The sequence below is a fragment of the Aulonocara sp. 'chitande type north' Nkhata Bay genome, linkage group LG10, assembly GCF_057382095.1.
Source record: "Aulonocara sp. 'chitande type north' Nkhata Bay isolate Kocher_YH1m ecotype deep benthic linkage group LG10, A_spYH_male_GT1.1, whole genome shotgun sequence".
Taxonomy (NCBI): domain Eukaryota; kingdom Metazoa; phylum Chordata; class Actinopteri; order Cichliformes; family Cichlidae; genus Aulonocara; species Aulonocara sp. 'chitande type north' Nkhata Bay.
Window position 1 is genome coordinate 2,692,038 of NC_141353.1, and position 144,179 is coordinate 2,836,216.

The window sequence follows — 144,179 nt, forward strand, 5'->3', positions numbered from 1 at the left end:
GTTATAAGGTTGCAGAATTAAGTTTTGCTGTGTTGCTATCGGCTCACGATGGAATAAAAGGAAATAAATTTAGAACATATCCACATGCAACTGCAGCAGGTAGTGAATAAAGCAACGATTAGCATGACAAGATAAATGGAATTTTTAAATCTCACACGCAAAGTACGTGGTGTTAGAAAAATGCAGCACAGCTGGGCCTCGGGCTGTATAACAATGAAAGTTAGCATATTCAAATTCACGTGTGTGTTTGAAGTGAGGACGCCTTGGAGAGACCTCATGCAGAGAAAATGTGTGAAAGCCTGGGAACTGACTGAGGAGCAGATAAAGAAAGGTTGAGGTTAGGGGTGGAGGTAAAAGACTAAAAGCTGCAGCACATATGAGCTTGTAATTGAAATGGAGAAGCTGCAGTGGGGCAGAGAAAGAGCAAGCTGCGTTTGAAACGCTGACCTAAAGCTCCTTAAATACCTGCAAAGTGTCTTTTTTTGAAGCACTGACAACTTCAAGGACGAATATAAAGCTAAAGAAGAGGCCTACAGTCAAATATTTAAAAATACTACAACAACAAACATAACTAATGCAAAATGTGTTATGATCAATCTTAAATTCGATTTGATTATTTTAATAAAGTGCCCAAGAACTTTATATAAATTTGGAATGTAAATATGGGAGTTTTATTATAATAACTTGATAAGGAGCCATTTCTATCACAGAGACATAAACAGCATATTGCTTAAAACTGAAAATGCAGTGTTGTCTAGCTGCTCCACCTTTGTAATGATGGTGGGTCCGTGTATAACATATGAACTGTAGCCAGACATCATCTTCTTTTATAAATTAATCCACTGCATACTTTCCTAAAGAAGGGAAAGAAAGAAAGCAATGAAGCAGCATTCCTTAGTTTTTAGAGAATTCCACCAGCTCTTGTGGCCATGCAGATAATTCCAGGTCATGACAATTATTTAGGAACCTTCCTAAATAAAACTCATTAAGAGTTTGAGAAATTTTATGAGTGAGTGTGTTTTCACAGTGGAAGAGAAAGAGCACACCAAAAAGAAAAGGAGGGCAGGTTTACACACGTGACTCTAACAGCTTCTACAGCTGCATATTGAAAATCGACACGACCACTAACCACCACAAAGTTACGTGTGCAGGGCTATTCCGACTATGAAACCAATAGAAACAATTAGCTGTAGCTAGTGGCTCTAACAGCTAACCCTGGTTTGTCTTCCTTTGCTGAGGAGCACAAATAATCATCTTTTCTGTCTTGAAACCAGAGCAGTAGCAACTAAAGTTGAAAAAACGCATCAGGAAAGTATTTACAGGGGTCATAAGATAAGGGATCGAAGAGCCATTTCCCACTTACAAGAGTTGCTGCTTGCTGGCCACTAGCTAAGTCATATATGAGTGTTGTGGTGGTACAGAGCTTGTGGGAACCTGGGTGGATCGTGAGTGGCTGGGAGAGGTTAAGAAATGTACAGGCCTGTGTAGAGTCTATTGGACTACTAATGGCACTTAAAGGTAGGGATAGTAGAGGCAAACAAAGCAAAATACCCCATTTCAACATGTGTCAAGTGAAGAACATGAACTGGGCACCACTGTGGGGTTGTTATGGTCCCCAGCACATGTAGAAATAAGGAGCAACTCCATAGAATGAGTTATGAATGACGAATGAAGGGCAGCAATATGCAATTAGCTCCACACATCTAGACAAGTTTCAAAAGAAGATAAAATAATGAACACTTTGGAGATATGATATAACTTGCCGCATTTCTCGTTATTTTTATATTTTAGATTACTAGACACTATTTTTAAGATGGAAGAAACTTTTTCAGGATTAAATGTTTTCATTTTGTTTGTTGTTTTTTCTGGTAAAGCTCTAAAAAAAGAAGAAAAGAAAAAGGAAGCTGTGTAGTAGTTCTTACAAGCCAAACAATACCGAAGACAAACCCTGCTGCTAATGAGGTGAGTTAGATTTCCATGGCTCCGCGCAGAGGCACTCCCACGAGGCGGTGCACTGTTCAGACCAGCATCATGCGTTCATCTGCACACAGATGCTGCTGTGAACTTAACTCGACTGTTGCTTATGTTGCCAGAAGGGATCTCGCTCTCCATCCATGGTTGTCCTCAGGATAAGAAATGTGCACAAAAGGAAATATGCACTCATCTGCCTGTGCATTGCTGGATTCATCATGTACAGATATCTTGGGTAAGTTCTTAAAATGTTACGTATGTTCCAGTAAGAGGCTGTTGTTTTCCCCTCAATGCAACGATTCAGCTTGATGTAGTTTTCACAGACACACAATTCAAACAGTCTCAATAGTAATATTGTTTGTGTGGCTTCTATAACAGTACAACAGTGTCATTGTATTACACACAGTTTGACGGTTGTCATAAGAAACTTTATTTATTTTGGGAAGTGAATAATAAGAAACTAATGGATGATGAAGAAAATGTAAAAGAAGCTCTTATGAGTTTACTGAAGTCTGATGTCCTCCTGCTCAACTCAAGACATCTGCAAATTCCTGCCAAGCATGTCATGTGGTCAGTTAGAGTACAATAGCCTGTGTTAGGCATTAAGTGACTGTGACACACTGAGTGGAACTCCTCTTCCAGCATGTCGGGAAGGGGGAGGAGGATGAGCCGAAAGGTCGGCTTGTGTGCCAACACGTCCCAGTTCACCCTCGAGGGAGAGCCCTTCCGCATCATTGGGGGATCCATCCACTATTTCCGTGTGCCCAGGGCCTACTGGAGGGACCGCCTGATGAAGATGAAAGCCTGTGGGATTAATACCCTCACTACGTACGAACACTGCTCCAGTGATTGAGTTTAGAATCACAAGCACTGTCACTGCTGAATGTTAACTGTGGGCGCCCTCCATCCTTGCAGATATGTGCCGTGGAATCTGCACCAGCCGGAAAGAGAGGTTTTTAGCTTCCAGACACAGCTGGATTTACAGTAAGGAGAATGTTCTTATATGATTAATCACCACACAGCATCCTTCACACCACCTTCCTAGCTTCTCTAACAATATTACCTGCTCTAAGGTATTTTGGATATATTCTTCATTTTCTCCTCATCATCTAAGTCCTCAGTGCTCAGGGGAGATGCTAGAGGCAGAGAGTCCCACCTGACAACAGCAGCATCTCCATAACAAAAGCAGCTTATCGAGCAATTAACTGCACAGCGATGATAAGCGAAGAGAGAGGTCCTGCCTCTGCCAGTGTTGTTGCCAGGCACTTTTCACACTCACCAAACAATAAGAAATGGAGCCTCACTGTGAGTCTAAACTTTGGGTTTGCACAGGAAAAAGTTGCTTGTTGATTTTCTTTTCTGTTTGGATTTCAGAGCCTATATCAGTCTTGCAGCCGAGATGGAACTGTGGGTGATTTTGCGTCCAGGACCCTACATTTCCTCTGAGCTGGACCTAGGAGGACTGCCGAGGTAGTCACGGTGTTCTCTGTATGTAGGTTTATGTAGAAATTCAGAATTTTTTTGTGTGTATATTCATATGGTATGAAAAGGGACGTTAGTTTAAACTGCAAGTCTGTTCAGTGCCTGTCCTGAGTAAATAGATTTGTATTTAAGTGAATTTAACCGGACAGCACAAGAGTTACTTGATCTAACGCACAAAGTGCCATTTTTGCTTTCTGAATGAAATCAGGGTGGAAGAGTCGCATCTTGTTTAAAGTAAAGGCTTGCTCAGTGTCTCAAGCTTTGTCCAGTATTTTAGACTCACTGTGGCTCTGTTGTTAAGTGTTAACTGAGCATGTTTTCTATGTCTTTGCAGTTGGCTCCTCCAAGACAGCAGCATGAGACTGCGGACGACGCACCCAGGGTTCATTCAGGCTGTCAACACTTTTTTTGACAAGCTGATACCAAAACTGGTTCCATTGCAGGTCAGGCTGGAAACATACCAGCTGAAGCAGAGTCTGTTAATCTTTTTAATTAAAAAAAAAAATGCTTGTTTGTGTTTTTCTAGTTCAAGAAAGGAGGTCCAATCATTGCCGTGCAAGTGGAAAACGAGTATGGCTCCTTTGCAAAGGATCAGAGTTACATGCTTTTCATTAAAGAGGTGACTACACATGAAACTTGATGGGATAGAACGGATCAGTAGGATTATTTTCACTTCTTCCTTTGTGTTTTATTTTGAAAGGCTCTGCAATCCAGAGGGATCAGCGAACTGCTGCTCACATCAGACAAGCACAAAACGTTAAAGTCTGGGGGTGTGGATGGAGGTATATTAATAATCACACACCTAAACATAAACATGCACACACAGAGTTAACCTAATCTCGTGTAGCCCTCAGGACAGTGAAGCTTCAGAAGCTAAATCAGAGAAACATCCAGGAGCTGACTGCTATCCAGGTGAGTCTCACCTTTCCACATCACTTGTATCCATCACTGATGACAGTAAGGAGATGCAAGCTGACTGTGTGCGTGCTGCTTTTCAGCCCAACAACCCCACCATGGTGATGGATTACTGGACCGGCTGGTATGATATCTGGGGAGAGCTCCACCATGTGCTGCCCCCAGAGGGTAAGGAGGGTTCTCTGTGCTGCTAGTGGCATGTTGCTCCCCTGCTATTCATAATCAACCTGGGTGGTCTAAAAATGGAGTGTCGCTCAAGGGAGTCTTCATAATTCAGCGAGGTGGTAAAAGAAGCGTACACATCCTTCTCTTAGTATCTCTGAAAGCCAATGCTACATAGTGATGTTACATTAGCAAAAAACAGGCATAAAGTGTCTTGTGCAAATTGAATTCTTCTTATATTTTATAAAATGAAAAGAAAAATATTGTGGAAATCATTGCCTGTAGTTATTTTATTAGTCTTTCATTCGTTTTTATACATTTGTGTGCAGCTTGTGCAGTGAAATACAAATCGGTCTAAATCTCCTGCTTCAGAAACCAAATTTGGAAATTGAAATCTGTTGGGTTTTTGTCTTATAATTACTGCTTTAAAGCAAATTTGTTTTAAAAACAGTCGTTTACATCAACCAAACCAGTAAACATGGAAAACCTGCTTGTGAAAAGAAATTTGGATACAGAAATCTATACTCTTACTTTACGAATACTTTACTAACCCTTGAAAGAAATGCATATATGAGTAAAACCAATCAAAGGGTAGCGTTATTGTCTGTTTCACTAGTGCTACTCTATCTCCAGTTCCTCTAAACTGCTGTAAATGTGCTTTCTTTCTCACCCCAGTGTAGATTTTTGCATGAGAAATGGCAGCTACATGCCCACAGTGGACATGCAAATGTCAGGGTCATGCTGCTTTTGAATGAGTCACTTAAAGCATTTAAGAAAATGAGTCAGAAGAGTTTCGGGATTCAAAATTTGTATTTGCATGAATCCATTTTTCTAAACACTGTGAACACGTCTCATTTCTTGTCAGATATGGTATCCACTGTAAGGGAAATTCTGAGGAGAGGCATGTCTGTCAACTTGTACATGTTCCACGGAGGATCCAGTTTTGGCTTCATGAGCGGAGCACTCGCCAATCCCTCATACAGAGCTTTAGTCCCCAGCTATGGTTGGTTCCTTTGTACTGTGCTCAGTCTCAAATAGACTCTCATGCAAATTCACAAAGACGTTTGAGTGATTAATAACTGCCGTATGAGAGCTGGAAAATGTCGTGTTCTGTACTGTTGACCTTAACACCCAGCAGGTGGCAGCAAATGACAGTTTTCGCACACTGTTGATGTTCCGCAGATTATGACGCTCCTCTGTCTGAATCTGGGGAATACACTTCAAAGTACCATCTTCTCAGGGATTTACTTTCCCGATACAAAAACAGTAAGAAAAACACGAGATATGCAGCACATTATTTTATTCAGTTACTGACCTCTTTGCCTCTCTGTGCAGCAGGAGGCTCTGACAGTCTCCCGGACATGCCAGTCCTGCATTACAGGGAGGCTTATGAACCAGCCATTATGTACCAGCACCTTTCATTATGGGATGCTTTAAGCTTCACAGAAGGAGTACGTTTATGTGAGATTATCTGTGACGTACGTATCCTGCAATGTAAAGAATTTTGCTTTTCAGACAGTTCAACAGTTTCAATTGTCTCTGCAGCCATTTAAGTCCACCAAACCAGTAAACATGGAAAATCTACCCGTGAACAACAGAAATGGACAGTCCTATGGCTACACTCTGTATGAGACTATCATCACGAGGGGAGGGCTGTTACAGTCAGGGGACAATGTCAGAGACCGTGCCCTGGTGAGTTAATGCACACTATACATGTGCATGATATTTATCCATAAGCTAATTGCTTAGCTTCCATAATGTGTTTGTAGCTGCTGAAAACAAATTTATTAAAAACAAGGAAGTCATGTCTTACTGCTAAAAGATATATGTCTGTTAAATATGAACTGAACTTTAACTGAACAAACACACACATCCACACATGTGCAATAACACTAAGTGCAATAATCTTTTCTGGCATCGTTGTATTTTTACTCAGTTGTATATAGCATTCGTATTCTATTTTTATCTTATTGTATATTTTTATTCTATTTTATTCTACTGTATATAGTATATTATTTTATTCTATTCTGTACAGCTGTGTACTGTATTTATTCTTATTGTATTCTAATTTTTGCGTCATAACTTTTGCACTGTCCACTTCCTGCTGTGACAAAACAAATTTTCCACGTGTGGGACTAATAAAGGTTATCTTATCTTAAACCTAGTGGCATAAGATAGTCAGCATAGAAAAACTGCAAATATGGGAAAACAGCTAACCAGACTCTGTCCAAGGGTTAAAAATATCCTCCTAATAGCTCATTCATTAAACATTTTTGATATTGTTCATAAAATGAACAGCAAATAAATAAATAATAAGAAAAAACCCTGCAAGAACAAAATGATTCCTTCTTGCTGAAAATTTGAACGATCAAATATAAGCAGGAGCCAGAGGACAGTTAACCTAGTTTACATCAGTCACACAGGCCAACAGACAAGTTAACAACCACGCGGCAACTGCTGGTCATTATAAGAAAATTAATATTTCGCAGCCGGCTGTGAGTTGTTAAGCTGTTAAGTATAAGCTATTCATTCCTGAAAAAGACAATCAGTGACTTCATGGTAACCAGTTATCTGAGTGCTGTGATTGCTTTGGTCACTGTTGCCAGGGCCACCTGTAGTTTGTACTGAGATGCCGACTTGTCTGCAAACACTACCTCTGAGTGGTCAGCTAGCACATGTTGGGGAATATACATTTTATACACTTTCCTCTAGAGTTTGCCACTTTAGCCCTGACTGAGGTCTTAGCAGAGCAAAAACACTGGGAAACAGTGACTCTGTCCAGTTCGCTCACTGTTACTCAAGATTACAAAATCTTGTAGTTCCATTAAAGGCACATATTTCAGTTGTGAATTGTTTACCAACAGCTTACTTCAGTTCGATGTCAGAACTGCTTACGTTATTCAACAACTGAACAAATGTGATCAAATGTCACACTGAAGTTATAAACCTAAACTCATCTGTTTGACCATCTTCACAAGTTCTTATGTATTGTTTACAGCTCTCTGCTCGTGGATGTCGTTTCCAGCTTTTTCTTCTCTCACTTTCATTTGTTCCTGCGGGATAGTTGCCCGCTCTGTCTCTACACTTGATGGGCTTCTCTCCCTCACATATTCTCTGGTGAATTTTAAATTCTACCAATTTTCTCAAAGTTAATGTCAGCCACAGCTATATCTGACAGCTCAGGTGCAGCGCAGGATTGAGCCAGAGGAGGACTGCTTTATGACAAACTATTCCACTGTGTAAATCTGAGATTTGTGCTCCTACGGTGTGCAGAAAATCTTCAGACAGTTCATTGTTTTTTCCACAAATAAAAAAAGGATTACAAAATCTTGTAATTCCATTATAGTTCCTGACCTGTCTGGATATTGCAGTTGTGCAAATTACCATTGTTTATATATATATAACATATAATGCTAGATATTTATTAAAGTAAGCATTAATTGGATCAGTCAAAGCTGAGCACACTGCTAAAACCTTGGCCCTGTCCTCGACCTGCATGCTTGCAGACTCCCTTTCAGTCTATTATTTAATTGAAACCAAACAGAAGTGAACTGAACAGTGTTTTTAGTCACATACATAGAGATCTAAACATCTCTCTGGTAAATAATGTTTAGTGTTCTTCTGCACATCATGCAGGTCCCATGGTTTCAGGTTAATTCAGGGTTATGGTTTATCATAACGCCGCTCTCCTCTGGATAAATCCTGAGGTCCACCTGAGGCTTAGTCCTCAAACTCACACAGTTTTAGCACTTTCACAGATGAGTTCCCCCCAAAGAAAATCATCCTGATTCTTCTTCCTCTTCTTTTCATTTCTCTACATAGTCACACTGTTTTCATAAAGAACCATGTGTACAGCATTAGCTTAAATTGTATTATTTTTGTCAGACCCTCATTCGCTTCTTTTGCACTCCCTCATCAAAGGCCTTTATTTTTAGACACTAATTTGTACACCTCTTGTCAGGTAATTACTAAAATAAGCTGACTGCATCTTTGGATATAAAGATAGCTCACTGTTTGCATCACCATATGATCTTTCCACTTCCATGGACACACTTTTGTAAATGCATCATCATGCTAATTTGCCCTACAGCACTGACACTCGGCCTTTTTGGTAAGCCCTAAAAGAGGGTTTAGCACTGGCCCAGATATTAGTAGATCTGGTTTGAGATATTAAACTGACAGGTTTGACCACTCATGCTGTCTTTACCAGTTTTATTGCATGAAATGCTCTTAAAGTGAGGACCAACCAATTAAACTTCGGCTTAAGTGGATATTTCATTCTTCAAAGAAAAAGGGGTGGAGCGTTGCTCTGGTGCCTTCCAGCAGGACACAGTTTAAACTAAATTACTACAGTTATTTGACACTAATGTTTTTTACTCCAGGTGTTTGTAGACAGAAGCTACATTGGCCTTTTCAAGCGCCAGAGTCTGGAGCTGGCGGTTCCTGATGGTAAGGTATGATATCAAGTTGAACAGTGAAGAGAAAGGCTTCATTCAGTGTGATGGATGCTGGCGAGGCAGCTGTCTGGCTGTTAAAACGATCAAAAAACATAAATGTGATTGATCCCTACAGGGACGTCGTACCTTGAGTTTATTGGTGGAGAACTGTGGACGAGTTCACCAGGGAAGGGAGCTTGACAAGCAACGTAAAGGTGACTGACTGAAATTTTTGCTGTTCATCGCTCTGCCTGCTTTTAAATCACTCAAGCAATCAGTTTGTAGAGGGCAAGCCAATTTCGATTTGTGTTTTTGCAGGACTAGTGGGAGACATTTTATTAAACAATATCCCCTTGAGAGATTTTACAATATACAGCCTGGATATGAAACCCAGCTTCCTTGATAGGTTTGTAGACTTTATTAAATCTAATACGCTGCATATTACTTGCTTTTGTCTGTAATAGTGTGTTTGATGTGGCCTTATTTCAGTCTTTATCAAGCACCCTGGAAAAGTCTTTCTGAAACACCCAGCTTCCCTGGATTTTTCATGGGCAGACTGTTTGCATATGGGTATCCAAGTGACACGTTTGTGAAGCTGCCAGTAAGTAAACAGCTATGTTAAAAAATAAGTAAATGACATTTAAATGAACGGAAAAGACTAATCACATTGTTACACCTTGAAATCCAATAAATTAGAAGAAGGAATTCCGATGACTGAAACCTCCTTGTGGAGTAGCAGGTGGAAACTGACTTTTAAATGTCTGTCATTAGGATCTTTTGTGCTCTATCCTGTTGAAGTGTCTGCCTGTGAGTCTTCAATCTGGAAGAGGGTATAAAAAGCTCTTCAAATTATTTGAAATAACAAAATTAACTGTAAAGAAAATCAAATTACTGCCAGTTCACCGCTGGGTAGCTTGCAGGCATTGATTCAGCTTTGCATTCTTCAGCATCGCCTGAATATACAGTAATGTGAATCCGTTTATCTGAAAAGTGAGCTGAAAGTGGACCTTTTTGAAAGGATAATGATCTGAAGCACATTCGTGAAAGAATGGCTCAGAAAGAAGAAATGGAAGGTCATGCAATGACTTGGTTGAAAATAATAAAACCTTCAGTGTCACTGAAATGTTGAATGGGCATTTAAACCAAGGAGAATCATTTTACAGGGAAGAGAGTTTAGAAAGCAGGTACTGGTGGACGTACACAAAACTCCTACAAGGAGTGCCAATGGGGGCAAAATGAGCTTCTGATACTGTGGGTGTAATTTATTTCATTTTAAACAGAAGTATCTGAGATCTGTTGGTAATCTTATTCAATGAACCACTGAAGAATTACCATTTGTGCTGTCCTTCAAGTACTATAAAACATCTTTTGTCTGCGGCATTTTTAAAATAGTCAAATGTTTCCTCATCTAAATATGTTAAAAACATACATAAAGAAGCCAGGTGTGTTTATACTTATTTTTTTAATTTGTTTTAATAAATGTATGTGTCTGGGATCCGCAGGGCTGGGAGAAAGGTGTTGTGTTTATCAATGGGTTGAACCTTGGGCGCTACTGGTCCATTGGCCCCCAGCAGACTCTCTACCTCCCAGGTCCTTTTCTCAATAGTGGAATCAATCAGGTATAACTGTTCAGAAGCAAATGAAGAATTATGATGATTGTAGCACTTTGTTAGTCTGTGTGAGCGCCGCTTACAGCTACATCCAGAGTCCATGGATGCATCCTTCAGGTCGGAGAACAGCTAATTTTAATAAAACGAGCTTGTAGTGTGATATCTGCTGTCACAGTATGATTGTAAACAGCTGTTGTTGGCGTTTGTAATGTTGGTTCTAATGAGTTGTTGATCCCAAAAGTTCAAATATGTAAATGTGTTTCACATTTTTTTCTCCTTAGTTTAATTAAGAATTTTAATTATTGCTTTTGTTTCTGTATCTGACAACCGTGACCTGATTTACTGTTAAACTGTTTCAGCCTTTGTGTTTTGTTTTGCTTCATTTCTTTTCTTTTTTTGCTTATATACTAAGTTAGCTTTTGCAATAGTGGCTTTGTATGATTGTTTCCCTGGATGCAAGCGATTATCATTTCATATAAGAATTACAGCAGAAGAACTGAAAGTAATTTAAATAAAAAAGTAGAGCAACACAATTTTTTAGGCTAATATTCTGTTCTAGAATATTTTTTATTCTCATAAATACAAAATGGTACAGCGCTTGTGTCCTTTCTTGTAGGTCTTTAACTACACAGCCAAAGCAGACGTGCTTGCATGCAGTCCTCCAAAAAACCTCCACATAGCTTCATCGATCATTGGTGATGATGCTATGTGGAGGCAGAAAGATGATTGGTTTAAAGGTTTGCTAGAATAGGAAATAGATGACAAAGAATTTCTTAAAAAAGTATAAGACAGAATATAGACTTATGTAAAAGATGGTTGCAGCCACCATGATGTCACCCAGGGATGGATCTGGCTGTGTAGCCATCTGGTCATAACTACTTGAGACTGATAGCAATACTCAGAGTAAAAATTGTAGTTTGACTAAAACATGAAGTGTAATAGTTGTTAAAGTGTTGTAATAGTGAAAGTTGTGCCACACAGGTTACAATGTGTCTTATTTTCTCCGTTTCCATATGTTTGCATCTAAAGTGATGGCACAAGGACATACTTCTGATTGGATCACTCCCACTCGTCCCATCTTTCTACACAACTAAATTAGTTCTGATTGGATTTCTCTCTCTCTCTATAATATCGTCATCCCGTTTTAATCATTGATGAAAGAGTCAATAGACATCATCATAGTTTTTGTCCCTGTGACTTTAGCTTTTATGTAGTTATTGTCTTGTTTTTGTCAGAAAAAAGGTTGTTGACTAAAAATATGATGAAAATTATTGGTCTACAAAATTAACACTGCTTACTTGCTCTCTCTTATCTAGTGTTAGACGAGAAGACTGACGATATTAATGTGTTTAGGTTTTCCAAGGCTTCCAATAGCTTAGCCCAGCCTAGGATCACCATAGCTAATTTACATGTTGTTTGTTGTATGTTTCATTCATATTTGCTTGTAAGATGATTTTGTTACCTTCTGGGCGACTCAGGTTAGCCGTTTCCTCCTCTTCACACTCTTTATACTAAATATCTGCTGGCTCTAGCTTTGTAAACTGCTGTATTCTTAATGTATTTTTGTACTATAATTGCAAAAACCAAACAAATCTCTAACACTTGTCTGTGTTTTTTTTTCACACTCAAATAAATTAGGTCATTGTGTTTGAGGAACAAGAGGGAGACTTCAAGGTCCACTTTGAGGATCAGGCTGATCTTGGCATGGCTGCTGACATCCAGTGACCAACATCACGTCACAATTCCAATGTTTGTGTTTATGTGTGTATGTATGTAAAATTTGCATTTCTTTTGTATTACTAGGTGTTTATCATATCAGGAGGAATTGAAATACAGGGAAACAATAAATTCTGTCAAATCCAATAAATTTCACCTACATATATATTGGGGGCTCATTCGGGATTCATTTTGAATATGGCACAGTTTAGTCTGGTAGATTTTATAGCTAATCCTACTTTATAACAGCTTGATGTACGAAGGAAATATGATTTATGTGCAGTTGCCTCACATTTTGAAATCTCTGTGTCTAAATCCATGAAAAGCGAATTTAGAACTCTGGTGAAATGGGCATATACACACACACACACACACACACACACACACACACACACACACACACACACATATATATATATATAGAGAGAGAGAGACATGACTCTTTAAATCAAAGACAGAGTCACGATTGTATGGGAGCAGTTTAAACCTATGTACATACAGTACCCTTATTTACAATAAATCTTTACACATACAGCAGAATTATTAAGCAATGATCACGTTCTGTGAATTTACAGTCTTAGAGTAACAATTTTAGGGAGTCTGGCTGTGGCCGGTGTGTCAGATTGTTAAATCTGTATTGCCTATGTGAATATACTTGAGTATGTATCAAGTAGCAGTTACTGCAATCTTAGGTCTGTAAAGCAAAAATCAGCTTCATGAGGCAGTAGTTTGAGCAGCTGTCAAATGAAACACAAGCAACATAGCAGTAGCATCAGACCCTAATCAAGTCAAGTCAAAGTTCAATGTTTCAAGTGTTTGAATGTTTCAAATGTCTGCAAATTAACACTGAGAACTGACAGAACTCTTAAAACGATACAAAGTCATACAGAACATTTGCATTCTTAAGTGGTGTTGCTGCAAGTCAGTGGAGTATGAACTCATTACTCGCAAGCCTTCCATCCACGGTGAGAATAATTAGAATGTATAACACAGCTATTTGAAAGAATGCACTTCTGATTTTCAGAGTAATGGCTTTACATTCCATCGACTCTCACACGTACTGTTCACAACTAACATACCAATGCTACAAATTACTCTGAAACAATAAATAACTGCTAAGAAACCTTCACCCAGCGCAGTCTTAATTAGCTTATGAGGAAGTCTTTGAGTTTGACAGGCTAACAGCAATACTGGATCCTCTTTTAAATATGAGTGCATGTCAGCGCTGTTACAGCATGTTAAGCTTGTAGTAAATGAATGCGAGAGAGGACGCTGCTGTTAATAAGCCACTGCTCCATGTTTTTGTGTGCATGTGTGTCTGTGAGCAGTGTGACAGCTCAGTGTGCGCAAATGTATGTTCAAAAGTAGCAGGGCTCCTAATTAGTACTGGGTTCACTGTTGTACAGTACAAAAAGGGGGAGGGCTCAGATCCCATCAGTGCTGTCTAACAGTCGGTGCTGACTCTCTTGAAACAAGGACTTCTTTTATTTCCCTGTGCAGCTCTTTCCCCGACAGCCAGCTTGCATCAAAACAAAAGGGCCCCATTCAGTTCTGATTGGATGGTTGGCTGGTGTTGATGTCGCTCACAAGGCTCTTTATTGCTTGCTGTACCATCTCTTCCTGCAGCTAAGTCATGTGACATCCCTTATCTCAGAGGAGACCTCAGGTGGCAAACTCCTTTCAGTGCTGCTCCAGAACACACCAGTCGTTTTTGTGCAGTTGTGCTTTGATACTCTGTGGTCGCTCAAGCACACATGGCTTTGCTCTGCCTCTTCAACTGGACACGCGTAGCTTCATGCTAAGCTGTGGTGAAATACAGCTGCTGCGTCCTGGTAATACTTTTGACCGTGACTGTTGCTTTTTCGGAGCTCAGGTTGGTTTGAATCCAGGGAGAGCTCAGTAGAAACATTCCTCCCCTGAAACAAAAAAGTTTACACTTAATAAGTGCAATCAGGAAAAAAAGAAAATGAATTATTAGCCATGATAGAGGCCATGTAAAGCTTTATCAATGCAATATGATGTTCAAAATATCATACTCCCAAGTTTCCAGCATGGCAGTAGCATGCAAACTGACTTCCATGTGTCATAATTACAATGCGAAACCTCAGATTTTTAAGTACAGGTTCTGCCAAACACTGTTTGTATATAATCCCTTTAAAAATACAGCAATATAATCTGTGTGCACAGGCTTTAAATGACCTGTTTCTAATATTGTAACTAATTTGTTTTTATAAGTAATCCATAACTTGTCCAATGAGCCATGTGAGCCTGCATCCTAGCTGATGTAGGGGAAGAGACAGGCTCAGTGGTCTATCACAGGGCTATGTTGTTTTGCCACTGCATGGAAAAGAATTACCTCGGGGAATTTGTCTGTAGATGCTCGTAAAGAATCATAAATATGACATTAAAATCATGTATAGAATTTACAGGTTTATTTTTATAAACCTGTAATTTTCACAAGTGCAAATGGTTCACATATTAACAAGCGGTAATTAGCAGTCTCCTTTATGTTTGAAAAAGATGGAGATGGCTGATATTATTATGCAAGAATGGCAACGTTCCATCTTTTCTTTTCTTCTTCTCATTAATATATATTAATAATGGTGAAATTATTACCAGATTTGCATATATTTTCAATCGATTTCTTTTTACTGTGTATGCGCCAAATGCTAACATAGCTGTTTCAACAACACCTGAAGGAGTGTTCATTTAAATGCAATAAATTAGGACTTTTGTGGTGCCAGCTAACATTCACCATTTAAATGATTGCTGAATGTTCATCAGCTGATCTTCTTTCTCATTATCTAATCTTGGTTGAAAAAATTATTCTAAAAAGAAAGTTTCACGGGTGTCTGCAATACCATGTCACTGTATGCTGGACAGCCTTCTTAAATGTTGGCTGGACAAACTGTGCTATGCATCAGGGTTTTTGTCACTTTTTCCATTTTAAGGATGGGTTCAGTTAAAGTTTTACAGTCAGTCTTGTTTATGGTTTCTTGCATTAGGTTCCTCTTGTATCTCCTGTGAGAGCCTGTCAGTCCTTTGTATATGTTTCCTGTGTTATGTCCGTGTCTCCCTCTGTGGCTCGTCTCCCTTTCCTGTTCCCATGTTCCCCTCCTTGTGTTTCATTCCATGTCTTCCCTGCCTGTTATGTGCATGCATGTCTGTACTTCCCCCAGTTCCAGTGTCAAGCCTGTGTGTTTTAGTCTGCATCTCAGTATGTTTCCTGTTTTATTCTGACAGTCTCTCATCCAACGTTCATTTTACCTATGTCATTATGTTTATTACAACACTCTGTAGTTGAGGGTTTATCCAGAAGGCTATGCGTGCAGTTTTTCCCCATCTTTTTTTCTCTCAAGATTTTCTCTCATGATACTGCATCTTTATTGTTTATTTCTTTCAGGGACTGTGTTAATCACACAAACAGAAAACATGATTTGTATCAGATTAAGCTACTGACTAATTTATGAGGCTAGCTCAAGCTCTAAATATCACAGGAGAGCTTATGAGACCACAAACTCTCTGCGGGAGCCTCTGAAAGAAAAAGACACAGAAGAACAAGACAAGGAAGAAAAAGGACTTATTGCCACCGACTGTCTCTACATGACTCTTTGCAAAGAAAGACAGACAGCAAATTTATACTATCAAGCTATCTGAACTCGAAACTGAAACTAAATAAAAAAAGAAGAAGCAAAAGTGGCTGCTTTGGCTTTTCACCTAACTCGTTTCAACATTGTGTCTTAAAAATCATATTTATATACAACTACATGTTTATAGTAGAGATGGCACGATACCACTTTTTTATGTCCGATACCGATATCATAAATTTGGATATCTGCCGATACCGATATGAATCCGATATAGTGTTTTTTAATCAACAAAACTGTTTTTTAAATATCTTGCTGCATTTTGTATAAGTTCATACTCAAGTTTAAAACAACAACTACACTAAAGCTATTCTGTTATACCTGTATGCAAAAAAAAATTTTTATAGTTCAGCAATACTGATCAATCTAATAAACTTAAACCTACACCATCCTCCCTATTCTGGTATTTTAAAGAGTACTTAGCGTAAATATTAAGCAACCTAACTAATAGTGTTCCAACTCCCAGCAACAACAAAAATAAATAAATAAAAAATAGGGAACCACCCCTCACGCTCCACCTCATGATGCTTAATCGACGTAATCAACCTTAATTTGATGCAGTGTGGAAAAAAATGCACAGAAATCAATTATTTTTCAAGAAATATTAAATAGATTCAACATCTTTCTTCAACAAAATTGCAGACTGCACAGATGGTACCTTCCCAAAGGAAAAAGTACTATAGCTTACTAGGGTATATATATTAGACTTAATAGTTACTATATACAGTAATTGACTTCTATTCATTTTGCATCAAATTAAAACTTTGGGTGTCAGATAATTATTTATTAAAAGCTAGACATTTTAAATGAGAATAAGAAAGAAAAGTATGTATGTTTGTGCCCCCTTTTCCCTGTTCATGCCCTATCGGCCCCCTGGCTAAACTTTGCTAGATCCGCCCCTGCACAGTTACCAGCGTCACCTACGTAGAAAAAGATCCTGGAGTAGAAAGTAATATTAAATAAATTGTAACAACAGCTTATCAAGCTTAAACGTGCTGCTGTTGTTTATCTGCTGGTTTCCTCTTTCTGGTGTAAAGTGGGCCAAAAGCAAACTAGAGACACGGACTCGCGACAGAAAAGCCGATCAGCTGATCGTTAAGCAGTTTCATGATTGAAGTAGCAGCAAGAAGAGGCAGTCGCTCCATATATCGTTTGTTAAGCTTAACGCAGGAATGCTTTACAAACATTCAGAGATGGACTTACACACTTGCTTTACTTCTCTCGGGATAACTTTGTCGGAGATGAAATGCCGGGTTGCTAGCGAAGCTCCAAATGCTATCCAGACCACCGACAGGTCCCGCATGCCACAGCCGCTCTATCACGTGATGCATACTGCTCCGAGTGCTAACGTTCTGAGGTGAGTTACGGCGTGTGGCAAGTTTTGTGAGGTGCTTTCGTGATATTTAATGGATCGGATTACATTTTTTATTTTTCTCCGATATCCGATCCAGTAATTTAGGTCAGTATCGGACCGATACGATACGTAATATCGGATCGGTCCATCTCTAGTTTATAGTGGTTAAAAAATTGGGTGCAGGAAAAAAATTGTCAGTGAACAAATCACTGATGGCGCCCCTCCCTGAGCCTGGTTCTGCTGGAGGTTTCTTCCCATTAAAAGGGAGTTTTTCCTCCCTACTATTGCCAAGTGTTGCTCATATGGATCTTTAGATTGTTGGGGCTTTTTTAAAACCAACCACTGGCATCAAATTTAGGACTTAGCAATTCATCATAAAGTTGAGGTATTATCCTCAAACATATTTGCGAGTCCTTTTTAGTTTTATATAAAAATGATTTCTAGGGCACTAAGGCTAATCACACACTAATTAGAACAATTGGATAACATTGTGAAAAAGAAAAAGAAAATAATGTTTGAAAAACTAGATATGTAATTTTTTCATATAGATTTCAAACAACATACTATTTGATGTCAACATATTTTTGTTACATCTGCTGTGCTCGTTGGTGTGTGTGAGTATATCCTTCTGTCTTGCTTCACATTTTACTTCTGCTTGGCTAGCTTTAGCCATGCTAGCATCAGCACAGGTAGAAACAGATATACATCAGAGAATCGGCCATGCATCTAAACTCAAAAGGAAAACTATAAAAATAAAAATATGGATAACTTTCAGATTAGATCCACATTTCCAACAGTAAATACACATTATTTCATATTATGCTAAAGTCAATGGTTATCCATTTTAGGCTACGTCCACACGTACACGGGTATTTTTGAAAACGGAGATTTTCCGTTTTCGTTTTAAAAAATAATCCCGTCCACACGTAAACGCAGAAATGAAGGAAAACGGTGCTATGAACATGCCAAAGCAACAGGTGGCGATATATTCCTAACCTGTAGAAATGTTGGCCAATCAGAAGTCTAGAAGCCTCGGTGGGAAATAGTAAACAAAGCTGGGGCATAGAAGCAGAACCGAGTCGTATGTGTGGAGGGACAGTAACTGTGTGTGTATATGTTAGAAAAATCGGCGTTTTCAAAAATACCCGGGTACGTGTGGACGTAGCCTTAGAGAGCTCAGAAATGGCTTCAGGGACTTTGTTGTGACAACAATTTTCATCTGACGTTTGTTTACTGAAAGTCTACCCAGTCAGAAATACAAACTGAACAACACTCATACAAAAGTCTAGACCATACGTTTCCTCTCAGCTCAGTAACCTGGGTTTGGTAAATGAAAAGTGGTTTTGTTACATATGCTGACACTGTCCCTCGTTTCGTTTCTGACACTCCACTCACATATTCACATCATACTTTTCTTCTGTATGGACACACTGGCTCTTTCACTTCAGTCACACTGAATGTGTCAGTAGAACATTTTTTACATGCTGTAGACAGCAGAAAACAGTCAGCTGCCTGTGTTCAATATATGTTGTCTGACTTGTTTGAGAAAAATAGTGTAAGACATGCAAAGCCCCATGGAATGAACTATGACACCATGTTGGAGGGTATATTGTCAAAATAATTATGGTGCCCAATGTCCCAAAAGTTATAAACCCACATTAGAACCAAGGTCAATATGACAATAATCAAGGCAACTTCAGTGATCAACAGTAGTGTGAAAGCTTTAAGAGAAATGTGGAGAAACAGCCTTTCAAAATATTTCTGTGGGAATAGTTTTTACAACTCAAAAGAGTTCTATAAGCAAAATATGAACAAAGAACAAACTATACTATATTACAGGTTAATATGTGAATAAAAGCAGAATCTATTGATTTGCATGTCATAAACCTATATTTTATTCACAATAGAACTCAGAAAACATATCAAATATTTAAACTGAGAGGTTTTGAAAAATATTAGTAAATATTTAAATTGTGTTTTTATTTATATTGTTTAAATATTATTTTTTTTTAATGTTTTTCATTTCAATAAAAAAACTTCTAAAAAAGCTTCTAAAAAACATTTGAAACAACCTGTAATATCTGTGATTCCACGCGTGGGAAAATATAAGAGAAGGGAGCTCATCCAGGTCACTACTTCTGTTTAACTATGGATATGTATCACACATTTGTCTCAATAGCTGCAAAAATTCTAGAAAACCAAATTTATTGAAAATTTAAGGCAAAATTTGACTTCCTGTGACATTTCTGTTTTGGCACTGATAACAATCTGGAGGGGCAGAATATTATTTGGAGGCTTGAATTTATTAAAATACAGCAGAGCTAAGAGAAAAGCCTCATCCAACAAAGTAGATACTTGACCTAGAAACAGGGTTTCTATTATGGCTGTCATAAAAAAAAATTCTCAGATACCAATAGATACTAAAAATGTAGATGCTCATTTGCAATAGTATCAATAACAACAGTGCAATCTTTGCCGTTTCTATTTGACATAACTTCACACAGCACGCTGCAGACAGGCAGACACGCAGCTCCTCTCCTCTCTAGCAACTAAACTTGGTGACGTTAACAACATTGAACAACAGTTTGAAGAATTCTGGGGGTCAGTACAGCTTCTGTTAGAAGAACAATGAGATACAGATACGTTATCATAAATGTTAATCTGGCTGAAATGGCATGTAAATGTTAGCTGGTTAACAATGAGCAATTGCCGCATAGTCACAAACCCAACCTCAGGGGGTCACAAGCTTCTTGTGCCAGACCCACGCCGAGATACTTGGGCAGACATCCAATGCGGCAGCCCCTTTGGAAATCAGGGAGCGGCCAGTCTGATAGCCGTATTAGCCATCTGTTCAGTTATCATTAAAGTCTTATAGTGGCAACTATGACTAAAAACCCCGGTGAACTATTTCTTCAGGTCTATGCACTGATGGTCCACTAAGACAAAATGAATTGCTTTGAAAATGTATTACATACAAAGGTCAGACATTCATTTCAAATTAGGTGTGTATTCTGGGTGCCCATATTCTTTGGGTTTGAAGTTGCTTTTCCATTCCCGCACACCCAAAGTAATCACTGTGTTGAAATGCAGTAATTTGCATTTCTAAATCTCCGTTATTACCTGTGTCACGTGAAGGATGTCATATCTCTACGTTAGAGTCTGTAAATCCTTTCTTGCCCTCATTTACCAGCACAGGCTTCTCTGTCCTTGTGTGCCATACTAATACCTAGAGGTAAGGAGAAAGGCATGGACGAGCAAAAAAATACTCAATATGATGAGATACTAATACAGACATTTTGGCTAGAAATGCTGTTTGCTGGTAATAGGCTGCCTCATATCTGCTACACAATATCCAGACGCAGAACATAACATATTTAAAATGAGCCTCTGAGCTTAAAGGGTTGGCGCTAAGCTGACAGTTTAATGACTTTAAGAACAAATTCTTCTGACAACACAAGATCCTAAGACTCGTCTTCTTATTCTACCAGCATTTCCAGATGCAGCTTGTTTCATTGTCATTTCACTGGCATTGCATGACATTTTAAACATATAGAAAGCCTCCTCTTCTTACCTTAGTACAGTTAGCAGCTTTAGGCTCCAAGTCACTGAGAGTGACCAGCTCTTTTAATAAGCTGCTCTCCTGATATCCTCCCTTTACCCCACGCAGCTTGAAATAAGCCTGAGGTTTGGACAGAATGAGCTGCAGGTTCACCGCAAACCCAGCCATGTCAATAGCAAAGGGCCGGTGCGGGTCAAATACAGTTTTCCAGCCAAACACCTTCCCCAAGGTGTTTACTTTGGGTGACTCATAACGCAGGCCACCCACAAAAGCCACGGGCCACACCGACACCTTTTTAGTGGAACGCATCTGTTAGTTGAAAACAGACACAGAAATAAACCACTTATGCAAGTCATTTAAAAACCCATACAAAAGATTACATTTAGCTAAAGATCACAGATGGTAAAAAATGGACGTAGTGTGATGTCAGTTTGTGAAATCTGCATCACAAACTTGGTGTTTAGAAAAGGGACTTAAAAAGTTAGAGCTGAGGACACTGCAATGAGCACGGGATGGTGCTTGTCAATGACGTGCTAATGCACACGCCTACTGTCCTCTAGTTGCTTTTTGACTCTAATGGAATCATCATTTAGAAAATATAAGAGTTTTAAAGCAAGTCGCACAGACCTGTCGGCGACCATCTGGCAATCACCAGTCACTAGGGAAAAATGTGCACTCCCCTGACCAGCTGTTAGTAGTTGCTGAAAGAAACTGTTTGCTAAAGCTCCCAAAAACGCAGGGCTGGAGACAGTCACTGACCTGCTGCTAGTCACTGGTTGCCAAAGTAAAAGTGTTTATTCTGCAAACGGTTAGGGTGCGGTTTCTGGCAGTTGCTAGTGTGAAACTGGTTATAAAGAAGAGTATAAAGCTGTACTGAAAGTCTCTTTGTTATTGCTTATTATTAACATATTATTACATTTGCTTGTAGTAACATGAAAAATGCTAGCTTGTTTGCAGGTACTTTCACTAGCTACGCAGCAGTGAAGTGTGTAGCAACACAAAACATTGAGAACGTTTACTTCTCCTGTTTGTTGTGCAGAAACCTCTATGCAATCATTTTCACATAACAGAAGCCAGTAACCTTCTGCAAGCCTTCATCAATTACTTGAGATATACACATTTTTTCCTTAGCTACTGGAGGTTACCTATGCCTATGTGAGGTGTAACACACACACACACACACACACACATATATATATATATAAATAAGACTTGTAACTAGCAACTAAAACCATAAACTCACTGGAAAAGTGTTTCATGAAGTCGTAGATTAAGAAAGCCAAATTAAATTTCCTCACCTCCTCAAACAGCTCCAAGCTATAGGTGTTGTCATCATCTGCAAAGTAGACAACCCCAGGCTGGCTGTTATTTACGCTGAAGGTCTCCCGTAACCACCGGAGAGCTAGGTTCCTCTGTATGGTACCACGTGGTATTCGGGGGTCCCTGGTGTCCCCGCGTACCTTATAGTTCCTAGGTGTCTCCACATTGAGGTGGGTGTAGTTGAGCCCTGTGTTGTGGAGAAGATGACTAACCAGACTGGTCCGCCTCTGGGAGTCTTCTACCAGGATCCAATGCAAGTTGACCACATGAAGCAAAGTGTTGGCCAGCCGTGTCAGCTCTGCTTTCTGCACCGGGCGGCTGTAAGTGGGAGTGATGATGTGGATAGTGGGCAATATATCCGACCAGGGTGGAGGGCGGCTGTATATATATTCCGTGCGTACCACCTCCACAATGTCCCGGTTCTGAAGCGAGCATGACTCCTTAAAAGCAAAGGTGTTTCTGGAGTTGGAGTGACCATCAGTCCTGTCATCTAGTCAGTAAGAAAACACATTACAATGAGCTTCTGTGTGCTCACAAATATGGATTGGCATTCATGCTACAGTATATTTCTGTACAGTAAGATTTATTTCTTGATAATTAATTTTACTATGTGAGACAATGTTAATACTCTTTGATCAGATGCTAAGCTGCATCAATAAAGAGATGTAATATTTTCAACACTTGCTGAGGTACACACTAGAAGTAACTTACTTTCCTGCGTACAACTTTGACGACAATATAAAAAATATGCACTATATCCAACCTGGTCTCCTAACAAATGCATTCCTGTATAGGTGAAATACATTCACAATAACATTTAAAATGTATTTTCTCTCCAAAAGACAAAGACTGCATTAGGAGGCAGAAGACCTTCCTCCAACAGACTTTTGTTTTCCATACTCTATTTGTTAAAAAAAAACATGATTACATTTAGGAACAGAGCATGCATTGGGTGAGAAGAGACCCTTGCACATTTTAATCACTTTCAGTAGCTCTCCAGTTTCTTGGTATTTTGAGTAAAACGAGTAAGAAATGACAAAATAGCAAAAATAACGGCATGTTGATAACAAACATATTTATATGTCACATATAGAATCTAGGAGAAATGCATTCCACTCAAAATGTAAGCCACAAAGGCAGTCACAGCTCAGGCCAAATCAGTTAACACTTGTATATAAGATTTTCCAATGAGCAAATCTCATATAAAATGCATGCTTTAAGGTTCTATAACCTGCTCACAGTTGTTGTACAACTGCAAGCTACTTTGTAACCTGCCTCTAGACCAGCTGTTCCTTTAAATCTGTATCTGACTTATTCAGTGTTGATATCTCTTTCTCTGCTATATACTGGGTCTTGCTGCCTTTGACATACTATACTACACTAAGCTACACTATGCCACAAAGTTTAATTTGCTGCAGATGTAAATTTCAGTCTTTTTTGACTGTCTGAACTTAAGTTTTTTCAACACACATTTTTTTTTACCCTTTCGAGTGGTAAGCAGAGGAGTGAGGGTGCTCTGGTGCCAAACAGTGATGAGTAGTGTCCAAGGCAACACGATCAATATAATGGCAACGATGTCTCGTCTCTTCGGCATCTCCAGGGTCAGACCTGAATCATGTTCCTACCTGCAAGGGTGTGTAACACATGATGGGTGCACAGTTATAAGAACTAGAAAGCTGTGAATTGTCTGAGATCATACTTGCATCTCACTGAACCAATTAAAAGGTCTTTATTTTGTTTCCTATATTTAATACATTGAATAAACTGAGGCATTCATTATGACATAAACTAATTTTACGTCAAAGGTGGGCAGGTGGGACCCAAACAGAAGTCACAGACACATACGAATAAACTAAAAAACAGCCTTCTATTAGCTGGAATGCCAAAGTCCATAAATAAATCCAAAATGTCAAACAGACACACAATACACAGGCAGGAAACTGAAGATTGGTTAACAGACACTCAGATAAAGAACAAAAGAAAATTGGGCTAGATATACATCAACACAATGAGGACAAATTATTGTTAGTGGAAACACCTGGAAAACAATAACAGCTGAAACTAATCATGACAAGACAAGGGAAGTAAGACGAAATACGAGACACAGGAAACAAATAATTACCAAAATAAAACATGAAGTAACTAAACAACACATAAAAAAGATATTGGGGAAAATAAACTCAAATTTTAAAGATCAAAGTATAAACAATAGTAAAGTCTAAAAGAAAACCAGATAACAAAGGTAGCAAGAACAAGAAACTAAACACAGAAACTTTACAATAATAAAGAGAATTCCAAAAAAAAAACTCAACTACTTGTAATAACTAAGTCTTAATGTAGTAATGCTAAGTAATACTAACACACAATACTAGCTAAACATGAACAGTCCAAAACTCTGAATTCTGGGTCAAGGACCCAGGACCACGCCAATATGTAAGTCATTTCAATTTGTATTCTAAGGTATACAGGAAGTGCAGAATTATTAGGCAAATGAGTATTTTGTCCACATCATCTTCTTCATGCATGTTGTCTTACTCCAAGCTGTATAGGCTCGAAAGCCTACTACCAATTAAGCATATTAGGTGATGTGCATCTCTGTAATGAGAAGGGGTGTGGTCTAATGACATCAACACCCTATATCAGGTGTGCATAATTATTAGGCAACTTCCTTTCCTTTGGCAAAATGGGTCAAAAGAAGGACTTGACAGGCTCAGAAAAGTCAAAAATAGTGAGATATCTTGCAGAGGGATGCAGCAGTCTCAAAATTGCAAAGCTTCTGAAGCGTGATCATCGAACAATCAAGCATTTCATTCAAAATAGTCAACAGGGTCGCAAGAAGCGTGTGGAAAAACCAAGGCGCAAAATAACTGCCCATGAACTGAGAAAAGTCAAGCGTGCAGCTGCCAAGATGCCACTTGCCACCAGTTTGGCCATATTTCAGAGCTGCAACATCACTGGAGTGCCCAAAAGCACAAGGTGTGCAATACTCAGAGACATGGCCAAGGTAAGAAAGGCTGAAAGACGACCACCACTGAACAAGACACACAAGCTGAAACGTCAAGACTGGGCCAAGAAATATCTCAAGACTGGTTTTTCTAAGGTTTTATGGACTGATGAAATGAGAGTGAGTCTTGATGGGCCCGTGGCTGGATTGGTAAAGGGCAGAGAGCTCCAGTCCGACTCAGACGCCAGCAAGGTGGAGGTGGAGTACTGGTTTGGGCTGGTATCATCAAAGATGAGCTTGTGGGGCCTTTTCGGGTTGAGGATGGAGTCAAGCTCAACTCCCAGTCCTACTGCCAGTTTCTGGAAGACACCTTCTTCAAGCAGTGGTACAGGAAGAAGTCTGCATCCTTCAAGAAAAACATGATTTTCATGCAGGACAATGCTCCATCACACGCGTCCAAGTACTCCACAGCGTGGCTGGCAAGAAAGGGTATAAAAGAAGAAAAGCTAATGACATGGCCTCCTTGTTCACCTGATCTGAACCCATTGAGAACCTGTGGTCCATCATCAAATGTGAGATTTACAAGGAGGGAAAACAGTACACCTCTCTGAACAGTGTCTGGGAGGCTGTGGTTGCTGCTGCACGCAATGTTGATGGTGAACAGATCAAAACACTGACAGAATCCATGGATGGCAGGCTTTTGAGTGTCCTTGCAAAGAAAGGTGGCTATATTGGTCGCTGATTTGTTTTTGTTTTGTTTTTGAATGTCAGAAATGTATATTTGTGAATGTGGAGATGTTAATAAACTAATCCGTAAGGCCAGTAATGTTGTGGGGATGGAGCTGGACTCCCTCAAGGTGGTGTCGGAGAGGCGGATGCTGTCCAAGATAAAGACAATGTTGGATAACACCTCCCACCCACTCCATGACATGCTGGTCAGTCACAGGAGCACGTTCAGTGAGAGACTGAGATTACCGAAAAGCACCACTGAACGACACAGGAAATCTTTCCTGCCTGTGGCCATCTCCCTGTACAACGCATCCACTTAACACACTGGTTATTGCTACAACTACACGTTTCTTTTCCAGCTATTTATTTATGAGTGACTTATGTATGTATGTATATATATGTATATATTATACTATTCTTAGTTAGCGTATTGTCTGTCTTGTCTTAATGTTGGTTTATGTTGGTTTATAATGGAGCACTCTAACAAAAAATAATTTCCCCCAGGGATCAATAAAGTATTCTGATTCTGATTCTGATTATATTGGTTTCACTGGTAAAAATAAATCATTGAAATGGGTATATATTTGTTTTTTGTTAAGTTGCCTAATAATTATGCACAGTAATAGTCACCTGCACACACAGATATCCCCCTAAAATAGCTAAAACTAAAAACAAACTAAAAACTACTTCCAAAAACATTCAGCTTTGATATTAATGAGTTTTTTGGATTCATTGAAAACATGGTTGTTGTTCAATAATAAAATTATTCCTCAAAAATACAACTTGCCTAATAATTCTGCACTCCCTGTATACAGTGGGGCAAAAAAGTATTTAGTCAGCCACCGATTGTGCAAGTTCCCCCACTTAAAATGATGACAGAGGTCAGTAATTTGCACCAGAGGTACACTTCAACTGTGAGAGACAGAATGTGAAAAAAAAATCCATGAATCCACATGGTAGGATTTGTAAAGAATTTATTCGTAAATTAGGGTGGAAAATAAGTATTTGGTCACCTCAAACAAGGAAAATCTCTGGCTCTCACAGACCTGTAACGTCTTCTGTAAGAAGCTTTTCTGTCCCCCACTCGTTACCTGTATGAATGGCACCTGTTTGAACTCATCATCTGTATAAAAGACACCTGTCCACAGCCTCAAACAGTCAGACTCCAAACTCCGCCATGGCCAAGACCAAAGAGCTTTCGAAGGACACCAGGAAAAGTATTGTAGACCTGCACCAGACTGGGAAGAGTGAATCTACAATAGGCAAGCAGCTTGGTGTGAAAAAATCAACTGTGGGAGCAATCATCAGAAAATGGAAGACATACAAGACCACTGATAATCTCCCTCGATCTGGGGCTCCACGCAAGATCTCATCCCGTGGGGTCAAAATGATCATGAGAACGGTGAGCAAAGATCCCAGAACCACACGGGGGGACCTGGTGAATGACCTGCAGAGAGCTGGGACCAAAGTAACAAAGGTCACCATCAGTAACACACTACAACGGCAGGGAATCAAATCCCGCAGTGCCAGACGTGTTCCGCTGCTGAAGCCAGTGCATGTCCAGGCCCGTCTGAAGTTTGCCAGAGAGCACATGGATGATACAGCAGAGGATTGGGAGAATGTCATGTGGTCAGATGAAACCAAAGTAGAACTTTTTGGTATAAACTCAACTCGTCGTGTTTGGGGGAAGAAGAATACTGAGTTGCATCCCAAGAACACCATACCTACTGTGAAGCATGGGGGTGGAAACATCATGCTACGGGGCTGTTTTTCTGCCAAGGGGACAGGACAACTGATCCGTGTTAAGGACAGAATGAATGGGGCCATGTATCGTGAGATTTTGAGCCAAAACCTCCTTCCATCAGTGAGAACTTTGAAGATGAAACGAGGCTGGGTCTTCCAACATGACAATGATCCAAAACACACCGCCCGGGCAACAAAGGAGTGGCTCCGTAAGAAGCATTTGAAAGTCCTGGAGTGGCCTAGCCAGTCTCCAGACCTCAACCCCATAGAAAATCTGTGGCGGGAGTTGAAAGTCCGTGTTGCTCGGCGACATCACTGCTCTCGAGAAGATCTGCATGGAGGAATGGGCCAAAATACCAGCTACTGTGTGTGCAAACCTGGTGAAGACCTATAGTAAACGTTTGACCTCTGTAACATAACCTTTGTTGGCAATAACAAAGTATTGAGTTGTATTTTTGTTATTGACCAAATACTTATTTTCCACCCTAATTTACGAATAAATTCTTTACAAATCCTACCATGTGGATTCATGGATTTTTTTTTCACATTCTGTCTCTCACAGTTGAAGTGTACCTCTGGTGCAAATTACTGACCTCTGTCATCATTTTAGGTGGGGGAACTTGCACAATCGGTGGCTGACTAAATACTTTTTTGCCCCACTGTAATTGGGTTTGAAGTGCTTTTCAAACATTCCCTTCTTTCAAAAGTAGTAGCAGATTCTCTTTAACATGAGTGGATGAGCTGGTTTTTGAGTCTGTAGATATAATGGCCCTTTGCTAGAGGTGGATTACATTTTGAAGTGTATGTTGCATAGAACACGGTGGCCCTCAATTTAACACTGTCATGCTGTAGCTGCAAGGCACAAACTTCAAGGAAAGAGGAATTTTGTTAATAAATAGTCACAGTCTGCTGGAGCAGGCCGAATATAGGTCAGAGACTGCTCTAAGCTTCCTATTTTATCACAGCTGAAGATGTACTGGTGTACTATTATAGCAATTAAGCTAATGATTTGAAGAGGGCTACCGTGCTTCTCAACACAGTGGGCACAGACAGACAGTAGTTGTCATGAATTCACAATGAATATGTATATACCCATTACACATTATTACATCAATATATATCAATATATATCAATATATATATATATATATATATATATAAACACCCAGCACGCCCCTGCGGGCGGTTTATCCTTCAAGCTCGGGTCCTCTACCAGAGGAGATATATATATATAGATATAGATATATATAGATATATATAGATATATATATATTTGTATAGTTTAAAAGTGAGCTGACTTAAGCCTTCTTTCCATCATAGCAGTTATTACCATGTTAATGAAGACCATCTTGGACGAGACTGTGGTTTGGGCAAGGACTCAGTAAGGACCAGAGCCAGCATCCCCAAAAGCAGTGATAACTGAGTGTTATGAAGAGTTTGAAAATTGTTTTGAATATATAACTGGTAGGCTTACAATGACCTTGGTCAGGTGGTCAAGGATCTCCTTGTATGAGGCAGAGATAGAATAGAATAGAATACAGTGGGGCAAAAAAGTATTTAGTCAGCCACCGATTGTGCAAGTTCCCCCACCTAAAATGATGACAGAGGTCAGTAATTTGCACCAGAGGTACACTTCAACTGTGAGAGACAGAATGTGAAAAAAAAAATCCATGAATCCACATGGTAGGATTTGTAAAGAATTTATTGGTAAATCAGGGTGGAAAATAAGTATTTGGTCAATAACAAAAATACAACTCAATACTTTGTTATTGCCAACAAAGGTTATGTTACAGAGGTCAAACGTTTACTATAGGTCTTCACCAGGTTTGCACACACAGTAGCTGGTATTTTGGCCCATTCCTCCATGCAGATCTTCTCGAGAGCAGTGATGTCGCCGAGCAACACGGACTTTCAACTCCCGCCACAGATTTTCTATGGGGTTGAGGTCTGGAGACTGGCTAGGCCACTCCAGGACTTTCAAATGCTTCTTACGGAGCCACTCCTTTGTTGCCCGGGCGGTGTGTTTTGGATCATTGTCATGTTGGAAGACCCAGCCTCGTTTCATCTTCAAAGTTCTCACTGATGGAAGGAGGTTTTGGCTCAAAATCTCACGATACATGGCCCCATTCATTCTGTCCTTAACACGGATCAGTCGTCCTGTCCCCTTGGCAGAAAAACAGCCCCGTAGCATGATGTTTCCACCCCCATGCTTCACAGTAGGTATGGTGTTCTTGGGATGCAACTCAGTATTCTTCTTCCTCCAAACACGACGAGTTGAGTTTATACCAAAAAGTTCTACTTTGGTTTCATCTGACCACATGACATTCTCCCAATCCTCTGCTGTATCATCCATGTGCTCTCTGGCAAACTTCAGACGGGCCTGGACATGCACTGGCTTCAGCAGCGGAACACGTCTGGCACTGCGGGATTTGATTCCCTGCCGTTGTAGTGTGTTACTGATGGTGACCTTTGTTACTTTGGTCCCAGCTCTCTGCAGGTCATTCACCAGGTCCCCCCCGTGTGGTTCTGGGATCTTTGCTCACCGTTCTCATGATCATTTTGACCCCACGGGATGAGATCTTGCGTGGAGCCCCAGATCGAGGGAGATTATCAGTGGTCTTGTATGTCTTCCATTTTCTGATGATTGCTCCCACAGTTGATTTTTTCACACCAAGCTGCTTGCCTATTGTAGATTCACTCTTCCCAGTCTGGTGCAGGTCTACAATACTTTTCCTGGTGTCCTTCGAAAGCTCTTTGGTCTTGGCCATGGCGGAGTTTGGAGTCTGACTGTTTGAGGCTGTGGACAGGTGTCTTTTATACAGATGATGAGTTCAAACAGGTGCCATTCATACAGGTAAAGAGTGGGGGACAGAAAAGCTTCTTACAGAAGACGTTACAGGTCTGTGAGAGCCAGAGATTTTCCTTGTTTGAGGTGACCAAATACTTATTTTCCACCCTAATTTACGAATAAATTCTTTACAAATCCTACCATGTGGATTCATGGATTTTTTTTTCACATTCTGTCTCTCACAGTTGAAGTGTACCTCTGGTGCAAATTACTGACCTCTGTCATCATTTTAAGTGGGGGAACTTGCACAATCGGTGGCTGACTAAATACTTTTTTGCCCCACTGTAGCATAGAATTCAACTTTATTGTCATTGCATCCGTCACAAGTACAAGGCAATGAAATGCAGTTTGCATCCATCCAGAAGTGCTTTAGCCAATATAGATATATTACAAAATATATATTAGCAATAATATAGGTATATAGATATATTACAGAAATGGGTCTGTTATAGGGCAGCACGGTGGCATGGTGGTTAGCACTGTTGCCGCACAGCAAGAAGGTCCTGAGTTCAATTCCATCATCAGGCCGGGGTCTTTCTGTGTGGAGTTTGCATGTTCTCCCCGTGTTTGCGTGGGTTCCCTCCGGGTACTCCGGCTTCCTCCCACCGTCCAAAGACATGCAGCTTGTGGGGATAGGTTAATTGGAAAATCCAAATTGCCATTAAGTTTGAATGTGCGAGTGAATGTGAGTGCGAATGGTTGTCTGTCCCTGTGTGTTGGCCCTGCGACAGACTGGCGACCTGTCCAGGGTGTACCCCGCCTCTCGCCCTATGACAGCTGGGATAGGCTCCAGCCCCCCCCCCCGCGGCCCTGAAAAGGATAAGTGGAAGCGAATGAATGGATGGATGGATGGAGGGTCTGTTATAGGTATGAGGGTACAAAAATGGGTCTACTATGGGTATGTTACAATGTACACGGTATGAATGTATGTTATGAATATGCTATAACTATAAGTATGTACAGGCTGTAGTGGGTATACAAGCTATCTGCAGGCTATGAACAGGATATAAATATGAAACTATACAGAAATATGAAATATAAAGCTATACAGAAATATGCATGTTATAAACAGTTATAAACAGTTGTAGAATTATAATTATCGTATTGTACAGAATGATTATTTACACAGAATTATACAGTAGTGCAGTTAAGATAAGTGAAATATGTGGCTAATTTCTACAGAGGCTATATAAAGTGCTAGTGGTTGTGGGTGTGTGTATGTTCATTCCATTATTTTGACATGGGTCAGATGTCAGGTGGCAGAGTTCAGGAGTCTGACAGCTGTGGGGAAGAAGCTGTTCCGGTACCTGGTGGTCTTAGTCTGGAGGCTCCTGTAGCGCCTCCAAGAGGGCAGGAGGGTGAAGAGTCCATGTGATGGGTGACTGGGGTCTTTGATGATTTTCCCAGCCCTTTTCAGACACCGCCTACTGTAGATGTCATTTATGGCAGGAAGTGGTTCTCCGGTGATGCGCTGGGCAGTTTTCACGACCCTCTGCAACGCCTTCCGGTCCGAGACAGAGCAGTTCCCAGACTGTTATACAGTTGGCCAGGATGCTCTCGATGGTGCAGCGATAGAAGTTCACCAGGATGTCTGAGGACAGGTGGTTCTTCCTCAGAGTCCTCAGGAAGAAGAGGCACTGGTGAGCCTTCTTGACCAGCTTAGAGCAGTTGGTCGTCCAGATGAGATGTGAACTCCCAGGAACTTGAAGCTGCTCACACGCTCCATAGCCGTCCCTTTAATGTAGATGGGTGGATGTGGGTCAGCATTCCTCTTGTAGTCCACGATGAGCTCCTTGGTCTTCTCTGTGTTGAGCAGCAGGTTGTTTGTGTCGCACCACTCAGCCAGATGATCCACCTCCTCCCATCGTTGTCACTGATGAGGCCAATCACCGTGGTGTCATCTGCAAACTTAATGATGATGTTGGAACCATCGGTAGGTCTGCAGTCATGGGTGAAGAGGGAGTAGAGGAAAGGGCTCATCACACAGCCTTGTGGTACACTGGGGCGATTGTGGCTCAAGAGTTGGGAGTTCGCCTTGTAATTGGAAGGTTGCCGGTTCGAGCCCCGGCTTGGACAGTCTCGGTCGTTGTGTCCTTGGGCAAGACACTTCACCCGTTGCCTACTGGTGGTGGTCAGAGGGCCCGGTGGCGCCAGTGTCCGGCAGCCTCGCCTCTGTCAGTGCGCCCCAGGGCGGCTGTGGCTACAATGTAGCTTGCCATCACCAGTGTGGGAATGTGTGTGTGAATGGGTGGATGACTGGATATGTAAAGCGCTTTGGGGTCCTTAGGGACTAGTAAAGCGCTATATAAATACAGGCCATTTACCATTTACACCGGTGTTCATTGTGATTGTAGATGAGCAGCGGTTATCCAGCTGGACATGTTGGGGGCGGTTGGTCAGGAAGTCCAGTAACCATTTGCACATGAGGGAACTGATGCCCAGGTCTGTCAGTTTCCTGATGAGTTGTGAGGGGAGGATTGTATTGAATGCTGAACTGAAGTCTATAAACAGCATTCTGGCGCAGGTGTTGTTGTTGTTGTCCAGGTGTGAGAGGACAGAGTGCAGTGCGATGGAGATCCTCTGTGCTCCTGTTCTGACTGTATGTGAATTGGTGGGGGTCCAGGGTGGGGGGAGACAGGATTTGAAGTGTGCTAGGACCAGCTGCTCTAAGCACTTTGTAATGATGGGGGTGAGTGCTACTGGGCGGTAGTCGTTGAGGCTTGGTGGGTTGGAGTTTTTGGGTATCGGGACGATGGAGGTGGATTTGAAGCAGGGCGGTATCTCAGCGTGGGTCAAGGACAGATTGAATATGTCTGTCAGGACTCCTGCAAACTCCCCAGAACACGCTCTGAGAACACGCCCGGGGATGCCATCAGGACCTGCAGCCTTGTGGACATTAATCCTGCTCAGCACCGCTCCTACATCGGTGGGGGAGAGAATCAGTGGGTGGTGGTCCGGCGTCACATCTGCTTTGGTTGTAGTTGTTGGATTCCCTCGCTCAAAACGAGCATAAAAGTTGTTGAGCTCGTTGAGGAAGGAGACATCAGAGGATGCGGGGGAGGGTTTGGTGGTCCTGTAGTCTGTAATGGTCTGGAGTCCTTGCCACATGCGTCGGGGGTTGTAGTTGGAGAAGTGTTCTTCTACCTTCTTTTTGTAATGGTGTTTGGCTTTTTTTATACCCCTTTTTAGCTTAGCCCTGGCTGTACTGTAGGTGTTTGCATCTCCTGACCTAAAGGCGGTGTTGCGGGCCTTTAGGAGGAGACGAACATCCCGGTTCATCCAAGGCCTCTGGTTGGAGTACATGATGATCCGTTTCTGGGTGGTGACACTGTCTGTAGTTTTGGAGATGTAATCCAGTACAGATGAGGCATACTGGTCCAAGTCTGTGTGGGTGAACGTATTCCAGTCTGTGTTTTTGAATCTGTCCTGGAACACTGCGTCTGTCCCCTCTGGCCACACTTTAATTGTCCTCACAGCAGGTTTCACACGTTGGATGAGTGGTGAATACCGAGGTGTGAGGAACAGGGAGAGATGGTCCGATTGTCCAATGTGGGGGAGGGGTGTTGCTTTGTAGGCTCCAGCCAGGTTGGAATACACATGGTCTAAAGTCTTGTCTCCTCTGGTGTGGCAGGAGACATGTTGGTGGAATCTGGGGAGGACTGTCTTTAAGTTGGTGTGGTTGAAGTCGCCAGCAACAATAAAAGCAGCCTCGGGGTGTTTATTCTGGTGTTTGTTAATGGCTGCAGAAAGTTCTTTCATGGCCAGCCTAGCATTAGCATCAGGGGGATATGCACTGCAGTGAGTATGATAGAGGTGAGTTCTCTGGGGAGATAATAAGGTCTGCATTTGACCATTAAAAACACTGCATTAGGTGAGCAGTGACTCTCAGTGGTAGTAGAGTTCATGCACCAAGCATTGTTAATATAAATGCACAAACCTCCACCTCTGGTCTTGCCGGAGTCATCTGCTAGCCTGTCGGCTTGGTGTGTGTAGCGTCCTGCTAACTCAATAGCATTGTCCGGACAGCTTTTGTTCAACCATGTTTCAGTGAAAAACATGACATTTGAGTCCATAATCCGTCTGTTGCAAGGTTATTATCGTTAACGAAAACTAACGAAATAACGAAAACTAGAAGTGAAAAAACATTTTCGTTAACGGAAATAAAAATAAAAACAAAAAAAGGAAAACTAACTAAAACTGTAATGAGTGTTCACAAAACTAACTAAAATTAACTGAATTTATAGCAAAAATGTGTTTAGTTTTCGTAGATGTGTGCGTGTCATACAATAGTCAAGGGTGAAAATGAAGTTTAGTTTCCAGATTTTTTTTCCTTGTTGTGTCTCATTATGCCAGCAGGTGGCAGTACGTTAGTCGAGTCGTCTGTGTTGCTGCTCCGTCCACGCGCAGAATCATGTCAGGAAAAGTCGGGAGAAAGCGCCAGAGTCCAATTTGGGATTACTTTGAATATGACTGTGTTTTTTTGGGGGCAGCACGGTGGCACGGTGGTTAGCACTGTTGCCGCACAGCAAGAAGGTCCTGAGTTCAATTCCACCATCAGGCCGGGGTCTTTCTGTGTGGAGTTTGCATGTTCTCCCCGTGTTTGTGTGGGTTCTCTCCGGGTACTCTGGCTTCCTCCCACCGTCCAAAGACATGCAGCTTGTGGGGATAGGTTAATTGGATAATCCAAATTGCCACTAGGTGTGAATGTGCGAGTGAATGTGAGTGTGAATGGTTGTCTGTCCCTGTGTGTTGGCCCTGCGACAGATTGGCGACCTGTCCAGGGTGTACCCCGCCTTTCGCCCTATGACAGCTGGGATAGGCTCCAGCGCCCCCCGCGACCCTGAAAAGGATAAGCGGAAGCGAATGGATGGATGGATGACTGTGTTTTGGATAAAGCAAGTGTCTTGTAGTGGAAAGAGACAAATTATGAGGGACATTTCTAAAGGGGAAAAAAATCCCATAAACCTTAAAGTGCACTTGAAAAGCTCACACAAGAAGGCTTACCTTGAGAAGGTAAGGGAGCGCACTCAAACCTCATCCCCAGAAAACAGAAGCTAACCCCAGGCAAGGCAGCGTGATGCATCCCGAGACAACAGGACGGGGATATCTACATAACTGTGTGAGTCAATTGCCTTCAAAAGGTTTATCAATTCACTTGAACCAAAATTACGAACACCCGGTGCTGCAAGAGTTAATAGTCTCATTGGGGCCAAGATATAAATTTTATATTTGCCTGGTATCAATGGTTGTTCATCTGCCTTTATTTATTTATTTAAAGAACCCATAGGTGGGAATGTGAGTTGTCTGTCTCTGCGTGTTAGCCCTGCGACAGACAGGCGACCTGTCCAGAGTGCAGGGTATGGTAGCTTGAATAGCAACATACCCAAGGATAAGCAGAAGAGCATGACTGATATGATGAAACTGGGATTTTGTTGCACTTAATTATTGCAAACACAACTAAAACTATAACTGAAACTAAGGATTTTCAAAAAAATAAAAACTAAACTAAACTAGCAAACAATTGGTAAAAACTAATTAAAACTGATATAAAATTGAAAATCTGAAGTCAAAACTAAATAAAAATAAAAACTAATGAAAATTGCAAAACTATTAAAACCCTGGTCTGTTGTTGGTGATAGAGAGCCGTATCTCATCCATTTTGTTTGCCAGAGAACGGACATTGGCGAGGAAAATGCTGGGTAAAGGCAGCCGGTGTGGTGGTAGCTTTAGCCTAGCCTGTAGCCCTCCGTACTCATACAGAAAAAATGTTGGGAAAAGCGATCAGGAGAAATTCGGGACAATGAAAAAAGTTGAAGTTTGAGAGAAACTGAATGAGGAAGCAACCTGGCCATACCTAGTGGTAAACAGAGGATATGAAGGGGAAGCATGATGACATTTTAAAGCTGTTGGTAATGGGCTCGAGAGGGCTCAGGAGTAACTTTCTGTTGACATACAATATGGACAGGGGGTGCCCTGACTGGTTACTTCTTACTTCTTTGGAGAATGTGAGGCAAACATTTGAAGATTAAGTGAAGGTCATTGATGTAGAGGTGATGATCTGAAATTTGTAATTTGGTCAAATTACAAAGATGAAGAGAAGTTGAAGGGAGCTTCTGATACTGGAGTTTTTCAATGAGTAGTGATAGCTGAGGTAACGTGGAGAAATAAGCAAGGGGAATCTGTGAGAGATTTTGAAGAAGAAATGCAACTAAGGTAAGATTTTATTGTGGGGATTTTGATAGAAAGGGTTTGATGTGTATTTGAGGAAAAAACTACGCAATGTAATGATCTTGAAGGACGGAAAGAGTAGGTTGAAACAGGAACGAAAGGAATGAAATGAATTCCAAGAGGTTCAGTCAGTGGGCAAAGTGCTGTGAGTAAGGCTGTTAATGATGGCTTCCTGAGATTAAGCTAATGACCTCTGCAAAGCTAGGGTTTAAATCTTAAATATTATGGGTGAATATTAAAGTACTTGGATTGTGTCTAATTCTGCATGTGGGGCAAGGATCTGTCTGGAGAAAGAGACAACAAGAGACGGCCTGGAACATCATCTGCTCTGAGTAAGAATTGGTGGGTGACCGACAGCCACGTAAAGTGATGCATGAAGGACATGATAGATGGGGAGTTGCTTCAGCCTTTGCTATTCAAATTCAAAATTCAAATTTTATTTGTCACGTACACAGTCATACACAGTACGATATGCAGTGAAATGCTTAGACAACTGCTCGTGACCTAAAGAAAAAAAAAGGAAAAGGCTATGAATGAGATAGGAAATAAATATGAAAAATTAAAAAGGGTAAATTTAACTAGGAAGGAATAAAATATAAATTAAGGTTAAAAATGAAATAACTGTACAACACAAATTAGAATGAAGGGTAAATTTAACTGGGAAAGAATAAGAAAATATATAAATTAAAGTTGAAAATAAAATAACTGTACAACAAAATACACAAAACACAGTATAGAACTATATAAGAATGTATGAAGAAATATAAATAAATATATATATATACACAATAACAGCAGCTGTACAAGTATTAACTGGAAATGAAGAATATAGTGACCAGTGTTGTGCAATCCACATTATGTCTTGTGCAGTGCAAATATGCTTAAAGTGATTTAAGTGATGAATGGTAAATGGTAAATGGCCTGTATTTGTATAGCGCTTTTCTAGTCCCTAAGGACCCCAAAGCGCTTTACACAACCTGTCATCCACCCATTCATACACACATTCACACACTGGTGATGGCAAGCTACAATGTAGCCACAGCCACCCTGGGGCGCACTGACAGAGGACAGATGAAGTGAAGACAATGTCCAGAATGTCCAGTGTGTGTGTGTAAGAATTCTATGTGTGGGTCAGTACTGTGTGGTGGTGTGATTGAGAGACCGTATCGCCTGCGGGAAGAAGCTCCTCCTCAGTCTCTCTGTGTTGGTCTTCAGGGAGCGGAATCGCTTTCCTGACCTCAGCAGAGAGAACAGTCTGTTGTTGGGATGGCTGAGGTCCTTCACCATCTTCCTGGCCTTGGTCCAGCACCGCCTGCTGTAGATTGAGTGCAGGTCAGGGAGCTCGGAGCGGATGGTGCGCTCAGCTGATCGCACAACCCTCTGTAGAGCTCGTCTGTCCTGCATGGTGCTGTTCCCGAACCAGGTTAAGATGTTTCCCGTCAGGATGCTCTCTATGGTGCACGAGTAAAAGTTCCTGAGCACCTTGGAGGGCAGTTGGAAGTCTCTCATGCGTCTGAGGTGGTAGAGACGCTGACGAGCCTTTTTCACCACGGTGTTGATGTGACAGGACCATGACAGGTCCTGCGTGATGTGAACTCCGAGGTATTTGAAGCTGTCCACTCTCTCCACTGGGCACTCGTTGATGACAGGGGTCTGGTAGTTCCTCTCCTGCTTAGTGCTGAAGTCCACTATCAGCTCCTTTGTCTTACTGACGTTTAGAAGGAGGTTGCTCCTCTGGCACCAGTTCTCCAGATTCCTAATCTCCTTCAGGTAGGCCGTCTCGTTGTTATCAGAGATCATGTTTAGTGAATAAGGATTAATCTTTCTGCTGCTGTTTGGTGCAAGAGTGAGCAAGTCAAAAGTTTTTGGGGGGTTTAATGTCACTGAGTTTCTCCAAGGGCATAGAAGCCTGAAACCAAATAGTGTTGAGGGTCATGCCAGGACACTACAGGGATGTCCAAGGGCCTTCTGTTTTGTCTTCTGACAAGAGATTGCTTAATTAAGTGAAAACTGACATCAGGGTGGTTAACCCTTGCGCTGGAGGTGATGTGGGAGGAGATAAATCCAGGCTGATAAAAACTCGAAAATCATCAGATGGACCAGATATGATTTGATATACCTTTATTAGTCCCACAAGGGGAAATTTCATAAATTAGATATGGCAACATCTGGTTGTTGTCTTGTTGGTAATTATCCAGCACAAGGCTTTGGAAAGACAGCTGAACATTTTGGGGCTGCTGTCTTTCCAAATGTAAGCCCAACTCTAAAATAGCAAACTGCCTTCCATTTGATTCTAAAGAGGAACCTGAATTCAGGGTGGATTGGCAGGACTTTGAAGGCGCTTGTAATTTTGACTAGCGTGACCTACGATTATTTGCATTTCAGGGAAAAGTCATCTCTAGGAATTAAGCTATTATTGTTTGGGATGAGTCTGATATCTATAATGATTTTTTTCTGGAATATTTTTTTGGTTGCAGTGCCTAATAAACTGTTGAGAAAAGGCGATTAAGGAAAGGCCTAATCATGAATCCCTCGTAAACGTCTTTCATGAAAAACCTTTTATTGAAAAATTGATGAAATATGGTTTAGATAATTTTTTAAGGCTTCTTTCGTTGGTTGAATACTAATAGTAAGTCGTAATTGCTTAGTGGGAATGTGTGGGCAGGCTGGGCAGAAATGGCCACTGGAATGAAGGTAGCAACACTTTGACACTGAGCATCCAAAGTTGTTGAAATTACTGCAAATTGTGCAGTCTCCGAAGTGCATGGTGGATGTAACATTCTGATCTATACTTTGTTGCAGTAGCATGCTATCTTGCTAGCATGCTAACAATATGGGTTCAGGAGTTTTGGGAGGGCACTTGGAGCTAAGTGGGCTTTTGAGTAGGATAATGGAAGCTGTAGTTGGATGGAGGACTGAAAAACTGGAATCTGGGTGTCAGATATGGTAGCAGAGGAAAGCTGTAATGGAGGAATGGTTAAGAATGGAACTGATATTGTGGGGCCAACAGCATAGACTGAATTAGAGGTAAGAGGCAGCTGCATGTAATGGTAGATAGCATTTTGGCAGCTTGGTGGAGGGGAGAAGGAATCTTTTTCTGTTAACTAAACTTGCTTCAGGTTGCTTATGAAGCTGCAAGGCATGCTCTGCTTTTGCCTCTACCTGGAAGAGGATCAGTTTTATTTGTTGTTTGGAACGAGAGTTTTGAGATGCTAAGAATATCTGGAAGAGTTTTGCCTTGTTATTGGAGTTAAAGCTAATAACTCTCTCTTTTAGAGCCAGGCTATGGGACAGTCGAAAATTCTTGATGGCTAATTATTTTCAGGATAATGGAGAAATTTCTGAACCCAACACTGAGATGAACTTGAGTTTCAGGAGAGTTTTATATAGTGAATCATATATATATATATATATATATATATATATAACACCCAGCACGCCCCTGCGGGCGGTTTATCCTTCAAGCTCGGGTCCTCTACCAGAGGCCTGGGAGCTTGAGGGCCCTGCGCAGTATCTTAGCTGTTCCCAGGACTGCGCTCTTCTGGACAGAGATCTCCGATGTTATTCCCGGGATCTGCTGGAGCCACTCGCCTAGCTTGGGAGTCACCGCACCTAGTGCTCCGATTACCACGGGGACCACCGTTACCTTCACCCTCCACATCCTCTCGAGCTCTTCTCTGAATAGCAACACTTTGACACTGAGCATCCATGAATAGGATGAGGGGACCTATATATATATATATATATATATATATATATATATATATATATATATATATATATATATATATATATATATATATATATATATTATAATTTTGCATGAATTAGTCTGATAATGGAAATACTTGAAAAGTATTCTAACTACAAGTCAGGCAAATTTATCTGTAGGAAGACTCAAATGTATACCTTGTGTACCTTGTATGAAAGCTACTTAACTATTATAATGGGTCACAATACTGTGGTTTAGGATTGAACCCATTAGTTTAGAGTCAGTTATTTGTGTGTGTGGTACAGGAATAAATAGGGATGAATGTTGTAGGAATGGATGTTGTATACGTAAATATACAACAACAAATAATGCATGTATGTTGTATAATTATGGATGAATGGAGTCCATAAATGCAAGTGCGAATTCTTACCTTACCTATGTTTACAGCTAACAGACATGACCATTCCAACAACAGATGCTGCTCCACTCCGTATGCATAAACTTGAGGACCAGCAGTTCAGTGATGTTATTTAACTCTAGAAAGAAGAAAACATACAGAGGGTTTAGATTCAACTGATGGCACAACAGAAAATTAATGAGACAAAAGATCTGTTAAAGAGCATTCTTGGTCAAATGTCCTGCATGATCAGCATTTCAAGTCTTTAATTAAAATGATGCGATCTCTAATAAAACTAAAGCTGCTCTCAGACATCAATGCCAGGAAATGATGGGAAGATCAGGGTTTAGACATTGTTCAAAAGTCTCACAGCTAACAGGACAAGGGTTCATGTGTCCAGCATATATGATGTCGGACACTCGTTGTGAATTCTCCTGCTCTGTTCTCAAATGAGGTCATCCAGACACTATACTGACTTTCTAGTAGGGAACCCTCAGAGAACCTGTTAAATGTGTTAAAATGAAAGTATTTAATGACCTGAACTGACTGCATTTGATGCATAAAGCAAATGCATGTCGAATATCACCTAGAAAGGTTTGGGCTGCATTGCATATGTGATTATATTTTATAATTGGCTCCCTCTAGACTTCCATATGTGAACCAAATGTTTACCATCCCGCTTAAAATAAGATAAATCACTTTTTCATTAGCATTTTTTGTGTGCTTTTGGTGAGATTCATTAACAGAAGTGATTTATGTTTGAGGACTAGTCCATATGGATGATTGCAAAAACAAATGCTTTATAGAAGACTTTCATCATGTGTACTTGGGTGTTTTAACTGTTTTCTGCAGTCTAGGCCCCACAGCTTTCAATCTACACAGATATCCTGACAATACAGCCATCCACTCTGTATGCTTTCATTTTCCTCTTCTCTTTAGGCCTCTCTTCATGAGGCATATCCTCTGCTGGTTAATTACAAGTCTTTAGACATCATTAATCCTTGATTAAAGAAGATCAATCCCAGTCTGAGATCAAAGGTTATGCCAGCTAATTAACACATCAGAACAGGACTAATACGGTCATGTTTGAACAGCATGTCATTGATACAGACAAGCTAATTTTCTATACACATCAAGCTGAAAAGCAATGACTCCACCTCACCACCATTTTGCAGCCCTATTTGAAGCCTAATTAAGCTCATGGTTGAGAATAGCCACAGATGTGAAATGATATAACATAAAGGTGTCAGCCTAGCAGTGACAAAAGGTTTAATCGCCATCACATGGCTGTTTGCCCTTTCGTGGTAAATGGACTGGTTCTTATATAGCGCTTTTCTACTCTGTCTGAGCACTCAAAGCACTTTATACAACTAATTCATTCACACAATCACTTCTAAGCTTAAGTGCTAAGTATCTAACATTCATACACATCCACACTCCGATGGATGCATCGGAGAGCAACATGGGGTTAGTATCTTGCCCAAGGATATTTGGCATGCAGCCTGGGATCGAACCGCCGACCTTCTGGTTAGTGGCTGATCTGCTCTGCCACCTGAGCTACAGCCACCCCACAGCCACCCCCTTTCAGCCCTTTCAGCTTCAGCAGCATGGTTTAGATGGAGATTCTGAGGCTTACCATGCACTGGAGATCTCCCCTAAAAAAGACTGCACTTTTGGAGGAGAGAATGAAACAAATGGAGCTTGATAATCTCTGTCAACAGTTTGAAGAGGACTCAGGCTGATTTGGAATATCAGCAACGTTAGACCCAGGTGAGAGAAGCTCAATGAATGCAGGAGGAGGCACCACAGGGCAGGGAGACCTTAACTAAGCGCTTTGACAGGAGTCACCGTTTAAAGGAAGCAGAGAAAGAGTTGGAAAGAGCCAAACCTCTTACTTCTCTCCTCAAGTCAGAGAGGAGCGATATCTCACCAGAAATGCCACAATTTTCACAGACAGCTTCCGTACGCTAGCTTCACCCTCCCAAATAAGGACAGGGCATGCTCAAATTGCTATGAGTGTCCCCCAGTTTACCATAATGTTCCTACCAATACTGCTAAATGGGAACATCTGTCCCAACACCTGCCGCTGGGCCACTGGCATTATTCATGAGAGGTACCCCTGCGGCCTCTGTACAACACCCACTGGGTCCTGAAGTTATTTCTCCAGGGAGGTCAGCTGTGGCTGCATCTTCAGCTACTCGGTCACCTGGCTTGGCAAGGCAAATCGACTCTGGACCTTTGGTTTCCATCTCCACATCCGCGAGCATAGCACCAGTCCCACCGGTGGCTCAGTCTGTTCAGTTCAGTTCAGGCCAGCCTTCAATCATCCCTACTCTTCAAACACTGCCGGTTAATGCTGTCTATCCCTCCATACTAGTCATATTCCATCCGCTGGACCAGAACTTCTAATTGCTTCTGTTTATGGCATTCCCAGACCTACATTACCGGTATTTGAAAGTGGAAGGGAGAGTGATTTTGCTCTACTCAAGATGGCATTGGACGACCTGCTGAGTAGTCACACCCACCTTGGTGAGCAGTATAAAAATCAGGTGTTTCTTAGCCAGGCATTTAAAACTCCCTAGTGCTTTACAAATGGCAAACACAACTTGAACTTCCGGCTTGAGTCAACGCTGGTGCATCTGGCTGTCGCTACTCACCGGTACATTTTCGATTATTTGGATTATTTGGATTCAGATTTGAATGAAAAGGGACATTCACACTCAGGCCAGATCAATCTCTGCCAGATATTGATTTGTAACAATTTTCCTCAACGTCTGCTATTTCAGCTGAATGTGCTCTGACATCTTATTCCCAGTGAGCTGCACTAGCTTAACTGTTTGAGCTATTTTAGACTACCCATTCATCGCTCCGGCCAGCACGGCTCCTTTTCCTCCACATCGTCCAAGATGTGGGCGAAGATGTTTTTGAGCTGGTCGGCACTATTGTGGATTCTCCTGATGCTCGTCTGGCTCCTATGGCTGGACTGCTCCGCTATACGGCCACTGAGCTCCTGCGCCTTTGCGGTCAGCTGTCGCTCCCTTCACCGGCAGAGCTCCACTACCACCCGGACATCACTTTCCAGCCTTGTTGGAGATACATCCATTGTGGGTCCCGCAGGATTTTCCTCTATCCATCCATCCATTCACTTCCGCTTATCCTTTTCAGGGTCGCGGGGGGCGCTGGAGCCTATCCCAGGCTGTCATAGGGCGAGAGGCGGGGTACACCCTGGACAGGTCGCCAATCTGTCGCAGGGCCAACACACAGAGACAAACAACCATTCACACTCACATTCACTCGCACATTCAAACTTAGTGGCAATTTGGATTATCCAATTAACCTATCCCCACAAGCTGCATGTCTTTGGACGGTGGGAGGAAGCCGGAGCCACTAGGTGTGAATGTGCGAGTGAATGGTTGTCTGTCCCTGTGTGTTGGCCCTGTGACAGACTGGCGACCTGTCCAGGGTGTACCCCGCCTGTCGCCCTATGACAGCTGGGATAGGCTCCAGCGCCCCCCGCGACCCTGAAAAGGATAAGCGGAAGCGAATGGATGGATGGACGGACTTCTATTCTACTCCTGGTGATTTGTTGTTATATTATAATAATTGTTTACTCAATGTCCTTGATTCTTTGGCTCCTGTAAAAGCTCACTCTGTTTCCTTCGCTCGCTCTGCTCCCTTGTTTACCTCTGACCTCCGAGCATTAAAGGCCAAAGCTCGGCAGCTAGAGAAAGAAAATGACACCAGGTAGATACAAGAAATCTGGTTTAATTGTTGATGCAGAAATCTACAAATTCCATGTACTTCAGTATAAAGACTCCATCAACAAGGCCAAACAAAGTTTCTACTCAGGTATTGTCAGTTCTTATGAGGGTAACGCAAGGATTTTGTTTTCAGTTCTCAAAAAAACAAATTCAACCCCCCAGCGCTTTACCACCACACTTCTATTCTTCTGAAACCCGTAACTCCTTGATGCTGTTCCTTTAGTACAAAAATTAATAACATTCACCAGCAACTCAGTTCAAATGTTGTGTCTATCCCCTCTCCAGAACCTTTTCTCTATTTTGAGCTGTTTTCCACTTTTCATCTTCCTTATTTATCTGCTATTTCTGAGTTTATATGTAGGTCAAAGCCTGCCACATGTCATCTTGACCCTATGTCTACAGGGAAATCCTGCCTCTCTTGCTTACTCCCACTCATCTTTGCTATCATCCAGTCTTCACTCACCAGCGGTATCGTTCCCTCTTTATTCAAGATTGCTTCAGTCACTCCCATACTGAAAAAACCTTCTTTAGACCGTAACAACTTTAACAACCTCCGTCTGATTTCTAATCTGCCCTTCATCTCTAAAATACTCGAAAAAGTAGTTGCAGCTGAACTTCATTCACACCTGGTTAATAATAACATCTACGAGAGATTTCAATCTGGTTTTCGTTCATGTCACAGTACAGAAACTGCTTTACTTAAAGTCACTAATGATCTTGTAATCGGAGCTGACTCTGGTCTTCTCACCATTCTCATCCTCTTGGATCTGAGCTCAGCCTTCGACACCATCTCTCCTTCCGTCCTTGTAAACAGACTTTCCTCTCTCGGCATCTCTGACACACCCCTAGCCTGGTTTCAATCATATCTCCTTGACCGCTCCCAGTTTATTCAACTGAAATCATTCTGCTCTTGTCTATTCCTGGTCACTTCTGGTGTACCCCAAGGTCCAGTCTTAGGCCCTCTTCTCTTCATAATATACATCCTCCCTCTAGGTACCATTTTCCGCAAATTTGATCTTCACTTTCACTTGCTGATGACATCCAGTCATATTTCTCCTGCGGACCTGATTCCTCCCTCCCACCTTCTCTCTAACAGAATGTCTATCTGAATTTAAATCCTGGTTTAGCTCTAATTTTCTTCAAGCTCAATGAGGAAAAACTGAAATCCTCCTTATTCTCACCAAATCCAACCTTTCGAAGGCGAACCGTTTCTCACTCACTATCCATAACTCAGTTTTCCCTTCTCCTCAGGTTAAGAGCCTTGGTGTCATCCTAGACAGTTCACTTTCCTATAAATCTCACATCACATCTATTTCCATCTACGCAACATTAACAGATTGCTTCCTTCTCTTTCCACCCAGTCTACGTCCATTCTTGTCCACAGTCTTGTTACCTTCCGTATTGACTACTGCAATTCTCTTTTGCATGGTCTCCCCCAAAAATCCCTCCATAAGCTTCAACTGGTTCAGAACTCTGCTGCTCGCATTATCACCAGAACCCCTCCTACCAGCACATCAGCCCTGTTCTTCAGGAACTTCACTGGCTCCCAGTGAAATTCCGGATAATATACAAACTTCTTCTGTTCACCTTCAAGGCCATTCATAACCTCGCACCTCCTTACGTGTCTGACCTGTTAAGCGCTACCTTTTCTGACGCTCACTTCAATCTTCTTCTTCTATCCAGCTTTCTGTGCCTTGCTTCCGCCTCACCACCATGGGAAGCAGAGCTTTTAGCTGCTCTGCTCCCAGGCTGTGGAACTCTCTACCCCCACATATAGGAAACACTGGTGCCCTCTCCCAGTTTACATCTCAACTCAAAACCCATCTGTTCACATCTGCATATTCACTGTGAACCCACTGTTTGTTAATTTTATCTTGTGCTTTTGTTTTATTGTTCTTCATTGTGTTATTGTTCTATTATGTGTTTTTATCTATTGTATAGTGTCCTTGCGTGTTTTGAATGTAGAGCAGAAGTATGGCCAGCCAAGACAGCCAGTCGAGTCAGAGTTGAGTGCAATCTGAAGAACTCCAGCACTGAAAATAGGAGATGCAATTGCCTTCGATGCTTTTGCATTATCTTATGCCAGACCTTTGCTGCAGTGGACACCCATCACCAGTCTTTATGCCCCAAAGGAAGCTGTAATATCTAGTCTTTGCGGCACTGAATGTAGGCTTGCTTGGGCCCCCAGCCAGGCAGATTCCTGCTGCTCTGAAATCCACAAACTGGAACAGGAAGACTACGTAGCCAAGATCTCATTGAAAGAAGCTGGCCAGACAGAGGAATCGTGTTTTATTGCACATCACATGGTGCAGCATAATGGTAAGAACAGGATAGTCTTTAACTGTTCATTGCAATACCATGGTCGGTCACTGGATGACCAGCTTTTACCAAGGCCCTAGTTCCTTCACTCCTTGGTGTACTCATTTTATTTTGCCAGCACGCTGTGGCCGTGAGTGGCGAAATTAAAGGAATGTTCCACCAAGTACGCCTATCACCCCAAGACAGACCACTCTTGCGCTTCCTCTGGAAAGAGATGCACAGAGAAGAGGAGCCATCCGTATATGAGTGGCAAGTATTAACATTAGGGAGAAATTGCAGCCCTTGTTGTGCAGTATAGGCCTTTCAACGCCATGTCAAGGAGAGCAGGGATGTAACCACCAACCTGGCTAACATAGTCGAGTCATTTTATGTTGACAAAAATGTATGACCAAAGCAGAAGAGGCCAAGTGCTTGGTGGACAGCCTGGAACAGTTGTTAGCAGAAGGAGGATTTGAGATAAGTCAATGGTCCTGTAATATTTCCGCTACCACTGAACATCTTCCACCTGCAGCCAGGTCCACAGCTAGTGACCTCTGGCTGTCAAAGAGCAGTAGTGGCCTTCAAACGCTAACCCTTGGCATGCAGTGGAACTGTCTCACACTGGGCTATAAACAACAATCCAGTGACTTTGCGTCTGTCAGGAGTTGCAGTGCGGATGCGGGAAGGAGGACCCAAACGCTGGACTCACAGGTGGGTGAAGGTTGGTGTTTATTGTAGACAGAGTGAACAGAACAGAAGTAGGAAATGGCTGGTTGGCTGGACGGCTGACTGAATGAAAGACTGACTGACAGAACTGACAGAACTGGGACAACCTAACAGCAACAACATAACATCAATGACGCGACAGTGAACAGAAGGAAACTGAGGACTTAAATACTCTGACTGATGATGACGATTGGAGACCAGTGAGTACACAGCTGAACTTAGTCTGACTAATGATACATGGAAATAACTGGAACACAATACACAGGCGGTATGCTGGCACAGAAAACAGGAAGTGAGAAAACTGAATGTGGGAAATAAACTGAACATGATAAAACTGAAAACGCTGGGTCAACGACCCAGGAAACCTGACAGCGCCTACTCTCAAGAAACTGTATAAGACACTCGCTAGCCAGTGTGACAATTGTTATCCGGGATCTCTGGAAACAAGACCTAGGCTGGGATGACCAGATTAAACCGCAGCACTTTCTCGACCAGTGGTTGACCTGACAGAGGGAACTTGCTCATCTTCCGCACCTACACATTCCCTGACAATACTCATAGACAACATGGACAACTTCATGTATTCTGTGATGCATCAGAGAGGGCCTATGGAGCTGTTGCACTTTGGTACATGAAAAAGGAAAGACCATCTCTGAATGAAGGAGGGGGCCTAAGGGTACATCTTTCGCCATCTTACAATGCTGTGATCGCAGCCATTAACCCTTTAAGACCTACCATAGTCTTTGATCATTGATCAATGGTGTTTGATCAGTGGTTGTTGATCAATGGTCATGAGAATTTGCATATTAATGATCAAGGAACTGACCTCACAGCCCATTGTTCATTCAGTGGGCTGGTTTCAGTCATTGTGCAAATGTACTGTTTATAAGGGAATGCTACGTCCATATAAACAGAATTACACACACACACACACACACACACACACATGCACATGCACACACACGCACGCACACGCACGCACACGCACACGCACACACACACACACACACACAACATTTTGGGATAATATTATCATGTTAGCCATTCTTTGTATAATGTTGGGTGCTAAAATTTTAGGGTTCTTCTGTCTCTCCATGTGATCAGATAATGAACATGCTCTGTCACTCTGAGGAGAATGCAATGTTGTTGAACATTTCAACAGTTGTTCAACAGTTGTTGAAATGTGGAAGACTGCCAGCAACTTTAAAAAGGCAAGAAAGAATCACCCGCAGATAAGATAAAGAAACACGACATTTAGCTAAAAATGACACAAGATGCTGTGGTCAGAGCTAAAAAACATTATTGAAATTTAAAAAAAAATAGCAGAAACTTTAAAAAAAGCAGTGTCCTGGTCCTGCGTCTATGACCTAAGGTTTTGAGTTCTACTCAGGAGTTTTCTAGTTTACTTATATTATAGTTCTGTATTTTATATTTGTTGTTTTCAGGCTTGTTATTATGTGGTTAAATTGGCGTTTCCTGTCTTCTTATGTCTAGTTTCCTGTGTTAGTTATTGTTGTCTCTCTTTGAAGTCAGTTTTGTCGCTATTTTAATTGTCTGCCACTTCTGTCATGTGTCTGTGTTATCCATGATGTTGTTTTATGAATGTCAAGTTTGGTGTCTCTGTCTCTCTGTCTCTTTGTCTCCCTTGTCCTCGGTTCTCTAGCGTTCGCTCGTGTCTCTAGCTCCCTGGCTCTGTCTGCCTTTCAGCTCTGTCTGCCATGTTTGTGCTTTTGTCTTCCCTGGTCAAGTTGTGTGTCTTAATGTGCTCCTGTGTCTGTTACTTCCTGTTTTACTTTGATAGTCTCCTGCCTCATGTGTACGATGTTCAATTTTGCTTCCATTGTCTCATTAACCTGGATTTGTTCCCTCATTATCCTGTGTTTACGTATTGTCTGAATTTCCCTCTGCTCTTGCTCATGTCATCCATCTAGCTGTGTGCCTGTGTGTCTTGAGCCGAGTAGTTCCAGGTTACAATTGAATTTCAGTTTTTTGTATCTTGTGTTTTGGGAGAGCTCAGCAATAAAGCTGTTTTGGACTTACCCTTGTGATTTTTGGAGACCTGCGTTTGGGTTCTAATCTCCCTGCCACACATCCGATTATGACAAACAGACAAGAGCAGCCAGCAGATAAACGAAAGCATAACAAAATTAAGCTAAAAATTGCAATAACTGGAATAATAAGAACTGCCTCCTCCTGAACAGCACGAACACCAAGAAGCTGCTAATAAAGTTCAGGACCTAAAATACTGTGCCGGTCAATCTGGATAGACAGAGAGCAGATAGACACTGTGCAGAGTAGATGAGGAGGAAGTTAACCAAGATATATATTGATATTTTGCTATATTATGCAATATATATAAAATTTGAAATATTCAAAGCTGAACTTGGTGAATGAGCTTAATTGCAAAAGATTTTCAAAATATCAGCTTAAGTGTGAAAACTGCGAGTACAAAAAAAGAGAAAAATATGCTAAATAAAGCCAACAAAGTATCTAAACTGAGCATTTAGTGAAATTTACATTTTCAAAAAAAAACAACACAAAAAGATGCAAAACCTGGAACTGAAGCTCATCAAGATGAAGAAGAACTGAAACAAGTGCTGAACGAGTGAAAAAGGCCTGAAATAAGCTCAGCCTGAATCTCTAAACTCTAAACAGGCAGTTTCTGATTGGTGGCAGCTTGTGAACACCCCTCTGACACAAACGCACACGCGTATACATCTCCACCAAACAATGTTTACAAATATGGACACACACACGCACCATGGAGTGAACAGTGATTGTGAGAGTGTGGCCTCTGTGTTTCAATGCCAATCATGTCTGAATCAATGTCTGCCTTCTATACAGTCGTTGGTGTGAATCTACTGAATTTGAATCCACCAAGCAGAAGCAGCTTGTTTACTTTTTCGCACCAAAACAACTGTGGCTACTTCATTTAGGAGATGGGACGACTGGAAATAGAGACTTCCAGCTCTGGTTTGAGTGAAATTTGTATCACTTCCCTTTAACTCCCACATCAATGTATCAAAACATAAAAACCTATGTTTCGGTATATAATTTGTGTTGGACGAGTTAAAATTGAGCGAGTAAGAAGAATTTATTTGGACATGAGGAACAGATTCAGAGAGAGTTGTGCACTCTAGCTTAACTGCAGAGAAAACATAGCAAATCACGTGTTTTATAAAAAATCATCATGATGCGACAAAAAACCTGAGCAGGGATTTTATGAAAACGGTAAAAGATAAGCAAAAGCTGAATTATGCCATAATAACCAAATGGTTTGAGAGCATTTTGAGTTTAAATAGTGCTTCTAAGTGAAAGGATGTGGAAATAGTGACGTTTAAAAAACAGCCACGTTTTAACAGATTTCTGGAAGCTTTCCATAACGGGGGCAGAAAATCCATAAAAACCTGAATGTTTTAAAAAGTATAAAAAGTCAGAAATAGCAGAAAATATGACCAGAAAGAGCAGAAGTAGCAAAATACTGTAAAACTTGAATTGCTAAAAGTATGCAGAAGTAGTTAAAGGGCCCAAAACATACGAAAGCTACTTGAGGACGAATAATACTAAAGAATAAAGAGAAACAGGAACACAAAAGTGCATTCATACGATTGTGTTCCTGTTTCTCAACTAGAAAAATAGCCATTTCCTGTGAAAATGCAGTGTGAATTCAGTAATTTATAATAAAATAAAACTTTTTCAGCTGAAAACTGCTGAAGAAGCTGAAGTTACCGCTAAACAACTTGTTCAACTGTGAGAAATTGTCAGAAAAGTGGGAAAGAACAGCCAGCATATAAACTGAAGCATCACAAAATTCAGTGACTGGAGTAATAAGAACTGAACAGCACCAACACCAAGGAGCTGCTAATGGGGTTCATGAGCAGTCTGCATAGATACAGAGTAGAACGACTGTGCAGAACAGATGAGGAGGAAGTTATATATTGATATATTATGCAATATATATTAAATATTTTAAATATTCAAAGCTGAACTTGAGGAATAAGTTTAATTTAATTGAATAAGCTTTTCAAAAATATCAGCCATCTTAAGTGTGAAAACTAAGAGCCAGTGACATTTTATTTTTCAAATAAAAAAAAAAAGATGCAAAATCCGGAGCTGAAGCTCATCAAGATGAAGAAGAACTGAAACAAATGCTGAACGAGAGAAAAAGACCTAAAATAAACTCAGTGTGAATCTATAAACGCTCTATGTAAACAGCAAGCAGTTTCTGATTCAGGGCAGCTAAACACCCCTCACACACACACACACACACACACACACACACACACACACACACACACACACACACACACACACACACACACACCATGGAGTGAACAGTGACTGTGAGAGTATGGTCTCATGGCCTCTGTGTTTCAAGCACTCTGAAGTCCGCTGCTTCCTTGCTCGTCTGTACTTCAGTGAACGGGAGAACGCAGCGCGATCATTCTGCAGTTGGAACAGCAGTGTACTTGATATCATCACAGCGCCGCTCCAGTGTTTTTTCTGCCAAGCCCCATAAATATAACTTTGATTAATATTTGCAATGGAAATCACACATGATATCCAAAAATTTGTTAAATTAATACAAAATTTAAGTAGAAAATTTGCTAAGGAAAAAAACTCTTTTAAGCACTTTGGCAAAATTTGCTTTTACATACAATCTATTTCATAATGTCTAATAAGCTTCATATAGTTAAGCATAATTACAAAATGGCGCCGGTGAGGTCGGCTGCCGTGCTGGATGCTCTGCCCCAACTTCTCCACTTTTTGCAGTTTTTCGTCACTTTTTGCTATATCTGCGATAATCTTGCATGGGCATCATGCAAAACACACAAATCCGCTACAGTAGAGACACTTTGGTTTCTATTGGTCTACAATACACGAACATTTCACCATGTTTAACTATATATATATATATATATATATATATATATATATATATATATATATATATATATATATAGATATATATAGATATATAGATATATATATATATATATGTCAAACCACAATTGCGACAAACCCCTCACGGAGCATCGGGGACTCAGTAAGTCGACCTCGGACACATCGACTGACGCCGAGGGGATTGCAACAAACTGCAGACCTGTTAACATCACTGAGAACCTTTACACAGGTCCTCGTTTCAAGGACTTGAAGCCTCCCCAGGAGTGACAGAGAGAGAGGATGAACGTTTACAGAGGTTTCTGTTAACATGAATGTTCCAAATGTTCAATAAACATATTAAGTTCGTATATTTTCCCTTTTTTCTCGAGTCTGTTTGCTCATGCAAAATGAAATCTGATTAATATAGAATAAACATGATATTTAATCAAAATTAATCCACAGTAACCCTGTGATGGATCTGATTAAACACTTTAATTGTTTGGCAGCACTAATATATATTATATATTAATGTATACTTACCTATTAGTATATAGGTTTTTAAAAAAGTTGCATTTCACAGGAGAGAGCCTGTGCTAACAGACTGAAGAAAACTATTCAAATTCTCTTTGAATTTAAGCATTTAACATTCTTTATGTTTATTCTACATTTCCTTCATTATATTGCATAAATGTCTGTTACAAGCTCAAATATAAAGTTGAAAAAGTGTAATTGCAGCCAGGCCATTGATTGATTAATTGATTGATAATTCATCCCGAGGGAAATTGGGTTAAGGCTGCCAGCCTTGCCAGCACCATCTTACCCTTCCGACCATACATACATTACACAAACATCACATGGGGAAGGCAGGTCAGAGAGGTATAACAATGGAAACTGCACAACATGAGGAAAGACGAGGAGAAAAAAAACTCCCCCAGACTGAGCTCCAACAGGGAGATCAATTTGAGAACATCACAAAACACCTCATCTATCCATACATCCATCCATACATAGATATATGGTTTCCAGCTGCCTGAGTCCCTTTACTAATGTTAAACCCACAACGTTTAAGTATTTACAAGTATTTGCAATTAAAATCAAATAGCTGAAAGTGTGCGTTGGTCTAACGGATAAGGCACATACCCCATGCTGTGCCTGCAGCTTTCACTGTTCCTCCCAGCAGGTTGCATGTCATACCCTTTCCCTGTTTCCTGTTTCCTTACACCAACAACTGACAAACAGAGCCAACAATGTCAAATAAAAATTATCTTAGGAAAAAGAGAGTAAACAAATGATATTTCTGTCTTTATAAAACTATCAGGCAATCGACCCAATACTGCGACTGATAAGAAAACATTAAAAAATGACAAATACAATATTTCTTATTGAATAATTTTACATGATGAAAATGCGCATAATCAAAGACATGGCTCATGACAGTACCGCTACCATCGCTACTGGAAGCACTTTGAAGGATAAGGAGAAAATAAAATAACATGGGTCGTGCTGGCAGTGTTTGTTTCAAATTGATTTTTTCATTAAATCCCATCAGCTGAGAAAGTGCTCTCTTGATTGGTTTTCAGAATCCTCTTGGCGCAGCACCCATGTCCATACACATCACTAAGCACACGGGTCTGCCACTTGCTAATGACCTTTGCTGGGGGCAGATGAGTCAGCACACGAACATTGCATGAAACTCAGACATAAAACAATTTTTTAACAATTTGAAGGTTATTTCATGGAATGATTCATTTTTGATCCATCTACTTAATGTAGTATTATTTTCTTCAGCTCAGCCGTGAACAATAGCACTGTGTGCGAGCACTGAAGCATGCCGATGATTGTGCCTGTTAGAACACCAATCAGCAACAACAGGCTGATAGTTTGTTTATACAACACACAACTGACCACTACTACACATTTACTACGGCACCAGTGTTTTAATGTGACTGCAATCTTCTTGTGTTCTTTTAATGTGCCTTTTTTATGGCGTTACCTATAAGAAATTATAGAATAGCTGTAAATCAATTCAAGTACATAATGGGACTTGGCAGTAAAGCTGTGCTGGAAAGAGACGCACATCTACAAATCAAACCAAATGATTCTAATGCAGTGCTCATTATTGATAGACTCTGACTGGTTTAAAGAGCAATGAGTGGAAGGAGGACAGGCAGGCCTCATGCCGCACTTAAAAGGATTGAAAGTGTCTGACCATGTCTTTAAAATGTATGGTCGAGCTCATAAACACTATAAATAGGTCTCTCTTGGTATCAAAACTCCCTGAAACATAAATTCGGTTTCAGCTGGGAAATCCATACAAATGTTGTTTGTGCTAATGAGAGTCAAATGGCAGGCACTGCTGGGGGCTATGTGACATGTACACACTGAAGGCATACTGATGAAAGAGCCACAATTTAAAGGGTAACAAGCCTTACAAGCACTGTGTCGCACAGATACACTCATGATATGGAATTTCAATAAATAGCACCATTGACCACAGCTTTGCATTTCTGTGAATGCCCAGCTAACTCTGTGTTATAGCATCCATGTATCCACGGCAAATCCTCATTACAAAGCAGTTCCTATTCCCACCCTACAGTCCTCAAGCCAGGTGGCACACAGACAGCCATAACGGCAACAGTTATTATGTGCTGTGTATTTAATAAAAGTACAATACAGGTATTGCAAAGTAAATTCACTTATCCCTACCCACATAACTGCATAATAACCTGAATCCAGATCTGTGCAGGTGTCCGTGTATGACAGATACCTGCATCGCTGCAGGTAGCCTAATGCATTACTGTTTCTGGTTTTTGATGTTCCTGTGTTTGCACTCATCCCTTTCAGCTGGTTTGAGGTATAAAACTTGAGCTGGGTGCCTTGATGTACTGCTGGCTTGGAATTCTAATAATGAGTGTGCTTTGGGATTTTAAGGATGAGTCTCTCTGAAATAGTTTTTCACTTCAGTACCTTTCATTTCAGCCTCCTCTTATGGTGCTGCTAAAACCTCCTCTTTTCTTTTCTTCTAAAAAGGAAGAAATTAATTTGCCCTGCTTGGCAGTTGTTAAGAACAATAATATAATGATCACTGGAGTCCTGACTCTAAAGTATATTGTTAAAAACTACGGTTAAAAAGCATCAAATGGATACTCACAGAAACGAATGATGATCCACAGAGTTGGATCCTGTGTTCTGTACTAATGGTCCTGATAGCGGTGCTGAGGCTTGGGAGCATCAGCTGGGATGAACAGAGGGATCCCTCGAGTTCTCTTTCTCGGGAATGAGCTTGTGTTTGGCGCACATGTGGGCAGCATTGGGGTGACAACTAGTGGATTTCATTCACAGCATCCGGCGGGTGCTATCCAATCATCGGGGAGGGTCGTGTCCCCAGTGCCAGCCTCTATAGAGACAGAGGAGGTCATCCCTCTGGAAGAATGCTGCTTCTCATTGCAAAAACAAAGGCTGGGATTGTCAAGCTGATGGCAAGGGGAGGAGGTGGAGGGGCAGCAAAGGCCGGGGGATTCGGGACAATAGAATAAATCACATAAAAAATGTCACAGCCACACAAATGGAAATTTTGCTTGGGGATGAAGCTGGATTTCAAAAAACTGAGAGTTGTTTATCTAAGGCAAAAGAAAAAAAAGCTAGTCACATGGCCCACTAGTCAGACAGTAAGGGCATTTCTTTTCATTTCCTGACAGGCGTATGAAAGGAGTGCACTTTGAATAGACTCTTTTTGCTTGAAAACTCCTAAAGAGAAATAGGGTAAAAATATGCCTACAATCTGAGGAACGCTCATATCAGGAACTAAGGAGGACTGGTACATGGCTGATGGTGCTTACAGCAGGTGGTTTAGACAAGAGACTCTAACTTCAAGCCTGCGTAAGTCTTTTGACATCACACATGGGACACTGCAGTCATACACGTTTGTCTACACATACACTATGGGAAGAAAATGTATGGGGAAACATGACATTGGTAAAATCCCAGATGTAAAGCCACATTCAGGCAATATCAGTAAAACCACAGATGCAATTAGCCAAGAGGAAAAAAACTTACTAGTTCAGCCTTAAAATTGGAAGATACCAGGAGCTGCCATGTACTTTGTGAAAACCACTCATTATGGACAACTGCATTTAAATAAAAGGCAAAAGCTAATTTTAAATCAACAGACATCATCAACAACAGTTAGGTCTGTTTACAAGTAAACAGAGGTATTGGTCCAACTGATAAACCTGTGACAGTGCCTTAGGCGATCAGGACTCACTGATGAACTTGGGAAGGGGGGCCTGTGTAGTCTGATGCCATGGCAGAGATGCTGAAAACCTTAGTACCGTATTTTCCGCACAATAAGGCGCACTTAAAATCCTTTAATCTTCTCAAAAATCGACAGTTTGCCTTATAATCCGGTGCGCCTTATGTATAAATTCTGGTTGTGCTTACTGACCTCAAACTGATTTTATGTGCTACACGGCGCTCAAAAATCTGTCAAATGTTTTAGTACGACTTTGGTGGCACTGCGTGATGGAGCCTCGCTGAGTAATCTGGGTCCTAAACTCCATCGACCTTCAGGTCCCAAAGTCAAACGAACACTGCGGCATCACTGAGAGTTAAACACTGGCTAAATTCTTTCATCTTTAATAAAATGATCAGTGTTGCTGCTTTAACATCCAGGCATCCATGAAAACAGAATTTATTAAATTTAACTGAGTTACACCCAGCATTTGTTCACATCAGTTTAAGAAAAAAGGTCAAAGACACAGATTCACAGGGGTAAAATTGTTGGGGTGCCTGAGTCGCTGACCCAGTATTTTGTTTTTAAATATATTTCTTTATTAATTCTTAGGTTTTGGTTGTGATTTCCGTGTTCCCTTTGTAGTGTCTATGGTTTCAGTGTCTGCCTGTGAGTCTATGTATACAAGTTCAGTCTGTTATGTTTCCTGGTTTACTTTGAAAGTCTGGGTTAATGTATTGAGTTTTGCTTTCCTTTGGTCTCGTCATGTATGATTTGTCCCAGCTGTGTTTCGCTTCTGTCTCTCATTCCCAGAAAGCTCCCTCTGTGTATTTTAGCCTTGTGTTTCTCTGTGTCAGTGTCGCGATCTACCCTCATTCTGTACTGTGTGTTCTGTTTATTTTGTATTCTAATGCAGCCAGTTTTCTGTTTTGCCGTCCAGCATTAAAGCTGTATTTAAGTTCACCTGCACTTGACATAAGATCATGACCAGAACATGGACCCCGCAGATTGTTCCGCCTCTGAGGTTGATTCCGAAATGGAGAGGTTGGTTAATTTGCTGGACCGCATCTCTCAGGCCGATAGCTTACAGGCTATGTCTGTGGGACTGAGCGCAGTGGACGCAATGATTAAGAACAACCCCGGCTTCATCAATTCTCCTTGAACACTAAACTGAGCAGCACCATAGCTGCATGGAGGGAGCACGTAAGAGCCAGTGAGCTAGCTATCTTTCTTTCCACGCCAACACAGCAGCACCAGACAGAGTTCTCTGTGAAGCAGCTGCGTTTGCCACAGCAGGACGGCGTTTCTGCTGGAGGTTAACCGCTTCAGTGTGAGGAGCCGGAGGATTTGCAGCCCGATCAACTGGAGCAGTCGCAGCTCAATCCGCTGGATGACTTGCGAACTGGTCCGTCCTCTCTCTCGCCGCCTCCCCCTTCCACAAGGGAAGGCGTCGCTCACGCCGCTGTCACTCCAGGGCTGCTGAGCTAACTTCATCGGTGAGTAAGAGTGACTGTTTGCTGAATGTTCCGCTTGAGCATCCCGGTCCCGAACCTTCTGACATTTCATTCACTGTGAATCAGACTGTTTTCCTCTCGGGATTCAGTTCTGCCCGAACCAACAAACTCAGACACTGTATGTTTGGATTACATGAACATTAAATCAATCAGAGACTAATCAATTAAGTCTGGTCCTGCCTCATCTGGTCCTGCTGCTGCCACACCGTCGTCTGGTCCACAACCTGGCTGGCTGTAACTCAGGACGTAGAGCAGGTTAGTTGCTGATCAGAAGGTTGGTGGTTCGATCCCTAGCTCCCCCAGTTTGCATTAGGGCTGGGCTATATCATACCGTTCACGGTCATACCGTTCACGGTAATACCGGTGTAATTTTGGGCAACGATAGGAAAATGAAATATTGCAATAGAATATGGGTAAAACGCGCATGCGCAGTGCCTTTGTTTACATACGCACATAGCGGTGACGCAGAATGAGAAGAGTGTAAGCGGATCGTTAAATGTAACTGATGAACCAGAATTGGTTTGTAAAAATCCCGGATTTGCCTCGCCTGTGTTGCTCCGGGCAATCCCCGGAGAGCTTTATGGACAGTTTTTTGAGTTCCAGTGCTCTTCACGGACTTGGTTTTCTTGAGCTCCTCGGCTTCTTGTGGACTTGTGTTTTGTCATTTTGTTTCCGTGAGTCTGCACTAGAGCAGGGCGATATGACCAAAAGTATTTATCACGATATACGTTTGAAAATTTGCGATAACGATATAACTGACACTAGACAAAATACTTTACAACTCCACAACTTTATTAGTGCAAAAAACCCCATCAATGTATTTTCACTTAAACAAGCAGCTGTTTTTTATGTGCATTAAAGTTATATAAAAATGTAACAGTGCAAATGCAAATTCCTCGCTGACAGTTTAACCGAAAGGCATTTCCAGTGGAAACTGGCTGACACATCCTCAGTGTAACCATGTATAACATCCACAAAACTTAAAAAGGGGTTATACACACACAATACGGTAACATTATGTCATGGTCTCCGTGCCTGCCCGGTCGGCCCCACAAGGCTACAATTGCTGTTTCTGTTCTCTCCCTCTCTGCCTGGGCGGAGCTCACTGTGGGCTCCCGCCCTTGGCCCACACACACACCTGACAACACTCACCCATCATCACCGGGAGCACTATTTGAGGCTGGAACACAGATCCTCTCGTCGCTGGATGATTGTACCCCTAACGTTAGTGTTCTCACAGCTCTTGTGCTTCATATTTGTGATTTGTGATTAGTTGGTGACCTGCCTTCTCGTCTGCCTCAGATCTTCCCCCCCCGGGACCTGCGACCTCCCTGCTGCGGGAACGTGTGTGAGTGTGAGCGAAGAAGACGTGAGCGAGTTACCCTGTGATTCCCCCGGAGTTTTGGATCCCTTCACTGTACATATATTGCACTGGCACTGTAAATAAACTACACCTTGGAGATACCTTACCGCTCTGCGTTTGAATCCCTGTACCAGATCGTGACAGATTATGTTGAAGCACAGTACGTATCACTCCGCGAGGCTCCGCCTACGATAGCCGTAACGCTCCGACAATCCATCAAGCGGTGCGGCTTCGTAGCTTAGCAAAGTTGTACTGAAACATTTGACAGATTTTCGAGCGCCGTGCACATAAAATCGTTTCGAGGTCAGTAAACACAACCAGAGTTCATACATAAGGCACACGGGATTATAAGGGGCTCTGTCGACTTTCAGAAAAATCAAAGGATTGATTTTAAGTGTGCCGTATTTTCCAAACAACATGGTAATAACGACGGCCCGCTAGCATGCTCTATCAAAAATAGTGCTTTGTTGTGTATCTGACGGACGAAAGCCAAACCAGTTCCACACCAGTGAAGCTGCAGCATTTTTACAAACCAGTTCTGGTTCATTGTTTCATTCAACGATCCACTTTCGCTCTTCTCATTCTGCGTCGCCGCCATGTGCGTATGAAAGCAAAGGCACTGCGCATGTGCGTTTTACCCATATGCTATCGCCATATTTCATTTTCCTATCGTTGACCAACATTACACCGGTATTACCATGAACGGTATGATATAGCCCAGCCCTAGTCTGCACTTTGGGTCCACCATTCCTGCCTGCACGCACTTGACAAAAATTGTATCGTGGCACCACTAAGGTGATTCCCAAAGAGCAATTAGTCAAAGGTTTAGCAGGGTGTCCCTAAAAAATTCAAGGAAACCGGACAAGTGGTGGTCAGTTGGCAAGTTTAACTATCAATAGCTGATGAACAGTATCTGAAAGTCATATCTACATACATCTGGATTTTCAATTGATATATCTACTGTTTACTGAAGCCTGATCAGAAATACTCTCAGTTCTCGGCTTTCAAGAAGCCATTCTTAAAGAAGGGAAACCAGGAGAAAAGCATGACGTATGCTAGTTTATACGAGAACTGAAATGAAAACCGATCTTATGGAGTGATGAATCTTAATTTGAAATTTAGTTCAAATTGTCATCAGCATATAAAGAGGAGGTACAACAGTGAGCGTATCTGTCAAACATGGTTGAAGTTTGGTCATATTTGGGGCTGCATGTCAGCCAGTTGTGTTGGCGACCTAGTCAATATAGATCAAATTTAAATGAAGACAATATCTGCTATACAATACCATTCGGAAAAAATCTGATTGGCATCAATTTCATTTTTTAGCACGAAACACAATCCAAATGCAGCAAAAACATGGATGGATGTCAGTGCCTCCACATTACTGAAGCAGCGTGGGATCATCTTGATAGACTGGCACAAAGACCAGCTTTGAATGTCCTTCAACAAGCCTGGAGAACTATTCCTGAAGTCTGCTTTAAGGAATTACGAGAAAGCTTTCCTAAGAGTGTGATGGAGTATTAGGACCACATTAAGAAATAAAAATGTATTGTTCATTTTGAGAATAAGGTTGAAACACTATAACATGAAGATTAAAGTTAGATTGTTATTTCAGGTCAAACAACTGATGCTGAATTATCATTTATCCTTTTCATTGGCAAGCTTAAATATGAAAATTATTCATTCTGAAGATATAAGGCAGCAGTATTCAGGCTCAGTTTAATTTCAAGTGAATGAACCTTTCATATATTCAGTGTCTGTATCCCTGCATCAAATTCCATTCAGTCATCAACAATATTTCTTATTCATTAAAAAGACTGTTTAGAAATGTGTACAGATGATCACCTGTTTGGATTTTTATTATGTGTGTCAGCCTCATTTTCAGCTGGAAACACCTTCCTGTGTGTTTGTGCATGTTATTAGAGAGCAGATGATGGTGTTTAGAAAAAGAAACTATTCAAAATAATGTGCGCATATAAACAGACTAATCAGAGAAGAACACATCTCAGTCCTCTTGATGTGGGCTTCTCTTCATCAATCATCAACTTTTTTTCTTTCTTTTCTTCTTTTGACATTTCACTGTGCTTGGCATGTTGAGAAGGTTTTTGTTAATAAGGAAAAGTTGAGTAAAATTATGCACAAGTTTAACCTGCTAGGAAAGAATGTAACATCCTGTGATTTTTATTCCTGAGGTGAGAATTTGTCAGATCAGATTAATGATACTGTGATACAATTTCAAAGGTGTCATATAGAGAAAGAAGAAGCCTTGATACAGTATTAAAACATAAATCCCTAGTCTCACATTCAATAAATATTTTCTTAAGCTGGCCATGACAACACTGACATGTGCTTTTAATGGCAACATTTCTTCCTCTGAAAGTATTTTTTCTGCTTTAGAATTTGTATAAACACTTATTGGTTTGCAGAGATGTAATTATTGCATCATACATACAAATCTAGCTTCATTGTTGCAGGACGCTGGAGGGGGTATTCATTTTTGGGTTTCTGCTTCAGAAGCCTTATTATGAATGATTGCATGATTGAATCGACACTTTTTTATTTTTTACATTTTTGTTAATTTACCAAAATTAATCCAATTACAGCATTAGAACAAAAGTCAGGGAATCCGGAATGTTAAAATTTCCTAGTAATACATTTTTCTTATGCTTATGCAGAAAGCTTGAGTTACATTTCCTGGCAAACAGACTCACACGACTCCATTCATGTTACAGTTTTAGGATTTGAGTTTTGCAACGAAGCAGCTATATTACCTTTTGTCAAGAACTAGAAATATTCTTTTTGAACTTCAATGCATTTTATGCCCCTGTAGAAATGCTATCTTCAAGGATAGCAGTGCATTTTCTTGAAAAGACAATAACAAAGACTTACATGGACAGACTTGGAATTTTCATAGACTTGATAGACTTGATAATGTAATTTAAATACTAATATCAGAAAGCTTATGCTTAAAATAAAAATGCTTACATGTTGATGTATAGAAAGTAATTTCACTTAATTAAACACAACAACATAGGATGGATGAGTATTGCATGGGAATGCCACCAGTAGCTGGAGTCAGAAACCAAGGTGCAAAGTCTGAATGATGTCTTTAAACTGTTTTTTTTTTTCATCTTTAATGACTTTCAACTTGTGCACACAACTGTTGCTTTTTAAAATCACTGAAAACTTACACTATACAATAACATGCTTTTGATTGCAGCTGTGGATGGCTAATGAATGGGCAGTTAAATGGTGACTGTATTAAATCAAGTGATAATGAACAATCGCATTACTGTTCAAATCACAAGGCAATTAAGGACTTATGAAAGGTTTAGCATCCTGAAATCCTGATCTGCTGAATCTACATTGCACTGACTTTATTCTGATTATACCTGATAGATGAAGCCGTTAACTCTGACCTCCACATACACAAACTTTCTACAGATGAACAGCTCGTATTGCCAACCTGTCCTCACTTGTCAGTAGGACACTTTAGAGTGCATCCTGGTTTGATTTGTTATCATTGTGGACTCAACAGTGACAGGTAAATAGAATTACTAAAGTGAATTTCACATCAGCAAGTGGGATGTTTGGGTTTGGAGGGGAAAAATAAATCAGATAAGCCTGAGATATCTAAAACCTGAGAAATAGTTTTAAAAGAATTTAGTATATATGAGTTATTAAAAAAGTGTAGCAAGTGAGAGTTTAATAATTTTATATGTGGGTGTATGTGATTACAGCTTTCTACTGTGAAGATGTTTACAAGTACAGACGGTGTGAAGTCTAACATTTCAGTGAAAGCGTTAATGAGTACCGGATAGTGCTGTGCCAACAGTACATTTCACAGCTCAGACAGGCAAAATGTTCCTACTTTCAGCACAGTTTGTGTTTGCAACAAGCATCATCTTATTAGTTTAATTAGAAAATCATCAACTCTGGAACCATACACCCTGCAGTCGGGAACCGATGAGATGTATATATCACAGCTCATAATGATACTGAGATTGCTATAAGAAAATATAGACTAAACAATAAACACCGTGACACTAATAAATGAAGTCTTTACAATATTTGTGAAAGAACGTGTTCTAAAGAACATACTGAGAGTGGTATTATAATAGGATACTACCATTGCAACTAGTCCGTTTGGGACATTTCTTCCTTCCTGGTTATTCAGCTTTAAGTGCTGTTATTGCAAAGTGGAAGCATTTAGGAACCCCAGCAACTCAGTGGCAGACCTCATAGTTACAGAGCAGGGTCACTGTGCTGAGCTGTCACCAACACTCTGCTGACTCAATGATTGCAGAGCTCCAAACCTCCTGTGGTATTAACATCAGCACAAAAGCGGTGTCCTGAGACACCTTGGCATGAGTTTTCATGGACGAGCAGCTCCTGTAGGTGTAATGTGTAAATGCACAATAGCGTGAAATTTAAGCTAAATTCTAAAGAACAGTAAGGAAGCATTAGCCTGAAATTGTAATTATAACATTAGAGATCTGAAGCCTTGGCGGCTCTGAGGATTCATTTTCTGTCCACCATTTAACAAGGAAACATGCTGCACTGTTACTGTATCTAATTATGCACACGACCAGCCTCCTCATAGAGTAATGTATTGCCAGCTATCAGCCTTTGGAGCCTGATATAAACAGCAAGCCAAAAACTCCAACTCTACTTGGCAATCAAGTACTTTTTGGCCACTACAGTCCTACATATCAAGGCAAATTGTACACATGCCATTCTACATCTACAGTTTGTTGTGAAAAACCCACATAGCATTGTAATAATATAATTGCCATTTAAAATCATATGTACCAAAAATAAGATGCCAAAGCAGTTGTCACACCTCAGGCTGGAATTAACTGAGAGCTCAGGGAGAGCGAGCTTCTCTGCAATACCTTTATGTAGTCTCATCCTCGCATGATGGGGAACCTTCATCAAACACTCTTAATAAAATTCGTTCAAAGATTTATACAGTCATTTGAAATGAAATGTGGATTTAGATTGTTGTCTGTTTTCATTTCCTCTCTATAGAGAATGCTGAACAACCTTCTTGTGCTGCCTGGGCAAAGCACGAGGCCACCCCACTGACACTAACAATGAGAAGATGAGGAGTGAAAGTGTTACACTGTCAAATAGCAGCAAGACCTTGATGCCAGCTCTTGCTCTTGACGAAGGCGGTCGCACTTTTCTCCTCCTCCTCTAACTTAGCTTTCCTGCTTAGCCTCTTATGTCCTTGTCTAGTCTCGTGTTTTTTGTATTACTTTTCCCTGGAACACTCTCTCACAGTCTGTTCTCTAAAACCTAAAAGAGGAATTATGGATTTGATCAACTGGTCCCTAAATGCAATTGACACTTTTCTCAACGAGAAGTTTGGGCTTGGGTGAGCCTGACTGCTGAAGATATCTACCTATTTGGAACCATGGTAACAGGGTTCTTGCTGATCGGAGCTGGCTTGGCCCTGACTTATCAAAGAATTAAGAAAGCGGAACCGGCTGTTCAAACCTCCACAAGGCTGCCCACTGGGATTGAAACGATGGACGAGGCGTGAGTTTCTCAAAACGGGCTCATTGAGTGCAGCACGGATAAGATCTTGGAGAAGCTTACAGCTGCCGTGAATACTCAGAATAAGATCTCTGAGTGCAGACTGGATTACATCTTGGGGAGGCTCACTGTGGTCGTGAGTTCTCAGAATCGGCTCTTTGAGCACAAGAATGACAACATCACTGAGCGCAAGTTTGATAACATCACGGAGAAGCTCACGGCTCTCCAACGGCAGATTGAGAGACCAGTGTTGGACTGTTAGAACTGCTTTGAAATTCATATGAGCTGTTTGCACTAAAGTAAAAAGCACCATCACTTCATGCGGAGATCCTTCGGCTCCCGCCTTGCGACCGCAGCTGGCGCCGAACAAAAACACCCTGATAACGACTGTGTTTAGACTGTTCTTCCCATTCCATGCAAGGCCACCTGGGTTGGCTGGAAGACTGTTTACTTAGCCTAGCAGGGCGAAGGACACTGTCTCAGCTGAACTCTGGACACACACACACACACATATACACTGATATGCACACACTCATCCCCCCCTCCCTTTCCTTCGATGCTTGTTCCCTCCTGGGAACACGGCGGGTCTGAGCCCACGCTGGAATGGTAGCGCTGGGCAGGATGGCTGCTGTGTTTGCTTCGGATTACTCCTCACCCCCCACCCGACCCTGTGACTTGTCACGCGTTCCATAATGTTGTGCTGTGGACATTTATGTGCTTTTTGTGCAGAGGAGTTTTTTTGTTTCCTGTTCTCATGCTGTCCTCCCAGGAGCCCAGCATGAGTAGAGGTCTCTTTTTTTCCTCTTGTACTTTCCCATTGTAGTGTATATTTCAGTGTTTTTTTCTGTAACGCTACCGATCTCCGACCTGTATCCCCATGTGATGTCTGTGTTGTGGGGGGGGGGGGGGGGGGGGGGGTTGCCCTATTTCACTGCAGGGCAACCTGCACATGGCGAATAAAGCCTTGATTGATTGATTGATTGCAATTTAAAGAGTTTGTATGTTTAAAATATGTTTAACATTGGCAACTGTTGTCAGCATAATATGCAACCACAAAATCACCACTGGCACCGTCTACGCCTACTCTCATTCACTTTGGTTTTGGGCACACCATAATCCGATTACAGCCTCTAGTTGGAGTCCTTCTGTTAATATTCCCTTTTTTTTTTTTTTTTTTTTTTGCTGTTTTGCATACTTGCATATTTGATGACGGAGTAAAAATTTATCTGCTTGTTTTCCCCGAGGCAATCAGTATTCATCAAAATTCATGTCTTATCGGTGTATCAATTAATTTAATATGGCCTTAATGAAGTAGTAATTATTTTAAGCTACTTATGTGACCATTCTTATAACGGAAATCAAATCAGCAGCCAGAGGCAAATGACAATCAGTTCCATCAAAACTCAGTGTATACATGAATTGTAATATTCTGCAAGACATGTAATGAGATAATCCAATTATTCTTATGATCAAAGTGAGAAACAACAAGTCTCTGCAAGTGGTTTATGCTCATTTAGCAGCTAGTGAGTTGCAGTGAAGTGACATCACAACATGCTTGTCTTTACATCTGAAAGATAACTGGTAATATTCTCTAACAGGAGATCAGTGCAGATTGGAATGAATTAAAAACCAGTGCTGTCCCGACCTTTAAAAAGAGAGTGGTGCAATCAACATGAAGTACAGACTTAAAACAACTGGAAAAGTCAAACTATAGGGATAAAACCACATGTATTATTCATGTGTGTACAACCCTCATGTTAAATTTAAATAAATTAGCATTCACTCACATTTCGCTGAATGGAAGTTTGTCCCCACCCCCGATATCCACACATAGAGGCAATTTTATCTTTCAGTGGCTTTAAAAATAGACTCAAAACAATCAGAAGCACATATACAATCATCCTACAATCAAGAAGGAAATGTATGCACACAGCCGCAGCCGTTTCCATTATATACAGCCACTTTATCCATGCCACTCATCCTGATTACAAAAACACATAGATACACAATATGCATACATTAACTTGTTTACTAGTTTCCCGGTTGTTGCGATTGCTTCGGGGGGGACTTTAAAAGTAGTGCAATAACTTTTAAGTAGACCGATCTCAGATGCCAGAATGGGTCATTTAGTGGAAGAAGGACACACTGCTGCTCCACTTCACCGATACTGAAGAGGGGGTTTAACCAATTCAGGCCCCGGCTCCTTCAAGTTCAGCTTTAACTGGATGTGGAGGATGTGCTTGGCAAACAGACACGCTGCTGCAATGTTGTTTTTGGAAAAGCAGAATCATTTTAATGCAGCGCTATTACTGCACTACACAGTATCACAAAGCAGCTGATAAACTGCAGCATCTGTTTATCGTTTGTTTCATGTTTAATCATTTATAAGTATCTGGATCGTTTTTGAGTGTGGGAAAATTTGGTCGATTTATAATGTTATGTGACCTCAGAGCAGCTTGGTATTTAGGGGCAACAACACTATGGGGAAACTGCCAAATGACACTTTATCATGCTGACATAATGAATAACAACTGGCCTAATAATAATTCATTTATTTTTTTAAAATATGGATGATTCGAAAAAAAAGAACAAGTTGAGAAGTGGGCTGGGTAATAAATTATTTGTAAATGTAGCAAAACTACAATATTAAAATAACAAGTCAGGCTAAAGACCCCAATGATCAGCTGATCCCCTATGAGCATATGATACACACATGTAGTTTTGTAGTCTTGTGTAATTCTGTTCCTGTGAATCAAAATTACTTCAGAGATGTTACATTTAATCAAATCTGAGTTCTAAAGAAAAGGGCAGAGTGTAGTTATAGGGGCTGAAAACTGCAGCATGTTTGAAATAAACTCAAACAAGACTTGGCAAACGCATCACACCATTACACTTACAGTATGTTATGCCTATGTTTAATTTGGATGTGTGAAAATATACATGTTGTTGCTCGGTTTCAACACTTTTAATTGGAATCATCAGCCAGAAAATGTGCAATGACACAACCAATGATGAGCCAATCAGCAGTTCCCAATAACAAAATGTGCCAAATATTGTGTTTTCTGTGTTAGTGATCCATCTTGTGAACTACAAAAACACTAGCCAAATAGCACCAGCATGTCCTGTATGAAATGTATCAGACACTGCAATACCATTAGCCTAGATTAAAATATTGCTTTGTTTCTATTTAGCAGGTAAAGTGGGTGCAGTTTTACCATAAGACCTCACAACTTTAGTGGCAAGCTGCTTGTCTCAGGACTCTCCCTGTCTCCAGCCATGTATTGTTATCAATATAATGCAGTCATATTATAAAATCATCCCACAAAGAGCGTGTAAAAATAAAATAAGAAAAGAAATAGTCAGCTTTAGTAAGACATTTGCTCACGTTCAGAAAAAGGCCCATTTTCTGTCTTCCCATGTGTGAAGCTCGTTAGCTCATCATGAATCAGCAGGATGACGTTCTGTATCTTCTTGGCATTTGGTAAGACTGAGTCACAGTCGGGCTGAACACTTTAGTGTCAGTACAAATGGAGAATGCTGCACAAATGTGAGTGTAATACAAAAGAAATGCATTTCTCTTATATCGTCCAAGTCTAACATAAAATGCATTGAATTGAATTACAAAGCTTTCTGGCTGCTGCTAGCGTAGTCAGTCGGGTTTGTAGGTTTGCATTGTTCTGGAGGAAGTGAGGGCTATCTAGCTTGTCAGTATGTTACCTGAACCATACTCTGATCTCCAGCACTAAGTATGCAATTGGTGGTTGCCATTTGTAGTCAGAATATGCAAACTCAGCTCCTTCCTCCATCCTAACACCAGTGGAAATGTTTGTTTGTTTGTTTGTTTTTTTACAATAATGTATTTAAATTTCAAATATCTTCAAGTTTTGCTTCTATTTTCTTACCATAACACAAAGTTATTTTTGTAGGTTGACTGTTTTAAGGGAAATCGGGTACTTTAGCAACCTAACTAAAATAACTAGCCACTTCCAGAAAGCTAGCCAGCTACAACTCAAGGACCAAGGAGAAGGTTTTTAGGGCACAGCCTGCAATTTACAAAACAAAAACAAAAAAGTGTTTTTTTGACAGTCACATTCTCACTCACAGAACTCTCAGTCAACATGCTGTCATCCAGCTGTCAACAATAAAATGTCCTGTAACATCCTCAAAGATTCAGAGGAAAAGTTTCCAGTGAAAATAACATGAACTCTGGCATGTTTGGGCCTTAATACAATTCAAGCTCAGTGCTCACACCACTTTCCAGATATGACTCCCCATAACTTTTTTCTCCAAAATAAAATGCAAAAAAAGTTATTTTGATATCGTAATTAATAACAAATTTACACCTACAATTGTTCACAAAAGGACAACCAGGTACAGTGTTTGCTTTCTGAAATCGTGCCCTCACAAACTGTGGTTCACAGTTTCAGCAGTGATCAGGTTCATACTCTACAAGAACTATGGGGAAGCCCTATTTTGAGAGCATTTAATTATACAGAAAAGTACATGATGGAGTTGAGACAAAAAAATTGAACCTTATTAACTAAAGCTGTCAACAAATTGTGAAGAAGTGATTGACCTTATGTCAGAATGGTGGCCTGGAAAAGGCAAAGCCTCTCAAGGAAATGATAAACTAAGAAGAAACAGCAAAACATAACACAACAGCAAGCACACATCTCAATAAATTTGGACCCACCACTAATAAAATAATCTTGCTACTTCGCTGACCCACTTCCACTACGCTGCTGTATGCAGCCACATATGCTGATGCCATAACACTGCCTCCACCATGTTTTACAGGTTATATTATTTCCTCTGTCCAATAAAGTGTTTCATAACTCGCTTTCCGATGGCTAAGAGTGAAAACAGCTGCACCTTACACCTTGTCGTAACCGTTTGTATATCCATTCATGAATGCACCCTTTTGATGTAGACTTTGACAATAATATGCCAGTTTCCTTCAAAGTATTCTTGAGTGCAGGATTTTTCTTCAGCCTCTGAGCTCAACATTCACTTTGTGACTGTTTGATTTTGCAAAGAGTGTCATTGTCCAAAATTCTATAGATCTGTGCTCTTGCTTCGTAGTCATTGCACACAAAACGCTCACTCAGTTAGCACTCTATTGTCTACACTTTTTTTTTCAGTGTATCTGACATGAGAGAGTACAGTTCAGAGTAAACTTCAGAGGACCTGGCATCCTGCTTCATAGCGTGATAGTGCTGGTTTGGCGAGGAACCGCTCTGTGTATTGATCTGCTCATGCACTATTCCCTCTACTTCGTGTGAGAATTTGCCTCTGATCTGAACCAACTTTCAAGTGGGTAAAAACAATCTGACTCAAAGGCACTTTTTTTTGTAATGTACATCAATAGAGTAGCAGAGTGTGCAGAAAAAAAGCAAGCCTCCAATAGTGGTTCAAAGGGTAATGATTTACCCTCTGAATGGCCTATCCATCAGAGCTACCCTTAATTCTGCTTTATACCGATCTAACACAAGTTGATGCAAACTCAAAATAGTTCAGGAGGATTTCAAAGTGAAATGTCATTCCATTGGGGCGATCGTGGCTCAAGAGTTGGCAGTTCATCTTGTAACCGGAAGGTCGCCGGTTCGAGCCCCGGCTTGGACAGTCTGTGTTGTTGTGTCCTTGGGCAAGACACTTCACCTACCGCCTACTGGTGATGGCCAGAGGGGTCAATGGCGCGATATGGCAGCCTCGCTTATGTCAGTCTGCCCCAGGGCAGCTGTAGCTACATCTGTAGCTACCTCCACCAGCGTGTGAATGAATAGTGGAATTGTAAAGTGCTTTGGGGGCCCCGATAAGCGCTATATAAATCCAATCCATTATTATTATTAAATTTCCAGACAAATCTTAATTCCAGTGAAGATTTTTCAACAAGACTCATTTGTTCGACAACAGAAGGTGAAGCACAAATGGCGAGGTAAATTATTGAACATCGCTACAAATCTTAGTGTGATGATAGTAGTGTATGTATGTATACATGCACCCTATCTCCTACTTAAAAGGTTGAATCCTAGTTTGCAAGAACATCGTCACACATACAGCGATGATTAACATCTATATGTTATTACAAAAATCTTTATATTGATTCATATTCATCATCCCTCAATGTTACACTGTCCACTTGTATCACTTGGCACATTCAGTGTGGAAATTTGTTCAAGTCACCAGTACAGCGATTATTCACACCTCTGTGTTTTTAAAAAGAACTATTATTACAATTATTCAAATATTTATTATAAATATTTTAATAATTATGAATATTTTAATAATTATAAATTTAATATAAATTCTTTGGATTTTCCTGTATATTATGTTCATATTAGTGCTGTCACCGTTAATCTGGTTAAAATGACATTAATGCCATAACCGCCCGTGCGTGGAGCTGCACGGCGTCAAAGCGTTAGCGGGGTTAGCTTGTTTTAACACGATAACTCGCTAACGGAGATTTGCCGCGTTAATGCAGTTATGGCATTAACGTCATTTTAATGAGATTAACGTTGACAGCACTAGTTCATATGTTTTTACCGTATTACCTAATCAATCTGTGTTTCTTTCATGTGTCATGCTCAGTGTTTGTCGCCCGTAAAATAACTTATTTCTAAACGTGCTGCTGGTTACAATAAAGATAATAATGTACTGTAACTTTTTACAACAAGTTTTCCTCAAGTAATCAGCACACTAATAATTTGCTCCATCATTTGATAAATTGTTGGTGATACTTGAAACCATTAAAGCCAACTTAATCTTTAATGTCGCAAAACTGAAAGTTTCAAACCTGCAAATGAGCAAAACTGAAACACTGACTTGAATAAAACATCTTAATTAGCTCTGATGATATCTTTTTTTTTTTCAGTTTGATTTACATTTTTAGTGCAGTTTTCTTTATTTATCTTTATTGCTTTTACTGTGCTGTTTATGCCAGTGGTTAAGACACAGTTGATGGCAATATAGTTTTATAATAGTACATCTAAAATGCTGCAAGGCTTTGTGAAACGGTAAAAGATGCTTAAGCGTTATACTGCATATTCATCAGTGCCAGTATTTTGAGAAAGACAAGTTGGCAGCTAAGACTCCTTGAATATCTTCCAAAGTCTAATTAACAGACGTAGATATCAGCAGTACTGTGCAGTCAAAGATGACAGACTGTATCACAAGACACGAATCACTCGGTGTCACTCTTTATTTCAGAATCAAAACAGATTTAATGATCCGTAAAAGTATAAAACATTGACCCCATTAACTCCTAACTGACGCACCTGTGATCCTCAAAAGTTCTCTGTATTTGAGCTATTCAGAGCACCGGAGGATTTGTCAAGATGATCTCTATTACACTTTAGTCTATAGTTCGATAAGCACTGACACGGCGTGGAAAAACCTATAAACATGCAGAAAACGTGTCTTATCTGTTGATCCTACATATTTGAAAAGATGGATGACTCAAAGGAGAAAAGATAAAAAGGGTTCAAACCTTAATTGCAGACCGGAGCTGCTCAGCATCCACTTCTCTGCGTGTTGCCTTCTCCTGCACTGCTTCTGCTTCCAAGCTCAAACGATCTCGCCAAAGCAGATTTCAGACACTCTTTGCTGCAGTCACTGCCGTTCATACACAAACGCTGCAACCCTGAATGAATGAATAGAGCTTACAGGTGTACATGTCGGGAGAGCGCTGCCAGAGCTCATGGCGTGCTCCAGCGCTCACAGACTGAGACGTGGAAGAAGAGAGGGCAGCTTATTTGGCATTATCATCCCACCCTCCCTCTGGTCTACTCTCCTCCCGTTCCTCTCTCTGTCACTGTCTCCTCTCTTATTCACCTTTTTATCCCCTGCCTTTCCCCTCAAAGCAACTGCTCGGCTTCCTCTTGTCTTGCTGTAATTATGAGTGTAAGTAATTGTCTTATTCCAGCAAGAGGGTGTACGTGAGAGAGAGGCAGACACGACTTGAAGCAAGCCATCTGTGAGAGAGTATTTATATGAAACTGAAGGAGAATCTCTGCTTTAGAGGGAAGGACCATCCTCTCTGAGACAAACAGCTACTGGCATGTATCAGAGAGGGATGAACAGCCGACTTCGTACAAGAAGAGGAGAATGAAAGAGCCTCCCGTGTCTTCGAGATCTAAGGTGCACACAATGAGGAGCTGGTGATTTAAAGAAGCATAAAATTACCTTGGACACAATTACATTTTTTGACAGTGAAGAATCACCTCTCTGGAACCATTAAGTGCTACTTTTCCTCTTTTTGAAAGGTGTGACATTTAGAAGAAATGCTTAGCCACTAAACTTGAATCTAACCTTTACTAAATAATGGATTGTGGCTGTGAATCATGTGACACCTCAGTAATTGAAAAACAATATGAAAATTCCAGAGGTTCGCTTCGACAGTTGTAAGTCCACAGCTGTGTGCACTTTAGTTCACTCAGTCATGTATATTTATTAAACGCAAGAAAACAATGTTGCTTTAAAGAAGACATGCGCTCCAGTCTGGAAGCGATGAGGTGAAATAACTCTCCTAAAGCCATCAGTCACGTTGTGAAATATTTCCACTCTGACGCCATTTTTGCTTCGCTTCACATACACACACTTCTGACTAGAAGCATTTAAACATCTATGAGAGTCTAAATGATTGTCTTTTCCATCTATTATGGCAACACATGTCCAACAAGGCTGTTGCTTAGTTTCCAAAATAAAATGTCACGAGTAGTTGTTATTTGTGCTCTGTCTGGTTGTGTATTTTCTTTTTAAAGCAGCACAGGCATCATCCATCTAGTTTCATCAAAATGAGCCTGGACAGTGCAACAGCTGTGGCATTTCAAACTTTGAATGTTGAACTTTAAAGTTTGTCCCCAGTCACAGAGATTCGTAAGTAAGACTAAATGTGATCAACTTCACTTGTCTTCAGAGATGGGCAGTAACACGTTACTTGTAACTCACAGAGTAACGCGTTACTTATAACGCGTTACTGTAATCCGATTACACGTTACTGTAATCCCTTACTTTACTCAAGTAACGAGTAAAGTAAGGGATTACTATTGCAAAAACGGTAATTAGATTACCGTTACTTTCCCGTAGGAACGCTGCGTTACTGCGTCACTAAAACCGTGATTTTTTTGCGAGAATGTCTCACGACAGTGACGTAAGCGAGTGCGACGTTGGTGACAACAGCTGTGTGCAGATCAACAGTGGATAATATATCGAGTGTGGGAGAGAGTATGAGCGTGCAGCGTTTAAAGCGGGGAAGTACTGACCTTACTTTGAGTTTGATTCCATAAAAAGTGACAAAAACATTAGTGTCCGTTGTGCGTGGGAAGAAAACTTCTTTTTACAGTGAAAAAACCCCTAAACTTCCAAGCAAGCACCGAGTAGCTACGACGTAATGGGAAACTCACAGAGAAACTCGCGGATTCTTCCACTGACCGCGGCACACCTGCACCAGGGTAAACCTCCGCCTACCCTGCTCCTGCTTTACAGGTGAAAATAGAGCAACAGGACCGCTGAGTCTTTGACTTTATTTATTTTCTGCTGTGTTTTACTTGCATCTATTTGAAAGACTGAGTGTAAACACAAAAAAAATTTATGAGCTGGAATGTGCAGAAAATAAGTTTAAATGTTAAACTAATTTCTTCCAGTCAGAGAATGTTGCATATAATTAAATTTTTGCTTGATGCATAAAGTTAAAAGATTAAAACTAATAAAACAAGTTTTAAAAAGAGACTTTTCCATTTGATTACATTTTGTATGATGGATTATGTAGAAAAAGTAGAATTGGGCTGAAAGATCTATCGCTTTATCACCTACTCAGGTTGTAAATCGTGTTTTTAAAAAGTAACTAAGTAACTAAGTAATTAATTACTTTTGAAAAATAAGTAATCAGTAAAGTAACGGGATTACTTTTTGGGGGAAGTAATCAGTAATTAGTTACTGATTACTTTTTTCAAGTAACTTGACCAACACTGCTTGTCTTGCAAGGCAAAGAAGAAAAGCTGCAGTCGTTTACTGACATTGGTTGTGTGGAGCTAAAAACTTAATTGCTATTTTTTTTTTCAGCTGTGAGGCCTCTAGTTGTTAAACCATTGTTTATAATGAAAGAAAAGTATTATATAAACGTCAGCCTGTGGCCACTGGCTAAAACAAGTGACTGCTCTGGATTTTTCAATATTAAACCTTTTAAATATTTGATTACAGTTTGTAGCGGGCCAAACACAGTCAGAATGTCATTTTAAAGTTATTTTAAATAATAACTCACCTCACTTACTCACCAATAAATATCTGTCTAACAGTTTTTTAATCTCACTCTTAAAGGGGAAAAAAAGCAAATTACTAGTTGTGTTCAGAGAGGAAGGTTTGAGTGCGTACAGCGTGTTGTGTTCACGCTAGCTCAGAATAATATCATATTGCTCTTTTTAGAGTGCTGGTGGTGGTGAAGGATGGCTTTACAATTGTGGAATATTTTCAGTGTGTCTGTGTCTCTACAGTTTGCCTTGCAAGAAGAACAAGTAGGTCAAAGCGCCTCGGGACTCTGTAAGCATTTTGACAGACTTCCAGATCTTCTGGAAGTTGGTCTCCAGAGGGGTGTAGGCAATATTTAGGGCAAACCCCTGCACAGTAATCTCCTTCCTTCAGCTAATGCATTAAAAAACTGGGAACATGAAAGTATTTCAAATAAAGGGAAATAAATGCTAAATGTGATAAAGCTAGGCTAGCTTCATTAAGGTAAGACATACATATGAATCGCTGAAGCACTCATCTGCTTGTTGAGAGATGATACGCATCATTATTATTGTGTTACTGTAAGTACGGTACAATCATTGCATTGCTAATTCTAGTCCCTCACTAAAAGCAAAACCCACCTTGCCACTGTTACCGGACAACAGCTTGCACAAACTGGAGCAATGGTGGTAAGAGGGGCTGCATTGGAGAGAGAACAAGGAAAAGGAAGTTGCAGGGGAAAAAAAGGCTCAGCCTTGCTGAAAGGCCGGGTATTTTGTCTCTGCATGTCTCAATGGGCAGCCCACAATGTGTGTTAATTCATCCCTCACAAAGAGCCTTGAAGCAAGGCTTTCCCAAACCAGCAAACAAATCACTTCTCTCCCTCTCCATTGGTATTCTGAGGATGATTCGCAGGTCTTTGTGTAGGGAAATGAGCAGCGGAATAAGAAACAGATTTAAGTTGAAGGTGCGGTTTACTCAGGGATCGCTTTGATTGAAATACCTCACACACGAACAGAATGTCCTCGTTTTGAGTCTATATCATTTTTTTCCTGTCTATATTGAGACAAATACCACCTCTGTGTTGAGATGAAGTAAACTATTCTGCCGTTAGCAGTCCATTTAAGTAAAATTTAATTAGCTGTTAGCAGCCTGTGATTCCACTCTTTCATTTCATTCATAAATCCTCATTTAATATCTGTTTTGGGAGCACTGCTGCTTAATTTATTATGATATAGCTCTAAAAATGTCTTTATTATAACTGTGTGAGAGAGTGGATATTTTTATAGGCTCTTATTTAGTGCTAATTAAGTTATCCAAATCAAATCAAATCAAATCAAATCAAATCACTTTTTATTGTCACATCACATGTGCAGGCACACTGGCACATCACATGAGAGTGAAATTCTTGTGTGCGAGCCCCACAAGCAACAGAGATGTGCAAACACAACAACACAAACGAGCAAAATACAAGAATGGCCAACCTGAAACTAATAAATATATGTACAATATATAATAGTATATGCATTTCTGGATGTGTATACTAAATATTTTCCTACGTGTGTGTGTGTGTGTGTGTGTGTGTATACACATTTTTACAAATTAAATAGTAAAAAAATAAAATAAAATAATAATAATAATAAAATATATAAAATATACAGAGTTGAATATGTGCAAAACAAGTGGCATTTATATACAGTGTGGAGTGCATAATGTTGAAGTTCCAGTAGTGAAGCTGAGGTGTCTATGACGTGTTCAGCAGTCTGATGGCCTGATGGAAAAAGCTGTCTCTCAGTCTGCTGGTACGGGACCGGATGCTGCAGAACCTCCTTCCTGATGGAAGCAGTCTGAACAGTTTATGGCTGGGGTGACTGGAGTCCTTGATAATCCTCCCCGCTTTCCTCAGGCAGCGCTTCCTGTAGATGTCTTGGAGGGAGGGAAGCTCACCTCCAACTGCAAAGCTCTCCAGCACTACTCGCTGGAGAGCTTTGCAGTTGTAGGCGGTGCTGTTGCCATACCAGGTGGTGATGCATCCAGTGAGGATGCTCTCAATGGCACAGCGATAGAAGGTCCTGAGGATGTGGGGGCTCATGCCAAATCTTTTCAGTCTCCTGAGAAAGAAGAGGCGCTGCTGCGCCTTCTTCACTGTTTTGTTTGTGTGTACTGACCACGTAAGATCCTCAGCCAGGTGTACGCCAAGGAACCGGAAGCTGCTCACTCTCTCCACAGCAGCGCCGTTGATGGTGATGGGGGTGTGTACTTCTCTGCACCTCCGGAAGTCCACTATCAACTCCTTTGTCTTTGCGACGTTGAGGGTGAGATGGTTGTCTTGACACCAGTGGGTCAGGGCGCTGACCTCCTCCCTGTAAGCCGTCTCATCACCGTTGGTGATAAGACCCACCACTGTAGTGTCGTCCGCAAACTTCACAATGATGTTGGAGCTGTTAGTGGCTGTGCAGTCGTAGGTGTAGAGTGAGTACAGGAGAGGGCTCAGTACACACCCCTGTGGAGCACCAGTGTTCAGTGTGATGGGGGATGAGGTGATGCTGCCCAGTCTGACCACCTGGCGTCCGTCAGACAGGAAGCTAAGGATCCAGCTGCAGAGGGAGCTGCTCAGTCCTAGATCCTGCAGTTTCCTGTCCAGCTTCGAGGGAACATAAAACATAAAACAATGCTAAAGGTTAACGTTTTGCTAAACCACATTCTAGTCAGAGTCTGGTCTAATCTGGTTTCCTGCAGCAATAAAATTATTTAAAGTTAATAGTAGCTCAGAAAACCACTGTCATCACCTCATTCATTTTCAGTTGTTTTAACATCAGTTTATTGTTTTGATGTTTTACTTTCCTTCACTATTATTGATTTAGTTCACACTACTCTAATGAGCATCATGAGTTGTTACTGAGATGCAGGTAAGTGACAAGTCAAAGGTGCTTGCAAAGAAAAGCGTCTGGACTTCTTTAAGTTGCTTGAAGACGTTTCAAGCGCCTTTGGCTACGATGACCTGGATGACTGGGAACCTTCACAGACAGGTAAGTGACAAAGCGTTTTGACAAAGGATTCATTCAAGTTTTGGATCCAGTTGCACTTTGGTTTGGGCTGCACAGCTAATTAGTCAAAAATGACTTGGTTTGAGTTAGGAAATGATCATTATAGGTAATTATGATTAGCAAACCTTTTTATGTTACTGGGGAGTGACGTTTTTCACATGGGCCATTACCTATGACTGTAAGTTTGTTTTCTAAAAGCTGCTGCAACACACTGTGCACCTGCTGCACAATTTTATCAAAAGATCTGGAAAAAATAAGAATATCATCCAGATACAAGTACACAAAATTATTCAAAAAGTCCTGTAACACATCATTAGTCAAAGCCTGAAACACAGACGGTACATTAGTCAGACCGAAAGGCATTACCAGGTATTCGTAATCAGTGATGGGAATAATGGCGTTACAAGTAATGGCGTTACTTTTTTCAGTAACGAGTAATCTAAGTAATTACTATTCCTATCGTTACAATGCTGTTACAGTTACTAACAAGAAAATGCGCTCTGTTGCTATTTTTCAACAAACAGACGATTGAAGCTGTGTTCAGCTTGCTGCATCTTATATCAGCTGCACAGAAGTAGCTGTAAGTAATGTGGACGCTACAGCTTTGAGCAGCTTAGCGCTCCCGCGGACGGTAATCGCGATCACTGTCTAGCACAACACCTGGAGCTCAGGGGGCAAAACAATCGCATGAGTGCTGCTGTTTGACTGAGGAAGAATAAAGTAGTCGTGGTAAGACAATCACATGACCACTTCAAGACAAAGCAACAAGGTGACATATACCAGTTTATAAACTGTGTTGATAGGCCACGGACAACCAGAGTCATGATAAACAAGATATGCGCCTGTTTTTCCTCAATAGTTTCGTCACGTTTACTGTCTAAGGACAGCGCAGCGAGACCTCTCTGCTTATGAGCAAAAATTAAAAACGGGAAGTTTTAGGAGTGACGGCGAGAGAGAGAGCAGAAAAAGAGAGAGAGAGAGTTTTGAGATGTGAGAGATTTGTGACGGAGTGTGTCGTTAATGTGTTGTCTTGTGTAATTAGTGTGTAGTGTTGTGGACAGTTTTGTGTTGTGTGTCAGAACAATGAGGCGACTGCTGTCTCCAGGTAGAAACAGACACCTGCTGCTGTCAGACCTGCAGGAATCAGGCTGTGATGTTTCCTTTATAGTGGACAGAAATTATGTTTTTGGAGTGGCACAAATAATTTGTGCGGCATCTTACTGAATGCAGAACAGCTGATTGTTCTGTAAATAGTTTGAAATGGTTATTTAAAAAATCAAGGTAAAAGGTAAATGGATGTAAATAACTTTGTCTGTGAAGGTTCTCAGTCATCCAGGTCATCGTAGTCAAAGGAGCTTGCAAAGAAAAGAAGTAAGTAAAGAAGTCAAGACGCTTTTTTTTGCAAGCTCCTTTGAATGCAAATAACTTTGTTTGCAAAACTTGTGCATAGGATTTTAATATTGACAATTTATTTTTGCGTTGAAAGTTACGAAATATAATTCATTAAACATGTTTGTGGTTGTTACAGTAAAAATATAAATTTTCTACTCTGATTTTATGTTTTTTGTCTGATTTTAGATCAATTGTGTTAACACAGTAGTCAAAATGAAAACATAACTGTAAATTCAGACATGTGAGGTTGTGCTGAAAAGAATGACACCAAACAAGACAAAGTAAATGGTTTTTAAAGCTAAAATGTGGAGGGAAAATCAAAAGTAGTTAAAAATGGCCAATTATACCCTGGACCCCAGAGGGTTAAACGTTTTTTTTAAAGTAACGCAATAGTTACTTTTCAAGTAATTAATTACTTTTAGCATATTGTAACTCAGTTACTAACTCAGTTACTTTTTTGAAGAAGTAACTAGTAACTATAATTAATCACTTTTTCAAAGTAACTTGCCCAACACTGTTCGTAATGTCCTCGAGGAGTGTTGAAGGCCATTTTCTACTCATCTGCCTGGCGTATGCACACCAGGCGATATGCGTTCCGAAGGTCCTTTTTTGTGAAAATGATGGCTTCCTGTAGAGGTTCAATAGCAGAAGAGATCAGTGGGAGGGGATATTTATTCTTCACAGTTATTACACTGAGACCCCGATAGTCAATACAGAGCCTGAGAGATTAATCTTTCTTTCCTACAAAGAAAAAAACCACCAAAGGCAAAGGGGACAGGCGAATTAAGCCCGCCTCCAGCGACTCCGTGATATACCTGTCCGTGGCTGCCTTCTTAGGGTCGGAGAGGCCGACTGGTAGGCAGCTGGTCTCCAAGTAACAGTTCAACGGAACAGTCATATCAACGGTGAGGGGGAAGTGAGAGAAAACAGGCCCCAGATCACCTCTGGTACGGACAAAAGATCCAAAGTCTCAGGTTCCAGCTTAGAACTGAAGACAGGTGGAGGTAGTAAGGCAGACTGTAAACAGTGTGACAAGCAGGGGCTACTCCAACTCTCAATATGGCGGGTGGACCAGTTAATGTGGGGATTATGGCACTCGAACCATGGGTAACCTAAAACGACGGGAAACTCAAGGGAGGAAAAACAAAACAAAACAGAGAAGCTTGCGATGATTACTGGAACGTGTTAATGAAACAGGTTCAGTCTCGTGAGTGACTGTGGGCAGCGACTTGAGCCAGCGACTTAATGCGGAAATTGATGGAAAACTCGGCTACCGATTGACTGCCCTGCCGGAGCCCGAGCACCTGCCACGTGGCTTCGCCAGTGCGCAGCGATGAGGAAACACGGCCTTAAAACCCTGAACAAATTGTACATAGGTGACAGTCTCGAGAAGATAGAGGGCGAGATACAATTCGGCCCTACTCAGAGCACGATCATGGAGGGCACCGATAATATGCAAGATCTTCGATACTGAGAACCCACACACAAGATCTTGGAGGTGTTATCAGAAAACGCATGAGGGAAATGCTGAAAGAGCAGGGAAACCTGAATCAAAGAGTGGTTGGAGTATTCTGTTAGGTGACTCTAACGGGTGGACTCAAGTTGCAGAAACACACAGAGGCTCAGGAAGTTGCAGTGAATGTTGTTTATTTGCAGTGATAGGGGTATTTACAAGGGTTGGGGCTATTTACAGTGGTACATGTGGGACGGGGAGAAAGCAAAACACAGAGCCAGGGTGTGTCGGAGGATTGGTGGCGTACTGGAGCGATCTAAGGAAGAAGGACAAAACAGAGTTAAGGGGGTGACTCCGAAAGCCGAGCACAAAACGTGTGCCAACAGGGAGAGTTGGAGAGCTTACTTGACACACTGAAAATACAGACATGGACCGTGACCTTCTGCAGCCACAGGCAGAGGCGAGGTAGATTTCTGTTTTAGTTCAGGGAAAACAATCTCCAAAGCAACAGGCAGGCGAGCGGGTAGCGGGACAGGCTAGTGCAAGGAAACACAGGCAAGGAGACGAATCCTGAATACTTAGCAGATGTAGCGTCAGTCTTGAGAGTCTTTATGCAAAACACGTTTCTACTTGTGAAAGCAACAATACACCGACACCAGACGTCCGTCACAGAGCTCTTTAAAAACTCTCCCTCTGATGACGTCTGATGCGTGCCGGGGATCCCGCAAAGTACAGCCCTGCCTACCTGCGCCGAAAAAGAAAAACAAGCCCAAGAACGCCACACATAAACACACCAGCTCCTAATACCTTTCACAATAAAACAGGAAACTGGGGAACATGACACAGGAGTGAAGAAGAGGCAGATGAGAGCGAGACATGGTGGACTGGGGAAACATGGATAAACCACAAGGAGGGGGAACAAGACGCAAATACAAAGACATGAGGGGAGCCTAAATGTACAACGGTAAACATAGTGGTAATCCCGAGATTATTCTAGATAAGAATAGATTAATAAAGAATAATAAATCATAACACAACAAGTCATAAAAACAAAAGAAACACAAAATGCTGGGTCAAAAGGACCCAGAACCATCACAATCCATCCATATTCAATAGGACTATCACCTAATTATCTAATCATCTAACATCTGTCTTGTCACAAAAATATAACACTTTTCCATTCACCTATGTTGGGTGCTTCATACAAAGCTGCTAAAGTCCCAGCTAAGATATAAAGTGGTGCTCCAGTAAAAGTGCTGCACATTCTGAAACACTGGGCTAACTGGCTCTTTAGCTACAATGCTAAAGCTGCATACAGTAAACAGACAAAGTGGTGATTTTGTAATAAACTTGGTAGTTTAATTGCTTACCTGATGTTGACAGGAATTTATTGGCTGATCCCTACAGTGCCAACATTTTTTCTTTTCTTTGCATAATAACGAGTATGTGATTAAAGGAGCAGTTTTTCCCTGGTACAGTAGACACTTGGAAGCAAAACAGAGCAAAACAGAGTCACTGTGGGTCTCGTTGGTATAAAACTGTTTTATTTTTTGTGTGCATGCTGTTTATTTTCTACTACAGCTATTAATGACATGCACAGTAATATAGTTGCTATACAGCCTCTGCTCCCAGCAGTATGTGCAATGTGTCTATTTTTTCTTTGCTCAAGCATCTCAGAATTGAACATGTTGGTCTAAAATAAGCTAAATGATAAAAACTGAAGTCTAGTTTAACACTACGTAGCATCTACAGCTTACAAATTCAAGCACTGCTGGAAAAAGTTTAGGTTTTTGCAACGTCTCTGTCAGGCTGTCGCTTTACACTTAAAACAACATTAGGCTGCGTTAGGATGTGCAAAACCCCTACAGCCAAGCTTTCAGAAACACTGATCTTTATTTCTCATTTGAAGAGCTTTAAATTACACAACCGGTTTCACAGTTATCTGGAAGGTGTCTATGTCTTGTTAGAAATGACACCTCTGTGAATGTTCTTTTATTTTTCAGGATGCTGTGTAGCTGTTTCATCTGAGTCTGTTTCCTGGCACTCATAATTTTTTTTTCTGGTTGAAAAATGGTGCTTAACTTTAAAGCAGAGCTCCACAAAAGTGATGAAATTTAATTGGAGTGGTAATTACACATATTCAAAAGGTATTGGTGTTAAAAAGAAGCCAAATGCAGAAGTTTTCAGTTGGCTCTGCCTCTTGTGTTTGCTGCAGTAAAACCACAATCCAGCTGACATTCTTATTTCATCTTTTTAGCCAAGGCTAAGCCCAAGGTTATTTTCTATTGTAGGATAAATTATTAATGAACCAAATGGCCTAGCTTCATTATTCAATAAGAAACAGTGTCTGTCTTGTCCATGTAGATGTGTTGTCGTTTTGGGATCGTGTAAGAATCAAGCCCTAGGTAACAAATCAATATTTTAAAAAAACAAAACTTTTCATGACTGAATTTTTTGATAAGTAAACTACATTTTGAGCCATTCTGAGTTTGAATTTAAGTGGAGGTTTTTGCACCTGTTTCTTTTCTTCTTCATTTTTGCATCATATTTTTTATGATTTTTGTCCGAAATTGCCATTTATTGTGAGCTTATGAGCAATTTTTTTTATATCTACACAAGTTTAAGTCTTCTATAGGAGCAAACGTGGTTACCAAGGAATTTAAATAGACATGTTTAAGTGTAAGATGTGACTCCTTGCATTGCTGTCTATGTTCTTAAAAGATTTATTTCTTAAATCACACTACAGCTCAAAGAGTCATTCACACCATTTTTTGACATTGGAGACATGGTACTCCATGTAACATGATTTTTTATTATTACCAATCAAGTGCTGCCCACTTAAATGGTTGGATGGGCACTTGATATAAATCAGACAGGTAGGCTGTCCCCAAAACAGCTTTTGGAGTAATATCAGGATTTAGTGTCCAAAAACAGTAATTTGATGTTATAGTCCCTCAGTGTGTGTTTACTTCTAAGAAAGAACATTTGTAAATTTGTAGTTTTGATGTGAAACAAAGTCTGATCTGTTATGTTTTGTTAGTGTGATGTAAAATAAGTGGGATCAGTTGTTCTATAACCTATTAGCCTGTTACCATGACAAACCTGCATTATATCTCAGTCATACTAGAATAAAAATACCATGGCAACCGTGCGTCAAGGTAAAATTGATGGTTGTCTGATGATTGCACTGAATTTTTGTAACTTTCACACCACTTTCAATCACAAGGAAATTGCACAGGTGATTGCAATGCATCACCAAACAGCTGAGGTGCATTTCGGGCTGGCTGCAATCACTCTCAGACAGATGGTTGACAATTGCAAGTACATGCTATGTAGTTAATAATACAGATATATTACCAATACACTGTAATTGATCATTACCTAATTCTACAGTATTCTACAGCAATCTCTTTGAGACAACACAGCAATAAATTGTGATAAATCTGCAAAAATCGCAAATGTGGGACTGTCTGTTGCAAATCTCGTTCCATCGACACAAATAGAAATTCACATTAAATAGAAAAAATTACATTAACTAATTACATTCTAGCCTGAAGGACAGCAAATTTTATTTTGTTCTGTAATATTTTGGCATTTGGAATATAACCAGTCAAGTGCCCTACTGCAAAAACATGCATTACAACATGTATGCGATTATACCCATCAGTGTAGATGGACTCAGACTGACTGCAACATGTTGGGAAAAATGCTATTTTTGATTCTGAGTCACAATTCTGAGAAAAAAGAATTCTGGGAAAAAAGTCAGAATTCTATCTTTCCTAATCTTTTAGGTATTGATAGAGAGTAAGTGTAAAAAAATTAGCAGGATATTTTTCATCGATTGTATCACCAGACCTGCGGCCATATGTTTTGGACACTCAGGTAAAGAGATGGGCTGAGCTGTTTGATCAGATGGCGGGGGAGGATGCTGGACAGACCCGATGCGCCTAAACGTATAGTGAGGGTGCGCTGGGAACACCTAGCAGAGGCCCCAGTTCGAAATCTTCAACGCACACCTCCGGCAGAGCTTCAACAGTATTCCGAGAGAGACTGGGGACATTGAGTCCAAATGTACCATGTTCAGCATCTCCATTGCCGAAGCTGCTGCAATGAGCTACGGTCGCAAGGTGGTTGGTGCCTGTAACCCCCGAACCAAATGGTGGACACCAGAGGTGAAGGGAGCCACCAGGCTGAAGAAGGAGTCCTATTGGGCTTGATTAGCCTTTGGGATTTCTGATAGGCAGCTGATAGGTACCGACAGGCCAAGCGGAATGTGGCTCGGGCAGTGACTGGAGCAAAAACTTGGGTGTGGGAGGAGTTCGGAGAGGCCATGGAAAAAGACTTTCAGACTGCCTCGAAGAGATTCTGGCAAACCGTCAGGCAACTCAGAAGGGGAAAGTGGTGCTCTCCCTGTACTGTGTACAGTGCTGGTGGAGCACTGCTGACTTCGACTGAGAAAATTGTTGGGCGGTGGAAGGAATACTTTGAGGACCTCCTTAATCCCACTGACATGTCTTCCGAGGAGGAAGCAGAGTCTGGGGATGACTCGCCAATTTCCAGGGTTGAGGTCACTGAGGCAGTTAAACAACTCCTTGGTGGCAGAGACCCTGATGTGGATTAAATCCGCCGCGAGTTCTTGAAGGCTCTGGATGTCTTAGGGCTGTCCTGGCTGACACGCCTCTACAAGGTTGCGTGGAGATCAGGGGCGGTACCTCTGGACTGGTAGACTGGGGTGGTGGTCCCCATTTTTAAGAAGGGGGACTGGAGAGTGTGCTCCAACTACAGGGGGAATCACACTGCTCAGCCTCCCTGGGAAAGTCTATGCCAGGGTGCTGGAAAGGAGAGTCCATCCGTTAGTCGAACCTCGGATACAGGTGGAACTATGTGGTTTTTGTCCTGGTTAGAGCTGGGCGATATGGACCAATATTCATATCTCGGTATTTTTTAGCTGGATGGCGATATAAGATATATATCTCGATATTTTTTTAGTCCCATAAAGTAAGAGCAAAAATGAGAGTTCTTGGTCAAAGGTACTTGTCCCAGATGTCACACATGTTACTTTTATTAAGATACAACTGTAGATGTACTTGAAAAAATTGTCAAAATAAATTGTCAGCATTTATTAAATAATAATGCTCCATTTTTTTTCTTTTCATACATAACAAAAAGCTAAAAATTGTAAACTAAATGTAAAATGTAAACTAAAAAGATGCAGATCTAAAATAACAAAGTCATTTTGCTCTTTTAAAAGTGCTTACACTGAAGTGAGGTTTCCTAAAGTGCTTCTTTGTTTGTATTCCTGAACAATCATCTGGTACTTTGTGCAAAAAACAAAACATGTAAACAGATTGAATGAAATTAACAAAAAAAATTGTTTGAAAGTTTTGTCACAACTAAGAGCAGAAGTCTAATCCTTTCTCATTAAGCCAAAGATTTTTTATGGACTTTTTGTCCAGTTACTCACAAAACATGTTGGGTACTGCAGCTTTAAATATGTTCTTTTTTTTTTTTTTGGCCTGTCCCGTTTGGCTCTTTTGCCATCAGAATTGTTGTCTAAAGGCAAACAAAGATGCCCAACGGATTTACTTTACCAAACTGACCATCCCAGCCTTGCCATAATGGTCCATTTGATTCACCTTTTATTGTTTATTTTATTTTCACTTACTGAATACGGGACAGACTTGACTGGGGGAAAGAAGGGGAGAAAGAAAGAGGGAAAGAGAAACAGCTGAGAAGAGGGATGGGGGAGAAGGGCAAAAGACAAAAACCAACAGAACGGGCAGAGAAAAAAAAATGCATATATCAATCACCTGGATCACCTGCTGAGAAAGAAAAAAGAAAGCAAGCAGAAGAGAAGAAGAGTAATAGAATAAACAGCATCACAATGATATATGGGAATATGACAGTAAATACTAAATATTAAACATTATTGTGCAGCACATAAGATCAACAGAACACAGTGTGCTTTGAGGTAGGAGCCAAAAAGGGTGTAGTTTGTGGGTGTGATCACCTGTGTGTACACCTGTGAACATGGACGCGCTTGTTTTTTGTTTTTTAAAAGGTTCCTTCATGTAATAATCTGCTAGAGGGTGTGGGGGGGGCCACAGCCCCGTCCTCCAGGGCATGAAGCAGGTATGGAGGAGATCAAAACTCCAGACATCCAGAGGCCCCCAGAACACAAGAGACCAAGGAAGACCAACAGAGGGGCAGCTGCGCCACTGTCCCGGAAAGAGCTGAGGAGAGTCCCAGATGAGGGCTCACTCAGCAGCCGCGGAGCAGAAGCCAGGGGGAGTTGCAGTGACGCGCCCGTGAGCTCCGCCGGCAGCCAGCTGCGCCTGAGTGACCGAGCCCCAGGCCGAGAGGCCGGGGGCACCCCACCTCCGAAGTGGCCCGAGCGAGCCCCAGGCTCCAGGCCCCGATAAGCGGCCGCCAAGGAGTGAGCCGGTGTGTACCTGGACGCCCATCCCCGGACACAAAGAACCACCAACGCACCGATGTCTGAGGGGGTCCGCCACTGGCAGGGGAAGTGGTGGTAGGGGGAGATAGGCCTCCAAACCTTGGAGGGCCTGAGATGTCCCCAGAGAGGTGGCGCCTGACACCCAACCTGACATATAGACACAGACATACAGGCACACACAGACACAAACATCCATTCCCACCCTCATGCTCTCATATGCACTTACTCCACACTCAACCAACGTGGAGACAGACATAAAGAGACGCTGTACACACGATCACACTCCCCAAGGGGGCAAGTGACCCCTCCCTGGGGCCAGCTCCCCCGCTGACCCCAGTAGGCACCCCCATACTCCGCGACCCGCCAGGGAAAGGGGGCCCAGGCCCATCCAGACCGGGCCCAGTGCAGCAGCGCTGCCCGGCCCCACAGAGCCCAGGACAGTCCACCCAACCCCACCACAGAGAAAACTGCACCCACCCCACCATCCACTCATCTTCCAGACTACATAAGACAATAAACACCCAGGCTGAGATCTTCCTCCACCTCTCCTGTATCTCCCCCTCCTGCAGAGGGAGCTCCTGAGGAGAGGAAAGCTCCTGCAAGATGTGACAATCTCCCCCACCAGTCGAAGAGCCCCCCAGGTGGCTCCAGGGCTGGGCCCCCATGCACCCACCCGCCCACAACCCCGGCAACACACCAACCAGGACCCAAGCCCCCGAGGCCCGGTCCGGGTCCCAGCCCAGAGACGGAGCGCCCCCAGAACCTCACGCCCATCCCGGACCCACCCAGGGGCAGCCAGGCTACCAGGTCAGTAACCCACGTCCGTCAGCACAGACCCTCCCCTAGCCCTGCTGCACGCAGCCGCGAGGAAACAGTCACCTGAGAGCCAACAGAGCCCCTAACCGGACATGACCGCTACCCCGGGTTGAGCCCCCCAAGGAGGTGCCTCCGGGGAACCCCCCGACGCCCTAAGCCTGTCCCTACCCCCACACCAAGCACAACAGTGAAGGCGGGACCAAACTATGACCCCCCACCCCCACTAGGTGATGGAGCTGATCAAAGGAGCCCAGAGCAATTGATCTGATGTGGTGGCAGAGGCTGTATCAAGACTAATGTAATCTAATAGATAATTTCTATATTGGTTAGAATTAAGATTATTTTTATTTTTCCAGTTCATGAGGACTGTTTTCTTGGCTATGCATAGGGCAGTGAAAATCATATGGGCTATATTCTTTTCTGTAGTGACATTATCTAAGCTGCCCAACAAACACACTAAGGGGGAAGTTGGGATGTTACATTTCAGACACTTCGATAAGTCTTCACATATCTCGCGCCAAAACTTCTGAACTGGTGGACAGAACCAAAGAGCGTGGATATAATTGTCCGGTGAATTGGTTTGGCAGTGTGAGCAGTTGTTGGTAGATGTAAAGCCCATCTTGAACATCCGATGACCTGTATAGTGCACTCTATGTAGTATTTTGTATTGAATTAATTGAAGACTGGGATTTCTAATTAGATGAAAGGTTTTTAAGCAAATCTGAGACCAGAAGTTTAGGTCTAAGTTAACTGATAAATCCGCTTCCCATTTTGCAATAGGAAGTGATATTGATTCATCTGTTTTAGAAAACATTCTGTATATTTTGGATAGTAATTTGGGGGTTTTAAGAGTAAGAAATTGAACCACACTTGGTGGTGTTTGTAGTTCAACTTGACCCGGTTTAAATTTCTTTTTTACTATGGATTTAATTTGTTGATATTCTAAAAATCTTTTCTTGTTGATCCCATATTGTGTAACTAGTCCGTCAAATGAAATAAATTCTGTTCCTTCTAGTATATGTTCTAAATATTTGATTCCTTTATCACTCCAATCTGAAAAGTTTATCATATTATTGTTTTGTAATATGTCAGGGTTGTTCCAGATAGGTGTACGTTTGCATGGGATTAATGAAGACGCCGTCAATTTTAGAAACTCCCACCATGCTGTCAGAGAAGAGCTGATGTTGATGCTTTTAAAGCATTCATGTCGTTGGATGTTTGAGCTGATAAATGGTAGGTCTGAGATCTCTAGATTATTGCAGAGTGCTTGTTCTACATCTAGCCAAGGTTCATCTAAGAGGGTATGTTTTAGCCATCCTGAGATAAACTGAAGCCTGTTGGCTAAGAAGTAGTGCTGAAAGTTAGGCAGTTCTAGTCCTCCTTTATCCTTGGTCTTTTGTAGTGTTTTTAAGCTTATACGTGGGGGTTTATTTTTCCAAAGGAATTTGGACATACATGAATCTAGAGATCTGAACCAATCTTGTGGCGGTTTAGTTGGGATCTTTGAGAATAAATAATTTATTTTTGGTAAGACCATCATTTTTATAGCAGCAACCCTTCCCATGAGTGATATGGGTAGACATTTCCACCTAGCCAGATCACCTTCTACCTTCTTTAAAAGTGGGATATGGTTTAATTTAGTTAGATCTGCAAGCTTGGGAGAAACATTAATACCTAAATATTTTATATTTCCCGATTGCAGTGGTGTAGAAGAGGAATTATGGAGGGAGCAATTAATCGGTAGAACTGTAGATTTTGACCAGTTAATTGAGTAATCTGATATTCTTGCAAAAGAGTTTATCAATTCAATCACCCCAGAGATATTGGTTTGTGAATTTTGGAGAAAGAGTAACACATCATCCGCATAAAGGCTGATTTTATGTTCCACGTTCTTGCATTTTATGCCCTTAATTACTGACTTCTGTCTAATTGCTGCTGCTAGTGGTTCAATAAAAATTGCAAATAGTGAAGGGGAGAGTGGGCATCCCTGCCTGGTGCCCCTCAAGAGACAGAAGCTGGAGGATGTCTGGTCATTTGTTCTAACACAAGCTGTAGGGGAGTTATATAATATTTTTAACCAGTTTATGAAAGAGGATCCAAAACCAAATTTGTGTAAAGTTGCAAATAGAAATTTCCAGTTAACTCTGTCAAATGCTTTTTCTGCGTCTAAAGAGAATATTGTAGTTTCTAGGTTTTTACTGTATGAGTAGTCTATCAAATTAAGTAATCTACGTGTATTTGTTGATGAGTGCCTACCTTTTATGAAACCAGTTTGGTCAGGATGAATTAAGAGGGGGGTTATTTTCTCCAGTCTCTTTGAGAGAGCTTTGCAGATTATTTTAAGGTCTACATTTATAAGGGATATTGGACGATAGCTTGAGGGATATACAGGGTCTTTGCCTGGTTTTAGCAGGAGATTAATGTTTGCAGAATTCATATTTGATGGAAGTCTGCCCTTTTCTTTAATTTCCAACAACGTTCTGTAGAAAACTGGTGCTAGAATCGACCAGAATTCTTTGTAGAATTCTGCAGGAAAGCCATCTGGACCTGGAGCCTTATTATTGTGCATACTTATCAGGGCTTCCTGGAGTTCACCTGGTGTCAGTGGTGAATCCAGTGCCATTGCTTGAGTGTCCAATAATTTTGGAAGAGTTATGTTGTCCAAAAACTGATCAATTTCTTTTTTAGATGGTTTATTTGTGGTGAATACAACGTTTTATAGAAATCCCTGAAAATGTTGTTTATTTGTATCGGTTCATATATTGTGTTCCCAGATGAATTTTGAACAGCACATATAGTTGTTTTTTCTTTATTTATTTTTAGCTGGTTTGCTAGAAATTGACCGGATTTATTACCATGTTCATAATTTTGTAGGCGTAGTCTTTGTACTAAGAATTTTGTTTTTTTATCAATTATCTCATTTAATTCTAGTTTTGTTTTGCGTATTTTGTTCAATGTTTCCTGATCTTGGTGGGACGCGTAGGCTTCTTCTAGTGATTTGATGTTTTTTTCTAATTCCTGAATATTTTTGTTTTCTTTTTTCTTTTTATGTGATGAGAAAGAAAAGCTTTAAATATGTTCAGTAGTAGATGCTGAGTGGATAGTTATAATGCAAAGACTGTTTAACAGAATTGTCACTGTTCTGTGCAAAGATTATAAATATTTTATGTTTTATTGCCTTCTTCACTCTCACGTCGCTTTTTATATGCCTGCAGTCCATCCCATATGGAAAAGATATATATAAATCTTATAAAGTTTGTATCTGTCTTGTGTGAAACTTGTATGAAAAGCATATAAGAGTGAAAACAGATATAAGATCCCTTGAAAAATTATATAATGAAACTTGTATGTTTTGGATACTTACTAAAACAATGTATGAAAGTAATGAGAAAGTGGCCACTTTCATGAGTAAATCATATAAGTTTTTACTATTTCTTTTCCATATGGGATCACATGTTTACTTTAATAAAGCTCTGATATCAACCTGACTGTGATTGTCCGCCGTTTCAGCAAATGGCAGAGTTGTTATAAAATCAATAGACCCAGCATTCCTGCGCTACTGTCCTGGAAAATGATGATGGATGATGGATTTCTGGTTAATAAAGCTGCTGCTGTTATTGCAGTGTAACTCTAAATTGGATTTCACTGTACTAAAAGACAAATGACCCAGCAAGCTCCCGCTACTACATCTGCTTTTTAATATTTAATTTGAATAAAACATAACACTGTAGTTGCCCCACAATGAGTCAACTCTGTCTGTTTGTTCACTAATGCCATGGAAATTCACAGCAAGCACAAATTTCCTGTCTTTTCCTGTGGACACAGGGGCATGGATTTAACTTTAGAGGCTCATTAATAAAACATATCCTAGCGGCTCCTGTTTGATGTTGGATTCAGGAAGTATAATCTCATACCTGAGCAAACAAAGCCTCTAAGCAACAAACAAAACTTAGCAATGCTCACTTCATACCTGGAATATATATCACGCCCTCATGGCTTAAAAGTGACCTCTTTTCTTATACAGGTACATTTGGATAATTGAAATGATCATGTAACTGGGGAGGGAAACTTTAACAGCTGGATGAGAAGGTTCTTCTGTTAGATGAATAATAAACACAGATGATCTAATAATGCATCCTCCCCTCTTTCTGGAAAACAGATGATTTGAACAAAGTTGGCAAAATTTTCTTTTCTTTTCTTTTTATTCAATTAAATTAAATTAATTTCAGTTTTATTTATACAGCAACAAATCACAACAACAGTCGCCTAAAGGCACTTTATATTGTAAGGTAGACCCTACAATAATACATACAGAGAAAAACCCAACAATCATATGACCCCCTATGAGCAAGCACTTTGGCGACAGTGGGAAGGAAAAACTCTCTTTTAACAGGAAGAAACCTCCAGCAGAACTAGGCTCAGGGAGGGGCGTGGCCATCTGCTGCGTGGGGTCAGAGATGAAAGACAAGATATTTTTATGAGCATAGGGAGATGTTAGGTTAGCAAAGTAAAAACCTAAAGCTTTTAAATCTAAAAAAAATCTCCTAATAGCCCAAAAGAGCACTTTGCTTTCAGATGGCAGGCTTACTTGTGCTTTCTAGACTCTCCAAAGGTATAAGTGAAGAAAGAGTATTCAGCTCAGAGGTGGGACCAAGTCATTGTTTTGCAAGTCTCAAGTAAGTCTCAAGTCTTTATCCTCAAGTCTCAAGTCAAGTCTCAAGTAATGTCAGGCAAGTCAGAGTCGAGTCTCAAGTCACTGGTGTAAAAGTCCGAGTCAAGTCACAAGTCTGAAACTTTGAATTTCAAGTCCTTTCGAGTCTTTAAAAAAAACAAACGAAAAAATAATGTTGCAGTTATGCTAAATGTAAATATTAGACCATGTAATTTTAAAATCTGTGTTTTTCTCAACACATACAAAATAGTGAACTTAGAAAATATACACAAATTGTGAAATTGCACCTCTTTAAAATGCAGCTCAATTAAACCTAGCTCCAAGAATAATTTTCACTGACAGTTCTGAGATAAGCTGCATGTTATTCTTGGATGCGGTTGTAGGACCGGCTTTAAAATCGCATGATAAAAATATCATACACATTAAAAAAAACTTCATCACCAACGTAGCCTGGACAACATTTGCTAGTTAGATGAAGTCAGCTATCTCATTGTAGCATATTTATATGCATATTTATAATTATACGGTTCTTGGAGTGAGTGCATACACTCATGAAGTTTAGTAACTTCCGGTCACTGCAACAAGCCCAGGTACAGTTTACCGACGGATGGGTGCAGGACCTTGAAATGCACCGTGTAGAACGAAAGACCATCATACGTATCATAAGTTTACCAGTCTCACAAATCGTCGTCATAAATACACATTCCTTAACCGTTTATTAATAGGACCTTTGAGCTCAACGGTAATTAATCAGTAGTGGAAATAATTTCTGGTACCCATCACAGAAATGTAGCAGTGACAACAATACTGTATGCTGTAATCGTACTGGGCAATTAGTGATACAAAAAACCTGTTTTATCCTGTGAATAAAAGTATGTGTTTTTGTCAGTGTACCATAATAACAGAAGCGAAACGCAATATTGTGTCAGGACAATTCACTATTTATGCACAATAAATAAAGGAGCATAGCGCGACAATTTCTGTTCAGCGCCAGACTTGCTTGTAACCTATATCACCAATTATGTTAAGAAAAATGACGCATTAACTACAACAGCAGACTGACCTTTGTGTAAATGCTTGGAGCAGACTAACCTGTGAGCTGGAGTGTTCTGGGACGTTATATTTGATCTTTGAATGGCTGCAATCCAGTCGCCTCTTTGTTACTTTGGAAACTTGGCTCGAACAATTTCTCTTCAACGACGTAATCCGATAACAACCGATCTCTTTACCCGTCGGCTTCCCGTGGCTGTCATGCGACCGGCTATTGCAGTTAATAATACAACAGCTTCTTGACATTTTTGTGTTTCTTTTTATCGCTGTGTGACTGATTTTAATTGAAAGCCTGCGTGCGCTAGTACCGCTTGCCACGAGTTCCCAGAATCCTTTGCGGTTCTACCCGTGAATGACGTCACATTTTCAATCTCCATATAATATGCATGTTAAATTTTATATTTGGGGTAAAATATCAAGTCTTTTCAAGTAAACCGGTTCAAGTCCAATTCAAGTCCCAAGTCATTGGTGTAAAAGTCCAAGTCAAGTCACAAGTCTTAGAACATTTTTTCAAGTCAAGTCTAAAGTCATAAAATTAATGACTCGAGTCTGACTCGAGTCCAAGTCATGTGACTCGAGTCCACACCTCTGATTCAGCTGTCTTTTTCTCTAACCTTGAACAGTCAATTGCATTATTCAAAGGATTAAGTAGGCCTACTAATCAGAGTGTTACTCAAAAATACTAGTTAGCAAAACAAACTGACCTTACATAACGAGAGAGAACTCAGCCATATATCCTGGTGGAGCCAACTATTCACAAAGGGTAAAAACCACAGGGACAATAACGAAATTCAATAAAAAATAAACTCAGTTTCACCCATGCTGTCACAGCAGAAGGTTCAGTGCTCCCCTGTAACTGTGTGGGTTGTCTCTGGGCTCTCTGGCTTCATACGTATGTTAGGTTAATTGGTGGTTTTGGACACATTTCTTTTTGTGTAAGAACCTGAGTTTCCATGAAATTAAATGTTCTGTTTGAATATAATTTCTATTCTCTCTTCTGTTCATATTCAAGGCACAGATTTAGTGGTAGACAATTTTTTAGGTGTACAGACTGTAAACCAGGTTAAGGCGAATTTAGATTGCATCACCCCCTTCACTTCTTCTACCATTTCCAGATCATGAGTGAAAGCTGCCATCAGACCTAATCTCTCCTTCTCCACTGGCACTTGGATTTGACATAAAGCATTCGATATAAATGCTGATAAGAGGTCAGTATGATGAGATTTGGCCAATCAAACAGGCAAGAGTCCTAACCCAAGACCTTTACACCACTCCCACTTTTCTAACTGAACCACCATGGGCACCATGGACAGGGCTGGCATCTTTTCACATCCTTGATTCACAACCCTGGCAGTCTTTCCAGCCACCTCCTCCTCTACCTAAATTGACATTGCTGTCTAGTTCGACATGCTTGCTCACAATGGTGACTGTTTTCAAAGAACGGGAAAGCAAAGTCGATAATAGAAAACCAGACTGCTTTTAATGAAGTACTGGATCTGTGCTTGCATTTACTCTTCGTATTTTCTTTTATTAGATTTGAATTTGCTATAGCGTCTGTTGTAAAATCCACCTTAAATGAAAAACAGAATTTACACAGCAACGGTAACTTAAACTGCGTCTCAGACATGAACGAGGAGAAATAAGTCATCTTTGTAAAATCATCAACTTGGAGTTAAATGTTCATTTAATGCTATAGCTGTGTCACATTACTGCGGCACACCTCGTGTCACTGGAGCAGCCTGCAATAAATCACCATGTCTGGATAATTTATGAATACCAACAAAAAGGGAGGCGTGATCATTATCTTTTGACAGCTCACACAGCATATATTAGATCAGCCAGGTTAACGCCTTTATCTAGGCCACTTTACCATGACAAATAGAGGCGCACAGCTGCATGGCTGCTTAATGTGGAGGATGGCTTTATAGTTTGTTGTAGCTTACGTGCAATAACTACCTTTGGCCACATATGATTCTAATAAAACTGCAGTCCAGAAAAACAGGCAACACACAGCTTTCCACATTTCCTTAGAAACAGCATGTGGTCATGAGAGGAGAATGTAATATTGATTTCAGTACAGTCCTCAGCTCTCGAATAAAAACATGTTGAAAGAGTCTGTTGCTTGAAGAGCTCGAGACATCAGAAGCTCATTGCAAATTAGCTTGAAAGTTTGGCTGTAATCAGCTATTGAGAAGTGGGTTATTTTTGACAAGGCGAGTATCCCCTGCTGTTTTGTAAATGGCTCTGCTATCAATGGTGAAAACAGGTCCAGAAATCAACCTGACATTTTCCTCCTACTGCATGTGGTTCGCTGCAGGAACACATGTTTATCATCTACTATTTTGCATTATCATCACCCTGGCAATCTATTATCGAGCTTCCAGGAAATTGTTGATGTTATTGAGCCTCACAGCTTGAACTGTTATTGTCATTTCAATAACATCCCTTAACTCAACAATCTAACTCATTCATCCTACAGCATTTTTGTCACGCTCTCCTCTTTGCGACAATCATCTAATGCAGTTCTCATACTGTCAGCAGGGATTTTAACCTCCTAAGACCCGAACTCTTCCACAGCATGCATTTTTAATTTCTCTTTGATATTTGGGCATATTGGGGCCCGATGAATGTAAAAACAAAGAATTACCAGATTATTTTTTTTTACCTTATTTTTGTTTTTAAGAAAAATGAGAGCCACATATGAGGATATTCGTTTAAAATTTTGATAGAACAGTAGCATATAATGTCCTCGTAAGTGGATATCAGGCCCTTGTAGAGCAAAATTGAGTATTTTAGTCTAAATAACCCAAAATGTGATGTCCACACATGTGGACGCCAGGTCCTAGGAGGCTAATGTAAGATAAATATGTCTCCATATCACTAGTATGACTATTTCAAACTGACAGCCTCCCACAAACACGGACTGAAATTGAAATGTAATCTGTCAAATGTGAAAGAAGCTCTTGTGACAGCTGTCATGTCATGACAAGTGTGTTTTTATCCCCCCCCCCCCCCACACACACACACACACACACTAGTTTTTTAAACTCACACATAAGTTAACAGAGGTTTGAAGTGACTACTAATATGTCTCGTGAGAAAAACTACAAAATCCTCAAGAGATCCTCAAAGAGATTTGAAACAATAATAAAATGATACAGAGCAGGCAAATTATGCAAAAAAGATTCAAAACAAGCAACAAAAAAAAAGAATCCATACAAAATACTCACAATTTGATGCATAAAAACAGGGAGATGAGAAACGGCAAGAAATAGATACAAAAGAGATACAACAAAATTCAAAATAGTCAATAAGATGCAAAACTACAAAAAGAACCAAAACAACCAAAGAGATTCATAACAACTACAGAGAGGTGCAAAACAGCCTCAAAAAGATCCAACAACAACAAAGAGACACAAAACAGCCACCAGAAGATGAATAACAACAACAAAGAGAGCAAATGAACAAAAGAGAACTTCAAAACAGCTGCAACGAGATACAAAATAAACACAATGATATGCAAAACAACAACAAAAAGATGCATAACAGTAACAATGAGGCGCAAAAAAGCCAGATATAGAGTTTTTGAAGCCATGCAGAAATGCAAAATAAATACACCGATGAGAAAGAAGAAGAAATTCAATTTAACAACCAAAGGGAAATACAGAGATGCAGAACCCTGTGAAACCATGTCAGAGACACAATAAGCACAAAGAGGTGGAAACATTTCCTGTTTCTACACAACTAATCTCACATTGAGCACACACATTTTTCTCAACCGTACATTTTCTCTAGCACTGTCCAATTTTGAGACAAATTTAAATGTCCTGCTTTATATTGTTTATGTTTATTATTATTATCATCAGCATCATCACTGGATACTTGTAAAATTCAGCCACATATCTAAACACAAGTAGATTAAGAAGTTGAAACATGACATCAAAGTGCAAATCTAGACACAGTATGTTCAACATTTTCAGAACTGGAAATGTATTTCTCTTATATTGTAAATATAATGCTGCTTTCCTTTTTATTTTTTATGAAGGATTTGTATATATTTACATAAGCACTGTCACAGAGTGCTAATTTTAGTTAAGTAAACAAAGCAAACTTCCACCCACAGTTGGAATCTAGAATAATTTAAAGGCCACACAAAGGCAGCCTCTATTTCCAAAGCTGCTGTTGTTTCGATAAAACAAAGCGAATATCTCTATCAGGGGGAAACGCATTATTTGCCAGCCCCACACATGTGATCCATTCTTCTCCATCTGAGTTTCTGACACACGTAGGTAACAAATAACATTGTCAAACTGAGAGGGCTCAGATTCGAAGAAACATGAGAATACATCTTGCAGCACAAAACAGGCAATGGGTGTTTAGGACACCTTTGGACATGACAGCGCTACTGCATCACTGTCAAAATGATTCATCCCTCTTCTGACTGCATTATATATCGCTCCGAGGGTTTCAGATTTTGCACAGTAAGCTATTATTTTATCCATTAAGAAGAGGCTCCATGATGTGGAAGCTCTCAGTAGGTGCAGTATTACCACATTAGCATGTTGTGGCAGTAATAATGTGACGAGTGGACTTTATAAGGGCACTTTATGTGTCCACACAAGCCACTGAACACTTGTAGAGCACAGCTAACGCTCCTGTAGTACCAAGCAGCCTCCCTTTCCATCCGTAACTGCCATAAATAATTTTTTGACCAAATCAAGAGTATAGTATATTCCTTCTGCTCATTAAATGACGCCATAAGCTTTGTTTGTTATCTACTAAGGTACAATTTAAGATGAGGTCCATTAAACATTTTATTAGTTATTATGAGATCATTTACTTTGTAGTAAAATGTAATACATCTGCTCTCTTTTATTACCTGGATTAAAAATGACTTGACAGGTTCATGAACCTTAATTCAGCTTGAAACACAGAACACAAAATAGGCAAAAACAATCCTGTGTAGGCCAGGCGACCGTCAACGAGCCAGCTGGATGGCGGGGAGTCGGATGGACGGCACAATGGGCTGTTGTAGACGGGCTTGACCTGGGAATGTGCGGCGGATGCGCATAGATGCTTGCAGCTTGAATCTAACTGCCAAAGGGCCTCGATCTCATACGGTCTGAATAAACCGTGAGTGCGCTTACGAGAAGGGTTTTAGAGGAATGTCCTTCACTGCTTACCACACCTTCTGTCCAGGTTCATATCTGGAAGTGGGTGTTCAGAGGGGATCCGCAGAGTGGTGCCGCCAATCGACGGTGTGGAGTGGGGCCTCCTGAATACGTGCCCAAATACGTGAATTGTATGTGTACTCTCCCCGTGGGAACTGTGAGGACCAGGTGGCTAGGTTTTGAGTTGTAATGCAGCCGATGCCCGATTCTAGCTCTTGATTGAGCCTCTCAGTTTGGCCGTTGGTCTGCGGACAGAATCCAGAACTCAGGTTGGCCCAGTGCAGAAATATTTCCAGACTTGGGAGGTGAATTGAGGGTGCCTGTCTGAAACAATCTCCAGAGGTATGCCATCAGAATCAGAATACTTTATTGATCCCTGGGGGAAATTATGGATGGATTATGAAATATATGGAGCCTGAAAACACCGAAAACATGATCAATTTCTCCAAGGCTACAAAATGTGCGGATTTTCAGAATCTGTCTATTATGGAGAGGATTACGGTCGTCCCGGAGAAAGATGGTAGACCAGTAATGAAGTCGAAAGCTGTGTGGGACCAGGGCCTTTGAGGCGAAGCTTGTGGTTGGAGCAAACCCAAAGATCGTTGGGAGTTACTGCATACACAAATGAAGCATGCTGCTACGTAGTCTTTACCATCCCAGTTCATCCAAAAGTTGGTGGGAGGTGGGATCGTGCTGAAAATCATTTATACAGGCTACATTCATACTGCTTTCAGCTATGTGTCAGAAAAAAACAGCCTCTTCATTTAGTTTAATAAGGTCCCTGTTTTTCATTTAGCAGAAGTGTCAGTGTTGTTTAGGACATACTACATTCACTGACCTTTTTGGCCTCTATCTGAAAGAAAACTGCTTTCTACTTCCATCTCTGTTCCAGATTTCCCACACCTGATTTCCACAGCTGGACACCGTTCAGATCATTCGTGAGAGGTTCACATATAGCTCCAGTAGCCATTTGGCTACTGGGCTCTGAGAAGTGTGTGGCTGCTGGATTAGTGTTTGTATGTAGATATATAGTGATAGATAGAATTGAAAGTATATATTTTTGTCCTGTTTTGTGGCCTGCCAGGGAGACTAGGCAGTATATGTTTGGTTTTAATCGGGAGACGTTTCTTTTCTTTCTAGTAAGAGTCGGGGTTTGTTATTTTGGCCTTGGAAACCGTGATGCTCATTTGCTTCTTTTCCCCCTCCTATTAATTTTATGGTGTTGGGTAATTGTACATAGTTCAATAATTGTAAATAGTTCATTGTAAAATTGTTACATGAATTCCTTTGACGCATGGATAATTTGTTTGGAGGCTCAGTCTATGGTCTGCACTGCTGACACTTTGTGTTACACTCTTTGTGTCTCCTAGACGTTGCAGGCGAGGGGGGTGTAACAGGACAACCTTAGAAAAGGAAGTATGCCATTATGCATTTCATGCTACAAGGCCTTGTTAGTGGTGTGCTAGTATCTAAGGTATTGTCATCTTGACAGGGGGTACTTTTTTGTACTGTTATAGGAACCTCTGAAAATTTTGGCAAGTAGAACATTTAAAAGTGCAGGAGTAGTTTATAATTGTTATTGTACACTTTTAATCTTTTGTACACTTGGAAATGGCATTTGTATATCACTTTTCTAGTCTTAGTGACAGATCATCTCACAGATGTACCTATAGTATGGCCAACTGAAAATTACAGACAAACCTAACATGCATGCTTTTGGATTACAGAAAGAAACAACGGCACAAAGTCCACTAGGCACACAAAGGTTCAGGAGTGTCAAGATCTGAAGCAGGCAGATGGTGCGAGTCCAAGAGAGAACCCAAATGCAGATGCGTGAAGACAGGAGTTAACAGAAGGCGAGAAGACCATGACAGATGAGACATGACAACAAGACTGACATCCACAGGAGACACTGAGGACAAAACACAGGGAAAGAGAAACCCTAATGGAACTAAATCAGAACCATAAGCGATAAACACAATAAGCAGAAAACTCATAAGCACAAGAAAACTAAACTAGGAAGCATAAGTCACTCTAAGAATACAACAATAATGTCAAAAACCTTAACGCTGGGTCAAAGATCCAGAACCATGACAGGAAGGGTGAAATGCAGAACATCTTGCTATGATGCAGCAGTGCATCATCACAAGTATGTAAGCCTGAAACAGAAGGAACTTGCTAGAACATATTAGGTGAAATATTAATTCGTTTCAACTAAATAAATAAATGAACACCAAAATCTTCAACATGATGCTGGGGCAAAGTTCAGACCAAGGTGTGTTTAGTGCCTGTGAACCATGCATTGCTTTTGTGTGCAACAACATATTCAGTTTTCAGTTTTATTTGTCATATGCAAGTTAGCACAGGGACAACATCGCAATGAAATGTATTTGACGAGCAGAAGACAGTCACTCAGCAGAATGGTACAGTAGAAAAAAATAATAAAAATAAATAGAAAAATAGTAAGAGCAAAATATTAATAAGATGTAGTAAAAGAAAAAAGAGATTTTCAGTTAACTGACTAAATATATATTTATATATATATATATGTGTGTATATATAAATATATGTACACACTAGTGATTAAATAAAGAAAATCTTAAATAGGAAAGTTGGGGGGGGGGGGGGGGGGCAGATGGGATATTGCACAGGAATGAGCAGCAGTACAACTAAACAGTGCAAAAGTTTTTGTTTTTTGTGGCAGTTGTTACAGTATTGCACTTTTTAAAAAAGTATAAATATCAGTAAAGTGGAGTGACCAGTGCGGATTAAACAGAGTACTTGTGAAGCTGCAGGGTAGCTTCTGAGTGCGTCCTGTGGAGTGTGTGTGTTTAAGTGTTGTGGTTGAGGTGTCGTATGGCTTGATGGTAGAAACTGTTTTTAAGTCTTGTAGTCCGAGTAGACAGGCTCCTGTAATGTCTGCCAGATGGTAACAAGGAGAAGAGCTCTTCTCAGCTGGATGTGAGAAGGAGATGCCATCAATCAATAACATTGTTGCACCACAGCACGGGGAGATTTTGCTCTGTGTTCAGAGTTCAATAGACTAAATGTTTGGGTGGGACTGCATTTGAAACACAACTTTTTTGATAATTTTGCAGAATTTATGTATGTTTTATACTTGCATAAATACTATAAATACAAAAAAATGATCACATTATACACTTACATGTAGTTTGCACATTCAAATACGTGACATAAAATATTTGTTGTACTGTCTCTCTTCTCGAGTGAGCTGAATATAACCAAACATATTTACACCACGTATTGAAACGATGTGGTTGTCACAGCAACCAAACCCTCTAATGAATTTATTGGCCTGTTTGATATAAGCTTGGAGAAAAGATGTAGAGAAACACCACCTCCCTTTATTATCACAGGCACTTTTGATTAATTTAAAAAAAATAAATAAATAAATATTAATGAACATGTCACAGCATTATTCAGAGATAGGATGTTGCTTTCCACTCACGGACATTAATGAAGCTGTCATATAAATAGCTTCAACAGGTGAGCGCTGTATATGACCAGGAAATAATGTTGCTGAGCTGAGGCTTGTGAAAAGGCTCACACATCACCGCAGGTCATTTCACAGGATTTTACTTTGAAAATGCTCTTGAAAACAAAATCGGTCCCTCTGTGAAAGCGTTGACCTAAATGCTTTTCACCAGGTGACCAGAAAATAACCCAAGATTGCTGATTGCCTGATATTTTACGTTCCTCTCTCACAGTGACACCGTGATCCTTCCCTCAGTGAAACACTTTATTGGAAAAATATTTTCCTTCAGTCTGCTAGAACTTTATGACACTTTATATGAATCACTGGGGAAGGAACCCAGATGTATTACAGAAACCCCATATAGTCAATATAAACCTGTGGGCTACCTGCTACGGGTTTTCGTGTAAGTGAAATGCTCTTAAAGACACACTTATGTGTCCAAATATGAGTTTTTACACCAGAAGTAATTTCCCCATTCTCCCGCTCAATTAAAATAGTTTTTCAAGGGCCGTGTACAAACCTCATCAATCTGAAACAAGGACGAGAGACTTTCCATCACATGGATGAAAAATGTGGACGTACTCTGGTGCTCCAGCTCTGACTGCAGTGACTTTAATGGCAAATGAAAAGATAAAAACCGTTTTCTTCTTTCATCATTGCAGCTTTTCTGTGAGGCTCCATTAAGATAAGATAAGTAGAGGCAGAAGGTTTTTAAGGTTTTCATTAAAGGACTCTCTCTACAAAGAATGTGGAGCCTGCTGCTCATGTGGATACATGCACCTGGAAAATCACAAAACAATGACTATTGATCAAAACTATATTGACTGATGTCGCTGCTTTTGCACCACTCGGGGGCTCATTCAGAGGTACAAATAGAGACTCATAGGGGCAAATTTAAGTGTAAATGGTTTATCTCTATGTCCAGGTTTTCACTCAGTGACAGCTGGATAAGTAAAGGATGAATGTAATGCAAATGAACACACATGTAGGCAATAAATAACTGATAAATCATTTAAAGTCTTGCTATGTTGCTCCCTGATTAACTTAGGAGAAACATTGTACCTGGTTTGAATATGTGTGCTATGTAAGCCAAAGTACAGTTCACTTACAGTGCTGTGAGATAGTATTTGCCCCCATCGTGGTCTCTTATTTTTGGCATACATTTTTGTCGCACTTAATTATTTCAGATATTCAAACAAACCAGATATTAATATTAGAAAAACATAACCCAAGTAAATGCAACATGCATTTTTAAATGATTTCATTTATTAAGCACAGATCTACCTGACCCTATGTGAAAAGGTAATTGCCCCAAACCAAAACCTTTGTATTGTTTTTGGTTTTTTGAGCCATTCAGGTGGACTTGCTGGTGTGTCACAGATCGCTGATCTGCAGCACGGCGCGAGTGCTCTTAAGCTTCAGAGCATCTTTTCCTTGAGTTAATTTTTTTAAGGTCTTATCTGTCTTTTTCCCCAGTCCACGTATAATACTGCATCTCCTGTATGGACTGACTGCCATGACCTTAGTGGGCTGCAGATAACATCTTTAAAAAGTCAGAAGCAAAATTCATAAACTTTGAACTTGGAAGAACTGTGAGATGAATTCTTATTTGTTTACTAGAATAATCAGACTAAAATATGAAGTCTAGTTCAGCAGTTTTCCTGTGATACTGGGCTTACTTTTACTGCAGATAGAACTGGCAGTTTTGCATGATAATGAATGAAAACCAATACATACAAATCAATATCCTAAAGTGGAAAAAAATAACATAATCCTACCTCAGTGATTCCTGTTCAGTATTTATGCACCAGCTGCACCACCCACGTACACACAAACACAGAATGTGCTGCAAATCTGTCCCAGTGTCACGGACCCGGATCCGAGGACTCGGGGTCCGTGAGCAGTGGGGCCTATTATCATTATTATTATTAGGGATGCACCGATACCGGTATCGGGTATCGGCCTCGATACCACATTTTCTAAAGTACTCGTACTCGTTAAAAGTCCCCCGATTCCGAGGACTGATACCACGGTCTGAGACCTGTCTATGTTTGAGCGGCATGTAAGGGGTTAATCACAGGCTCCGAGTGCCCGCCCCCAGGCCCCGGCTGCAGCTCAGAGCGGGGAGAAAGCGAGGCGAGACATATTAATAATAATAATAGATTGCATTTATATAGCGCTTTTCAGGACCCCTCAAAGCACTTTACAGTTCCATTGTTCATTCACTCTCACATTCACACACTGGTGGAGGTAGCTACAGTTGTAGCCACAGCTGCCCTGGGGCAGACTGACAGAAGCCAGGCTGCCATATCGCGCCATCTGGCCATCACCAGTAGGCGGTAGGTGAAGTGTCTTGCCCAAGGACACAACGAGCAAGCCTGTCCGAGCCGGGGCTCGAACCAGCAACCTTCCGATTACAAGACGAACACCCAACTCTTGAGCCACGATCGCCCAACAGCTGTGTGGAACTATTTCCAAGTGAACGAAGACACGAAAACAAAGGCGGACTGCAAATTGTGCTCAGCGAAATTGTCCAGAGGAGGCTCTAAAGGTAGCGCATTTAACACAAGTAATTTAATCAAGCACCTAAAATCCCAACACGACAACGAGTACAAAGAGTTTACCCACACTTATTTACCCACGCTTATTAGCACAGAGGAGCATAGCTGATGCTATAGCAGTGGGACGGAAAATAGTTGGGCATTTTAAACATTCCGCCTTACCTACTCCCGCCTCGAGGACATTCAGGGACAGCTCAACCAGCCAATAAAGAGACTGCAGCAGGATGTACAGACGCGCTGGAACAGCACGTATTACATGCTCCAGTCCCTCATTGAGCAAAAGCGAGTGCACGAACTCCCTGACTATCTCACCGCTCACCAATGGGCTCTTATGGAGACGACTGTTGCCATCCTCGCCCCCTTTGAGGAAATAACTAAAAAAGGGAGCAGCTCCGATGCACTAGCCTCTGATGTCATCCCAGCTGTGACTGTGCTAGTGTGACTTCTAAACAGAGAAACAGACGAACAAATTTAAAATTAAATTTTGGTTTTTTTTTAAATTATTTATTCTGTAATATGTTGCAGACAACATGCTTTTCATTTTTTTTTTTTTTTTTTTTTTGCCTGTCCCGTTTGGCTCTTTTGCCATCAGAATTGTTGTCTAAAGGCAAAGAAAGATGCCCAATGGATTTACTTTACCAAATTGACCATCCCAGCCTTGCCGTAATGGTCCATTTGATTCACCTTTTATTGTTTATTTTATTTTCACTTACTGAATACGGGACAGACTTGACTGGGGGAAAGAAGGGGAGAAAGAAAGAGGGAAAGAGAAACAGCTGAGAAGAGGGACGGGGGAGAAGGGCAAAAGACATAAACCAACAGAACGGGCAGAAAAAAAAAAAAGAAAAAAAAGGAGAGTCCCAGATGAGGGCTCACTCAGCAGCCGCGGAGCAGAAGCCAGGGGGAGTTGCAGTGACGCGCCTGTTACAGAGTATAGCATGGTGGAAAAGGATGGAGAGAATCCCCCACTAAGCTTTTGGGTTGGCATTTCTTTAGATTTTGTTTTGTATTAATTGCATGCTTTGGTGTTTTTTTTGTGTTTGATGTGAGGTGTGGGCCACACCCATGTGGGAGTGGAGATTCTACTCTAGTCCAGCTGCCAGCTATTTGGAGTTGAATACAGGGAGCAGCTGATTGGGGAGGATTGGAGCCCTTCTCTATAAAGGGGAGAGGAAACAGGAAGTAGGGGTTGTCGTTGTTTTTTTAGTAGGACACTGGTGAAGCAGGGAAGCCTCGAAGATCCAGGATGAAGTGTGCACATTTTAATGGAAAAGATTTTTAACCTGGCCTGGTTTTGCTTTTAAAATAAACTGAGGATGTTGGAGGGAGGACTCATTCTTATTGGGATGTGAGTGGATGTGCTGGAAGGCAGGAAAACAAACACTGGACTGGAGACTCTCTGTGCCCCTGACAAGGAAACTGGACCAGTTTTGGGGAAGTTCCAGCTCCCAGGATGTGATGTGGAGACCCAGCCTCGAACGAAGTCAGGCCTGAAAAGGTGGGTGGCAAGCCTTTTTGAGGAAGCTGCAGGATTGATACGTTTTGGCTGCTTGTTCTTCCAAGTGACCACCTTTCCCCTGTTTGTAACCAGGCTAACAACCCTGACCGCGGTGGCTTTGGGCCTTGGATTCCTGGCCAGAGTTGTGTCTTCAGCCAGTAGTTTTACCCGGAGAAAGAACAAATAAATCTTGTGTAACCCATTACAGTATGCGTGTGGTGGTTCGTTACTGGTCAATATTAGAACTACTACTTTCTTGTACGGAGGTCATTTTGGGCCTTACGTAACACGCCCGTGAGCTCCGCCGGCAGCCAGCCGTGCCTGAGTGACCGAGCCCCAGGCTCCAGGCCCCGATAAGCGGCCGCCAAGGAGTGAGCCGGTGTGTATCTGGACGCCCATCCCTGGACACAAAGAACCACCAACACACCGATGTCTGAGGGAGTCCGCCACTGGCAGGGGAAGTGGTGGTGGGGGGAGATAGACCTCCAAACCTTGGAGGGCCTGAGATGTCCCCAGAGAGGTGGCGCCTGACACCCAACCTGACATATAGACACAGACATACAGGCACACACAGATACAAACATCCATTCCCACCCTCATGCTCTCATATGCACTTACTCCACACTCAACCAACGTGGAGACAGACATAAAGAGACGCTGTACACACGATCACACTCCCCAAGCGTACTCTACGAACCGGGTCTAGGTACCCTTGGAGGGGGGAACTGCACCCAGACCCAGGTGGTGTTACCCTTTTCCCTGCGGTGGGGAGAGGCAGACCGCCCCGACTCCGCAGCAGCAGGGAGGCCCCACACTCCAGACCGCAGTCGGACGGCCAACTCCTCCTCCTAGCCCCCCCGCTCCAGCAGGCCGCAGAGAATGGGGGTGAGAGAAGACTCCAAACCTCCCTCCACCCGCTCATTGTAGTGTTGATGCATATGTGTTCTAAGGTGCATTTAAAACCCAGGAGGGCTTGGAGCTACCTGCCAGAGAGCAGCAGGTAAGCGCATAGTCCCTCCTGCTAGCCTACGTGTATTTAAAATTGAGAGGTGGGCAACGACGCCAGGGGTGAGGTGTACACCCTGATGGTAATTTGGACTCCGTGTATCGTGCCCACCCCCAAGATCCTATATGTATGTGTTATGAGAGTGTGAGTAATGTGAATGTCTAAGTTGTGGGATAAAATTGAGGCAGAGGCAGCCAGAAGGGGACGGGGGGGGGGGGGGGGTAGCCTCCTCTGCACCCTGGTGACATACCCCTACTCCAAGGTCCTGCATGTGTAGCGGGAAGAGGGAGGTAGCTGGAGATGGGGAGGGAAGGAAGGGAGGGAGGGGCAAGTGACCCCTCCCTGGGGCCAGCTCCCCCGCTGACCTCAGTAGGCACCCCCATACTCCGTGACCCGCCAGGGAAAGGGGGCCCAGGCCCATCCAGACCGGGGCCAAGTGCAGCAGCACCTCCCGGCCCCACAGAGCCCAGGACAGTCCACCCAACCCCACCACAGAGAAAACTGCACCCACCCCACCATCCACTCATCTTCCAGACTACATAAGACAATAAACGCCCAGGCTGAGATCTTCCTCCACCTCTCCTGTATCTCCCCCTCCTGCAGAGGGAGCTCCTGAAGAGAGGAAAGTTCCTGCAAGATGTGACAATCCAGAGGTGTGGACTCGAGTCACATGACTTGGACTCGAGTCAGACTGGAGTCATTAATTTTATGACTTTAGACTTGACTTGAAAAAATGTTCTAAGACTTGTGACTTGACTTGGACTTTTACACCAATGACTTGGGACTTGAATTGGACTTGAACCGGTTTACTTGAAAAGACTTGATATTTTACCCCAAATATAAAATTTAACATGCATATTATATAGAGATTGAAAATGTGACGTCATTCACGGGTAGAACCGCAAAGGATTCTGGGAACTCGTGGCAAGCGGTACTAGCGCACGCAGGCTTTCAATTAAAATCAGTCACACAGCGATAAAAAGAAACACAAAAATGTCAAGAAGCTGTTGTATTATTAACTGCAATAGCCGGTCGCATGACAGCCACGGGAAGCCGACGGGTAAAGAGATCGGTTGTTATCGGATTACGTCGTTGAAGAGAAATTGTTCGAGCCATGTTTCCAAAGTAACAAAGACGCGACGGATGGCCTGGATTGCAGCCATTCAAAGATCAAATATAACGTCCCAGAACACTCCAGCTCACAGGTTAGTCTGCTCCAAGCATTTACACGAAGGTCAGTGTTTTTTAGTACTTAATACGTCATTTTTCTTAACATAATTGGTGATATAGGTTACAAGCAAGTCTGGCGCTGAACAGAAATTGTCGCGCTATGCTCCTTTGTTTATTGTGCATAAATAGTGAATTGTCCTGACACAATATTGCGTTTCGCTTCTGTTATTATGGTACATTGACAAAAACATATACTTTTATTCACAGGGTAAAACAGTTGTTTTGTATCACTAATTTTCCAGTACGATTACAGCATACTACAGTATTATTGTCACTGCTACATTTCTGTGATGCTACCAGAAATTATTTCCACTACTAATTAATTACCGTTGAGCTCAAAGGTCCTATTAATAAACGGTTAATGAATGTGTATTTATGACGACAGTTTGTGAGACTGGTAAACTTATGATACGTACGATGGTCTTTACTTTCTACACGGTGCATTTCAAGGTCCTGCACCCATCCGTCGGTAAACTGTACCTGGGCTTGTTGCAGTGACCTGAAGTTACTAAACTTCACGAGTGTATGCACTCACTCCAAGAACCGTATGATTATAAATATGCATATAAATATGCTACGATGAGATAGCTGACTTCATCTAACTAGCAAATGTTGTCCAGGCTACGTTGGTGATACAGTTTTTTTAATGTGTATGATATTTTTGTCATGCGATTTTAAAGCCGGTCCTACAACCGCATCCAAGAATAACATGCAGCGTATCTCAGAACTGTCGGTGAAAATTATTCTTGGAGCTAGGTTTAATTGAGCTGCATTTTAAAGAGGTGCAATTTCACAATTTGTGTATATTTTCTAAGTTCACTATTTTGTCATGTGTTGAGAAAAACACAGATTTTAAAATTACATGGTCTAATATTTACATTTAGCATAACTGCAACATGCTTTTTTTCGTTTTTTTTTTTTTAAAGACTCGAAAGGACTTGAAATTCAAAGTTTCAGACTTGTGACTTGACTCGGACTTTTACACCAGTGACTTGAGACTCGACTCTGACTTGCCTGACATTACTTGAGACTTGACTTGAGACTTGAGGATAAAGACTTGAGACTTACTTGAGACTTGCAAAACAATGACTTGGTCCCACCTCTGTGACAATCTCCCCCACCAGTTGAAGAGCCCCCCAGGTGGCTCGATGCACCGGCGGCACCCTGCTCCAGGGCTGGGCCCCCATGCACTGCATAGGGCAGTGAAAACCATATGGGCGATATTCTTTTCTGAAGTGACATTATCTAAGCTGCCCAACAAACACACTAAGGGGGAAGTTGGAATGTTACATTTCAGACACTTCGATAAGTCTTCACATATCTCGCGCCAAAACTTCTGAACTGGTGGACAGAACCAAAGAGCGTGGATATAATTGTCCGGTGAATTGGTTTGGCAGTGTGAGCAGTTGTTGGTAGACGTAAAGCCCATCTTGAACATCCGATGACCTGTATAGTGCACTCTATGTAATATTTTGTATTGAATTAATTGAAGACTGGGATTTCTAATTAGATGAAAGGTTTTTAAGCAAGTCTGAGACCAGAAGTTTAGGTCTAAGTTAACTGATAAATCCGCTTCCCATTTTGCAATAGGAAGTGATGTTGATTCATCTGTTTTAGAAAGCATTCTGTATATTTTGGATAGTAATTTGGGGGTTTTAAGAGTAAGAAATTGAACCACACTTGGTGGTGTTTGTAGTTCAACTTGACCCGGTTTAAATTTCTTTTTTACTATGGATTTAATTTGCTGATATTCTAAAAATCTTTTCTTGTTGATCCCATATTGTGTAACTAGTCCGTCAAATGAAATAAATTCTGTTCCTTCTAGTATATGTTCTAAATATTTGATTCCTTTATCACTCCAATCTGAAAAGTTTATCATATTATTGTTTTGTAATATGTCAGGGTTGTTCCAGATAGGTGTACGTTTGCATGGGATTAATGAAGACGCCGTCAATTTTAGAAACTCCCACCATGCTGTCAGAGAAGAGCTGATGTTGATGCTTTTAAAGCATTCATGTCGTTGGATGTTTGAGCTGATAAATGGTAGGTCTGAGATCTCTAGATTATGGCAAAGTGCTTGTTCTACATCTAGCCAAGGTTCATCTAAGAGGGTGTGTTTTAGCCATCCTGAGATAAACTGAAGCCTGTTGGCTAAGAAGTAGTGCTGAAAGTTAGGCAGTTCTAGTCCTCCTTTATCCTTGGTCTTTTGTAGTGTTTTTAAGCTTATACGTGGGGGTTTATTTTTCCAAAGGAATTTGGACATACATGAATCTAGAGATCTGAACCAATCTTGTGGCGGTTTAGTTGGGATCATTGAGAATAAATAATTTATTTTTGGTAAGACCATCATTTTTATAGCAGCAACCCTTCCCATGAGTGATATGGGTAGACATTTCCATCTAGCCAGATCATCTTCTACCTTCTTTAAAAGTGGGATATGGTTTAATTTAGTTAGATCTGCAAGCTTGGGAGAAACATTAATACCTAAATATTTTATATTTCCCGATTGCAGTGGTGTAGAAGAGGAATTATGGAGGGAGCAATTAATCGGTAGAACTGTAGATTTTGACCAGTTAATTGAGTAATCTGATATTCTTGCAAAAGAGTTTATCAATTCAATCACCCCAGAGATATTGGTTTGTGAATTTTGGAGAAAGAGTAACACATCATCCACATAAAGGCTGATTTTATGTTCCACGTTCTTGCATTTTATGCCCTTAATTACTGACTTCTGTCTAATTGCTGCTGCTAGTGGTTCAATAAAAATTGCAAACAGTGAAGGGGAGAGTGGGCATCCCTGCCTGGTGCCCCTCAAGAGACAGAAGCTGGAGGATGTCTGGTCATTTGTTCTAACACAAGCTGTTGGGGAATTATATAATATTTTTAACCAGTTTATGAAAGAGGATCCAAAACCAAATTTGTGTAAAGTTGCAAATAGAAATTTCCAGTTAACTCTGTCAAATGCTTTTTCTGCGTCTAAAGAGAATATTGTAGTTTCTAGGTTTTTACTAGAGATGGACCGATCCGATATTACGTATCGGTATCGGTCCGATACTGACCTAAATTACTGGATCGGATATCGGAGAAAAATAAAAAATGTAATCCGATCCATTAAATATCACGAAAGCACCTCACAAAACTTGCAACACGCCGTAACTCACCTCAGAACGTTAGCAGTCGGAGCAGTATGCATCACGTGATAGAGCGGCTGTGGCATGCGGGACCTGTCGGTGGTCTGGATAGCATGTGGAGCTTCGCTAGCTACCCGGCATTTCATCTCCGACAAAGTTATCCCGAGAGAAGTAAAGCAAGTGTGTAAGTCCATCTCTGAATGTTTGTAAAGCATTCCTGCGTTAAGCTTAACAAACGACTGCCTCTTCTTGCTGCTACTTCAATCATGAAACTGCTTAACGATCAGCTGATCGGCTTTTCTGTCGCGAGTCCGTGACTCTAGTTTGCTTTTGGCCCACTTTGCACCAGAAAGAGCAAACCAGCGGCTGAACAACAGCAGCACGTTTAAGCTTGATCAGCTGTTGTTAGAATATATTTAATATTACTTTCTACTCCAGGATCTTTTTCTACGTAGCTGACGGCTGTAACTGTGCAGGGGCGGATCTAGCAAAGTTTAGCCAGGGGGGCCGATAGGGCATGAACAGGGAAAAGGGGGCACAAAGACATACTTTTCTTTCTTATTCTCATTTAAAATGTCGAGCTTTTAATAAATAATTATCTGACACCCAAAGTTTTAATTTGATGTAAAATGAATAGAAGTCAATTACTGTATATAGTAACTATTAAGTCTAATATATATACCCTAGTAAGCTATAGTACTTTTTCCTTTGGGAAGGTACCATCTGTGCAGTCTGCAATTTTGTTGAAGAAAGATGTTGAATCTATTTAATATTTCTTGAAAAATAATTGATTTCTGTGCATTTTTTTTTCACACTGCATCAAATTAAGGTTGATTACGTCGATTAAGCATCATGAGGTGGAGCGTGAGGGGTGGTTCCCTATTTTTTATTTATTTATTTTTGTTGTTGCTGGGAGTTGGAACCCTATTAGTTAGGTTGCTTAATATTTATGCTAAGTACTCTTTAAAATACCAGAATAGGGAGGATGGTGTAGGTTTAAGTTTATTAGATTGATCAGTATTGCTGAACTATGAAATATTTTTTTTGCATACAGGTATAACAGAATAGCTTTAGTGTAGTTGTTGTTTTAAACTTGAGTATGAACTTATACAAAATGCAGCAAGATATTTAAAAAACAGTTTTGTTGATTAAAAAACACTATATCGGATTCATATCGGTATCGGCAGATATCCAAATTTATGATATCGGTATCGGACATAAAAAAGTGGTATCGTGCCATCTCTAGTTTTTACTGTATGAGTAGTCTATCAAATTAAGTAATCTACGTGTATTTGTTGATGAGTGCCTACCTTTTATGAAACCAGTTGCTTTTCATTTTAAATAAATGTTCTTAATTCCAAACTAGTCCCTTGTTTGTTTGTTGTTAAATTATAGGACTAAAGCTGTTACCTGCAAATTTAAATCATGTTTTTATTAAGTACTCGGTATCGGCGAGTACTGAAATGCAAGTACTCGTACTCGTTTCCAAAAAAGTGGTATCGGTGCATCCCTGATTATTATTATTACTATTATTGTTATTGTGATTATTTGATGTGTGTGTCTTCTGCACTGCTGCTGTTCCTGTGTTCCATGCTTGTGTACTGGTAGGTATGTGTGGGTGTGTGCGTGTGTGTGTGGATGCAGGTGTATCTGGGAGCACCTGTTTAACACAAAGGAACTAAAGTCTGGGACTAGAAACTTAGACATGAAACCTGAGACAGAGAAACATGGAACATGAAGACCAATGCTGAAAAAAAGGAATCCGGGAACATGAAGAAAGCAGGTGATACACAAGAGAAATGCAGGAGAAAACACAGACGAACCAGCAACAAACAGAGGAAGACACAGGACTTAAATACACAATGAAGGAATGGGAAATGGGAGGGACACACAGCTGGAGCTATTCAGACATCACGAGACAGGGAACAAAGTAGAAAACGCTGACATAGGACAAGGACTATCAAAATAAAACAGGAAGCACGAGACAAAGATGCATACTCAGAGACACGGGCTTCATACTGAGACATTACTGACTCAGGAGAGGAGGGAACATAGACATGAGACGTGGGACCAGGACAAGCACAGAGAAGACGTGAGGACAGAGACTAAACACAGGCTAAGAAAAATACAAAGGAGAGAGAACTAAGATCACCAGGAATAACAATAGTCAAAGAATATTAAATCAAGATCTGAAACACACGTACGTATCGTGACAATAGAATATTTTAGTTTTATTCTGCAAAGTAAATAAACAGTATGTGAAATGTGTGTTACATTTAAAATTCTACATGAAGTTTAGACGTTCCTTCAAGGAGCACTGACACTGAAATAATCAGACATTATGAGGCAAATACTGTAGATGAATGCAGACAGTTATTAAAAGTGTGGCAAGAGAGGCCTCCACTTAAAAATTTTAAAAAAGCAAAATAATAAAAAGAATTGTGCTTTTATTTACCAACGTGTATTAGGGCCACATAAAAAGAATAATTCTTTATTTTGAGAAAAAAGTCAAAATACAAAGATTAAAGTTGTTTCAAGGCAAACTGTCACGGCTGCTATACCCTCCACAAAATGCCTTTAGCTGAGTTAAATGTGAATCATACTTCAGAATTGGTTTTAGTTACAAGGAAATTATTTCTCTTTTATTACAAACACAGTGTGGTGATGAGTATCAGGACGCTGAAAAGATGGAGCAGAAAACTGAATCTGGTCAGAAGAAAAAAACACAAAAATTTGTAGAAATGAAATGGCTGGCAGTGGACAGATGCGAGGATACTGGTGGTTACACCCTCGTGCAAAAAAAAGAGGATGTATGTTGTATCACAAGACACAATGAAGATGGCTGATCTACACAGAGCACTGTGTGGCAGTTGTTTGGCTTGAAGCAGCAACTTTAATCTGCACATGTCAGCTTTACTCACAAAATCTGATTTCCATGCTTTCATTAATATTTCCAGTTTAATCAAGAAAATTTAGACTTCAATCTCAAAATGGACACAATGTTTTTTTCTTAACGTGACCCTAATACTCTTTAGTATTTATCAGCTTCAAATGCAGAAAGAAAAACGCCCTGCACAGACAGCCTCAAAGGCTTGTTCATGCTTGAAAACACTTTTGAGCAGATGGTTGAACTGTGAACGCACCTTCTAAAGATACTTCATCTTCTTATAACACAGTAAGAAGTGCTACTCAGAGACCGGGTACTGTGAATCGTGAGCAGTGATCGGTGTATAAATGAGCAGCCAGCGTTATTAAAGTCTTTTTTTTCTCTAATGAAGATCCAGAAAATGCACAAATAAATCTCTGTGTAGTCTTAAATAAACTACACACATTTCATCAACCTTTAACTTACCCACAGAATGTCTTATTCATGCATATTCAAGCAGTCATGAGTGTGGGTGTCAGATTCTTATTAGTTCCCAACTTCTCACATCCGTGACAAGGAAGAGCTGCTGGAATTGAAATGACGGCTCATTTATACAGTGTAAGAACTCACTTTCTTATTTCCCATGAGGAAAGCATCATCAGTGGTATTCACTTTTAATAAGAATGTAAGTGATAATGAGTCTTTCTGGCATTTAACATTCAGTGCATATCATGCAAATAGATATGTTGGGACTCGATGATTAATCGGGGCCTGTGAAAGTAGACTCATGGTTAGTGATCGTCATCCTGCTTATTCCAGAAAGCAAGCAAACATCTGCTGCAGCACTCCCTCAGCAGAGGACTATTATCAATAAAGACGAGAAGAAAATGACGAACTGACAAAGAACCTTCTTTGCTTTGTGGTAAAACGGCTGAAGTGCTTCCTCCCGTGTTAGTCTTTTAAATGATTAAGAAGGCAGTGATAAGTAATGTGCAGATTTGGGTAAAAGAAGTTAATAAAAAAATCAGGAGCAAATTAAAGTGAATTAAATAGACGCCTTTTCTCACTCACTTAATGGACTTCTACCATGAACGTTATATTTCTGCCACCATATTTTCTGTTGCAGATTTATTCCATCAATTTAAATTCAGGATTCTTTCAGTGCTGTTACTCTTCCATTATTATGGTCTCCAGGTTCCAGTGTTTTCATCTTTTCATTCTGTTTTCATTCCCTACCTACCACTAAACCTTTTGGAGATCCCTTTGTGTAGCCACCTTGCCTTTGGAAAACCCTTCTTGGAATAATCTTTGGTTCTTTGGTAATAGAGGCTCTTGATTTAGAGATCTTCCTGCTTCCTTAACACTTACAGGGCAGTTTAACTAGTTGGTCAAAGAAAGCAAAGTGACATGAAGGGAACTCAAAAGCGCACAAAATAGAGAGGAGAATATTTAAATCAAGCACGCAAACTGATTTACTGACGTTGCTGAATTTATTGTTGATGTGCTCGTGTTTAACACAGAAAAACACGTCTTATTTTTTAAGCTTGATATCAAAAAGAAATGAACTGACTGTGCTTGTGTTTAGAAAATAGCACAACTTTTGTGAATCTCCTGAAAAACCTATTAGCGGATTGCACAAGTTATTTTCATAAATCTATCCCATAATTCTTTCTCTCTTTGTTAAATATCTAACATTACTGGGAAGAAGAATAAATGTACTCAGTATAAAGTACTAAGTACTTTTACTTGGTCTGACCAGAAGTGGTACTGACTCAAAACAAAAACAGAAAAAAACCCTTGAAAATCGGCCCAAATAACGGTGCGTTCACCTCGAACGGGGTAAACGCGACCAAAAAGCGCCACACTCCCCTAGCTGGTCGCGTGCACATTTGCACCTCGAAGCGCATCCAAAGCGATCTGGTCGCGCTTTAAAATATGCAATTTTCACGTGCGTGAAGCGGAAATGTGGGAGGAAGTAGTGCCACACGGTATGTTTGCAAGACGGCAGCTGTCGGTATAGGGCTTGAAGAGAGAGTCTCCCTTCTCTGTTCACTGTGGAGAGCAGAGCAGCGGCGTAGAGGACCCTTTACACAGTAGTCATTACAAAAATGTATTTGAAATAATATTAAGATGTTCAAACAGAAAAACATTAAACATAAATATATAAAATATAACTATTTACAGAGAGACAGGAATAAAAAGGACCCAGCTTACTTCATTGCTAGAATGAAGGGCTTTGGCCGGACCCTTTGAACTAGGTCAGAGCATCACGTCACCAGGCTCCTGATTGGTTGTTGTGGCGCGACTTGACGCTGGAGTTCAGATTTTTCCAACTCGAGTGGTAGATGTGATAAGCACGAATGCACAAAATACAACACAAAAACTGCAGCGCGTATTTTTACTTCGCGCTTCAAACATGCCAGTCGCGCTACTTGGTTGCTAAATCAGGCAGAAAAGCGTTTTTGCGACGCAAATCCGCTTCATCGCGTTCCTTTACATGTAAACCTGAAGCTCTGGTCGCGTCTATCGCATTGTCCTGGTTGGAACAAGCAATCTGAAGAAGTCCAGACGCTTTTTCTTTCCAAGCTCCTTAGACTACAATGACCTGGATGACTGAGAACCTTTACAGACAACTTAGGTGAACCTCGTATTGTCATATGTAGCTGTGTGCGACAGACAGGATTGGACCCTAAACGAATACATGGAAACACACAGCTAGGAATGAGGGAGATCGCGCCACAGAACAGAGGGAGAGCCTGACATAAATACACACAAGGGCAAACGAGGAAACGAACCTCAGGAGAAAACACAGCTGTACGTAATCTAGCTAACGAGACGGGGGAAACAAAACTGAGCATGACGGACACCAGACAGGAGACTATCAAAGTAAAACACGAAGCACTGAGACGCAAACTAATTCACACAACATGACAACATGACACGGAGCTGGGAGACAACGGGAGGAGACAACGAGGGGGACGCAGAAACAGTAAAGGGAGACGAGACAGAGAGAGCAAGAGGGGATGAGAGAGGGTGAAAAAACATGAGAGAGTGCAAGGGAGAGAGACATGACAGGGCCGGGGAAACCAGGAATGAAACACACGGAGGGGAACGTGGGAACAGGAAAGGGAAACGAAAGACAAGGACACACGCGCACATAAACACACAGAGCGGGACACATAGGACAGAGACACAAGGGGAACCTAATGCACAAGGAACCAAACAGGGAATATAAGAAACTCAAAACAGACTAAACTTAAGACAACTAATGAACCTAAAACCACAACAACCTACAAAATGACACCAAAACACAAGAAACTCAAAACGCTGGGTCAAAATGACCCAGAACCATGAGACATACCGCTGTGACTGACTGTGTTACTCATTCTTAAAACATTCCTTTAAATAGTTTCAGAAATGTATACGTGAGTTATTTCAATAGCAAGACCAAATAACTGATTGGTTGGAGCACTTGTTGCCATGGAGCCCATGGATCTGAATGAATACACTAATTTTGGTCAAAATATTTAGTTTGTATCCATCAGGTGACCCTAGATCCTCCCTTAGTATCGCTGCAATAGGCCAAGGTTGCTGGGGTTTAATGAACTGAGTGTTTCTTCATCGTTCACCTTTTTTCACTGACTTTGTGTTTAAATACCAATTTGCATTCAGTCATTAGTTACTATTCATCTCTGGCTGTGTCCCCTCTTCCTCCCTTCACCCCTAACCTGTTGTGGCAGATGGCCCCGCCCCTCCCTGAGCCTGGTTCTGTCAGAGGTTTCTTCCTGTTAAAAGGCATTTTTTCCTTCCCACTGTCACCGAGTGCTTGCTCAAAGGAGGCTGTCTGATTGTTGGGGTTTTCTCTGTATTATTGTAGGGTCTCAACCTTACAATACAAAGCTCTTTAAGGCAAATGCTGTTATGATTTGATGCTATATAAATTAAACTGAATTGTACTTGTTTTCCAAAAACTGAACAAAGCTCTACTTTGTAGTTAGTGGTAAACAGAGCTGCCGGACATGGTAAACAATATATATTGGCATTTTGAACATGCTAACATTAGCGTTTAGGAAATACTGTGTGTTTTTAGAGTCCCACAGAGCTGCAAGCATGGCTGTAGAAGACTTGAAAAGGACACTGTGTTGAAATGCAAATTTCAAATGTAACCCACTTTTCAAACACATTTTACAAAGAGTGACACCATAAAAGGAAAAATCTTTTCCTCTTGTATAAGAGCCTACATAAATGTCAGCTCGCCGCCCCTGGACAAAAATCAGCAGGCGTAATTTGTCAGTTTAACAGCCATGGAGTTCATGTGGCACTCAGCCTCTCATGTTCGAGTTAGCACGGCTAACATAGTGTACAACACTATAAGGCACTCCATGGCAGGTCAATCCGCTCTCTCTACTGACATTTAAACTAACCTTGTTGTTTGATTAGTGTGATGGAGACTTCATCTGACTTAATCAGTAATTATATGACAATATCCTTTCTCTCTGCACACAGTGATTCACTTCTTTATGATTATTAAACTTGGAACGAGCTCTCATATAAATTTCACTGAGATTGATTGCCTAATTGGTGCACTACAAAGTACATTTTGGCAGCCTAAAATTATTTGAGCGCTCATTATGAATTATGCTTTGTAAGTTTGTGGAAAAGTGGGCTTGTACATGTCAAGAGACAGCAGCTTTCTTTCTCCCTCTTCCTTTATTATTGCTTGCTTTCCTTCCCTCCCACTCTAGTCCACTTTGATGATATTTGCATTTATTCAGTTAAAATTTACATAAATCTTGTGTCAACCTATTGCTGAATAACTTAACAAAGGTTACCTAATTTATAATGGTGCAGACAGCCAGTGATTGCAGTATTGTTCAGTTTTGTGGAATACAGTTATTACAAAGAGGAATTTAGACAGTAGGTATAAAAAACCAGATCACACTGAGTGGGTGGCCACACTTACCTTCAATACATGTCAGTGTTTCACTGATGTGGCCACTTGTCCATGTCACTGGTAATTCTCTTGGGATGATTGCATGTTGCATCTTACACAGTAGGGTTTACCAGCCCGTGGATCTAATACCAAGACCGGCTTTCTGCTGCCTCCATTCAATAAACAATCACTGAAACCCATCTGCACACTTGTACCAATTATACAAAAGTTGCTCTGAGATTCTCAAACTCCTTCTTTGCTGTTGAAAGAAATTTACATTTTTATTAAATTTCCATCTTTATGTGAGGATGTCTTTTTTCTTTGCTCCTCTGCTTCCTCGCTTCCCTTTGCTCTCTGCCCTACAGCTTTAGGTACTTACTTGGAGGAGCTAGTATCAATGTCAGTGAGTACCTTTTGATATAAAACTATGTTTGAGTTTTTAAATAATTTATAAATGCAGATATATTTTTTGCTTTCTTTCCAATAATGAATATATAATGTAGAAGCCAGCAGATATGCATCCAGCCAAAACAGGAGTTTATACTAATGGCAAAGGAACCTGGGGCTTGTTGGTGGGCTTCTTCCACTCTGGGTAGAAATTGCTACTTTCTCCTCTCCCATTACATTGCTGCACACTTTTTTCCCCTGGGTGTCAAATACTGCAGTTGTGGCAAAGCCTCTGGCATCATCCAGCAATACACCAGGTTATGGTAATAGCAAGCCGAGTCTCACACTCTTTAAATAAACATGGATGCCTGTAAGGCCTCAATTATACTCTGGTGCAGACATGGACACCTGGAGACCATAACTGAACTGCATTTATTTCTGCTATATTTCTTTGAAGTCTGCCTGAACCACATGCATAGTTGGTACGTTGTAATTTAAAGTCTCCAAAGAGTCCACATGGTCACAAAAATTGGGAGGCAGATGGACATCTGTGTTGACCCTCGCACACACCAGGTGAGGGCAAAATAGTGCTACTGAGATCCAACCAGACCCTAGACACAGACACTCTAACACCTGTGTGTGGGATAGCATCACATTAAAGCACAGAGGATTTTTCCATTATTCATGATCTGTGGCAGTAGATTGTGTGGCGCTGAGGGGAGGACCTAAATATGGACACATGGACACAGGAGTTAACATTAGACAAGGACTATCAAAATAAAACAGGAAGTAGTACAAACACCAGGACACAGACACCAACTCGTGAGCTTGATAATAAGACATAGTGAAACAACATGTAAACCCACGACAGATTGGGGGGGACAAGGATGAAACACAGAGAAAAGAGCATGGGAACAGGTAAAGGAGACAGAACAATGAGACATGACTGGGATGAGAGAGAGTGATAGAGAGACACAGGGAAAGAGCGCGAGACAGACTGAGAGGGAGCGAGATACAGACACAGGGAGGAACATAAGCATGGAGACAAGACACTGAGGACCAGACAGAAAGGGAACCTAAAATCAGCCTGAATCAACAGAGATAAACAACATAATCAGAAACACACAAGCACGAGAAAACTAAATTATGAAACATAACCCACTGTTCAAGATCAAACAGTAAAAAACACAAGATTCATAAGTCCAAAACAGAAAACACTGGGTCAAAGACCCACAACCGTGACAGAATTGATTGTTACGGTGGGGAAGATTCTCACATAAACACCTCTGCTTCAAAAACCGGTCCAAGTACTAAAGAGAGAAGAAAGCACGAACAAGTAAAACTGAAGGTAAATAAAATCCCAGATGGGACACAAACTCTGGTCTCCTGCTTCGCAAACTTGAGTCATTTCGTTTCCCCTGCTCCAAACTCCAAATATGGACGTTTTTTCTATTTAAACTAGAACCCGTTATCTATCTGTGTCCACTAATACCACATATGATGGGTCAATGTAGTGGCATTTAACATAAAATAGCAGTGATGAGAATGTGGTTAACAAGAAGTTGGGAACAGTTGGATGTTCGTAGAGTGCTCAGGTTGGTTACAACATCTGAACTTGGCCCAGCTGTAAACCCTGTTTCAGTATGAAAAACAACAGCCAGTCACTGAATGTTTAAAGCACCATCATGAGATTTGGGACTGTGATTGTGGGAAGATGCAGGCTACAGATCCCAGCAGGAGCTGACCCACCTATCCATCAGAGACTCACATTTATTAGGTTGTTCAAGTTCTTTTGGAGAGTCTGTTAGACTCACTAGAGTTGCAGCCCTTTGATTTCTGCCATCCTGTCTGTGATGTTGGCACACTGACACTATGGCTGCACTAAATGTCCAGGATATTCAGCATGTTTGGGGAGCACATATGTAACTGAATGTGTCCTTTAAGTATTTACACCTGCAGCAGATGTTCTGCACAGGGCTTTGTGGGTAGTTGGCAAAGCTAGAGAGTGAACTATGCTTGGAGATTGTGTAGTGTCTTCAGCTTAAATGCTAACAACCAAAGCGTTGTTGTAATGGCAGTTAACTGACAGGTGTTCTTCCTCTCCTAGAATATCATACAAGTGCATGAAAACACTGTGCCTCACTTGAGTGGACGGACACTTCGTGGTGTCTGACTGCTCCTGCGTATCAAACTGAAACCATCACGGCAGCACACTTGCCTGGATCTAGTCAAGTTTCATGTGTTTCTGAAGAGCTGAGAAGAAAGGCTTCCAGCTGTTGAATCTGTTTTTATTTTAGACTGATAACAACTAATTTCAGAGATTTTGAGTTTCCAGAGGCACTGTGTCCGCAGACAACTTGATGCCCTGTCTCTTCCCTGTCTTTGCATCATTTTCTCTGGGATTAATAAAGTATTCTGATTCTGAGTCTGTCGAAATGCAGCACTACTAAAATGCATTGCACAGCTGGTTACACAGACAATGAATGAAGTTTTCTGTTGACCATTGCACTTTAAATATCAGACACTTTCAAAGATGGCTTGTAATTTCAAGTAGTCAAAGGCTTCTTAGCCCTTGTGCCCAAGGCCAAGTATTTGATCTGGCAGGAGCAAGATGATCAGTCTGTTAGATATCCACCCATGGACAGTTACAACTTACGTCAGCCTATCTGAACATGATGATGAATGCATAACTGTTCTAAGCCTTCATCAGCTCCCCCTTCACCAGAAATATGGTTATAACGATTGTAAGAGAAAAGCTGTGAGTACTGCAGACAGGTGAAGCCCAGTGAGTACAGTACATGTAACCACAGGGGGCAGCTCCATGCCCAAACACAGTGAGAGAAGAAATGGAAAAATGGAGATTTGTAAAGGCCCTGTCTCAAGCCTCTGAGGCTGGTTTTGATGCATTAATTGCGACGCAAAGCTAAATCCTGCTCTGTGGCCCGTCTCTCCCGCTGAGAAACTATGATTGCTGTTGGTAAGAAGTGATTGAAGAAGCTGTAGCTCATCTGGTTGGGCGTAACGGTCCCAGACTCATTATTTTTCTCTTTCAAGCTGCTTTGACATTTGAGCTGCCGATGACTTTAAATGGATATCAAGCATACAAAGGAGGACAATCACATTTTCTTTAATGACAAAGCCGATCATTATTAATATGGTAAATGGTAAATGGCCTGTATTTGTATAGCGCTTTTCTAGTCCATAGGACCCCAAAGCGCTTTACACTACATTCAGTCATTCACCCATTCACACACACATCAATAGTGTCACAACAATGAGTGTCATTAAAAATATCAGAGGGTCTCCAGAGGAACCAAACTGGCTTGTATTCTGCAGTCACAGTTATTAGGTCTGAGATGGACCTGAAAGCACAATGCAAAGTTTGTTAAAGCAAAACCACAAAAAGAAAAGAGTTAACATAAAAATAGTAAAGAATCAAAATGACATTTAATTTCATTATACAAAATAAAACTTTAAAAGCATTAAAAAAACCAACCTTTTACTGAACAGTTATGGAAATGAGCATTCTTGTTCATTCTTGATTCAGAGAGGAGACACAAATCCCTTTGGGCTTGTGTCAGGAAAGGCGTCTAGTGTGGGAAAAAAAATCATGTGGACCTACTTGCTGTGACGACAAACAAAGCACACTGCACTTCACAAGACTAAACAGGGAAGAAATAATAACTCTTGTTTGGACCTGGATCAGAATTGGTCATTACCACAGAGGCGTTGTAGGGTCATGAAAATGATCCTGTTATGGATTTCAATTACCTTTTTCTTGACACCTGTAACTGGTCTATGCCACATGCTGTTTCCCAGTTCTTACTGTGTACTTATTTGCAATGTTGGTGCAACCCACTTCAGGATATTTCAGTGCTTGCACGCTGATGAAGAAGACTGATTTGTTGTTGTCAGTCTGCCCCAGGGCAGCTGTAGCTACAACTGTAGCTGCCTTCACCAGTGTATGAATGTGAGAGTGAATGAATAGTGGAATTGTAAAGCGCTTTGAGGGGTCCCGAAAAGCGCTATATAAATGCAATCCATTATTATTATTATTTTTATTATTGTTGTTGTTGCTTTTTTAACCACCCTGGCTAATGCGCCGTTGTCCAGAAACAACTGATCATGGACTCAAAGAAACATGAATTAGGAAGGAAAGAAGTGCCCAGTCAAAATATCATTTTATAAAAGGATGCCCTCTGCCATCACTCGGACAGTCAGAGCCAAATGATAACCAGCTTTGAGAGACTCTTATTCCACTCTTATACTTTGCATATATATTATATCAGAATATCATAACAGCCAAATCAATTATTTGAAGTCACACATCTACTGATGCCTTTTGGTTTTATTGACGATCTCAGACCATTTCGTATGGCTGACAGTGGTGACAGGTGTCAGCAGTAGTAAATCCAGAGTCAAGGGCTAAATGATGTCTCTGGGGGCAATGCAAAAGGCAAGCAAAAACAAACAAACAAACAAATTCATTCAACCAGACCAGTTGGACCACATTAAAACAAACTGACACTCTCTTGCTGTCCTGTTCCTGAGTGTTGTTGTGGACACTAACAGGCTTTTGAGAAGCTTCGCAGAACACTGAGATGAAAGGAGAAAGATCCATTTCACTTTGGTATGTTGTAACTGATGTTTATTTTTAGATTTCATTAGATAAGCACTGTTTGCCTTGCTTGCAATGATGGGACTCCACTGCTTTGACAACACAAATAAACAGTAAAGCTACTACAGAGCTACAGCAGCAGAAGACAACACTGTGTGGCATTTTTTTGCATTAAATCCATTTTTTCTGCAAGAAAAAAAGAATGAAAAAGGATCATGTATGTATCATGTATTGCATGTTGCTGTTCTCTGCAAACATAAAAGCTGGCTTATGAACATCAGCTGAGTGGTAACGAGACGCTCTAAAATGTCTTCAGTGTCCTAACACAGCGAGCCCTCACTTTTGCCAGTATAACTGCTTAAGAGGTACCACACAGAAATGCATTTCAAGGAAAGAGAACAGAGACATGTTTAATACAACAGCATCTGTCTCTAGAAGACACAAAACAGCTTTTACCTCTCTCTGAGGCAGACTGTATAATGACTGCAGTCTAGTACATCGGCAACAATGAACACGTTACTTTAGCTCCATCTTTTGGCAGGAAGTGTGCTGAAGCACTGATGGTGCTTCTTTTGTCTTTAGTCTTCTTTTCCAATTGCTCATTTGTCTGGTTTGAAATCTCAAAACAGGAACACAATGTTAAACTACGAATTCGTGCAATTTGTCAAAAAATAAATGAATCAAACTCATAATAATAGGTCAACTTATTTTGTACCACTGACAAAAGGAATCACTGGACATCAACAGACTTGTCGGCTCATAAATGTTCATACAATATTGTGTGTAATGTGCTTTATAATACACTCAGATGGGCCATGTCTTTGTCACTATGGTTTATTTTTGTTGCTGTTTTTCCTTCTTTATTATTTTTGATTACCTCAGTTGGTGTCTTCTTCTTAAGTGAGTTCTGTCATTTTTGATGTGTGTATTTTTTTACACCTGAGTTTCCCAGAATTTTCGAATTGCATTTGATTTGTATGAAAAAAAAACTGTATAACTAGAGCTTGACTGATTGACTAGACTAGAGATAAAAAGAGCTCAAAGTAAAGATCAGAATCCACTATTCTACAATATATTAGAAATATATTTAAGAGTACCAAATTAGAAAGAAGCAGTCTTTTCATACCGAAACACACTGAGGTTGTGATTTAGAGGAAATTGTTACTTCAGGCTGATAAACTGAGGTAATCCAGGGAAATAGGTTTCCTTTTCCCTGTTTTTGCCATTACATAGATTATTTCTTTTCTCACTCTGCTCAAGGATTAATCACTCACAGAGGCCTGAGGTGAGAGCAAATGAGCACCCAATCAAAGATGCTTGTGTAGGGTAGTTCACGTTGTTAAACATTAATTGTTCATAATGTTCAGGCCTGTGTTTGACGTTGCTAATGAAATGCATGATTCACCCTCTGCCTCCAGAACATTTTGTGTGTCGCCCCATATACAGCGTCTCCAACATTGATAACTGAATGGCTTACACAATGATAGTGATCTTATTTTAGTATTAATCTCTGTATTAGAAACATCATCGTCCCCATCATTATCATCAAAAACAAGGGATAAGAATGAAATTGTCATTATAATAGACCATAAGTGTCATTTTGAAGATAAATGAAGGGAAATTGGGCTAGATTTTGTTCATTTTGACACTAATTTCTGGAATATTTTTCAGGACTATAATTCCAGGATTTCAGTATTGTGCATGCATTACTCTACTGTATATCGTGTGTCTGTGACAGTTGAAATGCACTACTGTGGGACTTAACCTGAACCACAGCAACTACCCCACATCCATAAGGTAAAACTGTAAAGGACGCTCTTGGCAGAACTTTGACACAGGTTAAGTGTCGTCCACCTCATCAAAAATCTTTCATCAGCGTTAATAACAATCCAATATCACTGACTCAGTAACAGTGCTTTAGTTGAAACTCATTCTCATCTCCAGCTTTGCTATGAAATGAAATGAATCACAACAATGCTGCGTGTCTTTTTACTGCAGTGCAGTATAGGACACATTAATCACCAAATAGACAACCACCTTCACCTGCTTACAGCTCACTTGGAGCAGTTTATAATAATTTATCCACAATTTTGCTGTACATAGACAATGACAGTAAAAGCCTATTCTATTCTGTTCTATTCTATAACTACCTGCATATGTACAAGCACAACACAAACATTTATATATAAAATTAATAAAATGTAAATCACAAAAAAGTGTTTTGTCAGCACACCATCTATTGTTCCACATGTTATCGGTGTTTTGTAGTAAAAACTTTGCATAAGGGAAATCTTTACGCTCCACTTCATAAGCTAAAAAAATACTGGCACAGAACATCTGTAGCTGTCACTGCCATATAATCCTCAGCGCTTTTTTATACTTTCTTTGATAATAGTGAAACAGCTCCAGGACTATCTATAATTACACTCATTTCCCCCCACTGTTAGAGGCTCCTTCGTTCTCTACGTGAATTGCATCGTGAGAGAGTACTGCCTGACGAGGGCACATTCAGAAATCTTTGAAACAATATCCTGTTGATATTTCCTTCCTGTGTCAACCCAGCAGTGTGTACAGGAAAAGATTCCCCCCAATTGAGAAAAAATAATGTTAATGGCATGTTGTTGATAACGAAGCTTCAGCTGTGATTATACAAACGACCAGTGAGTGTCTGTAACCTCACACAGAACAGTGAGTGAAGAACAGAGTGGCGAGCAGAGGGAAAGCTCCAGGTTTTCTGTTAAGTAAGAGAGTTCACTTCAACTCCGAGTCAGTTACAGACTGTGAACTAAGCCTCACTGTCAGGTTTTCTTCAACAAACTCTGACTTTCTCTCTGACTCCGCCCCTCCTGCTGCACCTGAACAAACTAGCTGACATTCTGATTCATGAGCATGTTGGCCATCCATTCATAAAGCTGCAATCAAAGCACATAGAGGAGCAAATTATTTTGTAGAAGTTCATGTTTTTAAAAACACTGAAATCCCACTTAGATATCATTTTGCTATTTTGACTACTTGACATGAGCGATTTTGCAAACCTTCAGTCGTCATATGAGGACGAATGAAGGACTGAAAACTAGATTCGGAGCAGTGATTCGGAGATGCTCTTCACCTCACCTTGGTTGTAATGTTACAACCAAGGTGAGGTGAACCAACCATACCTTTGTTCAAAGGTATGGTTGTATTGGTTGTACTCTCAGCTTGAAGCTGTCTGGCCATTCTCCTCTGACTTCAAATATCGACAAGGATATATATAGCCATTCACTGTAATCCTATTAGATCAGCAGTTTATGAAATACTCACCCTAGCATGCTTGGTGAAAATAACAATGGCACGTTCAAAGTCTTTTATCTCATCTTTCCTTCTTATTCTGATGTGCCTTTTGAACTTTAGCAGGTCATCTTTACATGTCTAAATGCCAGCAGCACTGGGTATTTTGGCCTTGTCATGTTTCTGTCAGTACTCTTTGTTTTCTCCATATAAAGTTAGTTTTACTGTCAAAAACAAATATTTTAATGCAGAATGTGTACTTTAACTAGTGAATGTGAGACTTTTATATGTAATAAAGATTCTGTGGGGATCTGAGGAATTTCTCTAGACCCCCTCTTTCAGTTGCTCTTCACACCAGTTTGCAGAGGAGGGCGGTAGTGAGCAATGCGAGCTAAATATTGATGTCTTCGTGTAATAATAGAAGGCTGGCTGTGCCGTATTATTCTGCAGGCCCGAGTGATTCCTAAGATATGCCAGCTCAACAGTAATATGGGGCTAGTTGTTTTGCGAGGCATCACAAGCTTAAATTCAGATATTTTTCACTGGAGTTTGGCGGCATGAAAACCGACCTCTACCTAAGTGCGAATACTTGGTATTGTCTGTTTTAGTGACTGGCAGTGCAGCATAGTAACTGATAACCTGCCACGCTGTGTTGTCTTTGTGTGTCGTGGATGTGCCCACTCCATGTATGTCGCGCAGCCGCGCTCCCGGGACTGCAGATTCACGAACGCGCACCGTGTTTCAGCACGGACGAGGGACACGAATGAAAGGTAACGGGCTCTGCCGGCATTTCTCCATTCAGCGCTTCAGCGAGCCGCTAGGTTGCTGTGCCCCGCGGCACTGACGGGGGTTATAGCTCGCTTTACGTCGGGGTTTGGTTAAAGGAGCCCGGGGAGCGTTGACAGACACGGAAAGTCCCACAAATCAGTTCGCCGATGTTTGTTAGCAAGACCGCTGCCATTTGAGTAATTCAACTGCTATTAGCGACTTGTTCGGTTGTTTAAGACGCTTTAGGCGTCAGCAGCCAGGGTTTAGTGAGTTTAAATGGACACGTACAGAATGCCATTAAAGTGTAAAACCACAGAGCTTATGGTGGAATTCTAAGTATTTGACAATTAAGCTTTTCGTATCGTACCGTGTGCTACAAGCTGACTAGTCTTGCAGGTTTTCTGACATCTGATAGTTTGAGGGTTGCTAACTGGAGCCTTCAACTCTGACATTTATAGGGCAGCATGCTAGAGCAGTGAAACTGAGCAAGCTGGGCTGTAGCTCCTGCACCTGACCTGGTCAGCACCGTGGCAATTTTTTGACCTGAAGAAAAGAAACTGCAGATAGTCAGTCTGTGCCATTCCAGCTTGATGTAATAAATTGGATGACCTGATGAAGCTGCTTCTGTCTAAAATAATGTGTGTTTTCTTGCTCTCATTTTTCAGGCTGCCTTAAAGTTCCTGTCCTCCGTCCCGGTGTCCCCAAGCAGCAGCCTCACAGATAGGCAAAGCTACCAGCCAGCACGGAGCCTGCTGTAGAGCGTCACCTCATGGAGAATATTTTATCCCATGCTACATCTTATTTTAGACCTCCTGCTGCAAACAACCCTTTACCAGTAGTGTCAGCATCTAGCTGATTCCAGAGGGCCCAGAAACAAGACTCCACTGAAGAACAAATATTATTATTATAATTATTTGCATTGACTGTAATCATGGGGGCTACAGGCTACGGCTACTATCGTTTAGTCATCTTCATTTGCATGTTCATCGGCTACTCGCTCTATTTCTTTAACAGAAAGACCTTCTCATTTGTCATGCCCTCTGTGATGGAGGAGATAGAACTGGACAAAGATGATCTGGGTAAGATGGAAACAATAACAGGATGCTTTTATTTTTTAGGCTGTTGAGTGTAAGGAAAAGCTTCTTTAGCAAGCATTTAAGCCTTTAATCAAGCAGTTGCACAAGCGTTGCTATGTGAAGTGTTTGTTTGATTGCTGCTACACCCACCAGAGTGCTTGTTATGTCACTTGCACTGATTTGACCTCAAAATTTCCACTGGGGAGAGTTTTGGTTTAAAAATGGTCCCAAAAAGATAACATTTATAAACATGTCCATCAATTTGTGCTTATTTTGTGGTGTTCACAAAGGGCTGGTCCAACCCACGGCATGAAGAATTTAGAAACAGCTTTACACACGTTCATGTTTCCTGTTGAAAAAGCACATTGGACATGCTTTTTGTTTATTTGTTTATACAAATGATGAATTAGTTCACCTGATAAGAACAGGTCATGTTACACTTCTGAGACTCCACACACAGTTACCTGGATAAGACAAAATCCTGCTCCTCACTCGAGGCCTCTGGGCTGTGGATATTGCATGAGTAATTTCAAAGTGGGAAGGATGTTTTTCCTTCTGTAAATCCACTCAAAAGCTCATCAATTTGTGACTATAGATTATGGTTGGGGAAAAAATTGATAAAACGTAGCATAGTGATATTTTGCATTTCAATACAGGAGCACCAAATGTCAGGGAATGCTATGAACAAGGGGCCTCATCTCATCACCATCCCGAGATAACGTTACACAAGAAAACTGAAATTAAGTCGGCTCAACCAAAACGTCAGCTTTACAAAGCTAGCTCCTAATTCAGAGCAAGCTAATCGCTCAGTCACACAGGTAAAGAAAAAAGTAAAATGTTGTGATACTGAGTTATTAATGTGTATACTTTGTAGCAACCCAAATCTTCTTCAGTAGACAGTTTGCATCATACTGAAATAGCAATCTGCACTGTGTCTCTGCAGGTCTGATCACCAGCAGCCAGACTATGGCCTATGCCATCAGTAAGTTCATCAGCGGCGTGCTGTCAGATAAGATCAGCGCCCGCTGGCTTTTCTCCATTGGCCTTTTCCTGGTAGGGGGCATCAATGTGGTCTTCTCCTGGTCCTCTACTGTATCCATGTTCTCTCTGCTGTGGTTCATCAACGGCCTGGGACAAGGCTGTGGCTGGCCCCCATGTGGGAAAGTGCTCCGCAAGGTAATATCATCCTGTCTGCCACCTCGTGCACCAGTATAAGTGTAATGCTGTCAGCACGCAGGGTGCCCATGATGCTTGTAATGCTTTCGCAACTAGTGAAAAGACATCACTTACAGGGGAGGACTACCTGTATGTTGTGTGTTTGGATTCTTTACTCCGGTGCATTAAACATGTATATTTCCTATTTTATTTGCAGTAATTGGATTCCTTGACATATATAGGACTCACCTTTGGTAGGACTACGGTCCTACAGTCATATGTTCGAGCAAATGCTAATCCATTAGACTCTGAGATACGTTGGAAGGTATCTTAAAGTAAGAAGCTCTCTTAAACGTAGCGGTTAGGAACAGCTGGGCAATAAATAGGCTTTGGCATATGTTCAGCATGTGGCAGGGGATCAGATTACAGGTCAATGTATTTATGGAAGATCCTCAGGAGATGTTTTTGAAGAATAGTAACATTGTTCAGAAGAGTTTCCCATCCCCAGTCAGAGCAAACACGTTTCATCCCTCCAAGTGTGTTCCATACTTGAGTTTACATTCACACGCGATGGAGAAGAAAAAGATTTAAATCAACTTTAAATATTTGCCCAGTAGATTCTGAAGTTACAGGACAATCTTTCAGGGGTACGGTATGAGGACTATTTATGGTCGCGTTTAGGTCGATTATGTCTTGAGGGCGTGTGGCTCTGATGTCAAAAACAGATTACGCTTTTTGTCTGTGCTGTCATTGTGCTACAATTCTGTTGATTATTAGATTTGCAATAATCTCTCTGCACAGCTCACATATAATCTTTTAAGATAAACTGCACTCAGTGACAAATTTAGTTCCATAACTTGTGGGTTGCCTCAGCAAATGGAAAGTAGCTAATATGAGCAATATGTGGTTTCAAGTTGTGCTTAAATAGGCTTTAATATTTGATTCTTTGTGTCTGTTCTCCGTCAGTGGTATGAGCCTTCCCAGTTTGGAACATGGTGGTCTGTGCTGTCCTGCAGCATGAACCTGGCTGGGAGTCTGGGTCCAATCTTGGTCTCAGTGCTGCTGCATTACTACGACTGGAGGACCATCCTGACCATGTCGGGCATTTTCTGTGCTGCCTTCTCATTTGTTTGTCTAGTGTTTGTAAAGAATGAGCCAAAGGATGTGGGCCTACCCAGCATGGAGGCAGCGGCCAAGAAGGGAGCGAAAGGAGGTGAGAGAACCAAGAACGGAAAGGTCACTTCCTGTGTAGCTTTAAACGATCATCATGTCAGTCACACGGGGACGTGTTCAGGGATGCAAACAACTCACTTGTAAGCTAATTTTCCTCTTTTTTAAGTAGTGACATTATTATCCTGAACCAGTGGATGATGGATGAATCCCTGTCAGAATTCCTACAGTGAATTTCTTTGATGCTCATGAAGGTGAACTGTATTGGACAATTAGAGCAAAAACCTGCTTGCATTGGTATGTGGAGCCAAAGATGGACAGGACTCCCAAAATATGGGAAAACACGTCTCAATAGAGTTACAAATGCATACAGTATGATCTACAAGCATAAACTAAGCTTGTGTGTAATGATTTGTGTGTAACTTATAGGACTCATAGTACATGCTTCAATCCACACACAAATACAAAGCAGCCTGACCACACGTGAAACTATTATACAAAACGCATACATCCAAACCAGAATAAATACTGATCATTTATTAAGTTCAGCTCTGAATCTGATAATTTACACTTTCAAAAACCTTTCTGTGTGTACAAATGTGTAGAACTACATGAAACCTCGCTCTCGCTTGCTCACCAAACCTTAAATACATGTGGACAAACTGATCACGTCGCGTGCCCACGTGGGGTTTCGAGGCACGTTTAATGCTGCCGGCATTGCAAAGATTCACAAAGGTAAGCTGGGTTCAAGTCCCAGTGTGAAACAGACGTGGACAAATCATTACTTGTGGATATCGTACACATTTGCAACCCATATGGAAAGCATATTTTTTTCATGTGCACATAAGTGTCATAATGGCAGATTTTTTTGCCAGATCTGCAGCTCTGTAGTACAGAGACCTCTGGCGGATGCTTAGTGTTCTGAGCTTGGCTCATAGCTGCTCACTAGCTTTCAGGTTTGGGTCAACTTATATCCAAGTGAGGCATCAGAAGTTTACACCAGCAGAACTTTGATCCTCTGCAGGCGATGAACACAGTGTACAGCTGAATGCTAACATTTCACTCACAACTGTGCCCATTAGCTCTTTTTGCTGCAGTAGCTATTACTGTAAAAATATTTTTCTCTTTCTCACTGTCTGTAAACTTCGTACTGTAGATGTTACTCTCACTTGCTGGTACGCTTATACTCACCAGCCACTTTGTTAGGTACACCTGTTCAATTGCTAGTTAAAATAAATATCTAATCAGCCGGTCACATGACAGCAGCTCACTGCATTTAGGTATGTATTTTTGAGGGATCAAGCAGTAAAGGCATAGAGGACACAGGAAAAATGTCTTCATGGTGTGTTTTTATTCCACACCAAAGTTCAAAATATAATTAATGGGCCCATAAAAGAGGTCAACTAAATACAACTCTGCTCAAAAAGTAACATAAAAGTAACTAAGCAAACAAAATATACAGAATTAACTCACAGACTGACTTAAACGCAAAGACACAGGCGGGTAACTTTTTATAGTGGTTTGGCCAAATCATTTAGACACAATAGAGGAAACCGAATTAAACATGAAGACTATCTAAGCACAAATTAACTTAACCAAACCTAAAACACCCACCTTGTTTGTAGGGGGTGTGGTTGGCTTTCATAGTCCTCGGCCCTTGGCCACGCCTTTTGCCCAAAGAGAAAACTCAAAAGAAAGAGAAACATAATTAATATAACAGAATCACACAGTGCTAATATGTGCACGCTTCATAACGTCACTGTTAGGTTTAAGTAAATAAATGAATGAATGACATTCCTGAAATAAATGTTTAAACACAAAACAAACTAATGAGGTGAGTGTCTGGACTGATTGTTACCAACATGTGGTTGAGGCCATCACAGTAGTCAAATCAAATCAAATCACTTTTATTGTCACATCACATGTGCAGGTACATTGGTACAGCACATGTGAGTGAAATTCTTGTGTGCGAGCTTCACAAGCAACAGAGTTGTGCAAAATACAATAATGTAAACAAGCAAAATACAAGAATGGCTACATCTGAAACTAATAAATATATGTACAATATATAATAGTATATGCATTTCTGGATGTGTATACTAAATATTTTTCTACGTGTGTGTGTGTGTGTGTGTGTGTGTGTGTGTGTGTGTGTGTGTACACATATTTTACAAATTAAATAGAGTAAACAATGAATAGAATATATAAAATAAAATATACAGAGTGAGACATGTGCAAAACAGTGGCATTACTGTACAGTATGGAGTGCATAATGTTAAAGTTCCAGTAGTGAAGCTGAGGTGTCTATGAAGTGTTCAGCAGTCTGATGGCCTGGTGGAAGAAGCTGTCTCTCAGTCTGCTGGTACGGGACCGGATGCTGCAGAACCTCCTTCCTGATGGAAGTAGTCTGAACAGTTTATGGCTGGGGTGACTGGAGTCCTTGATGATCCTCCCCGCTTTCCTCAGGCACCGCTTCCTGTAGATGTCTTGGAGGGAGGGAAGCTCACCTCCAATTATCCGTTCAGAGCACCGCACTACTCGCTGGAGAGCTTTGCAGTTGTAGGCGGTGCTGTTGCCATACCAGGTGGTGATGCATCCAGTGAGGATGCTCTCAATGGCACAGTGATAGAAGGTCCTGAGGATGTGGGGGCTCATGCCGAATCTTTTCAGTCTCCTGAGAAAGAAGAGGCGCTGCTGCGCCTTCTTCACTGTTTTGTTTGTGTGTACTGACCACGTAAGATCCTCAGCCAGATGTACGCCAAGGAACCGGAAGCTGCTCACTCTCTCCACAGCAGCGCCGCTGATGGTGATGGGGGTGTGTACTTCTCTGCACCTCCGGAAGTCCACTATCAACTCCTTTGTCTTTGCGACGTTGAGGGTGAGATGGTTGTCTTGACACCAGTGGGTCAGGGCGCTGACCTCCTCCCTGTAAGCCGTCTTATCACCGTTGGTGATAAGACCCACCACTGTAGTGTCGTCCGCAAACTTCACAATGATGTTGGAGCTGTTAGTGGCTGTGCAGTCGTAGGTGTAGAGTGAGTACAGGAGAGGGCTCAGTGCACACCCCTGTGGAGCACCAGTGTTCAGTGTGGCGGGGGATGAGGTGATGCTGCCCAGTCTGACCACTTGGCGTCTGTCAGACAGGAAGCTAAGGATCCAGCTGCAGAGGGAGCTGCTCAGTCCTAGATCCTGCAGTTTCCTATCCAGCTTCGAGGGAACGATGGTATTGAATGCTGAGCTGTAATCTACAAACAGCATCCTCACATACGTGTCTCTCTTCTCCAGGTGTGACAGGGCAGTGTGTAGTGTCAGGGCTATGGCATCATCAGTGGACCTGTTGTGGCGGTATGCGAACTGTAGAGGGTCCAATGAGTCGGGTAGTGAGGGGCACCTGCTAAAGGTTGAAATTGAGCATCAGAATGGGAAAGAAGTGGTTTAATTGACTTTAAACATGGCACAGTTGTTGGTCCGAGACGAGTTGGTCTGAGTATTTTCAGAAATCGCTGAACTGCTGGGATCTTTCTGCACAATCCTCACAGAATGGTGTGAAGAAGAGAAAATATCCAGTGAGCGGCAGTTCTCTGGATAGATGTGGGAATTCAAAGGCGAATGCTCAGACTGATCCAATAGGAACGCTTCAGTAACTCAACCACTCGTTACAACCAAGTTATGTCGAACATGTGACTTGTCATCAGAAACTGAAAAACTCTCCGTTTCTGTTGTGACATTCAGATGTAAGGTCAGAATTTGGTGTAAACATCATGAAAGCATGGCTTCATCCTGCTTTGGATGAGCAGTCTGGAGGTCCCTTTCTTGACACACTTTGTATGTTAGCACCAATTGATCATTGTTTAAATGCCACAGTTGCTGAATATGTCCATCCCTTTATGACCATACCATGTGACAGGCATGCTTTGTAGAATAATTGAAAAAACTTCATTCTTTACATTATTTGGACTGTTAAGTATTCATGAGCTCTTTTTGTGTCCGTGCTCACCAGGAAGCAGTGAAAGCACCCTGAGTGAATTCCTCCTGTCTCCTTTCCTGTGGGTGCTGTCTCTGGGTTACTTGGTGGTGTTTGGAGTGAAGACGGCTGCCACCGACTGGGGACAGCTGTTCCTCATGCAGGAGAAAGGCCAGACTGCTCTCATGGGTGCGTGTGTTCATTGTTGCTTCCCACATAGTTTTCACGTCATCTGACTGGTTGTGGGTGATGACGGAAGCTCTGTTGCTAACAGGCAGTACCTACATGAGTGCCTTGGAGGTTGGAGGCTTTGTGGGCAGCCTTACGTCAGGCTTCATTTCAGACAGAGCTGTGGCTCGGGTGAGTAACCGATAGGAGTTGAATTAAAACAACTTGGGTCAGTTAAAGGGATTCTTGAACAAGCATACGAGTAGCGATTGGTTAAGTGGATTAGTTAGCTCAACTATTTCAAATAATTAAAGGCTTGAATGAGCCTTTAAAAAGTTTAAGCAAAAAGCTCTACTAAAAGTAACGGAAATAACCATAAGTTATGTAATATTAACAAAGAAATAGTTGGAATTCTCTGCTTAAGGTATCACTGGTATTTGAAATTCATTAAAAAACAAATTCTTCGAAAGCTAACAGAAATGGATAGACACTTGAAATCTTATTATTGCCAAACTGTGAATAAAAGTAGTAAATATTTTGCTAAACATTTGGCTAGCAATTAAATTGTTAGCCAAGTATGAATTAACAGTTAGCAAATATAGCAAATACAGAAAAAATGTAGTTTATTTCGCAGTTTCTGATGCCTAAACTATAAATACACTGCACACTATTTCCCCCAAAATCCTTCTCCAGCAAGCCTCTCGGCTGTGAGTGGGAGTTCCCACTCAGCACAGCCACACAGTCGGACTGTAGCTACATTGTAACAGCAAACCCCTCTGAAACCTTAGAATGTAACTTACCTATGGTTACATTTCATCTAAGGCCCTCTTTAACCTACTGCTATGAATCTTTGTAGAGTTCAGGATGCACAGGCCAATCCAATAGTTAAATGGACTGGTTCTTTACTTGAGCACTGAAAGCACTGTGTCGACACAGACACAGCTGGTGGAAGGTGCACATCAGGTTACCGGGGATGTAGCAGGATATTTACACAATAAGTGCAAAGCCCAACACCGTAACCTGACGTGCACCTCCATAGAAATGTAACTGCACTGCGTGTCAATGCAGCTCGCAACTATTGCGACTGGCCTGTTCAGTGATGTTGAGTCCTCCTGTGCATTTGTGGCTACATTTTCACCACAGTTTGATTTTATGAGTGAGAGAATAAGCAGGGTTAGGGTTGATTTCAAATTAACATACTGCTCGAATTTTCCAAGGTTGAAGTCTGACTTTTTTTAAAAAAATTATTATTATTTATTTAGGTTTTAGACTTAAACCTGGTTTTGATACATCACATGTTTCAGTATGAAGGGTGTTGATTTTAGTGTTTTGCTCCTTTCTTTGCCTTTTTCTAGAAAGGCTTGGGCACCCATGGCAACCCTCGCCATGGCCTGCTTATTGTCATGATGGCTGGCATGTATGTGTCAATGTACCTCTTCAGAGTGACCATCACACCTGAAATCCCAAAGGTAATTCATCATTTTGTAATCCACGTGAAATGTATACCTTTCAGTCCTCAAAAAACTCTAAGAGTAAATGTCTTTGTTCAGGAGCCTCCACTTTGGGTCCAAGTCATTCATCCTGTATCCGTCCTCATTGGTGTGTCAGAGAAAGAGGTATGCTCCGGAAAGAATCATTCCATGTGAATAAAAACAATGTAGCTACTTATCAAAAGGCTAGCTGGTGAGTTGTTCTGAACAGCGAGCATAGCGGCTCTATGTTGTTCTCTACAGCAGACTCAGACACACTACCCAGTGTTACAGTGCCATCCACTGACTATTTCTGGGAAGAGATGTGGGTTACACTCCGGCCCAGCAGGGGGCCAGTTAGGGCCCAGTTACCCGTTCAGCTTGCAGTGATGGAAACCCTGAAGCTGATGAAGAAAAAGGCATTTATTAGTCTGTGGAACTGGGACAATAGATGTTTAATGGCAAATGTTGTTGGTGTTTAACACCTGTACCTTTAAAAGAAACTGCTTCTGAAGCAAACTGTGTTGCATAAAATAAATTTTCAAGCTTGCAACATTTGGGATTTCATTTGGGAAAATCAGCATTTGGACAAACTCAACCAAAATATGTCTTTTTACCTTTTTACCCGTTCACTTTAAAAGAGTTCATTCTCTTTTGAGCTTCAAATGAACTTTAAGATTCACCTAAAGGTTTAAAAATGTCCCAGTTTCAGTATCGGTACCTGTGGACACCCTAGAAAATTATTTTTCCACCAGAAGGCTTTTATTTTATGTATGTTTTCTCTCATTCACAGATTTGGATCCTCTTGCTTGGTGCCATGTTTGGATTTTCTTCTTATGGACCAGTCGCCCTGTTCGGGGTGATAGCCAGTGAAAGTGCTCCTTCAAACTTCTGTGGAACATCTCATGCTGTTGTAGCTCTAATGGCTAACGGTGAGCTGCAGTAAAATCATTGTCATGTTTCAGGTTTTGACCCTTTGATATGAACACACAAGCTTTCTTTTTGTTGCAGTGGGAGCTTTCATGGCAGGGCTGCCCTTCAGCACTATTGCCAAGCAGCACAGCTGGGACGTGGCGTTCTGGGTAGCTGAGGTGATAATGGGCGTCACCACCATCGGATTCTTCCTTGTACGTAACATGCGCACCAAAATGGGACGGATCACAGAGAAAGTGGACTAAAGTCCCTGTTGGTACTGCTGGTGACTCTATATGCAAAATACCGCACATTAATACAGATCCAGCTTGACCAGCCAAAACAAGACTAATCATGAAATCTTTGACGGCATCCTCAGGGCTGATGCCGATCATGGAATCACTTATTTAGTCCCAGGTAATCCCACATGCATGGATTAATATTAAAGTGCACAAAGGTCCTGTAGATCCATGCTCATCAAAAGCTTCTGTTTTAACACTTCAACTTAATCAGCCAATCAATAGAAAAAGTTTCTCATATCGATGTGCTTACAAATGGTCTAAAGATGTATGTTTCAGAAAACATACCGACACCAAAGTATCAAAAGCTGTGAGTCGGTTTTCTTGAGTTGAACCGTATGTAGAGCCCATTTTCACATCCTGCCTACAGTGCAGGTCGTTTCTGTTTAACACAGTGAATGTTGACTGAAGGGTCTGTACATTAAAGGTAACATTGTTCACTTATACCTCAAGTATTTGTAAAACTTCTTTTCATTAACGTGTTCACTGACATGAAGCATTTGGAGACTGTATTTTTCTACACAGTTGTTTGCTAAATGATAGTTTGTTCTCTGGTTATGTCAGCTTTTCTGATCTGGGGCCTGTTCTTCGTACCGCGCTAAGTAAGTTAGCTGGATTAGATTGTTGACGATTTCGCGTGATCCTGGATCGTTCGGTTCCCCGAAGCCCATCCGGGACTTGCTGTCATAGCAACAGAGCCGTAAGCGTAAACCTGCTGGGGAGCAGGTTTACTTTATGTAAACAGGATTAGATCGCGGCCACGCAGGTATGCCCGCGTCATTCATACGAAAGCAACAGCGATATTCCACCACTGTTTCACCATAAATAAATAACATCAATGTAACTAAAGACAATGCAGCACCTGATCCTTTTATTGATTTCACACAGGTCATTTCCTAAAAAAGGGAAATGTACTATTAACATTCTATTACATGTATGTGATTATTACAGATTTAATTCATATTTCAGAGTAGTAATTGTAAATTACTTTGTGTAATCAAGATGAGAGACCACGGCTATAAAAGCGAAGGTGGATTTGGGAAGCCTGTTGCAGCCATGTCCTGTCCGTATACGCGAGCCACCCATTGCGGAAGGTGCAAGATTGATAAGGAGAGTCCTCAGAATCCAGCGTATATTGCGGGACAGACAGGATCCTTTAGCTCAGCGCGACAGTGTGCTCATAGAGAGATATCGATTTTCCCGTGAGGGTATTATTCACTTAACCAACTTGTTGACGAGGGGGTGCAGGACCACCACCTGTCTTTTGTTGCTCTGCCCTTTTCTTGGTTGCTGTTATAAACAAACAGATTATTCCAGGGTCTCTTTCCAAGAGACGACAAGCAATATAAGTGATAAATATTACCATTCTGTAGAATATTCTTATATTTCACTTTTACTTGTTCCCATGTTCTAGTGGGTCCTGTCGTGGCTCTAATGTGACAGAGGATAAAATATAACATATTATAATATAATGTAATATAATATTGGATAATATAGTGTAATATAATAAATCTACCCTACCGCCTACTGGTGTTGGCCAGAGGGGCCGATGGCGCAATATGGCAGCCTGGCTTCTGTCAGTCTGCCCCAGGGCAGCTGTGGCTACAACCGTAGCTGCCTCCACCAGTGTGTGAATGTGAGAGTGACTGAATAGTGGCATTGTAAAGCGCTTTGGGTGCCTTGAAAAGCGCTATATAGATCCACTCCATTATTATTGTTATTATTGAATTACTTACGAGTTTGATTTGTCAGCAACTTCCTGCCAGCCCTCTCTCCTTGCTTTTGCAGCCTTTGCAGTGTTCCCTTGCGTTTTAATTAAACTCTGAAACTCCTAAAATCCCTCACTCAAGAGTTCTTGCTCTGCTGCCGAAAAATACCGAGCGCGCTCCTTCGACATTTTCGCCGACCAATCAAAGGGTTGCCGATCAATGTTTCTACTATCGATGCGTAGCCCCTGTTGGGCCACCCAGTGATCTCACATTACTTCATCCAGCTATACTAATCGTCAACAACAGGTGTGTTCGGGGAACCGGAATAGCGAGCTCAGAGTTAGCGCGATGATTTGGTCTTGGATGTTTCATTTGATCTTGGATGTAGTAAGCGACGTACGAAGCACAGGGCCCTGGCATGTTTATTTATTTGTTTTTAGAACAGATAAATACAGATGATAATGTCACTGCCATTGTAGTTTTGTGGAGCAGATTTCTTAATTTTTGGGATAAACAAAGTACATATCATCTGGACTATAAACTGTTAATAAAATCTCTCGACCACCTGATCTTTGTCAACTGAAAGGTTATAGCACGTGTTGCTTTGCCATGTCTTACTGGAGTTGTGCTGGTTTTCAAAGAGGTAAAGATCTAATAAAAGCTTCATTTTCTTTATCTACAAAGTGTTGTTGACCTTTGCACCTTCAGTGTCTGACAGGTAAAAGTCCAAAAAACGGGCAGGAACAAATGCGGAGTAAAAACAGACGCCTTTGCTTGAATGAATACATAAAGGGATGGACGTGGTCTGCAAAAAGCCCCCAATCCAAGTGTTACCAGTTTGAATCCCACCTGATCCCTCGAAGAACAATAAGTACACACAGCCATTACATTTAATGATAACCCAAGGTTTAATTTAAATAGAGTGAGTTAGAGCAAAGACACGTTTGTAAGTATTTCTAAATGGTGGGATGTGGGAATGCTTTCATACTTACTGATTTATTTATTTATTTTAATGAGTGAACCAGATAGCAGCTGCTTGAGTTTGGAGAATAATTTGTGGATAATTGGAAGAAAAAAATAATACTAAAAATGGGATGATATTAAAAATAAGAAGTCTTGGTAAACGTTTAACTATGACTCTGAACCAGGGCTACCTGTGGTACATTTCAGTTCTTTACTTGTTCCACATGTTGTCACATTACAACCTTATTTTATTTACAGCCATATTTTGAGTGACGGTAGACACCAGTAACAGTTTGAGCTGATATAATTTTGGTGAGAATTGGGTAAAGGTCGGTCCTAACCCAAATTCGAGAATCAGGTAAAAACTTTTTTTTTTAATGAGTCGTCTTCAAACTTGACAATGATACATGAGGCCTTGGGGGACATGCGTACTTAGGATGGCTAAGCATTTGACTTTGACCTTCACTGTTGGTGCCCAAGGTCAAAGTTGATCTTGGAAAAACAAAATGCCAAGAAACCATATCGAACGTAATTTACATGTCAGATGTTTCTACAATTTGATTGGACTCCACCTGTGGTATATTCAGTTGTCTGCACATGATTTTATGAGATACACACCAGTCTATTTAAAGTCCAACAACACATGTCAGAGCAAAAACAAAGACATGAAGTCCAAGGAATTGTCTGCAGACTTCAGAAACAGGATTGTTTCGAGGCACAGATCTGGAAAGAGGTACAAAAGATTTCTGCAGCATTGAAGGTCCCAGTGAGCACAGTGTCCTCCATCATCCATAAACGGGAGAAATTTGGATTCAACAGGACTCTTCCTAGAGCTGGATACTGGCCAATCTGAGTACTTAAGGTAGAAGGGCATTAGTGAGGTGGCCAAGAACCCAAGGAAAACCTTAAAGGTTCATCTTCCAACAGGACAACAACCCTAAGCACACAGCCAAGATAACAAAGGAGTGGCTTCAGGTCCTTGACTGCCCCAGCGAGAGCCCAGACTCTGTGCACTGACACTCCCCATCCAACCTGAGCCTGAGAGGTTCTGCAAAGAACAATGTGAGAACCTGCCCAAAAATAGGTGTGGCCAAGCGTGTAGCTTCATACTCAAAAAGACTTAATGCTATAATAGTTAAGTATTGAGCAACTACTGTGAATATTTATATATGGTATATTTTGTTGTTTTTATGCATTTGCAAAAATTTCAAACTAACCTTTTCCACTTTTTCATAATGGGGTGTTGTGGTTAATTTTGAGGTTAAAAATGAATTGAATCCATTTTGGAATAAGGCTGTAACATGACCAAATGTGGAACAAGCTGCAATATTATTTGCAGTATTCTTTTAACCACAAGGTTCAGAGGTGAAGGTTTAGGGTAGTATGCAGTGAGAATGTATGAAAAAATAAAGCCATCAAATTATGTTTCACTGATTATATGTTGTTTTTAACTTTCAAAAGTGTGAATGAACATGAGGAACAAAGGTGAATTACTCGCAACAGGAAAAATAAGAAAATATGCTAATAATTAACTTTCAAACGTAGTTGTTAACCGAGGATAGGAAAGGATTAGTAGTGTAACTGCTGTCCCATATGGAGGTAAAAAAATTAAATGAAGGTGTGGTCCTTAACAAATGTGTGCCAAGGTAACACACAGTAACACAACAATGAGAAAAAAAGAGGAAGGCACAGAGATAACTAAGGTAAAGGAAGTAACTTGTGGAAACAGGAATAGAAATATTTACCGTGAACAGAACTTTTTGTAGATTTAAAAAAATTATGTAATTGTAAATTTTCATGCCAGCAGCACATCTCAAAAAAAGCTGGGACGGGGGCCATGTTTACCACTGTGTATTGTCCCCTCTTCTTTGAACAACAAACTTCTGGGATCAAACTTCTGGGAGTGGGGAACTCCCAGAAGACTAGCTTGACTTTTGGGAGATGTTGTGCTAGTCTTGTCTGATATAGGATTTTAGCTTGGTCCTGTATCTTTGATTTCATTATGTACCAAACGTTTTAAGTTGGTGAACGTCTGGACTGCGCTCTTATGGACAAAGATCTTGGATGTTGTTCCTGGGATCTGCTGGAGCCACTCACCCAGCTTGGGAGTCACTGGACCGAGTGCTCCGATTACTGCCACTGTTAACTTCACCCTCCAAATCT

The 144,179-nt window shown here is 41.0% G+C and overlaps 3 protein-coding genes across 12 annotated transcripts; 2 read left to right on the plus strand and 1 right to left on the minus strand.

The window, feature by feature from the left end:
* Positions 1 to 2,070: 2,070 nt before the first annotated feature.
* Positions 2,071 to 12,578, plus strand: LOC147320010 (beta-galactosidase-1-like protein 2). Of its 2 annotated transcripts, XM_086307799.1 has the most exons (19): positions 2,071 to 2,206; positions 2,614 to 2,799; positions 2,887 to 2,955; positions 3,346 to 3,441; positions 3,788 to 3,896; positions 3,980 to 4,072; positions 4,154 to 4,235; positions 4,301 to 4,365; positions 4,452 to 4,536; positions 5,396 to 5,533; positions 5,713 to 5,796; positions 5,866 to 5,981; positions 6,076 to 6,222; positions 8,913 to 8,984; positions 9,103 to 9,181; positions 9,285 to 9,372; positions 9,456 to 9,567; positions 10,469 to 10,585; positions 12,215 to 12,578. In XM_086307799.1, the coding sequence occupies exons 1-19, from the start codon at positions 2,115 to 2,117 to the stop codon at positions 12,299 to 12,301; spliced, it is 1,917 nt and encodes a 638-aa protein (XP_086163925.1). In that variant the 5' UTR covers positions 2,071 to 2,114; the 3' UTR covers positions 12,302 to 12,578. The 2 variants fall into 2 exon arrangements, with proteins under 2 accessions (XP_086163925.1, XP_086163924.1); XM_086307798.1 differs by having other exon boundaries at positions 5,713 to 5,981.
* A 1,494-nt stretch (positions 12,579 to 14,072) lies between these two features.
* Positions 14,073 to 72,895, minus strand: b3gat1b (beta-1,3-glucuronyltransferase 1 (glucuronosyltransferase P) b). 4 transcript variants are annotated; one of them, XM_086307801.1, is made up of 7 exons: positions 72,578 to 72,895; positions 40,812 to 40,912; positions 23,643 to 23,797; positions 22,151 to 22,662; positions 20,865 to 21,161; positions 20,414 to 20,519; positions 14,073 to 14,208 (listed from the first exon to the last, which is right to left on the minus strand). In XM_086307801.1, the coding sequence occupies exons 3-6, from the start codon at positions 23,764 to 23,766 to the stop codon at positions 20,433 to 20,435; spliced, it is 1,020 nt and encodes a 339-aa protein (XP_086163927.1). In that variant the 5' UTR covers positions 23,767 to 23,797; positions 40,812 to 40,912; positions 72,578 to 72,895; the 3' UTR covers positions 14,073 to 14,208; positions 20,414 to 20,432. The 4 variants fall into 4 exon arrangements, with proteins under 4 accessions (XP_086163927.1, XP_086163930.1, XP_086163926.1 ...); XM_086307804.1 differs by lacking the exon at positions 72,578 to 72,895 and adding an exon at positions 55,594 to 55,751 and having other exon boundaries at positions 23,655 to 23,797; XM_086307800.1 differs by lacking the exon at positions 72,578 to 72,895 and adding an exon at positions 55,594 to 55,751.
* A 55,922-nt stretch (positions 72,896 to 128,817) lies between these two features.
* On the plus strand, positions 128,818 to 141,754 carry slc37a4b (solute carrier family 37 member 4b). 6 transcript variants are annotated; one of them, XM_086307808.1, is made up of 11 exons: positions 128,818 to 129,133; positions 129,590 to 129,697; positions 129,797 to 130,210; positions 131,151 to 131,383; positions 132,329 to 132,575; positions 136,533 to 136,685; positions 136,771 to 136,856; positions 138,020 to 138,133; positions 138,215 to 138,280; positions 138,927 to 139,065; positions 139,145 to 141,754. In XM_086307808.1, exons 3-11 carry the CDS (start codon positions 130,063 to 130,065, stop codon positions 139,309 to 139,311), a joined length of 1,353 nt encoding a protein of 450 aa, XP_086163934.1. In that variant the 5' UTR covers positions 128,818 to 129,133; positions 129,590 to 129,697; positions 129,797 to 130,062; the 3' UTR covers positions 139,312 to 141,754. The 6 variants fall into 6 exon arrangements, with proteins under 6 accessions (XP_086163934.1, XP_086163932.1, XP_086163931.1 ...); XM_086307806.1 differs by lacking the exon at positions 129,590 to 129,697; XM_086307805.1 differs by lacking the exon at positions 128,818 to 129,133 and having other exon boundaries at positions 129,153 to 129,701.
* Positions 141,755 to 144,179: the final 2,425 nt, after the last annotated feature.

Excerpts from the sequence above, each read along its gene's own strand:
- LOC147320010 (XM_086307798.1), top strand. The coding sequence starts at position 2,115 with ATGGTTGTCCTCAGGATAAGAAATGTGCACAAAAGGAAATATGCACTC. Across the intron at positions 5,534-5,712 it reads AGCTTTAGTCCCCAGCTATG|ATTATGACGCTCCTCTGTCT; the intron begins GTTGGTTCCTTT and ends GATGTTCCGCAG. Across the intron at positions 5,982-6,075 it reads CTTTAAGCTTCACAGAAGGA|CCATTTAAGTCCACCAAACC; the intron begins GTACGTTTATGT and ends TTGTCTCTGCAG.
- slc37a4b (XM_086307808.1), top strand. The coding sequence starts at position 130,063 with ATGGGGGCTACAGGCTACGGCTACTATCGTTTAGTCATCTTCATTTGC. Across the intron at positions 131,384-132,328 it reads GTGGGAAAGTGCTCCGCAAG|TGGTATGAGCCTTCCCAGTT; the intron begins GTAATATCATCC and ends GTTCTCCGTCAG. Across the intron at positions 139,066-139,144 it reads TGTAGCTCTAATGGCTAACG|TGGGAGCTTTCATGGCAGGG; the intron begins GTGAGCTGCAGT and ends TTTTTGTTGCAG.
- b3gat1b (XM_086307801.1), bottom strand. The coding sequence starts at position 23,766 with ATGCCGAAGAGACGAGACATCGTTGCCATTATATTGATCGTGTTGCCT. Across the intron at positions 21,162-22,150 it reads GCTTGGAGCTGTTTGAGGAG|ATGCGTTCCACTAAAAAGGT; the intron begins GTGAGGAAATTT and ends TTCAACTAACAG. Across the intron at positions 20,520-20,864 it reads AAGCTGCTAACTGTACTAAG|GTATTAGTATGGCACACAAG; the intron begins GTAAGAAGAGGA and ends CCTTACCTCTAG.